This window comes from Poecilia latipinna, unplaced genomic scaffold, assembly GCF_001443285.1.
Source record: "Poecilia latipinna isolate Pla-1442-1.1 unplaced genomic scaffold, P_latipinna-1.0 Scaffold1376, whole genome shotgun sequence".
Lineage (NCBI taxonomy): Eukaryota > Metazoa > Chordata > Actinopteri > Cyprinodontiformes > Poeciliidae > Poecilia > Poecilia latipinna.
The window spans coordinates 5,247-106,636 of NW_015113992.1; the positions used below are offsets into that span (position 1 = coordinate 5,247).

At 38.8% G+C, this 101,390-nt stretch overlaps 1 protein-coding gene and 3 long non-coding RNA genes across 4 annotated transcripts; 1 reads left to right on the plus strand and 3 right to left on the minus strand.

Annotated features, from left to right (window-relative positions):
- Positions 1-13,922: 13,922 nt before the first annotated feature.
- On the minus strand, positions 13,923-23,436 carry LOC106962148 (uncharacterized). The gene is made up of 3 exons (XR_001427912.1): positions 23,331-23,436; positions 18,368-18,481; positions 13,923-14,776 (listed from the first exon to the last, which is right to left on the minus strand). It is a non-coding gene; the product is annotated as an uncharacterized LOC106962148 (long non-coding RNA).
- A 152-nt stretch (positions 23,437-23,588) lies between these two features.
- Positions 23,589-62,877, plus strand: ngfra (nerve growth factor receptor a (TNFR superfamily, member 16)). The gene is made up of 6 exons (XM_015056349.1): positions 23,589-23,903; positions 25,917-26,079; positions 35,918-36,280; positions 47,645-47,876; positions 50,681-50,883; positions 58,491-62,877. Exons 1-6 carry the CDS (start codon positions 23,865-23,867, stop codon positions 58,541-58,543), a joined length of 1,053 nt encoding a protein of 350 aa, XP_014911835.1. The 5' UTR covers positions 23,589-23,864; the 3' UTR covers positions 58,544-62,877.
- Positions 59,095-64,260, minus strand: LOC106962147 (uncharacterized). Its single transcript, XR_001427911.1, has 2 exons — positions 60,818-64,260; positions 59,095-60,783 (listed from the first exon to the last, which is right to left on the minus strand). It is a non-coding gene; the product is annotated as an uncharacterized LOC106962147 (long non-coding RNA).
- A 7,816-nt stretch (positions 64,261-72,076) lies between these two features.
- LOC106962145 (uncharacterized) lies at positions 72,077-73,989 on the minus strand. The gene is made up of 3 exons (XR_001427910.1): positions 73,855-73,989; positions 72,440-72,754; positions 72,077-72,314 (listed from the first exon to the last, which is right to left on the minus strand). It is a non-coding gene; the product is annotated as an uncharacterized LOC106962145 (long non-coding RNA).
- Positions 73,990-101,390: the final 27,401 nt, after the last annotated feature.

Sequence of the window (101,390 nt, forward strand, 5' to 3'; positions counted from 1 at the left end):
TAAATGTATTGTTAAATGTATTTATTATTATGTAAATGCGTTATAATGATTTATTATATTAATAATATTGCATTAATATTAATAGAATATTATTACTCTATTAGAGCAATAATATTGCTATTTTTAATAGCAAAAAAATGTATTTGTCCACAAGATTGCGCTGTTGTCCAGCAGTACTTTTTATACAGAATGGTGCAAAATCAGAGAAAGTATTAAACTCTGTGCTTCAGTAAAAGTACAAATAAACAAACACATTAACATTTTTACTTGAGCAAAGGTACTTTCTTTTAAAAATACTCAAAGTACTGAAAGTAAAAGTACTTGGTGACTGTATTCATGAAGCAGTGGTGTAAAATATCAGTGTGTCTAATGTATGTATATTTTCAATAGTGTTGTGCCATTTTATTGAACAATGCTGCAGATAATACATGTTTTTGTTGGACTTTTGATTCTGTGCATCAGAATTTCAGGAATTTCCTGCAGAGTTTAATCCCACTAAGCAAACTAAGAAAGAGGAAAAGGATAAACCTTTAAGAGTTTTTTAGTAAATACATTCAAACTAAAGGTTTCTGAGTGAAAAAATGGACATTAGAGACACTCAAAGAAACAGGCACTGATCATTTCAAGTCCTTCAAATTTACAATCTGTCAGTAGTGAACAATATTTTAATTTCATGACACCATTTTCAATAAGTAATTTCAAACTAGAAACACAATGTGACGTAGATTTAATACATTATTGGAGTGGAGTTGAGTGGAAATTACAGAAACTTAGAAAAGTCAAAAGTACCCATGTTCAAATCTACTTAAGTAAAGTTCAGATACAGAAATACTTCAGTACAGAAACAAAGTGCTTGTATTTTCCTACATCCCACAAGATGGTGCAAAATATTAGATATCAGGGTTTCCCCCAGTGTATTGTAAGCCTGGCGGGCCACCAGGCTTTATTTGAGCCCCCACCAGGCTTAGCAATGCTTATTTATTTAAGTATTTTTAAAATGTTTGCATTTTTTAAGGCTTTATAGTTGGTGTTCAAGTATTAATCTTCCAATATTTCAATAACGAATAATTATCAAGTGATATTTTCAAGTTTCCTGTCAACTTTAAAAAAATTTTAACTCAAAAGCATGACGGGCCGCTGGATGAATGACTGGCCTAGAACCCAACCACCGGGCTCAGTGAGGTTTCTGGGGGAAGCCTCGGATATGTTAGTTTTGTAAATAGGACAGGAACTAATTTGTGATTAAAATAAATATCTTCAATACGCTATGTGTCCAGAAAAAGTGAGTCACTTACATTCGAATCCGTCTCGGTTTCTTTTCTCTCATTGAAACTCATGTAAGTGTTGAGGTTCAGTTAAATCCTTAACGAGGAGCTAATCAATCAGAGGAGGACATGTTTGAAAGGTCCTTCTGCTTGGAAAGGCTTCTGATTAAGGGAAATGACTCACAGCTATTTAGGCGAGAATCTGGAGCAATTTTCTGGAAATTAGAAAAAATAGTTTCTGTGCATGTTTGAATGAAATTAGAAAATGACGTCAGAGCTTCTTACAGGGCCTTTCAGCCAAAACATTCAAAATGAAGCTCAGGTATTTTTATACAACAGAATAGAAACACCTGCTAATTCTGGCAAAAAGAGCTCAGAAGAATATTTAAAAAGGATAAACTTCCTTAACAGCAGGAGATCTACAAGATATGATGTTAAAATGCTGAAGCTTCTTTTGGCGGGAAACTGCATTTGCACCGATAGCATCCCAAATATTCAGAATATTACCAAAAAGTTCATTTCTTTTTTTAATTAATGTTATAAAGTGAAACTCTTCAACACATGGAGCACAAACATTTATTTATATCAGGTTTGATGATTGTGGCTCACAGCTGATGAAAATTCAAAACTCAGTTTCTTGGAAATTTGAAAAATTTAATATATTCCAATAATTAGGTTTACATTCCTTGGGAATCTGCCCCAAATGCATGAATTAATTTTGCTGTACAATACTCCTTCTTGGTTATTTATGCACTTCTTTTGATCATATTTTTTCCTTCCACTCAACTTTCCATTAATATGCTTGAATACAGCACTTTGTGGACATCCTTTGATCGAGTCTTAACAATTAAAATGAGCAGAAATACACAACTGAACTACATTACTCTGTGTGAAATAATCCAGTGTCACATTTTTGCTTTGATTCCTAAAATAAATGTGATTTTTGGTTTTCTAATTTACTGAAACACACATGCAAACAATTACTACATTTCAACCAGTGAAAGTTTTTCAAACTAAATCAAGATTTTCTGCAGATTAGTTCATTAGAGTCAGTTACAGTTTGTATATTTTGAACAGATAATATGGCTGAAAGCTCTACAGGAGCTTGTTGAGTACATGTGTCAAACATGAGGCTCGGGGGCCAAATCCGGCCCACCGCAGCTTTTTATGTGGCCCTGTAGGCTCCAGATTTATCCATAAATAAAACCTTCAAGATAGCAGTTGTGTGCTTAAATGTTATGTTATTAATTAAATCAAAGTGGCTTTTATTTGTCAATACTTCTAGTCTTACTACAATTGTGGAAATTCACACAAAATCAACAAATTGCGTAATTTTTTGTGGTAATGGACAGATGAGTTTATTTAAAATTTTCCAGAAAAAAGGTCAAAAACATTGGTGTAAAGTGATGCCAATTCCAACCTGCAGGTGGCAGTATATCTTACTTCTTGATGTCAAGTTATAGTTTGATTATTTTCGAGTAATAAAAAGTCAAAATTTCTTGCAAATATTTTTACTTTAGCAATTAATTGCAAAAAAAAGAATGAAAGACAAAGAAATCTTACGGGGATTGATCGATGTGAAAATCTGTTAAATATGATTTAATTTTAAGAAGAACTTCTAACCGTTTATCAAGTTAATTGATATATTTCGGCCCTTTGATAGCATTTGTGACGTTAATGTGACCCAAAATGAAAACGAGTTTGACGCCGCTGCATCAGAGCCTTAAAAACATCCAAGACTCTGACGGTGGTTAAAAACAGGAAGATGCTTTGGACAGCTGTGTTTTTAACTCATGTGCCAGTTTCGTTTAAAGTTTTCTTCCTCTTATCGAATGCTTTCAAGTTTTTTCACATGCAGAAACACTCTGCAGCTCGATCTATTAAAGGAGTCGAGCAAAGTAAGCGGTCCGCTGCTCTCAAGGCCGCGTTGCCTTCAATACGCGTTTAAGGGAGCACTAAGAGCCAGGGGACAGTTTTATTAGCTGATTTATTGTGTTTGATGTGTTTTAGTTGTTTTTTTTTACTCCTGCACATATAAAGCAGCTGAAATAAACACAGTAAATAGTGTGTTATTCATCATTAACGTAATATTAGAAAACTGGGCAAGCAAAGGGCATCAAAACAACATGGAGGATGAGACACAGGAAGCGAACAATTTGACGTTTTACTGGATTTATATTGGTGATTGTGGGTGTGACTCATTCCTGTTCAGGCAGACAGAGAGATGTGAATAAAAGAAAAAAAATAAGTTTTTTCTCCTTTAGGTAATGAATCCATACACCTAAACGCTGTTGTGTGTGGATTCTGGTCTTCACACAGATTGTTGTAAGTTTGTTTCTGGGAGACCAGAAATGTTTGAAACGTTTCAGTTGCAAAAAACTTTTGTCAACATTCTGCAAATATATAGAGAAAAAAAAACAAACCATGTTGCATTCGTTTCCAATTGAGAAATTCACACTTGAATAAGTTTGTTCACCACAATCCTCCACCTACTTCCTGTTGTCTTCTTTTCTTCTTTGCACCACATCCAGTTGGCGATCATGTGAATCATGTGATGGAAAAATAAGTGTTTCCACTGCAGTTTTGCAAAAATAAACAAAAAAACAAAACACCTCATGATTGCATCAAATCTTTTAAATCAAAAAACGTGAATTTTTCAAAAATTAGCATTTCTATTAAGCAAATTTATTTTTGAAATGTTAAATTGTGCAATTATGTGGCCAGTGGAAACGGTCTTTTTAAAACTATGACATCGTAGTTCCATGTTTGCCTCACTGGCACCATTTTGTGTTTTTTGCATTGTTCTCTGGCAGTATTACATCGCCACCTAGTGGCCCGGCATACCTACTACACCATTTTCTGTGGTCCTGCATTCTGTCTTGCGGATATTTTTCTTAGTTGTTTACAAAAATGCTCCATGATTGCTTTTGTTTGTGCTGGGATTCAGAAGTAAAAACTAAAACCAGATTTATTATTCCTGGCTGATGTTTTTGGTCGGGTATATCGTTGACCTGATAATGTGACCAGTATTTCAGGTTAAAGAGATATGAACGATTGTAACTGTACCATGCCATCTACTCAAGCTCTAAATAAGATGGCATTTTAACCTCTGAAAATATGTCTGGAGTCAAATAAACATCTTATTTTATTATGGCAACAGTTTTGTTGTTGTTACATCAAAACATCCAGAAAACTTGGACGAAAAAAAACCTCAGAATCATGATGCTGACATTTAAAGAATGCATACAAACATAAACAAGCTGCTTGTCTGCAGTCATGCTCGCTATCTGTCTTCATCTTGGCGTTTTTCTTTTGCATTATACCTCTTTGGGTCCCTCAGTTCTCTCTCCCTGCTCTCTTATCATCCATCTTCCTCTAATGTCAGCATGTCATTCCTGCACTCTGCTCTCCTGCCGCTCATTCACTCTCCCCTCACCACTCCATTCTCTCTGCAGGGCTCCATCTCGCGGTCTCCTCAAATCAAATGGTGAGGGCTCAGCCCCGCCCGCTCGTTACAGGACGGCTGTAAAGGACGGGGGAGGAGAGGGAGAAATGGATCTCCCCTCTCTGCCTCTGTGTTGCGCCGTTCAGGCCGTCCTGGAGACAATTCTTAGCCCACATCCATCTCTATTAGCAGGACAGCACACCGGCCTGCAAGCACCCACTTTCTGGCCTGTATCTGGTTTCACTGCCTTCTGTTTTTCCAGGTGGGGAAGAGAATCTGGAAACAAAGATGTGCAGCGATAGAGGAAAAAGCAGAGGATAAAGGATTTAAACCTACTGAAAATAAATCCCAAGCTGGAATCTCCTGGATGATATCAGGGGGAAAAGTGTTGACCGTGCATCTTACCATGTGCAGCCCATAAAAACGCCCTCGGTTTTATGACCACAAAAGAAGAAAACACAAAATGTGTAACGAAGAAAAAGACTTTGAAGTTCAGTCTGAGGGAATTATGTCATGGTTCCTCAAAAATAAATTTCTTTTTCTTTTTGCAGATGCAGTTCAAGAGTAAATAAAAACCTGATCTGGTCTTCTGGTTGTGTTTTTATCATTTTATCTCAGTGATGTCAAATTCATTTCCATTTTGGGCCAGATCAAACATCTGAATGTTCTTAAAGGGCCGGTTCTGCCAGAATGCATTGATAAAACCCCTTAAACTGCTAAAATATCAATGAATAGCTGTTTCTTAAAATTAAATAGTACTGAACATATTTTCAGTCCATTCAGAATTTTTTTGTGGTTTTTTTGGTGCTAATCTAGAGATATTTGAAAATAATTGTTATATCTGCGCTAATGTATGATGCTAAATTGCCACATGGACCACGAACTATAACTTGACATCAAGTAAGGCTGACCAATGTTTTTGGCCATTTTTAAGAAAAATGTGCAGCAAAAATCATAAACGGATGTGGGAATCTGTAGATTCTGTGTGAATTTTGCAGATTTGTGGAAAACTGGAGGGACTTATTGATGTAACTGGGAGTCTAAAGGGCCACATATAAAGCAGAAAGCTGAGGTTGTTGTTTCTCCCTACATCCAGTGGGGGGCGCAGGTTGCTACAGCCACACAGGCTCACGTGCTAGAAGGAAACAAACGCACTTAGTATAAAACTTTCATTCTATTGGCTGAGCGGTTGCCAGGCAACGGTGCATTTTTGTTCCAAGCACCAGCAGAAGATGATTGCAAGTGAGCAGAGACAAACAGGAAGGTTTGAGGAAGCAGAGTGGATAACTGAAAGAGGGCAGAAGTTTTGAGAAGAAAGACGTGAAGTCCTGCTTTCAAACTGAAAATGTGCGCTCTCGAATTATGGCAGAAAAATTCCCCCATAAATTCACGTAGGGGATTCAAATCGCCGCTTTGAGATAGATTTATAAAAATCTAAATGGTAATAAATTTTCACCTCCTTTGAGTTTGATTCAGTTAAACCCAGAATTAATAATATTAATAAATTAAATTCTATGTTTGCAGAGCGAAAGAGCAAAGAAAGCCTCTCTCAGACTTCTGTGTCACAAATTTAGGGAGAAAATATTGTTTGGTGAGTGAAAATCTGGTTAAGCTTCTGTTCTCAGAAGTATTACATCCTCATCCCTGATTCCCAAGAATTGGGAAATCCAGGAAATCAATGTGGGAACTTTTGGCCTCGTTGAGACGCCATTAGGACGCGGCAGTTTGCCTGTGGGGATAATTTCAGGGAATCGGTTCAGCAGTGGCCTTGCTTCTGAGGGAGTGATGGAGGAGCGCAGGTCAGAAGTAAATGAGGTACATTTGGCTTTGCTACCAGCTGGCCCAGTCCAGAACAGCCACACACACACACACACACACACACACACACACACACACACACACACACACCAAGTCTTCCATTTTCCATCCACGTCTGTCATTGCGCCTCATCAGGACATGATGGGGCAGGGTAAACCTCAGGGGCAAAGTTCAGGAAGCAATTAGGGGAAGTGACTACACACCAGTGGCTGAAATTCCAGCTCCATTCTGGAAATGTGTCTGTTTCTCAGAAGGTCTCCCTCGTTAAATCATTAACCTCACGACTGGAGGCCACTAAGGAGGAAAAGCAACACAGTCGTATGCTAGAAATTTAGATGACATTTGCGTCAGATGAGCATATCAGAGCAGCAGAGGAAGAGTCTCCCGTAGCTCAACAGAGGCTTGCTGACCTCTGACCCTGACGTCGATTCCACCTTCACACATTTATCTCCCAAATGTGGACAGAGAGGTAAAGCGCTGTTGAGGCATTTTATGACTGCAGCAGCGCTTAAATAAGTTTATTTTAAGTTGAATTTTCATTAAAATTAAAGTTGTGCAATTTGACAATAAATTTGCTTAATGAAAACATGGCAATTTTGAAAAACAAAAAAAAGAAAGTGTTGCCTCAAGGATGAGGTGTTTGTTGTGTATCTTGCAAAACTGCATCACACGATTAACAACCGAATGATACCACTGTCGGAAATGACAAAGAAGAAGACAGGAAGTGGTAGGAGGATGATGGTGCCATGTTTTTTTTAACAACTTATTAACCGATTAATCTTATTCATCTGTGCATTTCTTCTTATATCTTTCTTATACAGCATTAAGAAGTGGATCTTAAGTTTAAATTTATGTCCAGTCATATTTACTGGCAATTATTGCATTTTATTGTCACAAACATTATAAAAAATCACAATTTCCAGAAAATGATTCCTAATAACTTAAGATAATTTTCAATTTCAACAATAGTGTAAATTTAATTCAAAACACTTAAACACGTACTGTTTAAGTGTTTAGAAACATGGTTTAAACTTGAACGTTTAGGGGAAATGCTTTATGATGAAACACATACAAAGCAAAACAAAAAAAAAACTTGAACCTTAATCCCAAATTAGAAACTATTTGTATGCCATATAATCATATAAGTTGGTGAGACAGGAAGTCAGGAGCAAAATGGTGAGAATATAATGAGTATAAAAGCAGAACAATGGAAACCAGGAAGAGTAAATAGAGGAGAGGAGACGACATTAAGACCAGGTGAGTCTAATCAGAGGAGCTGAGCAGCTGAGGGAGAGCAGGAGGAAAATGACTAATTACCTGAAATCAGGAGAGGGAATTCACATCTTTTGGTTTGGAAAACATTATAAATCCATTTCTTTATCACTTTTAAGAAGCAGAAACATTTAACAAGGGAAAGTTTAACCACAACATCAATGAGGTGACAAAAGAAGCACTTGAAGCACTGCAGACCTCACTGGTCACAATTAAGGTCATTAGAAACAAAAACTGGGCCAAACGTTTTATTTATGGGACACTTCTGAGGCCAAAGATCAATCACACATCCCCGCTTCCAAAACGCTGGTCTTTGTTGGAATATATTCATAAAAATAACAGGTTTGGTAAAAAAGAAGAACATAAAAACTACAGCTAAATATGGTGGAATGAAGGTTTTGGAATGGCCTATTCAAAGTCCATAAATAAGCTGTTTATTCTCAAAAACTCAAATTAAAACGACTCTCAAAAGACGAGTTGAGGGAGTTTCCTTTTTCTCACAGAGGTCCAGTTTGGTCTGAATAACTGTTGAATGGATTTAGCATTTGAAAGCCAAATTTGATGAATCTTTGACGAAGCTTTTCTGTAACATTTGTTATTTCATAAAAAGCTGCTGGCTGAATTTTGGTGTAACAGTCGGATTCGAACTAAAACTCGGTCATGTGGAGATTATTTTCTGAGCTCCTCATGCTGCAGCGCGAGTGAAAACTTTGTGAACCATTTTCTAAGTGGCTAAAGAGCTCATCCACTTCGACAACTCAGCCCCAATAAGACGGGTTATTTCGCACATGACCGGATCCATCAATAACGAGCGGCTTCGATACAATCATTACCATCATATGACTGACTTTTATTGCCAGCAGCTATTTGACACTCCGACCGGAGGTACTTTTCCTGGCGAGGAAAACGAACGCCTGAGAGGAGAGACCTGCATGAATGACAACAACATAACGCGATGTAAAGAGGTTATTGAGATGCATGCTGGGTAAAGACGGATGAGAAGGCGCTGCCTGCAAAACAGCGAATAAAAACCAGGCATACAGATTTCAAGCTTAGAGCCAAGAATTATGCTAAACGGACATATCCAGTTTGTTACTCCTGGGTAAACACACATTCTGGACGACACACACACTGATGTTTATTTAGCGTCTGTGTTGAGGATTTCCAGGACATCGGAGGCCAACCGTGAACACGACCGGTTATGGTCTTTGATCAGCGCCAGTGAGACAGAAAGCATGATGGGATGGAAACACAAGATGACTACACACCTAACAAACAGCACTTAAAGATGCCCACTCGCCTCGGTTACTGCTGCAGGTTACCGCCTGCAGTAATGCAATCAAATCAAGATGAGGAAATACCAAAACATGCACACAATTCTGCATGTTCAGAAAGCAATTAAAGCGTTTATTATTCAGTATTATCTAATTTAACTGAGCTATTTTGGAAGTCCAGACCACAGGAAGATTATCCTCTGCAGATAAAGGACGCCTGGGTGAAGGTGGAAGACAAGGATTCAATATCTGCCATCCAGCTAATATTATTGCTCCAGTTTCACAGCCTGGTTTGCTCTCAGTCGATGCTGACACAAATCTTCCACGCTTCTTTGCTCTTAGATCATATTTTCTTCATGTAGGGGCTTGCAGAGGTTTCCATGCATATTGAGCTTGTGTCACAACCACAGTTTGTTGTACTTTATGACGATATACAAAGAGCTGCAAGGTTTAAAAATATTTTACATTTTTTTAAAAATCTGGAAAGTTTGACAGGAGGTTTACCAGCTTTGCACATATTTTTAGTGGGTCAAATCCAGTCAGATTGGATGGAAAGAGTCAATTTTTAACTCTTGTTCCAGTTTTCAATGATAGATTTACGTCTTTGAGCTTTGACTGGGCCATTCCAACACATGAATGTAATTAGATCAACTCCATTGCAGCTGAAAATGGTCGTCAGTCCTCCAATATTTTTCTGCTTATGTGTCCATCCATCTTCTCAGTGCCAGCAGGATGATGCTGCCACCACCATGTGTCACTTTATGTCGGACCTTCTCCATATATTTGTAGCAGAAAGTTATTTTTACAACTTTCTACCACTCTTCCATAAATGGCAGCAGATGTTTCATATTTTTATCCCTTTTCTCTCACTTCACATTCACCTGCACATTTTGTGTTGGTGAGGGTGAACACTTTTGTTAATTTCTTCGTTTCTCTTCTTCTACAAAAACACACATTATGTGCATGTCTGGCTCTTGTGATGATCACAGGAGTTCATAATGGCACCATAATTGATTAATCATCAAGGAAAGGCAGATTTACTGACTCAGAGCTGATCGTAATGTGCAGTTTCCAAACCACAGAGTCACATCCGTCCTCGTTCACCAATGAGAGCAGCTCGTCTTTTTAGATGATTATTGTGGTTAGCTGAAGTGTCGCTGTGAGAAGGACGGAGCGAAGGAAGAGGATAAACATCTCTTCTCCCATTAAAGCTGATAATCGAACGATCTCATCTTCGCTCTGACGACGCTTCAAACGCAGCTTTCTCTTCTCATCGCTTTCAAGAGAATGATCAATAAAGTAACTCAGCACGACGAAACGAATGAGCCAGAGTACAACTAAACACAGAATACATCGGAAAACCAAACCTTAGCAGGCATTAAATGAAGGACTAAATGTTGTCTCCCTGTCCCGTCTGCTGAGTTTGATTCAGTTTTTGTAGCTGAACACAGTCTGGGGAATACAGCTGCTCAGCGAAAGGAAAGAAAGGCTTTGAATCCATGTCGGTTCCTGACGGTAAACGATAAACGACTTCCTGCTATTCAACATTAGATCAAGAGTGGCAAGGAGGGTTCTTTAAACTGTATCCAAAATCCATTTTCCTCCTCAGGATGATTAAATTATGGATAAAGCAAAAAAGCTTTGTTGTCATCGCTGAGTTTCAATTGGATGAGACGGCGTGTTTCCACTGAAATGGATGATAAACAAAAATAAAACAGCCCTTATGAGAAGAATTCACCTGCTGGCTCGTTTTATTGCTTTTACAGATCAATTATGAGCAATAAAATCAGATATTTTCACAGAAAAATATCAGTCTAAATGTCAATAAAATTTAAAAAATATGTAACATAAAATAAATGACTGTATTAATGGATGGCGGATTTGTAGAAGCAATAAAAAGAGTAAAATGTTATTTTTATACAAGATTTATCTGAAAATACATCATATCTGACACAAAACTGTCATCACATGTTGGTTGCACAGATATTTAATGTGCACGAGGGAATTATTTGTATTTTCATCTAAGTGAAAATAAATAACAGGAATTGTGGATGGCAGTGTTTCACAGATTGCTCATGGTGTTAAACACTGAAGGCTAAATAACATCAGGTTGGAATATTTGTGCAAAACATTTTCTTTTCTACCAGAGGAGGCATTTGGAGCAATTCCTTCATCGTCTCCAGCTCATCTTTCACAGCCGCCGTTGCTCTGTCGGGAATCTGCTGCACGGCTCTCTGAAGGTCTGGCTTCAACATGCGTCGCTTTTCATTTCACTTTCACTTCGAGGGGGAAAAAAAGCTCCTTACAGTACGTGATAAATAGGAAGGAAACATCTGGGCTTCAGAGTACCTTCGGTGTATCTTTGCCAGGGTCAAACATGATACAGGTTTAATGACGCAAAGAGCAAAACCGATCCAAACAGTCAATCACTTCTTCTGCTTGGCACTGGTTCACTTCCTGATTGTATGAGTGGGACAAACAGAGCACAGGTTAGCACCACTTTGAAACATCTGAGAAAATATGTAAGTATTCAAGCTGCGTCTGTATAAAACACAGATGTTGCAGACAAGGAGAAGGTGAAGCCTTAAACACAGTATGACCCCAGTATTATGTTTTAACCACTCAGTCATTCCTTATCTTCCTGCAGCTGAGGTGACAGATTCAGTCACTGGGACGCAGCACGTTTTCAGCGGGGCTCAGAAACGGCACCACATGTTTTTAGCAGACGTCCAGGCAAAGATTAGCACACCTGCGACTGGTTACACATCTAAAAACTGGAGTTATTGTTGCTATTCAGCACAGAGGATGGCATGCGTTCAATCTTCACAAATCATCTCCAGTATTCATGCTGAAGGCAAAACCTGCACAGGAATATGCAGTTTCCAGTGAGTGCATCGTCTTTACTGTGTTTTATCCAACTCTGCTGCTTTCCTCTGCCGTTTATCTCTAAAATAAATACCCTCTGGGTCCAGCATGATGCACTTAAAGGTGACCTGCTATGCTTCCTTATAGCATGTTCAGTACTTTTTTTGTTCAAAATCTTTTTTAGATAAGATTTCAGTTTGTGTACTTTGTGCTCCTGTAAGAATGAGCTGTTTTACGGCGTCCTGTCACTTTAAATCCACATAAGCTCCTTCTAGTGGCACACCCACTAGAAGGAAACAAGCGCACCCTATATAAACCTTTCATTCTATTGGCTGAGGGGTTGCCAGGCGACAGTACTTTTTTTGTTCCAAGTGCGAGCAGAAAATGATTTGCAAGCGAGTAGCGAGGTTTGATCCGAGCAGAGACGAGTTTTGAGCGCTTGGAGAGCGGCTTGAGAAAACACAGAGAGTATTTGACAGAGAGCAGAAGTTTTGAGCACAAGAATTCAAAGTGTTGAGGAGAAAGACATGAAATCCTGCTTTCAAACTGAAAATGTGCGCTCTCGAGTTAAGGCAGGAAAATTCCTCCATATTAGAACCAGCCGTTCTGGATCTCAGCTCTGGTTGCTAGGTGACGGGCTGGGCTTCCCTGGGGTTGCTAGGCAACGGGCAGTTCCTACTGATTGGTGACTTTACGTTCAGGGAGGTTTATGAAACAGCTCATTTTCCCAGACACAAAAAACAGAAACTTTCTGCTAAAAACCAGTTTTTAGCAGGGTGGTTTTTCTCAGTATTCTGAGAAGCACAAAAGAAGCACAAAAAAGTGAAAAATGTGAATTCTGAATATGAGGTTGGAGTTACTAAGGGGAAAAAATATATTTACCCCTTAAGAGCCATTTTAAAGACCTCGGGTCAGTTTTTCTACCAAGGTGTCAATATTTCCCTGAATCGCTGCTCTGTTTGTCTCCCAGTTCTGAACAAATGCTCGAGCTTAAGCTGAGAAAAAAAAGATTGCAACTAATTACATGAGCCGCATGGTTTACCTCAGCATATATTAACTCACAGCTTCCTTCGTTAAATGAATTACGATGATCTGTACAGAGGATAAGGAGCCCTAATTCCTGCTTTTCTTACATCCACGTGTTCCTTGGCTTGTGGAGTAAACGGCTCCCTCAGGATCCATATTCATACAGCCAGATCTTTCCGTTTAAGTTATTGGAAACTTTTCCAAAATCGAGCACAGAGTCCAAATCAAAGACTTTTCATCTTGCACTTTTCCTCTTTGTTCTCAGCCGTAAACCTCCAGCACTCTTTCCAAGAATGAGGCAGACATGTAACAGGTTAAGAAGATTATAATAAATCACATGAAGAGAGGACGTTTCAAAGCAACTATTAGGAATTAATATCAATAAAGGTTTGTCTGAAAATGTTGTGTTTATCTATTGAAACCATCTATTTATATCGATTCACACACACAATCATCCTGTTTACATCTTTGGCAAGAACTGATAAACACCAGATGAATTTACATGATGTTTTGCTAACATTTTATATGAATAAACTGTAATAATAACCAACAAACATCCATAATCAAAAACACTGGAGTCTAAAACCAAAGTAGGAAAGTTGAAAGTCCTGACAACCCATATTCCTTTCCTCAATAAAAATCCTTGTAAAACATTTCCTTTTTGCTTTTTCAGCAATAAATTATACATGCAATGTTATAATGAAACAAAGCAGGATGAACTCATTATTTTAGATTGTAAAAAGAGTAAATCTTGTTTTATTGTTTTAGAAATGTTTTTTCACATTCCCAGCAACAAAATGAGAATTTTATTTGAAAACGTTCAATAAATGTTGTTGCCAGAATCCGTTTTTTGAGGAATAAAGTTGAAGAAAGTTTGTGACTTGACTTCCTTGAAAACAAAAGCAAAACAAAAACATAGCTAATTAAAGAAAAACACTTTGTCTTGCACCTAAATAATTAAAAAAAAAATTATTTCAGAAGATATCTCATCATATGAAATGATGAAAAGCTGAAGTTCATGAGCTCCATTTGCTGGACGATTACATTTCGACCATTTTTAACTGCAGTTTTAGGCCCAAACAAAATGGTTCCAAGGACTATTAATAGTCCCCACACCACAATGTAAGGGTGACGCACCTTCTGATTAAATTTTAGCATTCTGTCTTTATCAGTCAGAAAAATCACCTGGACTGTTTGGTTACAGCTGGACTCGGTGAAATCTCATCTTGGTACCTCGGTGAAATTCACCGACATCACAGGAGTGATGCATTTCTTCACCATCACTCTGCATAAGGTGGATTTATACACCTGTTTTCATGGAACATCTGGATCCCGGGATTGGCGCCGTGACCCAGAAACCTTGACAATATGGTGTGTCAAACTGATGGCAGTAAAATTTATGAGATGATTTATCTACGCCTCATTCTTTAACTTAAAAAAATGCAATTATTACAGGAGTGTGAGACTTTTCACATAAATCAGGAAGACAACTTGCACGCTTCTGAAAAAATGCAGAAAATGTTTACATTTTTTCATTGCGGCTCGTCTTCTTTTGACAAATTTTCTTCTGTCTCTATCTGCACCGTTCTCTTCTGTCAACTTTCCCACTTTCCTTTTGTTTTCTTTGCCTTGTTATTAACCTCTGTGTTGTTTTGGGGGTCTCGGCGTGTTGTTGCGTCTTGTTTTACTTCCCCTGCTTGTCTGCCTGTGTAATTGCCTTGATTGTTCCCACCTGTGTTCTGTCAGCCCTGTTTTGCTTTTTCTCTTCTCCTCGATGCTCCAGCCCTGAAATCCCGGCGTGAGGAGGAAACCTGCAAACGGACATGTTTGACATTAACGCTTTTCTTTCATTTCAACGTTTCTTTCTCCATTTTAGGAAGTTAATTAAAGTCTTTTGTTCCTTTTTATCTCCAGGAACAAAAGACGTCTTGCAGTTGGGTCACCTCTGTAACCATGGTTATTATTGTTAACTAAAACTAACAAAATGATGAAAACTGAAATTGAGAAAACGTTTTTGCCAACTGAAATAAAAACAGCAATTAATTGGGAGAAACTATAGCTCACTGGAACTATAGTGTGTATTTATAAAACTAAAACATGCTGAAATTATTGTTTTTATTTACGAACTGATGTCAGTGGTCAAAAAAATTACAATAATCCATTTTCTTCCTGGTGGCGTTACGCTAGTCTGAAAAGTTGGGAGAAAAAATGAGCGTCAGGTTGTTAAGTGAATTAGACAAACAACAAAACACAATGACATAAAACCGCAATATAATGAAAACACTATTATTGCCATGATGTTTTAATTAAATGGACCCAATTGCAGTAGGCAGGATTAGTAATGAGAAAATTTAACGAAAAAACAGGAATCAAACTTACAAATATGAGAAAGTCCAGGTTAGCAGAAAGTATCAAAAGAAAAATCCAGCAGGAGACAAAGAGGAGATAACAGAGGAACCAGGGAGGAGAGAGGAGACGAACCGGCAAGTAGTGACTGACAAAGAAGCGCTTAAATACTGGAAAAGGAACCTAATAAACTTACAACAGAAAATAACTACAACTGGAATCACTAGGGAAGAACAGAAGTGAAAAAGAAGGCAGAGCTAAAGAGAAAAAACACCAAGGAACACCAAAAATGACCGAAAACAAACTCAAACAACCCCAGATTCTAACAATTAACCCTGCCTATAATCCCAATTGGCTGATTTCAGAAGACATGGCTCTGGTTCTGCAGGAGGTTTCTTCTTGTTACAAGACGTTTATTTTTCTCTCTACTGAGAACTGAGGCAAAGATTTAAAAACTCTGAAAAATAACAATTATTAAACCTGGATTTAAATTAATATAAAACTATTACTTCTGACTTTTGTCACAGCCAGCACCCAGAAAACATTCGGCATCTGAGGTAACAGCAAGCGGGTATGAAGTGTCTAATGCTGCCTGAAGCACTGCGCTGCACTTCACTGAGCATGGAAATGGTCTCATATCACGGGCCTAAAAGAAGCTAAAGAGAGAGAAAGCCGCTCTGCTTCCTCCAGCAGACACAGCTGGCCGACCTCAGCGTGAAGCCGCTGTGAAGATCTGATTAAACGGTTTGGGAGGTATGAAAATGGCCAGACGCAGAGCTACAAATCCAAAACCATAAAGGTGCCTGGGAAGAAGCGCGCTCACCGCGTATTGTCTGTCTCTATTCCTGTTGGTCATGCTCTCTCAGAGCGACTCGCAGTACAAGAAAACCCACAAAACACCTTCTGGCTTTGTAAATGTGAGGAATAATTTAAACGGTTTTGTTTGATTTTAAAAAGGAAGAAGGATTCGGTCAGCCAGTGTAATCTCTTCTGCTGTCAGAACAGCCAGAAACTTTAAAAAAAAAAGTCTCAACACTGAAAAAATGAGCCTGGTTCAGTTTCTTCAAAGAAGGACCATTCTGAGCTGCTGCACAGACTGCTACAGGAGATCCTTCCTACCGACAGCAAGCAGCGTTAGATGATTTTCAATTTCCATTTGACACCAATGCTTTTTTAAAATTAGAATTGCCATATAATTTCAATGGGAATTAGTCAAGAATTTGACTAAATTGCAAAAAAGCAAAATCTTACCAAGTATTTTTGTCTGGGTTCGATTGAAAATATCTCAGTACACATGAAATGAGACAAACTAACTTAGAAGTAGCTTTGTAGCAAGACAGAGGCTTTTTTAAAGTAATAATTCCTTAATACTGATGAAAAAGTAGCAGATAGACTGTAAAGACAAAAACTGACTATGCTGAGCCAATCTACTTCATTAAACCTTGATAAAACATTATATTTGATTATTTTCTTGAAAGAAAATATTGATCTAGTCACTTTGGTTTCTTGTTCCACAGATTTCTGTGTGACAGAAATGAAAACATAAGAAACCTATAAGGACACAGACAGGTTTTCATGCTAACGTTGAAGCAGACCTGCAGCTGCTAAATGGATCCAGATAAGAGACTCTTCATGATGCAGCTCCAAAAGCTGATGAGTCATCACAACCGTTGTGTAGCCATCACCTGAATATTAATTAGCATTTGGGATAATAATGATTAATTTAGCAGTTTGGGCATGACCACTTCAGAGCGCTGTTTGTCACCCTGTTGCACATGTGCAGAGGGATCGTTTCTGAACAGACAGGTTGAGTCCTGGGGGATTTTACAGAGCGGTTCACTGTATTTACCATGAACCAGCACACCGAACACATCCATTCCTGCTAAAACCAGACAGAAAAGCTCCTCAAGAGTAAGCAGGTGCACCGTTATATTTCAGGAGTTAAAGAAAAAACCGTCTGGTCCTGTTTTTGTCTTTACATGGCTGGACCCCCTGCTGTCGCCATGTGGGGAAGCAGCAGCAGCAGCATGAAAACTGCAGGCTGTAAAACAGGTGACCCCTCGCAGCACACCTGGCAACCAGAAACCCACAGGAACAGGGCACAGCTTGTATTTACACAGGTGAAAGTTTAGACATCTGAAACAAACAGCATCTCTTTCAACAAGCCGTTTCATATCCCGTTTACGTTTTTGTGGCTGCATTGAGAAAGCATCAGCTGGTAATTTGGTATTTAACGGAGCTGCTTAGCGATTCAGTAATGGTAAAAAGGAAATCAAGGTTCAGGAAACCTTCATTTTCCTGAGAAGAGTTTATCTGTATAATCCACAGACTGCTCTGTGGCTTATCTAGATGTAGTAAGAGCAGATAAAACATGAGCTGCAGAGATTAGGATGAAGCTGCAATGATAACGTCTTTAGCTAGTAATAAAATCTAGCCTCCTGTCTTTAATGGTTCACCGTTCATCCTCAGCCGTAGGACAGATAAACAATTAAATGATTATCTGGACACCTTTTTTCAGAAAAATCTCCAATAATCTCCCAATTACATTCTAGCGCAATAAAGTTGTTGATTTTGTATGAATTTCCACTATAATTCTCAGGAATTATAGTGGAGGGACTGATTGATAAAATTTGGCAGTAAACGGATAAAAACTGCATTGATTTGATTGACAACTTAATATTTAAGTCTAGAATCTAGAGGGCCACATAAGAAGCTACAGCGGGCCGGATTTGGCCCACGGGCCTCGAGTTCTCATTATATAAACCTGATGGTTAAATGTCACAACTCTAGCTAATTATATGACCCCAAAAAATGTCAGAGTAGATGAAAAAAAAAATTTCTCTATCTCTATTAATATATAAGCATAATATGCTTTCCGGGTTTTCTCATATTGCTAATTTTATGTAACATTTTAACTCATCATATCTTAGAGAAACAAATTCATGTAAATTATCTAAATCCACTTTGTTTTCTGTCTAATGGCTTATATACTCTTTCTTCCTGATCAGTTGTGCTGCTGCAATGTGATATGTGCAGAGAAGGTGCATGTAACCCACCTGGAGCTTTGTCAGCGCCCATCTGTTTATCCAAATCACGACGTATTGACCTCATTCTCTAAAGGCAGTTTTCTATATTTGGTTGTCTGTTGGATACATTTCCTTCCCATGATTCTGACATCGTGTGTGTGTGTGTGCGCATGGTTGTGTGTCTGTGTTGCCCTGCGACAGACTGGCGACCTGTCCAGGATGTACCCCGCCTCTCACCCGGAACGTTAGCTGGAGATAGGCACCAGCAACCCTCCCGACCCCACTGAGGGACAAGGGTGTTCAGAAAATGGATGGATGGATTCTGACGTCAGAATCAAGAGAACGTATCAGATTTATTTTTTGTGACATTACAAGAAAACCACATTGATAGAAATGGCAAAAAGTCATGATCCAAAATTATTTGAATATTTTGTAATTTTCCTATTTACTAAAAAATGCTGTTTATGATATACCAAAACTCATAATTACATATTTTGTTACATTTTTCACCATGGAGGTCGCCATTTTTTCACCTGCTGGGTTGATGACGCGTTTTGGTCCATTCTGTGCTGGAATGGACCAGCACAGAATTGTGTATTTCACATTGCGGTTAACTGGTGTAATTTTAGATAATGCCACATGGTGTCACTGTTGGCTGTAATTAAAACAAAACAAAACAAAAAAACAGTAAGGTGAATCTGGATTGCATGCTTCCCACCCACACACACACACACACACAAAATAAGAGTGCAGTGGGAGAGAGCCGGATCCGAACACAACTTCTGAAGGATCTAAACTGTGCCCTCAACATTTCTCTCCCGAAGACTTTGAGTCATTTGTATAAGCAAAACTAACAAATGCTCTAACAGGTGATCGTTGCCTTAACGAGCTGAAACTAAACGACAGTTTTTATCCGCAAAATGCCTTGACTGAGCAGACGCCGCCGCTGGAGACTCTTTAAACGCTAACGGATCTCTGCGCCAGTTGTACGAAGACCGGATCGGACACAGAGCTATAGAAGATCTTACCGGATCACACAGTCTGACCGAAGGAAGCAGCAGCAGCAAAACACCAGCTCCTATGGCCAACTCTGTCCTCTTCCTCTGTTTGGTCGATTTCAACGCGCCGGTTCAATTTGAAAAGGCTTAATGATCGCTGTTTTGGCTGTAGCGCAATTAGACCATTAGATGTCATTTACCCAGAATGCATTGCAGCGTGAACAACATTGTTCATGAGACAATATTTAATTTAATTAAAATATTTAAATAACAAACATTTATTATTTAAATATTTTAAAAATGCTAAATTTTTAAATGTAAAATTGTATTTAAATATTTGATATTTGAATATTTTATTTAAATATTGTAACATGAAAAACACCCTACAGTATTATTACTGTATTGTTTTTACATCTAAATAAATATTTCTCAAATAAAGTCTAATCTTGGATCCTTTAAAGGATGGAAACAGAGGGAGAATCGATGAGTCGGTGCTTGAAGGCATTCAGATCTCTACGCTGAAACCTAATCGCCATGTGGCAGCTGAACCGGGAGGCTACTCCCTCTGCTGATAATCTGCATGAAGACAGATGTCAACATCAGGAAGATCGTTTGAAAAGGAAATTAGGACGGGTCTGAAGCAGGTAGAAACTGTTTCCCTGGTGACACCAGCTGTTGTATACCACATCTTGGATCGATATCCATCAACGTTGTGTTTTTTTGAATGGAAAAACTAATCAACAGCTAACATGATTACACTTCCTGAATGTGTATTAGTGGTTTTAGAGTGCTTTTCCCTAAATTAGTCTCATCTTGAAACAAAAATAAACACATAAAAAAGGATGAAGCAGCTGGTTTTAGTGTGGATTAAAGTTGAGCAAAACCTCAGAGAAGTTTCCATAGAGAAAGATTTTACTACATTTGATCAACATTGCTAAATCACTAAGAGAAATTTCACAGTTTTACACTTAAAACAAGCTACAGTACATATCTCTGCACATTAACTCCAGAATCAGAGAACATGTTCTGTCACTAAAACTTTGGCGATCATGACAAAAGGAGCCATTTCTGACTCAGCTGAGTCGACCCCTGGTGGTAGAAAACGGTCCTGCATGCTCCCGGAAGGAAAACGAAAACGCATTCCTGGTATCTGCTCTCTCTCTCTATATATAAAAAAGATATATAAATAATTCATAATCTTAAAGTAGGGAACACCTGCACATGTTTTGTTGAGAAATCAGTTTGTGTTCAGCCACTTCTGCAGAAAGGTTTTGAGGCGATATATGTGGCCCACTAAGTGGACAGGTGTTTCCAATACTCTCTCCATTTACATCCAGAAACATTGGAAACATACTTTAGCATAATGAGGTCCAGCAGAGCAATGCCACAGACTTCAGTGATCAAGAAGAAATGTCTTCTCTTTGCAGTCACTGTCTGATTTTGTGTCAGTTGTTGTTCCTTTTGTGTTTCATTGAGATCATTTCATGTCTCGTTTTGAGTGAACTGTGTCTTTTTGTGGTCGTTTTGCATCTGCTGTTGGTTGTTTTCAAACTTAATTGTAGATATTTTTTCTCTTTGAGGTTAATTATGCTCAACTTTGATCGTTTCTAGTCAGATGTTGCCCATGTTGATTCAGTTTTACATCACATTTGTTTTATCTTATGTCTTAATTTTTGCGTTTTCTTGAGTTCCTTTCATTACAGTTTCTCTTTATTTCATGATGTACAGTATTAACATTTTGTGCTGTGTTTTTCTTGGTGATCTTTTAAACTTTTTTATTGAAACTGCATGTGTTAGACCAGGTTAAAGTAGCGCAAAACTGTGAAGTGGAAGAAAAATGAAACTTAAAAATAAAAATCATATGTAAATGAATTCCTCCAGGGTTAACGTTTCAGCACTTCATCTCTCAGGACATTTTGGCTCAGTTTTTTATACAAAACAGCTAAAACTGGACAGGGAGAGCCTGTCAACACCAATTTTTAAGTCTCCAAAAAGATTCTCAATTTGATTCAGGTCTTGGCCACTTTAACATATGAACATACTTTGATCAGACCAATCCATTGTAGCTCTGGTTGTACGTTTGGGGTCACTGTCCAGATGGAACAGGAACTTTTAGCTCCGTCTCAAGTCTTTTGCAGCCTACAAGATGATTTCTTCCAGGTTTTAAACTGAATTTAGCTCCATCTATCTTCCTCGCCCCCTCTGAGGAAAATCTTTCCCATAGCATGATTCTGCCAACATCAATTTACGCATCACAGGCTTTCTGCCACACATAGCGTTTTGTATGTAGGCCAAAAAACATCTATTTTTGTCAAATCTGAGCCGCACACTTTCTTTGCTGTACACTTAACCACTTCTGATGTCTTTTACTCAGCAATTGCTGGGTTGCAGATGACGTAGCACCAACATCACCCACTGCAGGTGGAGGTCAGGAAGTAAGTGCAGTTCGTTTACTTCTGTTGATCCAGCATCAAAATGCCTAAAGTTTGTGTCATGTGCGGTTGTTCCAGTCGTTCTAATAGAGATAAATGGATTTCTGTGAAGGTAGCTGGTCACAAAGGAGTTAATTTTAAAAAAACTTACCAAAAAAGAGGAGAAAAGTGGATAAACAATCTACAGCTAAAAACAGGAGGTGCAGAAACTAACAATGCCAGTTTGCAGCGACCACTTTTCAACAGTCGCATCGTTTAAATTATATTTTCAGATATTTTATTGGACAGTTACTTAGAAAGACAAGCATTCATATGTAAGGTAAGATATATTATTTTTGTTATTTCTATGAGCTTGGATCTAATTAATTTAGCTTCTGTAAACCCAAATTCATGCTGGAGTTGAATGTTAATGTTGAGTCATTCTGCATTTCTACAATGTAGGTCAAACATTTGCAGCGATCCACAGAAACCCCATTAAAACACGGTTCGACCAAGCTAGGCGATAGCATTGTTATCGTAGACTAATTACTTAAAAAAGCACAACTCACTACTCACCTGGACAGAAACAAGTCGGCAGCCATTTAATGCTTCTTTTGATCCTAAATTTGACCCAACCTGAAACTAAATGATTGTTTGCTTCCAGACTTTTGAAAACTTTCTTGTGGCTCGTCCTATAATATGAGGTCTGTGGCATCAGACTAACCCTCCCTACACCTTCTCAATGCCGGGTAAATCCTCAAGATTATATGACAAGTCTTTTTTTACAGAGATAATACGGGTCATATCCTAAAAATACTTGTTTTCGAGATGCCTTGTCTGTTTTGGCCCATCTAGGGCATTAGCTACTCACTGTGATACATTTTGCTTTGTTTTGAACCAGAGAAATCCACTTCCTCATCCCCATCTGAATTTTGTGCGTCATCCAGGGCTGAAACCCAGCAACAGCTTTCTTCTTCCCACTCATCCAAATAACCAGATCTGTGCAGTTCATCCCTTTCCTCTGCCTGATTCGTGGCTCTCTGTAGCTCATACATTAGTTACCAGTTTGTGATTAATGTTCTCTTTGGTATTCTTTCAGTTTTTTAATAATAAATTGAACAGAGCGCTGAGTTATTCAAACCTTGAGATGTTGTTTTATAGCATAAATCTTCCTTTAGCTTCTTCTTTAACTTTAACTTCTGGTGTTTTTAAGATGCTCCTCATTCACTAATGAGGCCTTCACAAAACATTCTGAAATTAAATTTTACTAATTAAATGACTTTTGAAGACAAGTGGACATGCTTTTATTTGGGGGCATCAGAATACAAATGCATGCCACACTTTTCAGATTTTCATTTGTATTCTCTCACTTCACCGTTTTGCACTACTTTGTGTTGGTCTGTCAATTGAAAAACAAAGTCGGGAAATGGAAAATGAAAACCTTGAAGCCGGGCTTTCTGTGTGTGTGTGTGTGTGTGTGTGTGTGTGTGTTTAACTGAGGGAGCCCTGGCTCCTTGACCTTTGACCTGCTGGATCCTCTCACTAATCTGTGTGAAATTATTCCAAACAAGACAAGATCTTCACCTTCAACATGATCCACTGATGTAATATAAAGATTGTCTATAATATAAGCAAATAAAAAGGGATTAACTTCGATTTAAATGATATTCCAGTCGGTGTGATCGAAGCTAGTTTTCGCTACTGTTGCAATTGGGCCGAGCTAATGTGGGGGGATCAGGTTCTGCTGCAGAACCATCAGGAGGAGTGATAAACCGGAGGCTGGACGTGACTCTCTCCTCTCCGCAGTGCACTTGCAGCTGAGCAGCTCTCCGGACAGGACCGTCTCCTCCTCCTCCTCCCATTTATATCACTTCTGCGTGAGCGCTGGCCAGAGTAACAGCGGCGCTGCTGGGAGGCTGCGGAGTCTCTTCCATCCGACTCCACGGTGCGGAGGTTTCCCGGACAGACGCGTGACGGTGCGGACTCTTAATCCCAATCCGACAACAATCCGTGCCTCTGGAATTAAGATGAGCGCTTCTGCCGCACGGCTCTCCTCCACATAGCGCCGCATTTCCCTGCTCCAGATCCGTTTCATGTGACTCCTGCGTACGAAGAAGGATGACTGCTACCTTACCGCTGGTGATTCTGTGCGCCTTGGTGAGTCGTCGCTTTCCTTGACTTCTGCAGGATTTAGTAATTTAGAAATGCGTGTTATTTTACGCGTTTCCTGTAAAATACACGCGTTAATAAACTTGTTACTGAAGTTTTGCGTGAAAGTTTCCCTGCTCGGGTGTTAATTGAGGGCAAATCCTGCAGGTGTCTCATGCAGGTTAATGTTCTGCACCAAGGTAATGTCACATTACACACTCCAGCCTTTCTGCTGCGTTTTATCCTGCTGCTGGGATTCCCAGAGAACTGGAAATTCTTTGGAGCTACTGTAATTTCAGTAGATTTTGATTCTAGATCCGTTTTTTTAAAAAGTAAAATAGATGCACTCAGCAAGAGCATGGGACGTTTTCAAGTTTTCTGCATAAAAACCCGGGTTTTAATCAAGAAAGTTAACAATGAAGCATATAGGGGGCTCTCTGCCATGTTCATAGCAGCTGGTCTAATTGGGCTGCAAGGCTCAGTCATCATGCAAACAGCCCTGGATGTGAGGGGACACTGTTATGACAGCTGGCGCAAGAGAGTCGCAGCAGTCGCTGCACTTTGGTAGAACTAAATTTAGAAATAAACTCACAAATTGGCCATGAAATTGACAAGAGGACAAACGAAGCACATGGCAGCTGTGTTGCTTCGTGGCTTAATGGTGGCTCCAATTTGTATTTACCCAACTTGACCTAAATGTGTTTCAGCCAAGTGAAAAATCCAGGACTAAGGTTTTTTTTTGTGTGTGTGTGGGGTCAGGTGGAATGCATGTACGGCGTTTAAAATAAAAACCGAGACTCGTGCAGAAGCGTTGACGATGAGCTGATGGGGAATGACGAGGAAAAGAAGAGCAGAGAAAACGGGAGAGCAGGAATGAGAGGCAGGAGGGGAGATGCTGGCTGCTTGGTACATCTGTTTCTGAATGAAAGCAGAGAGAGGAGGGGAGCGACCAATGAGAGGCAGGGAAAAAAGATGTCTCAGCATATGTGAATTAGCTGGAAATGAGGTTTTACTTATTACATAATAAAAGCCACAGGACATGAAAGTGATGCAGGATAATCAGATTTTTTTTTCTTCTAAAGAAACTGGTTGCAAATTCTTGTCATTTAACTTCAGTTCTTGTGCCAGTGAGTTAAACGGTAAATACGTCAGGAGGGATAATGAGAAACAAGAGCAGACTAGGAGAAGTAAGAAGCAGAAGTAAGTCATATCAGACAAGATCAGTGAGCCTGCAACAGTTTTAAATTAAACGGTGTATTAGAGCAGTTATCTGTCAGAAGAAATATGCACGTTTATTTAGGCCTGTCACCATAAAAAATGTTGCTGGATGATAAATTGTTCCAGAAGTGATTGTTGTTTTGAGACCATTTCTAAGTAATGCAATGGAAAAAATAATAATGCAAGAAGTAAAATGAATTTTGAAGTCTTTCTAATAAAACTGTCTTTGCACCAAACTGCAGTTTTTGGTTGAAAGAGAGAAGAGATAAATCATTCGATGGAAATGACTGAGTTTGCTTTAATCTATCATCCGATTAATTAATTTATTGATTATTGTGACAGGCCTACGTATTTTTATCTCAAGTGCTTGAGTTGTATCTATGGAGACAGATTGAGTTTAATATGTTTGTGTCAGGAGACACTGGAGAGTGACAGAGAAGGAGCGTAGGCTTTTAATGAACACTGCCCAGAAACACTGAAACTGAAGTGTTTGCGTTAATCACAAGCAGAGAGAGGCTGCGTCTAGCTCTCACCTTTGGACGTTAAATAGGACGGGCATGTGGGTAATGTTGTGCATACATGGCTTTATGGCTCCTGCCTGCGTTTCAGGTTCATTATTAGAGCTGATGTGCCTTTAGGGGAGCTATTAAGCCAGGTTACATGGCAGGTTAGTGCAAAGTCTTTCCAATACAGGCAGGCACAATGATTTATGGTGAACCTTTTTAGAACAGGTTATCCACCTGGCAGTAATCTATTCCACCAGTTTGCCTGTTTGGTGTAATACATCTGTCTCCATTCTGCCAGGCGACGTTAGCGCTGGCGTCCAAGACGGAGCGGGCGCTGAACGTTGAATGTGACTCTGGCCAGTTCACCACCAGCGGGGAATGCTGCATGGAGTGTCCACCTGGAGAGGGCGTGGTGAAGGAATGTGGCGCCACTCAGACTGTCTGCGCTCAGTGTTTGGACAGTGAGTAATGATTTCTCATGGTTTGCACCTCTTTTGTACATGCATGTGCATCAAACTCATCAGACTCAATACGTGCAACTATCGTTTTCAGGCATGTCAGCAATAAACCTCCTCATTGGCAAGTACTGACAGATTGATTTGTAAATGCTAGGTCATCACTGGCTACTGCTTTTGTGCCAATGGGGAATCGATAATGAGGAAAACCACCTCAGAGTCCCGAACAGGGATGGTGGATTGAGACAAATCCAGCCTTCATTCTTATTGTCAAGATGATATCTGTGTTAAAAAAAAGACAAATGTAACTGCATGTGGGGATTTTTCTGCCATAATTCGAGAGCACACATTTTCAGTTTGAAAGCAGGATTTCATGTCTTTCTTCTCAAAACTTGTAATGCTTGTACTCCAAACTTCTGCTCTTTTTCAAACGTTCACTCTGCTTCCTCAAACCTTTCTCCTGACACCCAAAACTTGTCTCTGCTCAGATGAAATCTCCTCTCGTCTCTGCTCGCTTGTGAATCATTTTCTACTCACTTGGAACAAAAATGCACCGTTGCCTGGCAACCTCTCAGCCAATAGAATGAAAGTGTTGTACTGGGTGCGTTTGTTTCCCTCTAGTGGGTGTCCCTGCATGGCTACTATCGACTGTTAACAAAAAATAACCAGTTGCTACAATCTATAGCAGCCACACAGGCACACCCACTAGAAGGAAACAAACGAAACCATTACAACACTTGCATTCTATTGGCTGAGAGGTTGCCAGGCGACGGTGCTTTTCTGTTCCAACCGAGCAGAAAATGTTTCGCAAGCGAGCAGAGAGGTTTGCAAATGGAGATTTGATCCGAGAGGAGAAAAGTTTTGAGCGCAAGGAGAAATGTTTGAGAAAGTTTAACAGTCTTTTGAGGAATAGATGAGCAAAGTTTGTGTGAAGAAATATCCATGTTAGTGATGTTCAGAGTCATTCCACCTTTCCCAACGTACTTGGAAAACTTTTATGTCTACCCTTGAATTCAAACTTTATCTTTAAGTAAACATAGGTTAAAGTGGTGATGCAGAATCTCCAACATACAGGAAATGAACAACAAATGGCACAAACGTAAACTAAAAAAAAAAGTATTTCTGGACCAACTGATTGGTTCTGATTGATGATTGGTAGATAAAATACTGAAATAAATGCATCATAACTAACAGCATTTTTATGAGTCTGTAAGTTAATCAATATATAATATGTTTGGCACTTTCTTTAGATTTTAGCAGTAGCCTGCTAAAGTTTTGCAGAAACAGGAATATTCTATCCCTTAATTAGCTGTTGAACTTGAAACTAGAACCTCACTAATTGAACAAGCACTTATTTTATGCTTTATATTTGATGTTTTTAATGTTAGATTGAAACAACATTCAACTTAGATTTCCAGACTGTAATCTTATGTCTTTAAGTGTTGCACACCTTCATCCTGTTATAAGATGTGTATTTTCTGCAGCTGCTGAGTAAGAATCAGTTTGCAGTGAGCTGAGTAAAGATTGCTTAAATTAAAGAGTAAATATTTGCACATTAGAGTATCTGCGCAGAATAAAAGAGTTAAAGGAAATCAGCTTTGAATATTTGTATAGTTAAATAATCTTTTTTGAAAATCAAGTCCAAAGTAAACTACTACAGCCAATTTTTCAATTTGGATATAAGGTAAGACTTCAGTGTTTTCTTAAGATAAAACGCTTGTATTGTTTTAAGTGGGTCCAAATGTGCCTACAGCTCGACTTAAGCTGCAAACCATTAGCACTTACTCTTTGGTCCAAAGCCGGAAAAACATTCAGCTTCAAACAGGAGAAAAAAAGCTGCAAACAAATGTTTTCCTCTGCATTCAGAAGTCTCTGTGTTGCATCCTAGCAGCTATTTTTACCATTTGTGTTGTTTGTATTTAATTTTCTAAGCATGCATTAAAGTGTAGGTCGCTGATTTCAGGCATTTATGTATAAATAAATAGTTTCACATCCTGTGTACAACAAAACAAGTTTTTAGGATCCAACACTGACTCAGTAATGTCGGCACTGTTTAATTATGAGTCAGGCATTTCTTTCTTCCCTTTAAAAAGTTTTCTTTTTCTAAATAAGCCTCTATTTTATACATTTTTTCCTCATTTCCCACACTTGCAGCAAAAGGTTCAGGGAGAGTTTTTTTTCTTTGTCAGCATCTAGTGTGACAGTGCCTCAGGGTAAAAACTAAAAAGGACACAAATGCTGTGAGCCAATTTCACACAAAACAACCCCATCAAAGTCAGAGTTAGAAAAGGTGCAGGCATGAAATCCAAGCAGGAGCACCGCAGTGCAAGAAACGCTTCGAATTGAAGCTCCATTCTAATGCTTTTGCATCAAAAATGTTAGAAATTTCTCTAAAAGTGAACAAAATAACTGATTAACATCATCAGATAATGCATGCAAAAGTATTTCTGATTAATATCTTTGCTCAGATGTTGTTAGAAGTGTATTTATTGTCCCATAATAACTGCAAACACTCGTTTTTCCTGCACTGTCTGCCCTGGATTTAAACGTTTCGCACCAAATCCCACAAACCGTTGTCACGTCTCCTTTCTTTTTTTTGCTTTACTCCACCGTGCCGCCCCCTCCCCTCCTTGCAGTAACTATGAGTCATCCTCTGTATTAGCGGATAAGATGGTATTAGAAAAGCCAGGCACCAAAGGGCACGATCTGCTCATTTATCATGCATACTGTTACATCAGTCTATCTTCACCCATTTGATCCAGTTAATTAGACCATATTGAAAAGCCTATTGTGCCTCCGATAGTGAACAAATAGCCCGCTCCGCTGTACAGGAATGGTAGTCACAGCTGATAAACACTCAACAATTAAGCCAGAATACCCGAGAGGTCGCACCCAATTTCTGGTGCGAGTGTGTTTTTTTTTTCTTTTTTTTTGTTTGTTTCAGTTAAAGCAGATATAATCTCAGTGTGTGTGTGTGTGTGTGTGTGTGTGTGGCTTACAGGAGCACACACAATAAATAATAAAGCTGAGCTGGATTTATACTGAGTTTAAAAGCTGACCTACTATAAAAAATAAAAAAATCAGACACCATAAATACATTTTCTGAAGTGGTGAGGTGAATAATTAATGAGCAAAATTTGACAAATCCATTTCCTGCTTCATGGTACGCATGAACATATCTGTATTTACCAGGAGAACCCTTCAATGTCCCACTTCCTGCTGGTTAGACCCCCTCCCCACCCAACTGTAGTCTTCCTGGCCTGGGATGTGCATCAGTAGCCCTGAAATATTTATTAGTCTCCTCCACTTCTCTCTGTGGTCGGGGGAAACAGGACGAGTGAACCTGCCTCACTTAGTGAAGCATTCAGAGAGGTTTGAAGTGAAAACGGCCTGAATGACTGAGAAAAAAGCATGATGAGACTGTGAATCTCCAGGGATTTCAGGAGGAAGGAAAGTGGAATCACAGGCATGTCTGGTTGAGGTCTGGAGCCGAGCATCAGGAACCGCTCCAAACTTTGGATGGAGATGAATGAAGTGAGGATAAGCAGAGATTTTACTTCAAAGCAGAGAGAAAACTATTAAAACAGGATGCAGGGGCCTAACACACAACAATGCACAAAATTCAATCAATTCAAAATACTTTAAAATAATAATAATAGGTAAGCAGGGTTTGCCCTAGTGTATTACAAGCCTGGCGGGTCACCAGGCTTTGCTTGTGTCCCCACCAGGCGAAGCATTGCTTATTTAAGATGTTTGCATTTTTTAAGACTTTATTGTTGGTGTTCAGGTATTACTCTTCCAACCTTTCAATAATACATAATTATCAAGTGATATTTTCAAATTTCCTGTCAAATTTAAACATTTTTTTAACTCAAAAACACGACGGGCTGCTGACTGAATGACTGCTGAGCGCCCCAACCACCGCGCTTAGCACGTTTTCTGGGGGAAACCTTGGTGTAAGGTCATTTTATTTATATGAATTAGAAGGAAATACAAACAAAACAACAAAACCAAAAGAAAGAAAAAAGTAAAAGTATAAAACTACATATTGGTAGTCCATATTTTATAAAGTAGTAGAGGTTTCTCAGGATTCTTGTCTGATAAAAGTAAATGTTGGTTCCAGTAGTTCTGGGTTGAGTTCTAGATTTGTACAAAGCTAAATGTTGGTTCTAGATGTTTGACTCTTGTTCAGGGTTGTTCCATTCATGCTTTAAAACAACAAGAAAAACCATATTTCCAGCTGACTTTAGCAGTGTTTTCACATGACAGTCCAGTAGACTTGTTCAGTTGGGGAACAAAACTGCAACATTTGTTACATTTTCAGCTACACTAAGTCAAACGAACCAAACTCTTTGAGAAACATGTTCCCCTCCTCGCCTGTGGGGGTGCTGCACCAAGAACTGCTGAAAGAAAAGACATAAAAACCTCAGAGGAAAACAAAAACAACTTATTTGCAAACAAAAATGGAGTGGCGTAGGTTTGTCTTTGGCAAAAGACTACAAGCTATTTCTTTCACAACAGCTTGGCTGCATTTACCCAGAATTCCCTGCGCTATGGTCCACTTCCTCCTCTTTAGGTCCTCTTGGCATTCACATATTCATTTGAACTGCACCAGAGTTCACTTCTACCAAGCTGAAACCGGGGTTTTTAGGGGGAGTTTGCTTTTTTGGTTCGGACCTTCTCAAATATGCCAAACTTTCTACAAAAACAAACTAAAGTTCAATTAAAGTTTGAATTTAGTCTAAAGAAAGAGCCCCAAACATAAATCTTTAAGCCAAACCTTCACTTCTACATCATGCTATTCGTTCTCCACTTGAAGTAAAGATAGATGGCACTTAACTACACAGACTTTACTTTGTAGATTCTTATTTAACCATAAATGTTTACTATGCAACACCAACCTTCCCTCTTCCCTTTTCATAAATTTGGGAAAATTTAAAAACACCTGTTTCAAATTTGGAGAAGGTCAACCAATGAAGTGGGATGTTGATTAAACACAGTAAAGTTTAAAATAAACGAAGAAAAAAAATCAATTCAGCTGTCAAACATCTTTTCAAATGTTGATAATTTATCTTCCCTAAACAAAAGGTCACCAGTTTATGTGGGAGGGAAATGTGGGACATTTTGTGGAGGGGCAGAAATTTCCAGGTCACTAAAAGCTTCCACTCAAAAGAGCTGATTGTGAAGATCATTGAGCAGTTTCAAGGACATCCACCGCTACATTATTAATGACACTAATGGGACCAAAAAAACGCGAGGGGGGCTGAAGTGGCACATTCAAAGTGCAACAAGCCCCCCACTCACATCTCACTTTCCCATCAACCAACTTCGTGGCCAAATAAGAAAACTCTAAAGACTCGTTTCATCGCTCAGCTGGGGACAATTAGAAAGAATCTCATATTTTATTTAAGAAGGCACTCCCCGTTTTTGTCTTGATGGCCTTTAACTTTCTCCTTTTAGTTCTGGATAAAAGTGCTGACGCATAAATCGGGTCCGCACACCTCCTCCGTGGCTGCATATGGTCACGTTTATAAATGTTTACACGCAGGCACTGTGAAGAGAGGGCCCATGCATACGAGCTGAAATGAGCGAGGAAGCAGCCTGCATGCTGCGGGATAATTGATATGAATGAGAAAAGGAGCTTTACTGGTTCAGCTTGGCTGCAAAGGAAACAAAAGCCTTCAAGCTCAACTAATTCAAATAATCGTTTACCTTGGAGTTCTGTTGTTTATCTGGAACTCGGTCACTGTCGCTCTCCTCATGCTAACAGGAGCGAGAGGAGACGCCAGATACAAAAAAAACCTTGTCATTTTATTGTATAACTTCTAAAGATAACAACGACTGTCAGCCCTCGGTGTAAACGCGGATTTATTTGCAGCTCACACTTTTTACAAGGTAAGAAGACCAACGTTCATATACTCTATAAGTTAGTATGATTAGAAAGAAATCAAATATTGCAATATGGCGGTGTCTAACGGTCAGTAACCATGGAGACAACCCCGCGCCGTCATGTAGCCTAGCATGTATGGAAAAAAACTGGTTAGCATCTCGTCTTCTGTATGTTTTAATGCTGCTCTGGTTTAAGGGGAAACGCTGTCTATGACATAATGATATAAATCATGTGATGTGACTTCATGCAAAGTCGGTAATTTGATCTACGGGTACGGGACGGTTTCTAAGCTAGCCGTTTCCTTTTTTTTTTTTTTTTTTTAATACGGCCGTCTATGAGCTCCAATCAGGTGTGTCACGTTAACAGACAAATTAGCTGGACTTGAACAAATGGAAGTCATGAATAAACTGGCAAAAACAACTTTGGAAAACAATTTCAGTTGCACTGTCCCTCACTTCTAACGTCCACCGTGGCGCCTTGAATGATTAAGTGACGTAGTTGCAAAGGGTCATTATTTGACGGTTCTTCGGGAGCAGCACTCACAGGAGTCTCCAGTTAATCTATTTTACTTGACCCTTCCTCCTGCAGCCGTCAGCACTTTGATTACTAAATTATGTTTTTTAGATTAGGTTTGGACTTTGAGCTCCAGACCACCCTCGGAGACCGTTTCCGATTATGTCGCCGTCAAGCTGCCTCGAGATTCATTCGAGCAAATCTGCTGGTTGCTTGCACGCCGTCCCCTCTCCTCCATACCTGCCTCCCTATCGTTACCCCCATCTGCTCCTCTCTGTCTGCCTGTATAATGTGACAGGGCTCGGCTGTACCGCTGTTTACAAGGTGTTTAAAACTTCAGCCGCTGCCAACGTTGAGTTGCCAGGGAGGTTTAGAAGGAAAAAGGAGTGCTGGGACATTGCTGCGGGGGTTTTCACACTGACAATACGCGGTTGCTCAACACGACAAACCCTTAAGCAGTTCTCATGAAGAAGAAGAAGAAAAAAAAAGCAGCACACTCTGGGACATATGGAGAGGCAGATAAGAGTTGTGCAAACGTCCCACACGTCAGTGCATGTGGTTTCATTTGCGGTTGAGTAAATCTTGATGATTTATGTCATTGCAACCCAAACAATACGATTCCAACCAGAGTAAACGTAGCAGAATCCTTGTTTTGTAACTTTGAAAATCAAACCCTGGTGTTAATTAAGTGGTTTAAGAAGCAGCTTTTACATTCATTCCTGTTTCATGGTGTCATGCTGTGAAACTTTCATGGTGTACGGATCGTCTTAGGGATCAAAGTGTGCTCCTTTCTGAACCGCAGCTTTCACAAGGTGACCGCTCTTGTGTTTGGCACGTCACAGAAAAGCAAAAGGCAATTGAAGCTGGTCGTGTAATGAATCTGAGCTGCAGGTTTTTCTTTTTTTTTTTTTAAATCTCCCTCCCATCAGCCTCTCAGCTCCCCTCGCATCTTTTTCAACCACTAAGGCATGCTCGAATGGCACATAAACACTTTCTCTCTCACACTGTATGCATAATTCAGCAGGCATCCAATTATATCTGAAAATAATTCTATATGAACATGTAATATTAATAGAATACCAGCGGCCTGAGGAACTCTTCAGCGTCAGACCAAGCTAACTTGAGGTCATCACTTCCTCAGCGATGAACTCTCCTAAATCCTCCTGTTGCCAAATGTTCCTGGAGAGCAAATCTGAAGTGTGTGAAGTCATTGAAAAGCAGCAGGCAATTAGTCGCAACTGCTTTTGCCCCTTTTTATTCAGCGTGCCTCTTCACATCTCAGCTGTTTTCTAGAGTCGTTATTGCTCACAGTCCTTCCAAAAATCAATGGAAGGTGAAGACGTTGTGGACACATTGTCAACTTTTTACTTTAGTTATAAACGTTGTCAAGAAGGCAGCATAGTGGCTCAGCATTGGAAAGTGAAATAACAACATACTTAACATGCTATTTGCTAGCAGGAATGCTGATTGGCCGTAAATAATGGAAACTTCTTGGCCGATTTCCGTTGTACAACTAAGTCAGAAGCAACTTTTTCAATAAAATCCTGTAGTTGAGATGTAAATAAAATATGTTTAGTCTCTCAACAGACGACTCATTAACTAGAATCTTAACCAGAAGTGGAAATATATCCGTTTTTATGTTTGCCGTTGCCGTGACGATGGCTACACTTCCTGGCATCCACATCATAAAAAAAAAACTATTATAATTAAAAGAGCTACTTAATATAACAGTAAAAATATAGTATATTAATCCATAAATGTAACATTTGTAATTCTTAATCAAAATTGTCCATCCATCTTCTGTACACCCTTATCCCTTAGTGGGGTCGGGAGGTGCTGGTGCCTCTCCAGCTAACGTTCCGGACGAGAGGCGGGGTCACCCTGGACAGGTCGCCAGTCTGTCGCAGGGCAACACAGACACACAGGACAAACAACCATGCACACACACACACACACTCACACCTAGGGGCAATTTGGAGAGGCCAATTAACCTGACAGTCATGTTTTTGGACTGTGGGAGGAAACTGGAGTACCCGGAGAAAACCCACCATGCACAGGGAGAACATGCAAACTCCATGCAGAAAGAGCGGGGCTGGGAATCAAACCCAGAACCTTCTTGCTGCAAGGCAACAGCTCTACCAACTGCGCCACTGTGCAGCCTAATCAAAATTGTACTTATTATAATTAACATTATTCTGCCATATATGGCAAATTTAATCTTATGTAACATCTCTAACACTTTAGTTATTGTGGAGGACAGAAACAAAACTAACACAGGGGCCTAAAACTAAACCTTTGCATGTTATTCTTATTTAAGCCAACGGAACACAGCTGGCTTTTACAGGAAGTTAGAAAAGTTGCATGTAAGATTATAAACGATGAAATGACAATCTCTGACTTTGTTGAGCAGTTTTCAAAACTGGAATTGTCTATGACATTTATTTATTAGTGATTAATATCCACCACTATAAAAAATTAGGAATGTGTCATGTTGACGGTGTGTGTTCAAAGTGAATGCATTAACGCCGTGAAAACCGTTTAACGTGAAGCATCGAAGCAAAACACTCTGGAAAATGGTTAAAGACATTTACTTATTACCAATAAGAATTGTTTAAAGTTGTGTTTACTTCCTAATATATACTGAACCCATTCATTTGAATTATTCTATCACAATTTGTGCTTTTAAAAACAGATTTTTAGTGCAAATTACTTCTGCTACATTACATTTTCCTGACCACAGACTTAACTGCATTCCCATTGTCTCATTTCTAATTTCAGAATTCAATAAAACACTTTTTTTACTGCAGTATATTAGGTTAGATTTTACTGAAATATTCCTTATAGTCCACTCTACAGTAATTTGTGATCAGAACTGGTAAAACTGGATTGTAAAACAGCTTCCAGGCATGCTGAAGCTCTTCCTAAGCAGATATGATAAGTCATGTTTTCAAGCTTTACAAGTCATTCAAGTGAGCAGATCAGGATCTCTGACTCATATGATTCTTTTGAGCCAGATCTGATCCAAATCTGCAGAACAGCAAAATGAGTAAGATTTACAGCAAGAGGGCGTAACTGTCTTTAAAATTTAGCAATGTTTAATTCTAGGTTAAGTCTGAGTATTTGCACAGGCTGGATTTTACTTGTTGTGTTTGACTGAGGCTGTAGACATTTACTCAGCGCAGCACAAACACATGCAGATCGATATCATAATAAGGAACCCGAGGCTTTTGACTTGCTAGCCGACAAGAGCACCTTTCTTGTCCTGCAGCACAAATCACTGAGAGCCCTGTGGATCAATGTGTCCTTCCTGCTAATGAATGTGCAGTAAACATGATTAATGCCATCAGATTAACTGTTTATCTGTTTTATCTTCACATATTCCATTGGCTCTTCTTGCTTTTCCTCTGACTCACTTGCCTGGTTTCATCCTCTGACCTGCAGGTGAGACCTACTCAGAGAACTACAGCCACACGGAGAAGTGCAAGCCGTGCACCCAGTGTACCGGCCTGATGCGGATGGAGACTCCCTGCACCGACTCCAACGACGCCAAATGCGTCTGCATGTATAACTTCTACTTCAACAGCATCTCTGGACGATGTGAGCCGTGCACTGTGTGCCCGCTGGGACAGGGCGTTTACTCGCACTGTGACCCTTACCACGACACCATATGTGAGGAGTGTGTGGACGAGACGTTTTCTGACCGGGAGAGCTACCTGGAACCCTGTTTACCCTGCACCATCTGTGAGGAAGACATCGAGACTCAGCTGGCTGAGTGCACGCCCATCAGTGACTCCGTCTGCCACAGTAAGCCTGCTGCTTGAATTTCTGACTCCAAGCTTCTCTCATACCAATATTGACAAATCCTTCATGCATGTGTGACATGCAGTTGCATCAGTTTTTGAGTTAGTAAGCTTTAGAAGTGATTTAATTCTCGATTTTTGAGGGGAGAGTGATGTTATTGCTGTTCAAAAGACTGGCCTGGTTTTTGAATTAGTCATTTTTAGGAAAGGATCCTAAAGAAATAATCGGTAGCTGTTTTTCCACTACAATTGTGTGCAAAACTTTGTTGATATTCCACTAATGTTGAAAAAATACAATTTCATAATCGAGATGTTTCCATTAAGTAGGAAACACAAATTAAAATCACAAGTGAATAAATTTATTCACACGATAAGTCATTAAAAAATGTGCCGCTCTGTCATCTTCCAACTACTTCCTGTCGTCTTCTTCATATTTTCCAGCAGTAGTAATGTCCAGTTGTTGATCCTGACTCATGTGATGCAAAAAAGTGTTTGTTACAGTTTTGCGAAATACACAAATTTCAATACAGCCAAAACAAACCCAACACCTCATCAAAAAATGTTTGTGTTTCTGTTTAGCAATTTTATTTTCATAATCCCTATTTGTGCAATTTTAAGACAAATGGAAACCCATCTGCTGCTTGGAACGACAGGGAATGAAAGGATAATATTTGTGTCAGAATCAGCGTTTTGAAGTGACTTTTTGACCTGGATTCAGTTTATTGTTTTTGCCATCAGCGATGTGCTTCCAGATGCTGCTGTGTGGTTTTGGCTCAGCCTCTCACTGAGAATGAATCAAGCTCTGAGAATGCTTCTGATTCGGTCTAAAAGACTAAATAAAATCCCAAATAATGACACAACCCACAACACAGGCAGAACCGTTTGCACTCTTTACTTAAGTTAGTTTCCTGGGGATGCATTCAGGTCTTTTTCTCCTTTCAGTTAAAGAAATCTTCTCTAGTCCAACTGTTGATTATTTGGTCTGACCTGAGCAGGCGGTTAGTCTTTAACACATATTAGGCATGACTGCACCTTCACCCAAACACACGAGACGATTCCAGCCCACAAAGTGCCGTAAGTTATTTCAGATCGGCGTTGGAAGCCTCATATAATTCTCAATCACACTTGAACAAAACCAGCAGGGGCGACCTGCACATGCGTCTGCGTGAACACGCGTGGCGAAAGGTCGGGCTTGGTCAGCTGGAAGTTGAAAGTTTTAGCATTAAAAGGTCAAAGACTGCAGCAGTGTCAACAGAGAGACGATCAATAACCTGCACGCCCACAAAAACACTGCCAAGCTTTTTGTCCAGCAGTAAAGGTGGCTTGAAAACCCAGGAAGCTGTAAATTCACACGGGTCAGGCGAGGTTGGGAACTGACCTCAGCGTTGCCTTGGGTGGCAGTGCTGACTTCTTGGAAGAAAAAAACTGGAAAAAAAGATAACTCCCTCTTGCTGAAAGTTTCATAGACTGTACGCTTCATATGCTTGCTTTCAGCTCTGAGAAGGTTAGAAAGCTAGAACATCTTTTAACACTTCATTGTTAACGTGCAAAGGGCCAAGCTGCAAAAACACTAAATGTTACCGAGCAGTTTTCATCTGGTTTCTAGTCCAAATATCTCAGTTCACTTGAAATAAGACCAAACTAACTTACAAGCAACTTTTCAGCAAGATATAGGAGCTTAAATATTGATAAAAAAAAAAGCAAAAGTTCAGATTATTTCACTTAAAACTAGGGCTGTAGGATAATATCGATATCGCGATATATATCGATATTTTCTTTCCTAGAAAAAAATCGATATTCATCCGCAAGTATCGTAACATCCAACTGTCATCTTGCTGACTCACTGCTTGCTTCGCCGGGAGAGTGATTAGGTCATCAGGCTTAGAGTGATTCCTTCAGATGTTAAGTGTCAAGGTTAAAAAGGTATCAACCTATTCAGAGCAGGTACTTGGTGCACTTTATTTACTTTACAAATGCATGTAAGCCACAGTTTGTACTGTTTCAATTAAAAGAAACATGTTTTCTCACCACTTCTTTGATTCTTTTTGTCCAGCTGTCGACTTTGTCTGTGTCCATGTCCAACCAGAGCCAGGTTGGTGTTTTAATCAGTTTTCAGTTAAATTAATTCAATCCAACTCTATATCACCAAAATCACTCTGTCCCTCTAAAATCTTTCAGAAAATCGCAAAAGTGTATTGAATTGTATCGTTTGACGAATATTGCAATATATATCGTATCGTGGACAGAATATCATGTATCGTATCATATCGTAAGATTACTGTATCACTACAGCCCTACTTAAAACGTTGGAAAAATGTGTTTTCTTCCATCAATATTAAGGAATTAAGCTCCTGTTTCTTGCTGAAACTTTATTTGTTAGTGTCTTATTTCAAGTTTACTAAGATCACTGCATTAGAAACGAGACAAAAATACTTTGTGGTTTTGCAGGGCACATAAATGGTTTAAATTCCCCCTTTAATTGACTGTAATGACACTGAATGCGTAGAAACGGAGCATAGAATGATAAGATCTAGACGTGTTGATGTTGTGGAGGAAGAGCAAATAAATTTCCGTCCAGTCTGCACCAATATTTACCTTTATGCAAACTCCAATTCTCTCTCCGCTGCATTTTACGTTGCATGCCACTAGATTCCATAGATACAGCCAAACCCGGCTTACAAAATATCGATGTACATTAGCTACAATGCAGCCTTTTGCTGCCCATTTATCGCCCACCCAGGCTGCTCAACTTTGACCCGCCTGATGGCACGATAGCAGCCATAATGGTAGATGCTAGAGATGGCATCATAAGTGACCTTATGAAAGGAAAGTCCTGTTAAACAGCGAGTTTGTTCCTGTGGGATAATGTCTGCAGACACACATGCTGCGATGGTGTTACCAAACCTTCATGGTGGTCCTTGATAAAGATTTTTTTCCTGCAGCGAACATAAAAATAAGCTGCCCATCTGGGACTCACTTCCTGTTTCTGAATTCATTTAAAACACACGAGAAGTACTTTTAATTTCGTCCCGGAGTCTTTCTTGAACTTTGCACACGCTGTGGTGAAGATGCGAATCCCAAAAAAAGTCCCCGCTTCACATCCAGCTGTCAGCGAGTGTCAGTTACACAAAGCAGCGACAGAGACGGAGAAAGAGAAAGAGGCCGGGATGAAAACAGATGGAGAGCTGCAGCATCTGTGCTGTGCTGGTGTTCTACGGTGAACGGGGTCGATATGAGTCCTGGGATTTCTTCTGCTCACGCTCAGGTTTCGCTGAGTGACCTCTGAGCGCGCACAAACACACACACACACACACACACACACACACACACACTCTCTCTCTCTCTCTCTCTTGTACAAGAGTGTTCGGAATCAATAGAGCTGATAGAGATGTGGACTTAGAATTTTATCGCGATATTTTGTGGTGCTATTGTGATAACGATAAAGACTATGATTAAAAAAAGATTTATTACTTAATTTTTAGGTAATAAATAGTTTTGCAGGATGGTGACTGCATGGCACAGCATTTATCAAACACAAATCTTATCTGAAATAAGCTTTCCCAGGACAAAAAAAAAAAATTACACCACTAAGCAGCACACAGTAAATGCATTTAATCATATTTTTTAATTTGCTTCGTGGAACTAAAAGTGGAGAAAATACTAAAATAACATTTTTGATCATGCCGTTTTGTTTTCACTGCAAAAACACAAAATCTTAGCCAGTATTTCTGTCTCCTTTCTTTAATTTTGTCTAATTTCAAGTGTACTAACTTAAAAGTAACTTTTCAGTAAGATATAGGAGCTTGATTTAAGTAAATAATCCCTTATTTACTTATTTTGTTTGAGTTTCCCTTTAATTCATTTAAAGCACTTAGTATTGCCTTGTTGCTGAAAATGTGCTATATAAATAAATTTACCTAACTTTTCCTTAATATTGATTAATAAAGTACTTGTTCCGACAAACTTACAGCATGTGAAAAATGTCTTGCTATAAGTGAAAACATTCAGCCAATGGAGCTAGTAAGTTTTTAATCAATATTAAGGGGTTATTGACTTTAAATGATCTCCTATATCTTACTGAAAAGTTAGTTTTGTCTTATTTCAAGTCTGCTGAGATATTTGCACTAAAACTAGACCAAAATACTTGGTAAGATTTTGTGTTTTTCCAGAAATTTTACCATAACATTAAATCAAAAATTCTTCTTAGTTTTTTTCCCAGCTAATAACTGAAAAACAATTCAAAGAACACGCGCGCTCTTCTCTTCCTCCTGCCAAGTGTAATTCCACTGCTGCGTTTTTCATTAAACCCCGGGTGTTGCACACATGTGGACCTTTTTTTGATCTGCGGACCGACATTCGCCTCGCGCCGTTCAGCGGAACATCTTGGTGCTGTTCAGTTTGGAAAGTTTCAGCCTGTGCTGGAGTGTTTGTCCTGAGGAGAAGGGAAGATTGAACACACAGATAACGCCAGACTTCTCTCTTTATTAGAGAGTCCATCACCTCCCGTCTCTTCCCACAGTGGCCCTCGAGTGGACAGGCGAGTGGAGTGATGGAAGCTGTCCAGTGTGCATTCAGTGTCTTCGCCGCTGCAGTATAATTACTCCTTCTAATCAGAGCACTTTACAGCAGCTTCTCTGTTCGTCTGCACCCCCGCCCCGCTCTCTTCCAACACTCTGCCTCTCTGTCTGCCCTCCCCTCCACTCTTTCTATTAACGCTCCCAAACAGAAGACAGAGCGCTCACTTGAATAATTCGTAGCATGAGTGTATATGTGTGTGTGTGTGTGTGATGCATGCACGCCAGGCAGTTGTGATAGAGGCTCAGCTGAGACAGAAGGAGAGTGTTTGGCGGCTGATAAAGAGGTCTTTGTACGTTTGCAGAGCCTGATAGTTGCTCATCTCCACCCTGAACTGGCAGAAGCCGAGACATCAACCTCTGCGAAAGACCCTGGGGTTAAATTCACAATAAAGACCTCAGTGGCTCGTAAAAATTAAATCATTTTCCTCCTCGCTCTTGTGTCCACACCCCGGTAATAAACACATCCCCGACGCAGCCCCACTCATAAAAATCCCAGGCTAGTTTTATTCTGTTTCATGAGCGTTTTAAACCCGCCGAAGCCAAACTGGGATTGTTAAAGGTTCAGCTGCACCTTTCAGCCCCCTGTTGGGCCTCGGGGCTGCGCTCCGGTCTGCAGCCAGCCGGGTTCCAATCTGCAGATTGGAGAAATATAAAATCAGAGAGCAGCTATGAAGACGCAGCGCTCCCACCTTCAATATTATGTGACACATGCTGTGAGAAGACCAGTGGTTCTGGTCAAAATGATACAATTTAGTCCTGAGGTCCAGTAATCTCTACAGTTTTCTTTATGCAGGCAATGCTTCAATTTTTGGGTTAAAGCTAAAATATGTAACTTTTTCCATAAATTATTTTAATTATTATTATGATGTACGTTAGCTGGAGATAGGCACCAGCAACCCTCCTGACCCCACTAAGGGACAAGGGTGTAAAGAAAATGGATGGATGGATTATTACGATGCCGTCACAGTAAGACAGATAAACTGAAAAAAATCCTCTGCCTTCTCCCAGCGCTCCCAGTAATAACTGCAGAAATACACCAGCAAGTCAGAAACAACAAATCAAAGCCAGGAGGAGGGTCTTAGTGCTGTCAATCACTCTTGTGCTCACCTGCTCACACCTGGTTCACCACAACACAGACTGCCACAAATGCTAATCCCAGTTAGCATAGCCATTAATGATGGCTGATAGTTTTCCTTTAACAATAATTTGTTTTTCCTAACACATTTACCAACACGTACACCATAGTGATTGACAGCGCTAAGATACTACTCCTGGCTCTGATTAGTTGTTTTTGACTGGGATTGTTGCATTTTAGCAGAAAGTAAAGGTAGGATGTGGAGGAGCTCGATTTATTCTCACACATCGTTTCTTCCATACGGTCACAATATGGTGAGAGTTTTAATAAATATGGAAAATATATATTTTTTAAAATCTTGCATTCTGCAGCTTTAAATGCAACTAATAAACAATAAAAAGAAAATTAATACAATGTTTTACAGTCGACACAAACGTCGTAGGTTCGAGGTTTTCCTGTTTTATTGCTCATCTATATAGATTTAACTTAATGGTAGCATGTCTGGGAAGCGATGGGCCGACAAACGGCTCATTAATAATTTAATTCAGACATAATTTAAAAACTATTCCACTCTAACCAAACCACCAATATGATGGAGAAGCAGAAGATCAGCTTTGTTCATCACTAGCAACAAAAGCATGCTACGCTAATTTAGCCTGTGAACTTTTCCTTTGAAATATTTAAAATAAAATTAAACGCTGCTAAGCAGAGTGACAGATAAGTGGGATAAAACATAAGTATGAGCATCAAATCTTTTACACAGGATATCTGTGGAAGGGATTCTCGTAGAGTATTTTTCAGAGAGAAGCAGAGACAGGAACTTCTCTCTCAAACTCTGCATAAAGTTATTCTATCCGCACACCTTCACATCTTTTTTTCACACCATCCATTCACAATTTATTCTATTTGCAAGCTCATGTTGCATTGCTAATAGCATTACCCAGCGCGGCATTAGCTGGATGATGTATGGCAGAGCTGAGGAAACCTGACTACATCCGAGGAAAGGTCAAGAAATGCATGTAATACAGACGCCCATGTTTCGACTTCTCTAAACAATCCCTCCTTTCAGACGGATTCAAATCAATACTGTTGCTGTAAATAGCTCTCTGCATTCTGCATGTTTCTAAGTATGGCATGCACATGTGCTGACTTTCTGCCTTCTGAGAGACGTTTTCCACCGTTCAGGAAACCAAACCACCTTGTGCAGGTCGTCCCATCACCGCTGCACTGACAGACTTCTCGATATGCACACTTAATTACAAACAGAAACTTTATGTCTACGTAAGCTGCCCATTAGGATCCCATTGGACTATTTAATGCAGAACCGTTTGTAAATTATGCAGCGAATCAATGTGGAGGAGCTTTACAGTCTGTCACGTCAGTAAAAACAGAGAATAAGTGCAGCCAGTATCTGTAATGGTTCACTAATATTCTTATGCGCCATGCTGGTCTTCAAAGTAATCAATTATATAACGTTAATCTTTAAGTGGATTGTTTTTTTCATGAGATGGTGCACTAAGTCAATATTCAAAGATGATGGGACTTTAATTTCTGCTGCTGTTACCTCACACTACTAGTAGAGGAATGTGTAAAGTATTTGGTTTATTCCTACTTATTTCGGGTCAACATCAGTAAAAACTGTTTATTCAGGGAAAAAAAAAAGAAAACAGGATATCGTTTCTCAAAATGCATTTCTGTTCAATTAGTCAGTGAAAGATTTCAGTTGTTACCAGTGAATAAGAGTGGAAACGCATCTAAAACAAATAAACCCAAACTACCTCAGCATTGATTATTAGCAATTACCCAAGTAATGATGCTAAAATAAACTGATGAAGATCAACTATTGATCCACACTGTTAAAACAATTAATATGTTCCACCTTTAAAATCAAACAAGCTCTAATTTAACTATAATTAGGACTTGGCACATATTTTTAAACAAAGAAAAGTGAATATAAACAGCTAACTGATAGCTATACAAATAATAAAACTATATAATTTGCTTTCATAGCATTCCATATCAAGTAAGAACTGCAACTAAATATGGTAGCATTGAATTTATAAAGTTTTAAATCAAGGAAAGCATTTTCTAATTCTATCCAAATATGATGTTTATTTGAACTATACAGTCGTGTGAAATCAAACTTTGAAATTAACAAATCATTTTCATCAAAATGTCTAAATTCAAGCTTCTCCTCTGATCTTGCATGAATTAAAAAGTGGAAAGATTTCACAAAAGTAACAAAAATGGATTTATTGATTGATGGTGTAAATTTGTGTATCATCAGCATAGAGTTGCTACAAATCATTTTGCTCAAGTTTCTATGGTAAATTCCAATTTTGGACAAATTAGGGCATTACTTTTTTCTTAAATTCTGTCTGTTTTTATTCATTAATGCATTTTTACTTTACCCTTTTCAAATGTTTTCTGTATTTTTAAGCGAGGATTAAAATTTACTGTTAGTCTTTGGGCTGAAACAAGAAGCAGCTTTAGGCAATTCAGAAGCTCTCAGTCAAGGACAGAGTTTCTCCAGTACAGAGGACATTACTGCCTCTGGTTGGAGGTCATAGGTCATATTGTCAGGAGGCTGTAGTGTTACATGCTTCATGGCTTCTGCAACACTGTGCTGATCACTGAGGAGCAGTTACAACCCACAGTCTGAAATGTCAATAAAAATCTAAAATTGTACCCAGAATTCATCAGAGCTGATAAGGAGAAAGTCAAACTGGAGAAATGTGATCCATACAGCTAATCCTCTGGAGAACACTGTGACTTATTCTGGATAAGCTTCAGGCTTTCCTGTGATTTCTTTGAGCTATTTCTGCAAAGGACAATAAACATTCGCAAGACGAGATGTTCCAGATTTTATTAAATGTGGTGGTGATTAAAAACCAGGACACACACTGCACCGATAGACCTCAGGCTTCATTCAGCTGGAAATTAACTATAACAGCAAAATTATATTAAAGCTGCAGTATGTAACTTTTACACCTTTTTTCCCCATTTGCACTGCTCCCGCTCAAAAACCACCAATCAGAGGCAAGAGGAGGGTCTTAGCGCTGCCAATTACTGTTGTGCTGCTAAATGTTTTACTGGTGCAGAAACAACTTGCAGTTACAGGAAAACTGTCTATCCACTATCATTGGCTTCCATGCTAATTAGCCTTAGCTAGTTTGTGGCATGTTGTGGTGAACCAGCTGTAGTGTACCAGAGAGCAAAGGGGAGTGGATGAGCATGAGAGTGATTGACAGCGCTAAGACCCTCCTCCTGGCTCCGATTGGTTGTTTCACAATAGAATAGACTAGAATATACTTGAAGTGGAAATAGGTATTGTGGAAATTGATTTGTTTGTTGACAAGCTACTCCATCTAAGGTGTGAAATAATAATACAAACATAACCATAAGAGATAAAGTTTACATATACCTAAGAGAGATGTAATTCAATATAAGTGAATATGAATAAATAACAGAGCATGCACATGCAAATATGTTAACCTCAAAATAATCTATAAATGAGTGCAGAGAAAATTAGGTATATTAGGTATACAAGTCTGGAAAAAATTATCAGTTTCTCTGATTTTACTTTTTATAGGTATTTGTTTGAGTAAAATTAACATCGTTCTTTTATTCTATGAACTACTGACAACATGTTTCTGAAATTCCAAGCAAAAATTTAGTTTATTTGCAGAAGGGAGAAATGGTCAAAATAACAAAAAAGATGCAGTGCTGTGCTGGGAGAAGGCAGAGGAGCTTGTTTTTTTTTATTTTTTATTGTCACGACATGATAACTTTAACAAATATGTAAAACCATTTTTTATAAAAGTTACACACTGCAGCTTTAATGACATTATTGCATGATATAAACCGGTTATTAAAAGTTGATAATAGACACTTTTAATTGTTCTAATAATGCTCAACAAAGCCAGAAGCATTGCGGCCCGAAGCCCTGGGGGTCGCCACAGGGTTAATCCCGTGAAGGGCCAGAACAAAGCTAACGAGGAGCAGCCCAGCAGAGGTTCTGCTGGGAGTTCAAGGCTCCGATCCGAACCAGGCTCCACATTCTCCTTCCCCAACTGTCGGCTGAGCTCAAAGACGTTTTGGTCTTTCCCTCAGTCTGCTTCTCTATTCCCCGAGGGGACAGATAATCAAGTGAACTTTTGGACCATCTCACTGGATCAGCATGGTGTTTCAGAAAAAGGTAAGCACTATGACGTTAAACTGATTGGGACTGCTGGTGTGGGCGGCTTGCAACACGAAGATGGGAAATTACAGAGTCATTAAAGAGGAAACAGGACAATCTAGGAAGCTTGACGTCTCTGCAGGCTTTGTGATGACAGAAACCAGATACCTTCAGTTGCAGCGATCTGCCGATATCTCTGGCCTTAGCACAGGCTTCCACCAGAAAGATGACCTCCGCACTCAGTTTTCCAAGGATCCATATGGCCTTAAGGCCATGCAACGCACAGATATGCGCATGCGATGAGAAGAAACCCGGTGTGCGCGGCCCATGCCAGGTCTGGTCTGGGCCAGTGGATGTCATAAATTTGCCACCCCCTCCTTCTTGTCGGTACTGAGAAACATTCCTTCTTCCTGCTCACAGCAACTTCTCCAGATCCCATCTGTCTATCAGAAGCAGCTGCTGCATCAGACATCTGGTTGCACACTAATCACCACCAAGTCTACAAGCTCTGTGTCATCAAAACAAGATCTCTGTCTCTTACAAACTGTTGAATGAAAATAAATATACATATTTTATTCTGGAGGTTCAATTGCTTCACGAGAAACATCCAATGAACATTTAACTTTTACAAAAATATGTTTTCTACATGTTTTTTAAAACTGTCACCATGTTGTGACAGTATGTTATGAGACAGATAATCTGTTGCTGTTTGAAGAAATGCACCAAAACCAACCAATTAGGTCTTAGCGCTGTCAATCATCCTTGTGTACGTGACAGTTCAATGTATTAACTTACAGTTATCTGCTGTCATCGTTTGCTGTTATAACTAGCCTTAGTATGTGTGGCAGGCAGCGCGTACACAACCATGATTGGCTTCGCTGAAACCCGCCTCCTGGCTCTGATTGGTTGCTTCTAGTTAACACTGCGAGAAGGCAGAGGAACTAAATTTTTTTTCACAGATTATCTGTTTCTCAGCATACTGTCATGACATTGTGACAGTTTCAACAAAAATGTGAAAAAAACTAAATGTTTTAATAAAAGTTACTTACTGCAGCTTTAAAGTGTTTTGGGCTTTCCAGTCTGGGGAACAAAATGTAGAAATTTTACAACAAATGCACGTGTGACATATGTTCGTTGACATTTAGATAAAAATAAGAAGGGTCTTACAATAAATCAATTTTTTATCTCAGTAATACAACTGAAAAATGTAGGAAGATCCAGAGTTCAATTAAAGTTAGTTTGTTTAGTGGAGGGGAAAATCCTCCATTAAGGAATAATTGTTTTAACTACATCAATGGAAGCACAATTATTGGTGTTTTCGCTGTTGGTGTCTAACAGAGTTGGATCTTTGACTTTTCTGTTTGCAGACCAATGTCTTTTTGGTTTGGTGAATTATTTCTGCTTGGCCATATGTTTCTGCTGAAAGACTGTTTTTTAAATATTCTAGGACTTCAACTGGTTTGTGGAACTTTTCACCTTAACGAGGTTCCCAAGGCCTTGAAATTAACCCTTTCTCCTCTGTTTTCCTCCATACAGACCCAAACATGCCTACAGACTTTCCAATCACAAACAGTGAAGCATCGAATTTTCCCGATTACCCCGACCCAGATGGCTCGATCAGCCCGTTCCCGAGCGGAGAGACGACCACGTTAAGCGGCGGCGCTCCTCACTTTCTCGGCCCGGGCTTCAACGAAAACCTAATCCCGATTTACTGCTCAATCCTGGCTGCTGGTGTGGTCGGCCTGGTGGCGTACTTCGTGTTTAAGAGGTCAGTCAAAAGCTTTTCTGAATGAAAAACCAATTTGGATTTGGTACCTCAGGTGGTAAGCCGTTCAGTCATTTATAAACTGTATTTTAAATCTGTTCTCTGAGGCAGCCAGTGGAAGGACTTTAGATCTGGTTGATGTCTTCCTGGTTGTAGTCAGAACAGCAGCAGCAGCATTCTGGACTGATTTGCTGAGTGGCATGGATGAGTTTCTCTAGGTCACGTGTCAAACTCGAGGCCCGTGGGAACAAATCCAGCCCACCGTAGCTTTTTATGTGGCCCTCTTGACTCTAGACTAAACACTAAGTGTGCTCAGGTGATAGAAGACCGACTTTGTAACTGTCTTTATGTGGCTCTGAAGGTTGAGGTCAGAGTCCATCACGACTCAGGCCTCATCGCTGGTGTTTAGCTGTAATAACTGAACCTTTGTGTTGATTCTAGATCGTTCCTCTTTAGGTCCAAAGCGACAAAAAAAACATTTACACTGAAGTGAAGAAATATTCAATCCAACTGATGAATTTCTTTAAACGAGCCATGATTATGGTTTCCTTCAAGGAAGAAAAACAAATCTTTATGCATTACAGCGATCACAGACTGCTGAGGACATGAGGCTGCAGCTCCAATCCATCCTACTGACAGATACAAATTCAGGCAGACACACATTAGAAGCAAGTAAACAAGCTGATTAGATGCATTGATTGTCTAAAACATGCCAACCAAGGGAAATTTGAGTGCCACACACATCTGCTCCACATTTACCCTTCGTCATGCATAAACAAATGATAAAACGCTGAGAGTTTGACAACAGGCGGACATTTATAAGAGGTGTTAACTGCTCTGTTTCATTCAAAACGTCCTGAATTTTTAAATCGTTATCTCACGCAACTTCAGAGAACTGATTACATTTATTCACACATTATATGACTGTAGATTTAGCTAACGCTTAGATAAACATGTAAAGATTACTTTGTTGTCAGTTGAGTTGGTTGATGAATTGGATGATTATTACACGTTTTACAGGACCTTTCCACTGAATATTATGCAGATAAAAAAAACACATCAGAGAGCCTTGAACACATCCCAAAGGAGCTGAAGAGTGATGTCTGAGTCAATCTTCTAAAACTATTATCTCAGTGACAAATATATAAGCAAAACTGCCCTGTGTGCTGCAGCATAAGCAATGGAAAACGTGTTTATTTGATTGTGAAGTGGGTGCAATCAAATGGAGATGTTGCTCCTTGAAAACATGTTTGTGTTTGTGGAAATTAGGCTCTGTGTTGTTATATCCAATTATTTCCTGGCAAACAAATTATGGCTGTCATTTTTCCCCCATTTTGCCAAAATTGGTATTCAAAGCAGCGTTTTTAATCTCTTAATTAAAAGAAAATGCAGAATTAGGCCTTAATAGCTGTAATATTGTGTCAGCATTGAGGCCAAAGGAGTACCACACTGCAAAAACACAAAATCCTACCAAGTAATTTTGGTCTAGATTCTAATGCAAATATCTTGGTAGACTTTAACTGTTCAGGAAGATGTAAAGGCTTATTTTAATAAAATAATTCTTCAATATTGATGAAATTGTACTTGTTTTATTGGCAGATAAATTAAATTACAATATGGGAAAATGTTTTGTTACAAGTGAAATAATCTGCCAATGGAACTAGAACGTTTTCATCAATATTAAGGAATTGTTTACTTAAAACAAGCCTCTATATCAGGGGAGCCCAAACTGTTTGAGAGCAAGATCTACTTTTTCTCTCACCAGCCGCCTGAGATCTACCTCATGACACAAAGACATAAAAATTACAAATTAAACTCTATTGACTTATTTTATATGCGAATATACATCAGTTGTAGCAGAAATAATAAAGTGACAGAAAACCTGATGCAGTTTCTTCCTCAGTGAGATTCTGACACTGGGAGCAGGTTACTGGTTTCTCAGTCAGAAGCTGGTTGCAAACCAGCAGGTGTCAGTCAGTCATGGTAGATCTGAACTTTGGTTTGATGACCTCAGTATGAGAAACTAACCAAAGAGCCCAGTAAAGGCAAATCTTCAGAAGTCGGGATATAGTTAATTTAATTTCACATAATTATCGCTGTAGAATTAGTTAAAACTTAATGAAATATATTTGTCCTATTTGATGTTTGTTGTGACGTATACTCACAAAGAACGAGGTAATTAGTCCAAGTTTTGTCGTTTATTGAACGTTCAGAAACTACAGCAGGTGTGATGAGCCACAGCAAAGGTAAACAAAGGTAAAACAACCCGAACAGACGATCAAATCAAAACCACTCCTACCTTTTTACTTTCTGTCTCTTTGTAGTTTAAGCACACCTGTTGCCGTGGCAACCGCCTGCGCCCGCAAGCCAAGCAGAGATTATGTTAAAAACACAACATTCAGTCCGTTGCGATATCACGTTTCCAGGCTTGATATTTATTCCTCGATTATTAATAAGATTCTCATGAACACAGCGGTGGTTGAGTAGCTAATTTAAACTCCTGCTCTGCTCTCAGTCGGTCTTTGAGTCGCCTTTTTTGAAACTAGACCAAAAATACTTAGTAAGATTTTGTTTTTACAGTGTAGACCAACACTGAAGTTTGCAATCTTCCTATAGATGCCATGATACTGGAGGTACAGCTACTTTAAAATCATGCAAATTGCTCAGTTATACAAAAATATAGCAAGAATAAAGTTTGTAAAGGCTGGTTAAAAAAAACCAAACATTACTAATCTATGCAAATGAAAAAGACCTCAAGCAAATTTCATCAAGAATTAAGTGTGGTTTTCTGTTTTACTCATTCACAGGTGGAATAGCTGCAAGCAAAACAAGCAACCAGCTAATAACCGTGCGGCTACAAACAACCAGATGGTAACACCGGAGGGAGAGAAGCTGCACAGCGACAGCGGCATCTCAGTCGACACTCAGAGTCTGCAGGACCAGCAGCAGCAGCACGCACAGGCTGAAGCCCAGCCTCAGCCGTCACGCTCACACACACAGGAGCAAATAGGTGAGCTTTCAGGTGTGCACCAAAACACTGCCATTAAGGAGAACGCATTTTCAGAAACTTAGATGAAAGCCAACTAATACACCCTGAAAATGTGCCTTCTTATGTTTTGGGTGTACTATTACTAAGGTTGGAAAAGTGGTTTCTCTTTGGCTTGATGCAGCAAGCTGAAGGTTTTATGGCTGTATTACATAGAAATAATGATCTGGAGGCTCCACTTCACTTTGTTATATCTGACATTTCATCATAGAACCCTGGGCTCACTACAGCACAGAAATAAAAAACCCCCACTAACTCTGACTTTAATCTTCTGAGAGCAAAAGTCAGGATTCTGAGATTAAGGCCAAGATTTTAATCTTAATGTCAGAATTCATGGGGGGGAAAAAAGCCATAATTATCAAATTAAAAATCTGAATTCTGAGATTAAAGTCAAACTTCTGAGAAAAAAATCCAGAATTGTGAGATTAAGGCCAAATTTTTGAGTTTATTCTCAGAATTTTGAGGAAAAAAGTCATAATTCTCAGATTTAAAGTCGAAATTCTGAGGATAAAATCTAAATTCTGAAAAGAATTCTGAGATTAAAGTCAAAATTGTTATTTTAATCTCAGAATTCTGACTTTGATCTTCTGAGAAAAAAGTCAGGATTCTGAGATTAAGGCATAAATTTTGAGTTTAATGTTAAAATTACAGAAAAAACAGTAAAATTCTCTGATTCAAAGTCAGAATTTTGAGGATAAATTAGGATTCTGAGATTAAAGTCAAAATTCTGACTTTGATGTGAGATCAAAAGTCAGAATTCTGAGTAAAAGGGTCATAATACTCTGATGAAAGTGAGAATTATGAGAATAAAGCCTGAATTCTGAAATTAAACTCAAAATTGTGACTTTAATCCCAGAATGATGTCATGTGGTTGGATTACGGTCATTAAGGTCAATCAGGTGTAAGAACTGAATTTACACCTGATTTAGCTTCCGAAGGCTGTTTGGGGATTCTGCATGAAAACATCTGGAAACGTGAGAATCTGAGGCAGAGGTTCAGTAAAATAAGGGCGAAGGACGTAGAAAAGGGTTTGACACGCATCTGAAACCCTTTCAGTTTGGATCTGTACATGTCAGAGGTAATGTACCAACGTCTGATCTATATCTGTCTTCTCTGGTTTATATTTTCCTCCTGGGATGTTAGGAAGTATTTTAAGGTCTGATTCGCCATCAAGCCAGACAAAATCGAAAAAGGTTTTTGTAAGATGAACTCAGTAAATGAACTCTGGCATGGAACCAACATTATGCACTTTGCTGATCTATTATAAAGCAATTTACGATGCACTCAATTTGCTTCTATTGGTGGAGTGCATTAAGAGGGATAAACACAGATGAACTTTACAGTACGGTAGTTTGTTAGCTTTCTCTCATTTGTGCATCACAGAGCTGAACACATGCACGTGAAAGCTCCTTCACTGATCAGAATCCATTTGCAGACCACACCCGATGTTGTTTCGTGCAAAATAAATGCAGCACTGCACAATTTACTGGCATCTCATTAGGGTTGTTTTGCTCCTGTAAGATTCAATCCAGTGTCTTGAATTAACACTTTGAATATCTGGAGTTGATTGAGCTCATATTTGACCGCAATTCAGCTCTGAATTACGGTAAAATAAAGAAATAGGTTTATTTTCACTTGTCTGTGGGGGTTTTCATGTATTATTTGGAAGATGCACCATATGTGGTTGCTCAGGTTTAAACTAGCTGATTTTGTTAAATTGTAATTGTTTTGATCACTGATCTTTGTGTTTTTCTGGTCTTCATTTTTATTTTACGTCAAATACTTTGCTTCACATTAAAGCAGATCCTGGAAACATAAAAAAAAAATACTGACTCCCCTTAGATGTAAAAAGAAACATTAACTTTTAAAACAGTTTTTTGAGTCATGGCCACAAAATCAAATAAATGCCATGTTTCCATGGATGATACATTTACTTCTGCCGTGACACACAAAGAGTGAAGCCCGTCACGCTTTATGGCTGTGAACAGAAAACGTTTGTTTCTTGACTAAAAAGGCCTTTGAAGTAGGAATTTTTCTAGTGGTAAATTTTATTAGCAACAATAAAGGATATACTGAGTTTTTAGATTTAAGTGAAGCAAAAAAACCAAGACAGTTCATAGCTGGAACAGAAGGCTACACAGACTGGCCAGGAGGTGACACTTTTGTTTTTCTAAGTGGGTAAGATTCATTAGGCACAAAAAAAAGTTTACTTTTGCAGATTATAAGTTATGGTAGCATTATTTTTTAATAATTTCAAAGCCATCTGAGTATTTAAAGAATTATTACAGCCAGTAAATATGTAGTTAAAGTTAGAGACGACACAATATGTTGTGAAGAGATGATATCTGGAGTTCAGGTGCCAGGCCTCTCATGTCCTAGCAGTTAAATTCTCACTAGCAAAAAAAAAAAAAAATACACTGATTATATGAACAAAAGTGAGGCAATGCGTGGCTTACTAATATAAAGAGGTGGACGCAATTCTTTATACCCCTCAGTTAATGAAGGAAAAACCCACAATGGTCACATAAATAACTTGTTTCATGAGTTTATTTTTTAAAATAATTCTGGTGAAGCATGTTTGAAAAGCAATGTCTGACTTTCATTTGCTCATTTTCACAGAATTTGTATTTATTATCATCTTTGTCAGGTTCAAGTCATTTCTGTGACCATTGTGGGTTTTTCTTCCATTAACAATGTTGTCCATGTGTGTAAAGAGCGCAATGCCAGTCAGAAGTGGAGCAAACAAATCTAAATGTTAGTTTTTCTAATTACAGCTGTTGCTATAACATGCGTTTCCCTTATTGTGGTGGATTAAAGACAGATTGGGTTTAGTAAACCCTCATTAAAGTGTTTTGTTTTAGGTTCTTCAGGCTGCCGCACTGAGAAATCACAATATTTTTGTAATTGCTATAAGAGCCATTTATCAAGATTCTCAAACAGAATAATTTTTATTGAGTTTTTGTTCTAAAAACCTTCCTTTCTTCCAATCAGGAAGAACAAAACAAAACAATAAAAGGCTTTATATTGGAGAATCAGCTTGGCTCTGGTTCACTGACTCAATGTCTGGCTGGTTAACCCTGTCCCCTCGTTAACTTGTTGGCTCATTAGCAGGTGTTACGAGATGGGATCCAGGCCCAGTCTTTTTGGGTTTCCAAGTCGGATGTAGCATCGCTGTTTAACAGGTGCTAATTGGCATTTAGCACCACTTGTCTGTGTGAAGGCGGTTTAAAAAAAGGTCACATAAAAGAGGCTGTGGATTCCTCCTCAACCAACAGAATTCACACTATACATCCATTATAATCGCAGGGGGTTTCCTGCTTCCGGGAAAAAAACAAAAACAAAACAAAACATGTTTTGCTGGTGGGTAAGAGAAACGGGAGCAGTTTCATTCATCATACGTCAAGTACGCTTTTATGAAAGGAAGTAGAGCGAGGAAAATGCCCCTCGATGTGACTGACAGCTTTCAGAAAGGGGTATTCCCTGCATGAGTCACTGGTGAAGGGTGAGAGATGCTTCACGAAGGGAGCGTGGCCTCATTTCTGTCAGCTCATCAAAGAACCGTCTATCTCTGCAGCCCCTCACCCCCTTTACTTCCTCGCCCCTCTCAATCATGCATATAGATGGAGTTTAAAATTTAAACAAGAGCCTCTGCCTTGCTCTAGTGCTCTACCGAGCGTCTCTGTCCTATATTTGACCCCCCGAAAAAGTAAACAAAAATAGCTTAAAAGATTTCAATATCGGCAAGGTCAGTGCAAAAACAAAACATTTTACCAAGTATTTTTAGTCTAGTTTCTAGAGTAAATCCTAAGTAATTTTAGCAAGAAATTGAGGTTAATTTTAAGTAAATAATTCCTTAATATTGGAGTGGTGGTTTCACTGGGAGAAAAATTAACTCATGACATGGGAAAAATGTCTTGCAAGTGAAATAATCTACAAATGGAAATACTACTTTTTCATCAATATTAAGAAATTAACTTAAAACAAAAAAAAAGGTTTCCTGTTAGTTTTGTCTTATTTCAAGTGTACTAAGATATTTGCACTAGAAACTAGACTAACTGTACTTGTTAGGATTTTGTGTTTTTGCAGCGATAGAGTGAGGATTACGCTGCGTTCACACCAAACGCAGCGTGTTTTGTGCATGTAGTGATGCGCTATTTGGAGCATTTGACATTTCACTGTGTCCGATGCTGGAGTTGGAAAATCTGCGGAGCGTCACCCAATCAGAGAGACTCGGCTATGTGACGGAGCGTTCTGTAGTGGGTGTCCTGCCAGGAGATGGAGGCACCGTTGCGAGTCAGCAGATCGTCAAGCTGGGCTCAGGTGAGACCAAAACACTGCTGACTGCAACCGTCACCAGCGCCCAGCTAGCTTGTGAAACTCCCAACACCTCTGAATTACCGGGTAAATTCAAACACGTTCCCGACGGACACATCTAGATACTCAATATTTCATCTACCATTGTTCAAAATAACCAGTAGAGGAAAAAAAGGCCAAAGCCTCCAATGCGCGTTGTGACGTTATCCACCGTCTCCATTGTTTGTTCAAAAGAAACTGAACACAAAATGTTCAACAAAGACATCTGAGCCTCCGTTATGACTACAGAAGCTTTCGTTGCACAATATTTTGGTGCCACTTTCTTAATTTCATCCACCATTGTACAAAGAGAGCGGCAACGGAAAACAACGGCTCATTCCAACGAGCGTCCAGAGCGATTTTGACGCGCCTCCACATAGACTTGGAATGCAAACCTGGTGTGCGAAAAGTGTTTGGTGTAAATGCAGCATCAGTGTTAATTTTCTGAAAATTTAACTTCTTCCAGACTATGATATAAGCAAATACAAATCGACTTTTTCAAGGATCAAGGAAAATTTGTCACGATGGTGAAGTGAAAGCTGTGGAAATTGTGTTTAGATAATTTTACATAGAAGACAGAGAAAGAAGAACATTTATCTCAAGTTTACAGGAACGGTTGAGTTTCAGAATCTGATCTGCAAGCAGGAGCTCCATCACATGTACGTAACTTTATACATTTCAAAGTTACTGTGAAATAAAGTGTTCTCACTGCAAGATGAGCAATGCAGTTTCAGGAATACACAAGGCGTGACTCATGACTGGAGAAACAAGTCTCTCTGTTATCAAACAGCTTTTAGGATCAGACTAAAGATAAATGCAAGGGTGAGTTTCTCTAGATGTTGCTGGAACATCAGTCCTTTAATCCTGGAAATGTTCTGGTGATAGAAGACCAACTTTGTAATCGCCTTTATGTGTCTAAATGTTCAGAGACGAGTTCATCACTACACCCAGACTTTCAGTCCTGATCACTGGTTTCTAGCTGTAAAAAACATAACATAAAAACTGAAAATACCTACATTCAGTGGAAGAGGAAGTGGAAATCTGCTCCTCTTAAAACAGATTTCGTCATTTAGGCTTGTTGATTTTCCCTTTGGGAATGCAAGTCGCTATAATCAGACACGATAAACAACTCCGAGTCACTGTATTTAAAGTATTTTTAAAAATATTTTAAAATATGGGAACTTCTGGTTGCTCTCCTGGGAACAAATCTTTCCCACTATAATAAGTCTTCAGCTGATTCTGACAGAGCCTGAGGTTTTACCACGTCAGGAGGGATTCATCATTCCTCCTGCATGGCTGCGGTTTGCTCCAGAGGCTCTTCCCAGAAAACCTCTGAAGAAAGGTGCAAGGCTTCTTGATCTAATGTGAAAACGGTAGAAAGCCTGAACTAAGCCTCAAGGGCAGCTTCATCTGATTTATTATTTACAAAACTCGTCTTTCTTCAGCTGAGATAATAGTTTTAATGTGTCGATTTTTTTCCCCGTAGAAAAACGAGTCAGTAGCAGAAATATGACAAAATATTTATGTATTTATACAGCAATGCAACAAGGAAGAAATGTTAATTTAATGTTATTGCTAAAGTAATAAAAGCACGTCTAATACACATAATACTATTTTTTGTGCAAAGGGAGGTAAAACAATGGATTAAGTGATTAAACAATTAATTTGAGATTTTAAAGTATATATTTTAAGCCAAACAAAGGCCAAATTCAGAGTGAATGTCTGGAAGTCATAAAAATATTGATATGCTATTTTAAATAAGAAAGATTAAGATTAATTTTACATATTAGAAAACTGAAAAACCCATGAGAGAAAATGATTTTTTCATAGATCTGACAGAACAATTTCACTTCATTTTTTATTTCATTCACTCAATAATACATTTTAATAGCTCATGTAACAACTCAAAGGAATCATGAATAAAAAAGGAGCAGAAAGTATAAACTTAAATCTGCCTCCCATTTACATAAAGAATACACACATCTGTGTACATCAAGGATCAAGGAAAATGTGTCACGATGGTGAAGTGAAAGCTGTGGAAATTGTGTTTAGATAATTTTACATAGAAGACAGAGAAAGAAGAACATTTGTGTGTTTTTAAAAAATACACAGATGTATTTTTTTTAAAAACACACAATTTTCAAATTTCTTGAGATTCAGATTATTTCATCTCACTGGCAAATTTTTTCCATAAATGAACATCTTTAATTGAAATTTATCTTTCCATAATTGTTCTGACTTTAAAACTTTGGAATTTGAATTTTTTAAGGCTTTCTCTTCTTACAAAAAATTTACATGTACGTTTAAAATTTTAAATAGATTTTACATAAATTTATTTTATACATTTATNTATAATTGTAAAATAATTTATATATGTAATAACTTTTACATATTTTTTTAATTTACATAAAATCACAAAATATTACATGAATTACGTAAAAAAAATATATGTAAAATTAATTTAACAAAATGTACATTTTTGTAAAAAAATTTTTTTATACATTTTACAAAATTCATGTAAAATTGTGAGGCTTTAATCTAATTTTATATGAATTTATTTTACAAAAAATAACTATAAATTAATTGATAAAGTATAAAATTAATTGAAGTTATTGAAAACTTTACGTCTGTAACACAGGAAACTGAGTAGATATCTTTGCTTCCAGTGTTTGAGAGCTTCGGCTCTGCTGATGGTTCCTGTTTAAACAAGCAGGAAGAAAGTTCTGGACTTTGGCCATCACTGGTCAGACCAGACAGGAAGCTGAGAGGTCCGGTTTACCTATCTCAGTGCAGATATATTGATGAAATTTGTGTTAAAGTTTCTCTCGGGTGGTTCTCTTGGAAGCTTTTGACGAAACGTTAAAGATAAAATTGGTTGCGTTGCTCTTCCCTGACACAAAGATGCATTGATAAAGAAAAGAAAACACCCAGTGCACTTCGGGGTCCGCTCAGAATCGTCTCTGCATTCCTGAGGCGTTTCCCTGGCTCCCCTCAATATACGACAGGTTAAGAGGTTTGTGGGAAACTGGAGCGTTTGTTTCCCATCCGCAGCTAGCTAATGGCTTCAGCTTAAGTGGTTCGGATGGATCCATAACACCACAGGGCCCCCTTCAGGGAAGAGTTTGTTTAGAGGAGGCAGCCTTTTGGGATTAAACCGCGATGGCACAAGTGAGAAATTTCTCTCTCGTGACGTATTTCTCATTATTTCCTCTCTGCAGTGGTGAGGGTAGATGGAAGCCCCCAGCCCGACTCGCCTCCACCCGAAGTCTAAGGAAGAAGAGGAGGACGAATTGGCAGGGAACAGAAGGAAGGGGGTGCCACGCAGTGAATGTAAAAACAAGACATTGATTCATAATTCAAGTGGCCACAGAAAAACGTACACAACCCTCCAGTATGCTTGGGGCAGCCGACGGAGACTCTTCGTCCCTGCATGTGGAGTCAAACTGTCATATAGCGTGCCTGGACCCTGAATCTAAGGCAATATCAAACAAGAACACGTATAACGACATGCAACATAGTTTTTAGGAGCTGCCAGATTAACCTGTACTTCCCTTTCAACATCTCAGTTTTTAATTCCATGTTTATGCTTTTTTTTAAGTATTATTTTTCTTTATTTGAAGGGCATTTTTTTCCCTTCCTGTCTTTCTCTGTTGGCATCAGAGATCCAAAGACAGCAGGGGTGCCATGAGCAATTCCCAGCTTTTTCTGGAATTTCTTTCTTCCCTTTCATTTAATGACAAATCTTAATGTCATTGTTTGAGAACGGCTACAAGGATTCATCCCTAGTGACTCATGTTTTGATGAGGCTGCTCAGTAATTAACGTTTTTTTGAATAATTAGCTGGCTCTTCCTGTGTGCAACAGACATAAACTCCCTCTCTAGCAGTGCCTCCAGGGATTGTATTTCAGCAGCTTCATGTTCATAATGTTTGTCTCATGTTTGTGTTTGTGCGGTTCTTTCATTTCGAGGCTTTAGTTACACGACCGAATCAGCAGGCTGCCTTCACTGGATGTGCAACGTGAGAGGAACGTCTCTGGACTCGGCGCTGCTGCTGACTCACCGCGATGAGTCGTCTGAAGGGAAACGGGGGTGGGGGGATTCCATTTACGGAGCCAAAAAACAAACAAGCAAACAAAAAAGGATCACGACTGCTAATTAAACTACTTAAATGAGTTTGGGAGCAGAAAAAAAGTCAGATCTGCAGGAGGAATCCCATCCACAATCATTCTTCGGTGAAATTGGGACAGCCCTCAGAGGAAGCCGGCACTTCCACCTCCACAAGCTCACTCCTACCGTAAAACACACAGCCTTACTTACACAAGGCTTACCTGGGAGGCGGGTAGTAATTACCTCAGGGTTTTAGCTTCATTTACCCTCTGCTTGCAACACAGTTCCTGCTGAAGCCTCAGTGTGACGTCATATTTTCATTTTCCAATGCAGAACCACCCGACATTCACTGCATTTCCCAGTTGAAATCAAGCACTTAAGCACAGGCTTGCATCTCAGGCCTGGTGGCATCTTTTTTTATGGAATGCCCCTTTAATGTGCCCCTTCCTGCTGCTTGAAGCGACTGTAGAAGTGAGCTTAAATACCATGTAAAGGACACATACTGTAGCCGAGCTTGACTGCATTCATTGCTTACAGTGGCACATAGATTCTCAGGATTTAACTTGTAGTATGACTGAGATTAAATGAGTATTTAGACAATTTAAAATAAACAGTAGCGAAATAAATACTTTGATTTGGTTGTTTACATCCTGTTGATGTTATCAGTGCAAATTGTTGACTTATATCTGGGTAGTGAACCAGATTCTTGTCCGTTCAACCAGCACCAGTAGTTTAAATAATGTGTTACATGAGCACTTCGTTAAGGGGAGACGGGTTATTATTTACAATGAGGTGGAAGCTAATGCTGTGTTCACGCCAAACACGTTTTGAGCATCAGACACGTCTGGTGCCTGACGCTCAAAACGCCAGGCACCAGACCGGACGGTCTTTCATCATCCTCTTTTTCGACACCTTCTCTTCCTGTTGAGGGAGTTAGTTCTCCACTCTCCCTTTCTAGGGAAGTTTTTTCTGTTTCCTGAGCATGAACTGGAGACATTTCCTGTGATTCATCCAACTCAAGGTCCCAACATTCCAACTCAAAAGTTATAGGAGGGAAATCGTCCAACTGTGGACATGGGTTGGAAGGTTGGAACGGTCCACATAGGCCGTTCAAAGCCTATGTGGACGTTTCACGAGTCTAGCGCTGCGTGACTTAAAGCGTTCTGAGCGTTTGACGCGCATTCAACGCGATGCTGGAGTTGGAAAATCTGAACTTTCACTGCTCAACGCGGCGCATCAACCAATTAGAAACTTGGCTATGTGACATAAAGGCCTGTAGTTGGTGTCCTGTCAGGAGATCCAGGCACTGATTAGCTGGTGGTCAAACTGGGCTCAAGTGAGATGAAAACACTGCTGATAGCGACCGTCGTCAGCGCCCAGCTAGCTTATGAAAACTCACAACTCCTCTAAATTATCTGGTAAATTCAAACACGTAGACACATTCTGTTGATTTCAATAAATAAAACCTAGACAGTGTTTTCATCTGCCATTGTTCAAAGAAAGAAAGGGAAAAAATTCAAGAAGCTCCAACGCGCATTGTGCCGTTATCAACCGTCACTGTTTTTTGTTCAATAGAAACTGAACATAAAATGTTCGTCATCTGAGCCTCCGCTATGACTGCAGAAGCTTTCACTGCATCATAATTTGGTGTCACTCTCTCAGTTTCATTCGCCATTGTACAAACAGACCAGCAACGGAAAACAACGGCTCGTCCCAACTCAGGTCTAGCACGATTTTGATGTGCGTCCATATAGACTCTGAATGTATCCAGATGCGGCTGATGCTCAAATCAGCCGCTTTTGGTGTGAACGCAGCATAAGCATCAGGCGTTTGACTTCAAAGCTGCTGAAGCCAGAGGTGTTTGTGACAAGCAAAGCGTGTTCGGTCTGAACGCAGCATCAGGGCCAAAAGTGCATGCGCATTTGACGATGAGCTAAAACCACAGCGCCATCTAGTGGCATGACAACTACAGCTGACTCAAGGTGCACAAGAGGAAAATTTCCCCAATTAACATTGGAAAATACTGGCAGTTTCCAGGCAATGGTCTTCTGTAAATGTAGCCTTATTGGCCATTTGCAATAAAATCTTGGTGGTTCACAATCAATTAGCCATAATGCTAGTGGACTGCAAAACGAAACATGGCAATTAAGCTAACTCAAAAGAACCAGCTGATGGAAAAGTAGAACAAAAAATGAAGTTTTAAAAAAGAAAACTAATTTAGTTACCATTTTGGGAATTGCTTCACTCCATCTAGCCTTTTGCTTGAATTACCACAAAGGTTATTCCCAGTTTCTTGAATATACATAACCTCATCACAGACAACAAATTGTCCGCCTAATCTTAGTCAAAGTTTTGTGAAAAACTATTTGCCCTTTTAAGATTTCTTCTGTTTTTGCTGTTTCATTTCCAAAATAATCCCTCAAATAAAATCTGCCAGACAAAAGAAGTAAGAAGATCTTTTCTCTTTTTGACAATCTGGAACACTAAATCTGAAAATACCCAAGTGTGAGAAAAATGTAACAGAAGACATACATTTTCACTGAAGTTTGAGCACATAAAGCTCACAAAAGTATGGCATTGCCCTGCCTAAACCCTGTAGCTTTAATGCATATTTATTTAACAAAGAGGCAAAAATAGTAAAAATCACTCAGTACTGACATTATTCCCAATTTTTCTTTATTAGAAACAAAAAATATCTAGCTTGCTAAGTTTAACAAGTTACAGTAACGTCTCCTTTGTTTACTATGTTGGTGAGGAGAGCAGGTTTCAGATAACCTATATGTATCAAAAGGATGTGTGCCTGTCTGTAGACGTGGTATTTTTAGGTAGGAAAAAATGTTTTATTGCATTAGAATATAAGAGACATGAATGAATAGTCTGATCAGATGACAGTTGTAGGATTGGCATAGATTTGTCTAGAAATAACCAAATTGCAAATGTTAGAATAAAATAAATCAGTGTGAAACTCTCCAACTTACAACACATTTTGCTTAGAGAGTCACTTTCCAACAATATCTGAGAGGTATCAGTTTCGTCATTTTATTCTCAGCAAGAGTGTGAATGCAGACAAAACCTTTAAGGAAACGAAAGATGTTTTTTTAGCTTGTTAGCGGCGCTTTTAGAGTTTAGTGATAGATAGGAAATGTCTCGCCGAGGGAAGAAAACAGTGAAAATGACTCATTACGTCCTTTGTGGCTCTGCATGGATCAATCACTCGGCCACAAACACCCCAAGACAATTAAACTTTCTGGTTGCCTCACTTTTGATTCATGAATCAGTGCAGTGTAATAAATGAAAGCAAACAAAAGTCTGCTGTAGTTTGCAGCTCTGTAGCAGATGTTGGTGTGAACACGTAACCACACAGACACACACACACACACAGGAGTGTATGATTCACTCCTCTATTGAGAGCTGGAGTGATTCATCCTGCATGAGGGACTGACATTAAAGCAGACTTCGCTACACTTCGTATGAGTGACCAGAAAGTTGATTTAAAGGGAAAAAAACAACAAATTTTCTTCATCTCCATCCCCCCGCTGAGGTTCCATCAGCCCTCCAACAGTGCACTCATCCTGCCTAAAGCTGACGTATTCCCCTTTCTCCAACAGATTCAGACACTTTGTGAGAATGTACAGCCTGGGTAGAAACAGAAAAATATGCAAGACATGTTCAAAGGAATAGTTTTCATTAGGGATGCACGATATTATCAGCATAGCATCGTATCGGTCGATATTAGCTGTAAAATTTAATATCGGACATTCCATCAAATATAACTCACCGATATAAAAAGTGTTGTTTTTATAGAGCAAATGAATACATTTGAAGGTAACCATACTGCAAGTTGAAAGTGTTACATCATTTTCAGTCTCTTTCTAGCATTTGCATTTGGTAGCAGGCTAAATTGACAAAGACAATACAGTATTTTAATTCCACAGTAGAGAAAGCCATATAGTTTCAGTAAGTAGGTATAGGAAAAAAAATATCGGTATTGATGACGGTTATAGGCGAAATGAGTTTTAGCATATCGGCATAACGAACAAAAATCCAATATCGTGCATCCCTAGATTTCATGTTTGCCCCATTTCTGCAGGTCTGAATTGATTTTCTCCTTACATTTCCAGTTTATTAGTAGTATCTTGAAATAAGCATTTTTTTTTAAGTGAGCACTTATTAGATATGATTGCACTCAAAGAGTGTACCACAGTTCAAGTGCCTGTGTACAGTGTCTAACGTTTTTTGAGTTCAGATGTTTTAACTGTTACTTATGTTTTTATTTTGCATCTTTTTTCATTTGTGTTTTTTATGTGCTTTCTTTTATATATTTTAGAACTAATGAAGGATTTTCATGAACTGAAGTCACAAACATGGAGCCTTGGAGACTCACGAAAACTGTAAAATCTTGGCACCATTATAGAGACTTACATTACAAACAGGTTGCCAATGAACACATACTGTATGTTAATATGATGTATTAGGGTCATGTAGCATTTTGAAAGCTTAAACATGTTGCCAGGTACTTTCACAAGGCTGTTTGTCAACAGAAATGAGCGCTACTGTACAGATTCAATGCATGTACAGTAGTTTTATCAAGTACCTCCATTATAGAGGCATCAAGATATGTAATCTGCAGCATAGTGATGTCTGTGGGGAGGCTCACTGTGAATCTCTGAGATTTTAATACTTGATACAAACACATCAGGACTTGGTCCTCCCTTCCCAAAAAAACGCTGAATGTCCTATGTAGTTACCTACTAATGTAAAATGCATTGTGTAAATGTGAATTTCTTAGAGTTGATACGAGATAGAAAAACATGCTTTAAATAAAACGGAAAAAAAACTGAAATGTGTGCAACAGTAATAAAATCACAATAAAAAGATTTCATTGCACCATTTGTCTCGTATACGTTTGTTGTCAGCGTGAGATTGTTTACGTCGAGATGCATAGATAGATCTGAGGTTTGTATTTTGTGACAGGCTTACTTCCTCCAAGTACTGCGGTAAAAAAATATATATTTTCAGAATATATATATTTCGTTAATGCGACCTCTGATATATATATATATATATTTTTTATTTATTTATTTTTTTTACAAATTATACTAAATAAAGACATGAAAGCAAAGCCACAAGAGGAGGAGGATGGAGGTTCCCAGGTTCAGGTGGTGTATCTGAGTCGTCCAAAGGAGAGAAGGTGAAGCAACAACGTTTGCTTCATTTCTAGTTCTTTTTGGCAAACGTTTTCACTAGATTTAACTGTTTAACCCACAGTCTTAGCACAATGCTCAGGAAGAGTGCAGCAGATGTCACGGTCGGCCAACTGGGTGACCCGTCAGCTCTTCAATTAACGAAACTACAAAAAAATCTTATAAACCAGCGAACAGCCAAAACCGCACATATGGTAAAAATGTCAGGCGGGATCCAAACCACCGCTCTCAGAACTACAGGAGGTTTCAAACTCCACTCATTCATTTTTAGCTTACAGAAAAAGAGTCAAGCCACCAAATAAACAAAAGTAAACTGACCAATAACATTTAGGATTTGGCGTGCCCACCCCCACAGACTCGCACAGATGTGTGCTACGAACAAGATGACACAAAAGATCTTTTTCTTAATCCATAATTTTAAAAGAGGGTTGGATAATAAAAAATCCCAAAGATATTTTATTTTTTTACTTAAAGGAAAATCTCAAGTACAGCTGTAGGCGCTCCTGCCCCAAATAATGTCTGCTTCTGCTTCCACAGCATATATGAAGTAAAGTATTAGTAAGGTGCTGCTAGTTATATCCAACTGGGCAACTAATCTTCTGCAAGCCTTACCACCACTTTAAAAATAGAAATCTGTCCGCTTGTCTCACTGGAATATTCCCAGCTGTTTCTGCTCATCAACCACTGCACATCATTGCACAGTGAGAGACAATATTTGCAGATGGAAAATATTTCGTACAGTTGTCAAACTTCCTAGAAGACAATGTCCCAGCACATTCACTCCAAGGTCAGACGTAGGAATGCTCAGAGAAACTTCAACCTAAAATAAACACGGCTTGTTTGGGATGGTTTCCATGAGAAAAGTATGGAAGCATGACGTAGAGTTGTTAAGATGCAGACATGTCCTCGAGACGGATGGGATTAAAGTGGATAAATATGCGTGCTCAAAAAAAGTAGTGCTCAGTGTTTGCTGAAGTAAACATGGACGCTAACGATTTTGAAGTTGTCCAATTGGAGCCAGTACATTAACAACTTTATCCTCGTTATCGTCTGCCATGGTTGTTTTTTCCCCCACTTGCAGGATGCAGATAAGTGACATTTGTTGAGCATCAATGACATTAGATTCTGGTCACATTTGAAAACATCAGATACGAATCGGATATCCAAGCGGCCTGAATTGCATTTGAAAAAAACCCAACCTGTGTTGTTCAGACTGTCATAAAAATATCAGATACAGGCAAAAAAAAAATCTGAATTGGGTCACTTCGAGCTGCAGTGTGAGTGCAGCTTAATACAGCAAAAATGCAAAATTAACTCGTACCAATTGTCAAGCATGGTGGTGGAGGTATTATGATTTGTTGGAGGTTGTCTTCCAACCTTATGTTATGCATCTGTAGCTGGTATCAAGTCAGACATTATTTTTATCACGGTGTTTTGTGATTTGTGTTTTGTGTTTTGTCAAATACATCAAAAAATAATACAGCAGATCTCTATTAAAGTTTTTTAAAAAGGTTTTGCAGTGCACTCAAATGACAATGGACTGAAAACATTTTTATTTGTAGTTTTTGTGACTTTATTATACAGGATGTTGGGAAATCATGCAATGCTTCAGTAAACATTTGGCTAATTTGTCTTCTGACAATTTATTTATATTTTAACAAAGACCTGGGCATTATACTGCAAAACTGTGGTACTGTCAAACTCCCAATAAAGCTGCTTTATTCATCATATTTGTATGTTTTTGTTTGGAAGTAAAGTTAGTCTGGAAGTGTGACTAAAATGTACCTGGCATTTTAAATTATGGCTCCGTCTAACAGACAAAAAACCCCAGATACATTTCTGTGTCCAACTATCCCCATTACAGGTCGCTGCAGACTTGAGAAGTAAAGCTTGTGACGAGGTTTTCTATCCACCTTCGCATTTGCCTGCCTCAAAATACGAAGAGAGAATTTATCTTTGTTGGCTGTTCATGGTTTCTCTCCCTGCAATCTGCTAGTAGCAGCACTGATTCAGCTCATTACTTCTGTCTCTCTGGATTTGATGCAGAGCTGTGCAGTGCTGACACCAAGTGAAGCATTACGGCCTTGAAGGAGAGCGCGCTTTTTAGAAATTTTGTCCAAAATTTGCTTGTGCTGCAGATTTTCCTCCAGTCTCAAGATGGTGAAAACTTGCAAAAATATATAAATATATATTTAGACATAGCAGGGTTTTTCCCAGGCAGGATGGACTGGAAACCTGGTGTGCTCAACTGGTAAGACTCATCTAAAATGTGCAGCATTATATGTCTGATGGTAACAGTCTTTAATATTAACTGTTAGTGATGTTGGACTTTTTGTCATTTGGCTTTGCAAACAACCTGTAAAAACATTTAGCCAAAAACCATCCTGGTTTACTAACTCCTTACAGGCTACTTTTACAAATTATTTTCGTTCAGCACATGCTAAATAAACCTGTTTATTGTAAATAAATTCAGGATAAATGCCATCCTGGATGCTTTTGTTGCAATAAAATTTCTATTTTAGAATTTATAAGTTAATTTGTCACGTTATACCATATCAGAACCAGGGGGTGTCAAACGCATTTTCATTTTGGGCCATTTAAAAAATCTGAATGCTCTTAAAGGGCCGGTTGTGCCAGGATGTACTAATAAAACCATTAAACTGCTAAAATATCAATAAATAGCTGTTTGTTTTAGTATTCAATAAGCGTTTCTTGTCTGCTTTTCTTTTCTTTCTGCTACCATCTTCTTTTGGAGTAAATGCCAGTTAGCACTGGTTGCTTGATCAGACAGATTCAGCTCAGCTTTAAAACCAGTTCCACGTGGGTTTCGGATCCAGTTTGCCATAATTAATTTGGATGTCTCTTTGTTTTGTTTTGTTTTTTCTGTGGTGATCTGAGGAACGTTACCACAACCAGTTTTGTGCTTGCTGTAAAACACAAGACCTCTGGTACTCTGGCTAGATTTAATTTCATACCTGACTGCTTCATGAAAGTATTTTTTTACTTGGATAATTTTTTCTATTTTCTGTGGAATCATTTCCATCCATCCATCCGTAGCCACTTCATGGTGTTCATGGCCATGGGGGCAGGTGCTCATCTCCAGCAATCTGTGTTAATGTAGGGATAACTGCACAGGAAAACTCTCACATCATCTAAGGATCATTCATAGGTAAATTAATCTAGCACGCATGTTGTTGGAATGTGGAAAGAAGAAAAAGTGCCCAAAGAAAGACGATGCATGAAAAAGGGAAAAGGAGAACAAGCTGGAAAGTCTCAAACCACTTTTGCTAGCAAATCTATCTTCTGCTTTAAGCGCACCTGTTCAGATAAGAGTGCTGTAAAACAAACAGAAAAATAAAATGAGCCTAAATATAGATCTTTTATAGTGCTTTATCTTTCAAATAAGACAATAATTATGAAAACATTTCCCAGATGCAACAAAACATTAAGAAACCAGGGATTATGAGCCTGGAGGCCACCAGGCTTTATTTGTGCCCCCACCAGGCTTAGCATTGTTTATTTATTCAAATTTCCTGTCAACTTTAAACATTTTTTAACTCAAAAAAAAAGACGGGTCACTGGATGAACCCCAACCACCAGGTTTAGCAAGTTTTCTGGGGGAAACCGTGGAAACTGCTGGCAACTTCATATTGACTGTGGAACTGATGTAGTTAAATATTTTACTACAGGATCTTAGCTGGTATTTTTCAACATTCTTGAGCTATATACAACGACTTTATTGTTGACAAACAACCAGTTTCTATAATAAGAAACTGATAACTGTTGAAAACCACCTAATAGCTTAACCTATCCCGTCTGTAAAATCTGTCAAAAGTCTCAGAAATCGAATTTGGACTCAAAAGGTTTGCACAAAAACATCCAAAACGCTTTTCTGGAGAAAAAAAAAAGCGTCAAGCAAATAAAAATAAAACTCAGAAACCAGAAAGTATGAAGTGATGGAGCTGCTGCCAAACCGCAGTTAAAAGCAGAACCATATGTGACTGTCTAAAGGCTGGGACTGTGGTTCTCTACAATTTTATCACCACTTAAACTTCTTGGGGTCCAGGAGGCTCGCTTTCTGTGTCCGATTTATCTTCATCGATAACTGCTTCACAGACACTAATTGGCATGATGTAAGGAAAGATCGAGTACAGTACAGATGCACTTGTGGCGGTCTTGCATCAGTTTGTGGGAAAATGCAGCACATTTTTTGGTGCTGAATAGTTTTTACCCCCCTCTGATTGATTTACATATGGGATCCTCAATGCAACCAACAGACCAGGACTTACAGACAAACTAGGATTTTAATTTTGTCAGATGGAGGGAAAAAAATCAAAACTCTTTTTTTCTGTCAAAGTGAATCAAGATTTTGTCGTAACAGATGAAAGCCATGAAAGGATGAAAGGAACAGGCAACAATCTGAAACCTGTTTTGAGCACTGCAGATATATTTAATACAGAATAAAGGTTTCTAAAAATACTCAAAACCGGCTTTGCTTACAGACTATTTCACGTCCTGTTGGTTTTCTAGATGTTTATCAGAGATCTAAAACAATTACTACTCACTGGAACACATGGATCACAAGCAGGAAGTCGATTTGAACTTTACCCAGCAGGGCCATCGAGCTTCATCAGCACAAAGCTTTGCTCAAATGGTACAACATATCTAATCAGCTTAAGGTGTTCCTGAAGTAAAAGTTCATCTGCAAATAGAGCAATATGCTTATCAGACTGAGATAAAGCTGAGAATGACGTCATAATGGGCCAGGATTGCATTGCTTTGGTGGGAAGTGCATTAATTGTGACAGATTGGACTTTCTATACATCAACTGCTCACACTCATTAAAACAAACAAAACAAAAACACAGAAGTGCACACGTGTCAAACTCAAGGCCTCGGGGCCAAATCTGGCCCGCCGTAGTTTTTTATGTGGCCCTTTAGACTCAAAATTACATCAATGAGTCCCTCCGGTTTTTGCACAAACCTGCAAAATTCACACAAAATCAAAAAATACCCACATTTTTTCACAAATTTTTACTGAAAATTTCTCTCAAAATTGGCCAAAAACATTGGGTTTAAGTGACTGCTGCATCAGCCTTACTTGATGTCAAGTCAAATCCGTGATTGATACGACCATTAATAAAAAGTCACATTTAACATTATACATTAGCACAGATATCGTAAAAATTCCTTGCAAATATTTCTAAATTAGCACCAAAAATTCTGTGATTTTGATTGCAAACAAAACCCAAAAACATTTTCAAAATCCTGAATGGACTGACTGACCGGTGTGAAAAGATGTTCAGTATTATTAATTTTAAGAAACATTGACTGAATGCTGAAACAAATAACTATTGATATTTTAACAATTTAAAGGGTTTATCAATACATTCGGGCACAACCGGCCCTTTAAGAACATTCAGATGTTTGATTTTGCCCAAAATGAAATTGAGTTCAACACCCCATTACAGAATTAGAAATCAACAGACCAGTTTTGCTTCCCCAACAGAGTCTAGCCACTGAAAGCCAAAATACGCCACACTGACATACAAAATGAATCAACCATTCAAAACACCAACCAGCATAAATAAACCACTGTTCACATTCTGGTTACAATTTCATTCCGATTGACCCGAGTCCGATCAAAATGTTCCCATTTGAGCCATTTTTATTCCAACCTGCCATTGTTTCAGAAATGTTGAAAACTACCCAACATATCTCCAGACTCACCATTTCCAATCATTCTTACATTGCTTTGGTGTGGAGTGCTTCATACAACATCATCAAACTACTTTTCCTGCGTGATAATAGAGATGTGCACACCCTCTTCTGAACGACTAATAATTACTGGTGACCATAGTCCATTGATCACATACTTACACAATTTCATTTAATGAAAATAGATTAGCTTAATGAAAACACACCAATTTTTAAAAAACAACAATTAATTTTTCGATAAGGATGATGTGGTTTTTCATCGTTTTAAAATTGGTTTATTTCATAAAACCGTGACAGAAACACTTTTTTGCATCACATGATCAACTGGATGTTGCCACTGGCGCAAACCACAAAGAAGATGACAACAGGAAGCAGTTGGAGGCTCATCCAGTGGAACATTTTCTAACGACACGTGTGATTTTAATTGCGTTTCTTATTTAACAGAAACACTGCAAAATTGTGTTTTTTTCAACAATACTGGAATATTGACAAAATTTTAGAGACATTTGTAATGGGAACTCAGCTACTGAGAAAATACAAATTAGCGTGTCTTTTTTGTTTTTAACTTTCCATTTTAAATCCCGGAACGATTTGTAATGGAAACGAAGCTCATGACAGATGTTGCACTATGTGCCTCTGATCTAAATTTAAAATAGACATGCACCCAAAATGAACTTGAAATTAACTTTTTAAAGAGAATTATTTATTTGACAAATGTCACTTTGAAAACATTCAGAGGTACTTGTTGCATGAGAATGTCATGAAAAAAAAAAAACTTCAAGGCTGGTTAAACAAAGCATATGTGCACAAAATGTTTTGGACAGCAACCTCAGTTATGCAATCTTCATCTGTAAGCAATGTGGGCTGACATTGGATGTTTGGATGTTTTTAGGCAGGAAGAAGGCAACGTGTGAGCATGTTTAACCAGGCTTTCAGTGGAGGAACCGTTCATGTTTATGTGGAAATACCTGACAGATAAACATGCAAGACGTCAGGGTAAATATACAGCATGCAACCCAAACAGCTGCCGTCAAAACAAGAAAAGGAGCCGTTTCTGCAGATATCTGTCTGATCTCATCAGTGTTCTCCCTCGAGTTGCTGCAGGATAAGGAATCTACGTGTGAGAGCTGGCAGACGGCCACAAATACCAGCTCTGCACCATGTTTGGGGCACATGAGGAAACCATTCAGCACAGCAGTAGTTAACACATAAGCACATAAAACCGTCCAGCTAGGCCTATTCTACTCGAATGCATTAATAAGAGGGGGCTTTATGAATAAAGACAGCAGAATTAATGGAGAGCACGAGTCAAACCGACAGAGCTGGAGATGGAAAATGATAAGAAATTGACATATGAAAGAAAGAAACCAGCTGTGGAGCCTCATTCTCCAACACCTCATTCTGGCAGACAAGTAGAGTGAGACACACCCTGCAGCGAAGCCTTATCAGTCAGAATTATTGTAATTTATTGGTCTGCACTTGTTGCTGTGGGACTTTTAATGCATTTCATCTGGAAGAAGAAAAAAAAAAGAGTAGGAATTGCAGAGAAACGCTTTGTTGTCTTTGCCTAGAAATCTGACTCTCAGCTGAGCAGCAACACATTTATCTTCTTTATGTTCTGTAGAAGCCCATAAATCAAATAATCATTTCGGCACAATGTCTGCCTGTTATCTTATAACAGAAAAGATAAGCAATCTTGTTTTTCACAATTAATTACAAGAGAATCAATAAGTTCTACACCTTTAAAAGGATCCAGGATTAGTCGCAACAATAGATTTTATTTGGGAAATATTTATTTTAGATGTAAAAACAATACAGTAATAATACTGTATGTTACTTAGTTTTTATACATTTTAGAAAATATTGTCACAGGAAAGTCACCATGTTCACACTGCAATGCATTCTGGGTAAATGATGTGTAATGGTCCAACTGCCTTTGCTCCATCCAGCCAAAACAGTGATGAGTAACGTCTTTAAGCCTTTTCAAATTGAACCAGAGCGCACTGAAATCGATCTGAATGTAGAAATCACAAGAAGTGATGAAGATGAGGAGGACCAAAGAGAGGAAGAGGACAGAGTTGGCTTTTGGAGCTGCTGCAGCTGCCTTCAGCTTCATAAATGAAAATGAATGACGCGTACCTCTGGTCGGACTGTGTGATCTGGTAAGTAACTCTATAGCGCTGTGTCGGTTCGTTATCGGTTGTTAATGTCCGAACTTCGTCTGGTGTCATAGTGGTTTCACATCCAGTACCGGTGTTCTAGCTCCATTAGCATTTCCAGCAGTAACAGCACTGTTAGCATTTCCAGTAGTAACAGCTCTGTTAGCATTTCCAGCAGTAACAGCTCTGTTAGCACTGCTTGTCTTTGATGTTTCTCCCAGCGGCTGTGTCCAGTTCGGCAACAGCTGTGGTGTGCTGACTGATCTTGGTCCGGTCGGATTGGTGGGTTCAGTATCTGGAGAAATATAGCTTCATTAGCATTTCAAAGAGCTTTCAGCTCTGCCTGTCCTGGTACGGCAGCACGGCATTTATTTTTAGTTTGTTAAAGTAACCAACAAACAAAAAAATAAAGTACTAAAAATTGTTAGAGCCTTTGTCAGTTTTGCTCATACAAATGACTCAAAGTCTTCTAGAGAGAAATGTTGAGAGCACCGATTAGGTCCTTCAGAAGTTGTTTTCCACTGCGCTCTCGTTTCTTTCATGTGGGAAATTATCCAGACTCAGGTCTTTTTTTTTTCTTTTTCTTTTAAATTACAGCCAGCAGTGACACCATGTGGCATTATTTAACTTACACCAATCAACCACAATATGATAAACTACTCAGGTGAAGTTAGCCTTCCTATGTTTACTCTGTAGATTCCAGTACAGAATGGACCAAAACGCGTCATCAACCCATCGGTGACAAAATGGTGTCACCATGGGTGAAAAATGTAAAAAAAGATGTAAAATTTTTTATATTTTGTCATATCACAAACATGTTAAACTAATCCTGGATCACTGTAAAGTGTTAATTCAACTTTTAAATCGTTGAAAGAATAAATGCAGGAACTTGTACCTGAATATGGTTTTGACCTTCATTGTGTAGTTTGACCATATCCATAGGTTTCCTGTCATCTTGTATCAAGATAAGAATTAATTATAATTTTTTTCAACACTACAATTAAGTTGGTAGAAGTAAAAGTGAAACCAGCTTCGTGCTGCAGGCAGTTTCGGTTTTAAGACTATTACAATTCAGCTTCCTGAATGAGAAGGGATATTTTGTTTAGGTGTAAACAAAGCAGAAATTGGGTCATTTCTGTGACACACAGAGAAATAAATTAGTCAGAGAAGAAATGCCTTTGGTGGCACACTGAAAGTAAATAATTCACCAAGAAAGGCTGCTCTCAAATACGTTATTACAAGCTTGTGGAGAGAAACAATGTGCCGACACTTCAAAGCATACTTTGTCATTATCATCTCTTAGAAGACATTAAATAATTAAAACCAGAGAAAACAATGTGTTAAGTTGTAACATATTTCATGTGATGTATAGAAATATAACACTGAAATATTTACCCTCCCCTGCTGCCTGCTGTTGAAGCTGCCTGGAATTTGTTTTCACAGGATTTTGACATTGACAGGAAAATGAAGGCTCGATTTTTCTCCCAAAGTGGATAAAACGTTTTATGAGTTTTATGGGCAAATTACAGAGCTTACAAATTCAATCTTTAAAAATATTCACTGAACTTCAACTTTTTTCAGTTTGCACCATTGAAACAACACATTCCAATACATTTTACTGGGATGTTATGCAATGGAATACACCAACAAAACATGTTGCATAACTGTGAACTAGAATGACTATGATGGACAGTTTTCAAATTCGTTTTGCTAAAATCTATTTTAAAAATGTGGCATGCCTTTGTATTCAGTGTAAAACAAAAATTTAATATATTCGTATCACCTTTGCACATCAAGTTGACATTTTTACATATTCTTCTTTCTTCCCTGTATTGTTGTATTACATAAAATCCCAGAAGAATAATATTTGCCTAGTGGATGCAATATGACAAAATGTGGGAAAAGTTAAGGGTCTATGAATGGGCATTATATTGACCCTTTGCAACTACGTCACTTAGAGGCGCCGTGATGGACGTCGGAAGTGAGGGACGGGAGTATTGAACAGAGCTACTGACAAAGTTTTCCAAAGTTGTTTTTGCCAGTTTATTTGTGGCTTCTACTTGTTCGAGTCGAGCTAATTTGTCTGTGAACGTCACACACATCTGGTTTGACGGCGGTATTTATAAAAGTTGGCAATAGCTAGCTTAGAAACCGACCCATACCTCCTCCCTCTTGATGAAATTACCGGCTTTGCCTGAGTTCACACCACATGATTTATATCACTATGTCATAAAAAGCGTTTCCCCTCAATGCTAACCAGTCCTTTCCGTACATGCTAGGCTACATGACGGCGCGGCTTTGTCTCCATGGTTACCAACGGTTCGGCACGTACCTTTTCCATAATGTGATATTTGGTCTTTCTAATCACACTTGCTTTATAACGTTAGTCTTCTTACCTTGTAAAAAGTGTTTGCTGCAAATCCACGGTTACACTGAGGGTTGCCAGTCATTATGATTAACAGCTGATATCCATGCTGTATCTTTCCATTTTAAAAGTTCTACAACAAAATGACAAGTCTGGTTTTCATCCTTGTCCGTTTCTGCAGCCGACCACGCAGCATCCTGTGGCCATTTTTAGAGTGAAATCAACTGAATAGAAGCGACATTAGGTTACAGATGTCTGTTTTTAGACTCTTTAAAGAAGCGCATTGGTTGTCCGTCATGACGGAGTGGGCGGAGCTCTGGAGAGCGTGACGTCACGTGCTAAGGGTCAATAACTTTGAGCATTTTTATTTCAAAGTCTGAGTAGTTGTGGGCATATGGCAAACAAACAATCAAACATTTAATTTCCTGTCAACATTTCTGATAAATACAATTAAGGCTGTTAGAATCTAAATCTTCAATTAACAATTTAATATATATTTTTTACATTACTATGATTTTTCAATATTTTTAATGTTGACATGAAGCTATTTGACTTTTCCTAATCACTGCCTTAACATTTCCTGTATGTAATTAGACCCTCCAATCGAATCCTTTTGCTATTCCCAAAATTGAGAAAGGATTAGATTGCAAATAAAATAAAATCAGAAGATATCTTTTTCCTTCAATGAATAAACCTCCTTTCTTTTGACATTTTTTACATCATTTACCAATAAATCAGCAGGACAAAGAGCTCTTACATCACTCACATTAATCTGCTGGCCATAAATTAGTGCTGATCTTTCTGCTACATTGACAGCAGTCCTTGCTTTCTATGCTCCTCTTAACAAAACAGACTAACGCTTAGGGATGATTACTTTTGAGATCAGTGAACAATCAGGCTTTGCTCATTAGCCTGCAAATCCCCACATTTAATGGACCGTTGGTCTCGACAATAATACTGAGAGCAGTTCTGTTTTCCCTCCTTGCAAAGAGGATGCTGCAGCTACAGTGGCCACATGATTTCAGCTCTATGCCCCCTGAATACTGAATATCCAGGGGATACATGGAAAGAATTGATGTTATTGTCTGTGTGGTCACATATGGAACAGAAGAGTTTCCAATTAGTAAAAGAAACCGAGACAAGATGATAATAAAGAGGAGGAGTGAGTGCTTTTGGAGCTGTAATGGGTAGACAAAGCCAACAAGTAGCTTCTTCTTTTTGCCATGGAGTATTCTCGGTGGGCTGCTACATCTGGACAGTTTGTGTGAGTGTGTGTGTGTGTGTGTGTGTGTGTGTGAGACATGGAGAAGAGAGCTGGATGTGCCTCCAAACACAGCTTAGAGCTGCAAAGACAACTAGAAATCAGCTTTGAGGTAAACCTACACTGCAAAAACCCAAAATATTACCAAGTATTTTTGTCTAATTTTTAGTGCAAATATCTTAGCAAACTTGAAATAAGGCAAAACTAACTTGCAAGTAACCTTTTATCAAGATAGAGGCTTGTTTTATTGATGAAAAAGTGCTAGTTCCATTGGCAGATCTTTTAACTTATAACAAGACATTTTTCCCATCTTATAAGTTAATTTGTCTGCCAATAGAACAAGGACGTTCTCATCAATATTAAACCTTCATGACCAAAGTTTCAAATCTCCACCTGGATATTTTTGCTTATTTTAGTTGCACGCAGTTCTTTAAATGTCCTGTGAGTAAATATATTTGGCCATTTCTCGATAATAACTGGAACTTTCAATATCTAGCGAGTTATTTTCGCAATTTTCCGTTTATTGAAAGAGCGCCTCAGATAAAATTCACTCCCTGCTACGGCGGGAGTAAAACCGCTGGACCGCTGGAACGCCACACGTTGCAGATAGCGCAACGTGTGGCAGAATTACGGTAATGCAAATTTGGCTGGATTGTCAGCACTACATTCAGTCTGTAAGGGTTAAGGAAGTATTTACTTAAAACAAGCCTCTATATACTGCTGAAAAGTTACTACTTTTGACTTAGTTTTGTCTTATTTCAAGTGAAATCAGACCAAAATTACTTGGTAAGCATTTGTGTTTTTGTAGTGCACAATACTCAAAATACAGTTTGCAATACCAAACCATAATTTCAAAATAATTTAAAAGAGGTAAAAGGCCTAATCAAATCATGTATTGAATTCTCTATCCGTTAGTTTTACTGTCTCTTTTGTTATTGTCTTGGCTTCACCTAACCTTATTTTCACCTTCTTGTTTGAAGGAATTACAGAGAAAATGAAGCATCTTAGATCAAGTAAGCTTTGTTCCGTCTCTCAACCTTTGCACTTTTATCTACTCTAGATTCTTATTTAATCTCGCTTCGATCCCCTCCATCTTCCTCACATATTTAGCTCTTCTCCTCTTCCCAGCCCTCAATCGGCTATAATTACATACCTTGGAGTAGTAAATATTTCAGTGAAAAGGCTTTGGCATGTCGCTGTGACAGAAATACTGCATCTCAGCTCCTGTTGGAAGGTCCGTCATTAAACTTTGAACGGTTGAGTTTCTCAGAAAATGAACCCTGTTGACTTGCGCCACTGTGAAGCTGACATTTAAGGCTCCGTAGAAAAAGACTCAAAAGCTATTGAACGGATCATCATGACATTTAGGCCGCACATTTATCACAGCATAATTTATAGTCCAGTTTGAACCTTGGACCTTTCACTTTACTTTCATGTTTTCTTTGTGAATTCTTAATGTGATTAGCAGCAGATTCATACTTCGGCTACATTTACACCTAAAATCCTTTTATTTTACTCTGTTGGGATTACTGATAAGCCGGCCCTCGCAAGTGAGAAGGACAGTACTCACTTGTCTTAGCTTTGGAGAAGCTAGTGACTAGCATTAGGTTAACCATTGAATTGCCATTTCCCTCTGCTATCCATTAGCACATATAAGCTAGCTTTGACCTTGGATAGGCTAACAACTAGCATGCCCAGGGTGGTCACTCATTGAATTGCCTATACCTCTGCTGTCCATGCTTACGCTAGCTTGAGGTTTGGATGGGCTAACAGCTAGCATACTTGGGCTAGTCACCTTCGTTTTTCTCTAAGGAAAACTTTATCAACAAAAATGGTCTGTAAGCGACATACATTAGATGCATTGACATATTTTCCTCTGGCAGAGTTTACAGTAATCCAGTGTGAAATCAAACAAACATACTCCATATACACAGCATTATATATGAAGCTGAAGGTGGTTTTTCACTGCAGTATTATACGTATCTAATGGCTCATTGCAATGAGTATGTAGAACAGTATTACCAACTGAAATACTGCTGATGGAGACATTTATAAAGGACCTGCTACTTAGAACAGAAAAAAAGGGCTGAGTACTTACAGTTAATCGATCTAAAAGTGTGGTCGGGTCATAATGAACATTAAAAACCTGTCCCTGTATGAAGGAAAATAAAAAAAATGCCACACGTGCATTTTAACTGACCATTTAGAGAACATCTAATAGATCTGACACATCTAATGGACAATTACCTCTACTGTATAAAACCACAGACCAACCACAGCGGCTTTTATTGTTCTGAAAAGTCATTGGCAATGCCGGATTTCACAACTCACTTGGCATGTGCATGCATTGTAAATAAAAAAAGCTTTATTTTCCCACTAACATATTTGTCTGACCAAGCTCTCTTTGCTGACTTTCTAATGAGAAATAAAGTGGTGATTAAACATGGAAGACGCATCAGGATCCGTAATAACAGAGAGACGAGAGAGAAAAATGTTTCACCACTTCATGGAAATGTTTTTCTTAAATGGAAACACTCACACCCTTGCGTCTTTGGCGGAAACAAGATGTTACACTCAGTGGACACCCACATACTGTAAGATCATGAACCCTGGAGCACTGGAGCAAAGGTGCAGTCATCAATCAGAACTGTGCAGTCATCAACACCACGAGGAAGAGGGAGTGTTGGGAGGCAGTGGGACTCTACAGCTTTCCCTGAAACCTAGCAGGATATTTTCCTCGACCGACAGTATTTATAGCCTGTTACTTCTCCAAAAGTCGTAAGTGTCTTTGTCTGCCCACCACATGCTGCTCTGCACAGACCTGGAGAGATCAGGTAACAGTAAGCGCTGCTTTGCGACAGGTAATGAATGTTTCAAGGTACGGCGTAAAGAGGATAATACGGATTGTGAGTGCAGAAGTCTGAAAACTTGACACACATTGTGTCATGTTAACTCCCAGATGAGGTCATCAATCAGTGCAACAGAGCAAGGCGCTCTGACAGCTGCTAATTCAGAGGGAGGAATGAAAGGATAGGTTAACAAAGAATAGGACTTGGCTGTGAGTCTAACTGAGCAGAAAGCGGAAGATTATTCTGTCTTTTCTAGTATTCTCTTTTTCCAGCTTTGTGCGTCTCATTTTCCGCTCCTCGCCTTCTACCTCGCTCAGGCTTTTCCTTTTCAGGTCTTATCAACACATCTGTCTGGGGAAGTTAGTGTTCCCATTCATTTTTTACACCACGTTTTCCCAAAGAGTCACTAGATCCCCAAAGAGCCCCGCTGGCTCAGTGTTTCTCCTCAGGCTTCCCTGAGAAAAATCTGTGTAACCAAAGCCCCCGGACTAACCACAGCCCCATATTAACCTGCAGAGACTCTCTGGACGACGCTGGTCAGACAAAAACCTGCATTGTTACCGTCTGACAGCTAATGAGACGTGGACACGGTGCGGTGGGTTTCACTGGAGCACAGCTTCACATGAACAGGTTGATCTATAAATAAAATCAATGAGCATATGTTCGAGTCTCACTACCCTGTTAAAGTTTGTCACTTTGTGGGCTCTCTTAAACATAAACTATATGTAACAGATGGAAAGTTAATACTTTCCAAACGGCCATCAGGAAATCTGTTCAGTAAACTGCACCTCTTAAGTTTTTTTATTTTGCCATGTAGAAGTGTCCTTTCTGTGCGAAGCAGCCAGATGTCTGGAGAGTCTGAGATACCAATGGAAATGTTGCTCATACCAACACCCTGATACTCAGAGTTTCCTGAAAATATCAATAATAGCGCGAGTGGGATCGCCCCCCCGGGGCAACCCACTCGCGCTCACCTCCCCACGTACTTCCCTGTTGGCCTCGGCATTGCAGGCGCTCGGCGTTGACCGAGTCAGCAATTTTTCAGGAGGTTTTTTATAAATGTACTGTCCACCCAATGTGAACCAGTAGAATCCTTTATCGACGTTCACCGTCAGATAAACTGTGTCTTGCATCAATTCCTTTAAGGAACATGCTGGTGTTAGTAAACTAAACATACTGTGGCTGATAAATACTTTAAAAAGATACGATGGCTATTTAAACTTGGATTTGGCCGTAGATAAAGTTAGACGAGTTCAGACATGTTGCTGGCCAAGATAAATATAGATTTACTTCACCATGGAGGAAAAATGTTTTCCTTGAAATAAAAAATGTGATTTTCTTTTTATAAAAACAATAGGGTTTCCTGCTTGGAACCCAAAAAATACAACCAAAATGAGCACAGGAGAGTTTGAAAGGTGTGAAGGCATACGTCAAACCCAAGTAATCACATCTAACTGCCAAAGTTGCAAATCTTCCAGATTCAATTAGATTCTGATAAGATGACTGATAAGATGACTGATAAGAGGAAAGGCATGTAAACAAATATAGGCTTGTGCTCCAAATTCTGTAACTTCAGTTACCAGTATTAGGTTAGCTTAGCTGCCTTGCCTTTTCTTAAATAAAACTAAATGTCAAAATATAAATATGGTGGCTGAGTGGATGCATAACACGACATGTAGCATTCTGGCAAAGACGTACAACTTAAAAGCATTTTAAAATTCAGCATTTTGAATCGATTCCGTATTTCCAGGACTAGAAAACGTGATTTTTTTTTTTTCTGCATGACTGAGAATGTTTGCAGGCGCACGTGGAAAAGCTCTTGTGTTGGCCCACATGAGTCCATTCACCTTTATGATTGAAGTGCTGCTGCACAACCGGATCAGATTTTCCTTTCTTCTCCCTTTTCTCTTGGATTTTGCACCTTTTCCTCCTCCACCCCACTTGTCTTGTTGGTGGCAGAAAAGCAGAACTGTTCTGCTGACCGGATGATGACATTTAACATAGAAAAACACCTTCAGTTTGTTTTATAACAACCATTAAATTATACTGTTAAGCTGTGCAAAGAGAGTGCCATTAGAGTGGTCTTATTGCAGTAAAAGCTGTGATGCATGTGACCAAACAGCCGCTTGTTAGCTTTATGACTGGTGGTATGGGCAACAATCTAAAATGTTAAACCGTACAGCGCAGGCTTCACACACCACAGACATTTACTGCAATGTCATGGAGGGTAGGTTGAAGAAACTCTACAGTGGGGTCATCAAAAACCAGAAAGAAATATTCTAAACTGGATCAGAGAAGAAGAAAACTAATCAATCATCTATCAGAAGAATATGAAACTCCCTACAGAAAAGGCCACAGCCAAGATTAATACCTGAGCTCTGGATGTGGTGAAGCAACAGCAAAAACAGTGAAACAACGCCAACAATCATTCTGTGACCTTATCAGTGTTTCGCATTAATTTGGGGGGAGGTTGGACCCATTTTTCTTTACAGTGTTTGTAAAGGCCATTAAGGTTTCTGGGTGTTTGTTTATGCATCCTGAAACTGACTTTTATTAAAACATTTTTTTTTTTCTGTCAGCCACTCTTGTTGTTAATTTGATGCTGTGTTTGAGATTATTTTTGAAATTTCTGACTCAATTTTAATGATTACTTAGCAGTCAGACAAATGGTGTCACCTTTAGATTCAGGATATTTTGGTAAACTTTATGCTTGATTCAAACATTGCAAGATCCACCAGCCCTGTAGCTAAACATAAGCTCTTAACATTTAAAATGCTGAATGTCAAACATCTTAACATTGCACAGATGTTATTTCAGACTTTTTTTAACCAAACAATATTTATTCAGCTCACTCTGACCTGTAGTTAGTGATCTAACTCATGATTTTGCAGAACTTTGCACTGTTACAATTATAAAACAAACTTTTTCTTCCTTAATCTGAAAGATTATTAAAGATGTGACAATAAGGCACACCAAAGCAATAACCCAAACAATGAGCAAAGGAAATCAGAAGTACAACCGACACTTTACAGGTGATGTAATTAGCAAATTAAGTCCAGGTGTGAGAGAAAAGCAGAAGTTGAACTGATTGAAACTGAAGCCAAGAGCCACAACAGAGAAACCAAAGACGAGACATAAACAGAAGATGACATGAGGAACTAATAAATGAACACACAGATCCCACACACCACATTTGGGCATCTGAGCTCGACACTTTTCAGATTAAGACAACCCAGTTAAAGACGAGGACAATCATAAAGCCATGTGCTTTTAATAGATGAGATAAAAGCCCACAGAAAGTGTAGATTAGGCCAAAAGATTAAGATAACTCAGACTTTATGATTGTTTGCTTTTGTCATAGCAAAAGTACCAGACATTAAGAAGCTTTAAAGTTGTGCAAGTCCAAGAGAAAATGTTTGAATAATGCAAATCTAAACAAGAAAACTCATCCAAAGAGTAAGCATGGGATTATTTGTGAAGGTCCTCAACCTCACTGGCTAACTTTTGAGTGGTCTGTAACTGCAGTAAGTATTTTACCAGCAGGTAAAAAGCTGTGCACTCCATTCTGCAGAGCATTTAGAGGTAATTTATATTCAGAGCAAACTTCAATAACATTATGTGCTAAGAGCACCATAATGCCTCACTAATGCACAACATCCCTGTAACATTAACATGTCACTGTCTGGTTTTAAATACGCCTGCGTGGAGACAGGTGGCTTAATGCACTAAAGAGTTGCGCTGCCCAGTGAGAGCAGCAAGTCCAGGTTTTACAGCGCTCCTCGACGTGAAAAATGATGTGACTCATTTATGAGCGCGTCTGCTGAAAGACACGAGTTAATGCATCAGGCGGATCAAAAACAAAAGACCTGAGCTCCGGCCTGCGCCTCTGTCCAACAGTTGACGTGTTCGTTATAAAGATCTCTCTCAGACGCATTGCTTCTTTAGATAGTCCACCGTCTGTGTGGGCATAAATGCAAATAGTGCATTAATGAGTTTGGATGAAAGCACAAAGCTCTATTTCTATCGGTAATGAGCCCGTTGATAGCGAAGATAAGAGTGTTACTTAAGCAAACTGCACTCTGTGCCTGGCGTCACTCAGATGTTTGTATTAGTGTCGGGCTATAGTTAGCACTGGAAAGGTCGCAGAGGATTTGGTGTAATAAGTGTCATAAATTTTAACCGTCTAAAGTCCGACCACATGTGCAAACCAATAAAGTACGAGCTTCCCGACGTCTTTTTTTAATAACCGCCAATCTCAGCCGACCAGCATGTGTGGAACATATTTGGAAAACTCAGCGGTTCCAAAGGTTTTCGTCCTGCAAACATTCTGCAGGGAAAATGTTTGATACGAGTACAGGGCCGCAGAAAAATGTAAAGCTTCACATTAAAAACAAAGATCTTTTATCTTATCGTTTTAAATTTAAGTTTATATAGCCCAAGGAGAAACTATTTATTTGTTTATCTTTCAGTAACCATTACAACATCTTCAGATCAGATGTGAGAAAAAATGTCCTTCAACAGAAAGCAAAAAAAATAATAATCCAAAGTTGGGACAAATTTGGTGATTAATTACACTGAGAAGAAAAGTCTTTGCTTCACATAATCTTGTGCAACATACTTTATCCTTCCACTCAACTTTCCAGTGATGTCTTCGGATAAGACTTGGATTATGTAACTTACTCTAGTTTTCCATGATATTGAAGGCCATCACCTGGCTTTTTTTCTTTGTTATATTCCAAATTCTCTGATAAACTGTCTTGTAGGTTTTAATTAACTTTACACTATAACCACCAAAATAAAAATACATAAATGTTGAAAATGTGTCACTTTATGTGTGACGACTATTTTGTGTGCAAGGTCCCATTTTTAGACTGAATTACTGAAACAGAAGATAATTTTTTTCATTTATTTAGAGGTTTCTGTCCACACTTTAGGACATATTTCAGACAGTTAAGTATGTTAAATGTTTTTGTGTTAAATGTCTTTGGATTTGGATATTTTTATGTATAAGGCTTTCAACATTGTCTATAGTCAAATATTTCTCTAAAATATCTAGTTCTACAAGTTTTTTTTTCTTATTTCAGCCCCATTAATTATTTTTGTTTTGCATTAATCTGATGGTAATTCATTGCCAAAACATTTCTTGCAAAAAAGTTTCTTATCAGTTAGTTGTCTTATTTCAAGTGTACTGAGATATTTGCACTGGAAAGTGGACAAAAATACTCGGTAAGATTTTGTGTTTTTGCAGTGCAGTAATAATTGGATGTGAAATATCCACTGATTGTGGCTGCAAAACAGGTTTTCATTCACTACTCTTACAAAACAAAACAGAGTGTTTGTCATTAGTATTTAGTTATATTTTTTCTTTAAGAGTTAAAAAAAACCCTCTTTTGTTCAAAGGTAGAATGATCTAAACCTGCCTGGATGCAATTTCCAACAGAAATAGTTTCCACTTAATAAAAAGCTCAATCTCGTTGAAAACATTCGCTGGATTAGATTAGCTTCAGGTCACTCAAAGCTTTTCCTAACCACAGTCCTTTCAACTGGTTTGGAGGTGGATTCCTGTTTTCACAGCATGTCAGAAAACACCCAAATCTCACAAAGAACTTCGAAAACAAGAATTTACAAGGAAAGACGAAGAAGAAAACATGGCCAGCAGTTGTTGAGGGAATGTACAGATGTTTTATTTTTCAATAAAAACTAACTTTTCCTCCACTACCTCTTATTTTTTCTGTTTCTGAATATTTACCCTTTGCTTAATCTTCAAAGAAAGAGACCTTTTCTTTTTGATGCAGCAGAGTCATCTCACATTAGCACAACATGCCACCCAGCGACTAAAGGTCACACTCCTGTGAAACTTTACATTTCACGTCTCGCCTGTGTTTAGATAGTTGGAACAACAGTGGACGTCTGGATGGACCTGCATGAGAAGAAAACCTCACAGCAGGTGTTTCAGCTCCGCTGGGGAAGACAGAAACTAAACCAAGTTAAGTGTTAACCACAGACGCCGAGTTACACCACAACTTCTCGTTCCCAGCAGGGCTGATTCTGACATCTTCCAGGCCTCGCTTTTAATATTGTTATTTCTAGAAAAATGTATTCAGTTCCCTTAAGCCTTTACCACTATGATGTTAAGTGACAAACCAACACAAAGCAGGACATATTGAAGGAGGAATGTGGAGGATGGTGTAGTAACTCCAAGACCAAAATACAACAAAAAAACGTTTCGGGCTCAGTGACGGGCTCAGCTATAGACAGCAACATGGTTTCTCTGGGTTGCGCTCAAGATGTCTCATCAATTTCAGCACCATTTTTTCACAGCCTCCGTCTTATGTTCCCAAAGTGCAACTGACAACTAATTCCAAGTCTCCGTTAAGATAAGATCACGCATCAGACTTCTTTTCTAAATAAAAGGTTTTCGTTTTTTTTTAAGATATGAGAACACAAGCATATTAAAGTGAGTAAAAGGAGAGAAAAGGGCTCATTTTCTCTTCAGGGTCACATTTCCAATAAGCAAATCTATTTTCGTAATTTCAATTTGCGCAACAATGGAAAGGCAGCTACTGTGTTGCATGGCTTGCTTGAAAGGCGGCAAAGAGGCTGGAGGTCATTTTCTCACTGCAGACGAGCTCTCAGCCCTTTCTGAGGGGGAAACGCGCCGGCGTGGAATGGAGAGCTTTTTAAAAGCCCGTGAATAAAAGCTTTGACATCCCCTCTGCCCCGTATCCCAACAGCCATCCCCATCTTCTGTTTCCTGCAGCCACCATCGCACCACTGTTTCCATCAGGGCATGTTGAGACGCAGTGAACACAATTAGGCCTGATGTAATGAAATCACACGGCTCTGGTTAATGGAGATGCTGGTGAACAGGGTCACTGATTGTGTTTGTTAGTGTGCATGCAGCTGCATGAACCCTCCGCCTTGTCTTCCCCAATAAAACACAGACGACAGATTAAACACGGAAAACTCGGATCCCCATGTCGAGTGTGTACATCCTCATAAATAGCAAACAAAAAACCGACGTAGTCTGTCAAACTCATAATGAAGATCATGAAAGCTCTTAAAGGGCCGGTTGTGCCAGAATGTATCGATAAAACTTGTTCAAACTGTTACAATATCAATGAATTCGTAAAAATTAAATAACATTATTTAACCTCCAGGATTTTCTGATACTTTTTTGCCATAAAAATTGAAGTGTTTGTGGTACTAATTTGGAAATATTTGCGATATTTGCACCTATTAGTAAATGTGACTTTTCATTATTTACACACTGTAACCTGACATCAATTAAGGCTGAGGCAGCTGTTTAGTACAAGTAAAAGTTTTTGACAATTTGAGAAAAATCTGCAATAAACTCCCAATTCTGTATTAGCACAAAACAATTGTGCTAATACACAATTAGCACAATTGTGTATTAGCATTTCATGATAATTCTCAAGAAACTGGAAGGACTGATTAATATAATTTGGTAATAAACAGATAAAAACTGCATTGATTTGATTGATAACATGATATTTAAGCACACTTAGTGTTTAGTCTAGAATCCAGAGGGCCACATAAGAAGCTGCAGCGGGCCGGATTTGGCCCACGAGCCTCGAGTTTGACACATGTGGTGTAAAGTATTTGCGGGGAGATATTACATTAGATTTTAATTCTTCTGTGGTACGTTTCCTTGATTCAGCTCATAAAATAATTCGTGCATTTCGTCTAGCAGAAAGAAAAGAAAAATAAAGTCATAACAGCTTTTACAGGCTGCCAGGAAATTACTTTGAATATAGGATATAGTTTATTGCACTTTATGCCCCGTTTTCTTGCGGTTCTTTAATAATAATAATAATAACAATAATAAATGTAGTTTAAAACATAAAACATCAGGAGCAGCTAACTTTGAAACATTTAAATGAGCCTAACACCTCATTACACTCAGCCTGACCTTATCCAGCAACTTTACTTTCTAAAATCAAGAAGATTAAAGACTCATTGACATTTAGTTCCTGGATCACAGCTTTAGAAACCGCTGACCCACGGTCACAGAAGTCAAACCCACAGAGAGTGAAGGACGCCCTGAGTGGAGAGTTAAACTCCACCTCGGGACGTTCAAGTGGCGCTTGAACACGATCCTCAGCTGTAAATCAGGAGGATAATGTGAAAGGGTCACCTGAGCAGAGGAGGAGGTACAAGTCTGGATTATTGGAGCTAATGAGGTGGAAATGTAGCGCAGCACCTGTGGGTGGCTGTTCTGATGGAGGATCAGGCATATGGAGCGACGCAACGCTGCCTTTATCACTGAAAACAATGAACTGTTTTATACCCAGAGTTATCTGAACACAAACAGTTTATCACATGATGTATAAAGAGACAGCAAATCTTCTACAAACATTGTTTCTGTTTGTCTTACAGAATAATACGGTTGCTAACCAGAGCATTTTTTATTTTTTTATGTGATTTTGTGTGACCAAATTTAACTGTTTGATGGTTCAAACGGTTAAAGGTGTGCATCACAGCTGGTGGTTGGAAAATGACGTGAAAATGTTTCCCAGATGACACAAAACGTAAAGAGGGAGGATAATGTGGCATATGGAAAAGGTAAGATGATTTTCCAAAAAAAAAACAACAAAAGCAAGGTATTATTCAGTTTAAGAAAGAAAGAGACACAGAAAGACAGAAATAAAGACAGAAAGAAAGACAGAACAGGACAGAAAAGCAGAAAGAAAGAAAGAAAGAAAGAAAGAAAGAAAGAAAGAAAGAAAGAAAGAAAGAAAGAAAGAAAGAAAGAAAGAAAGAAAGAAAGAAAGAAAGAAAGACAACGAAAAAGAAATGAGACAAAGACGGAAATACAGAGACACAAAAAGAGAGAAAAAGAATAAATGAAAGGAAGAAAGGAAGTAGAGAGAGAGAAGTTAAGTCATTGTTGATTTCTCACGCTTCTTTAAAAACTAAAAGTGTTACTGACATTAAGAAGTTTATATTAAAAGACTTTTTCACTTCTAGTTGTGCTCTTTCGGTACTTCCTGTGTAAACCTGACAGTGATGTAAATTTATTTACATCCTTGAAACAGATTTAGGGAAAACAATCTTTTTTCCAGTTCTTCTTGTTTAGGTCTTCCTGCTCAGCAGCAGCAGCATTCGTTTGTCCGTCGGCTCTCTGGGGCATTAATCAGTCGGCTCGACTCCCAACACGGATTCACAGGATTTACAATCAAAACTGCCCGAGTAACATTGTGCATTTTAAAGATTAAATTACCTCTTTGATCTCTGAGAGCTAATTTAGCTCGGCCCTAGCAGACCGGTCATGCATTTAAGTCCATGTGCAGAAAAACGCATGAAAATGAAAATGTTTGTTTTAAAACGCACAATCAGGGCCTGGCGCTGGTATGAAGCTCTTGGAAGAACGTAAGATCATCTTTCTGAAAGATTGTCCTGTTTTTAGAACAAACAGATTTTACTGCATGCACATACCTAAACGCTTCTGCAGGAACGCTCTCTTTCTCCATCAAACAGCCAGTGGAAGTTGGCTCCTGGCCAGTTTTTATGTAGCTGCATTTAAATCTCATTTGCTCCTGTGAATGCGAACCCATTTCCAGCAGAAACAACAGGCGCTGTTTAAGGCTTAAACAATAACCGAAAACAAAGAAACTCATTTGACTTTTTGTACATTTGGATGCAATCCACTCAAGCACACTCACAGAAACCACAAAATGTATTCGCTAATGCTATGTCACCCGGCTTCATTGAAACTCATCTGTAGTCCATTAGTCGGCCTGTTTGAGACGAGTGCTTGAGTTTCATTGGAAAGCTTTTCTGATTGCTGCAAACTGGCTGTTTCCCCTTCCGAATTAAACAAATGTCTTCAAAGTACACAGAGTAACAACAATGGAGACACTGGCCGCACATCCGCCATGCAAATGAAACAGATAAACGAGATCAGAAACAAATCAGGGCTACATTAAATCTGTCCTGAAGAGACTCTCCGTTCTGCAGGAATCCATAAAGCATAAACAGAGGAATGAGAGATAAGTGGGGAAAGAGGAGAGATGGATGGAGAGGTAACGTAAGAAGAAGGACCACAGGAAATCTGAAGAGATGAAGAGCAGTTTAAGATGATGACACACGGAGGATGCTGCTTTCTCAATGTCTGGATTAATTATGGGGTGTATGAAACACCATCCAGTTTAACTAATGGGGAGAGAATTTATGGTAACACTTAAGGAAGGAGATCAATAGGAGCCGAGCTTCCAGCAGGGAGGAAGAGGGGGAGCTGACGGTACCAGCAGAGTCAATATCAGGCTAACAGGATCAGTTACCGCTCAGTGAAGGCAGGAGGAAGAAAACCATCAGGTCAACGCCGTTAACCTGCTACCTTGTTAGGAGCCTTTCAGTCGCTGCACATTAAAGTCCAGTGGCTTACCTTTTTAGAGCAGTTCTCAAAAATAATGTTTAAAAGAAACGTTTTGTACAAAGCCCCTTAGAGGAACTGGGGGAAATAAATTAGTAAATAAATTAGCGTGTTACCAAAGCGAAATAATCTGCCAGTGGAACTAGTACATTTAAAATTGTGCAAAAAAAGCAGAAAGCAGAGTTTGCATATAAAAGCAGCAGAGAATGAAAATCTCAGGATTTTCTTAATATGTTTTCTTCACAATTTACTACAAAATAGACAAAATGGCTGTCGCTGCACAAGCAAACTTGCATATAACCACACAATGAAATAATGTATTCAACAGTACCACAAAAAAGACAAATGTTTAAATAAAATAATGCTAAACCATATTTGGTAAAAATAGCCTATGGCTAAAGAGTCTGAGCTTATAAAGTCTCACAATGAAGATCAGGTAAAGTGTTGCCAAATGTTGAACATCAACCTCTGCTGCATGAATAATGCAAAATGCATCTGGAAATGAATTTTATATCAGAAGCTTCTATATTCTCCTTAGAAATATCTCAGGATTGTGCCACTTTATGGGAGCCACAGAAATTTCCAGACAGCCAGCACTGAGCAGAGACAAAGTTACAGCCAGACTGTTTGGCCTTTTAAATGCTAAGTTTATGTAATTGGCTTATAAAAGTAGCAGAGTGCAGCCAGTGGTTACAACCTTGCTAAACCTCAGTTGAGGGCAGAATCTGCTTCATATCAGATTCATACGTCTAAAGCCCCATGCAGGAGGGCTTCCTCGCTAAATCATGTTTTCTAATAAAACCTAAAAATGTATAAAGCATTCTGGTTGCTAGTATTTCAGATTTGGAGCCTGACAAATGTTATATTGGCCATAAATCTAAATATATCTTACATGATGGAGCTCAAAAATAGCTTGAGGAATTCTTTTGTTGTTTTAAAAAAGTACAAACGACTGGATTCATGTAAGGAAGTTTGATTAACCTTGTTATTTCTCTCTCAAAACAACTAACATTGATGGGGGTATTTTATTCCCCTTGTTCATTTTCAGAGAAATGAGCCAAAACTTCATGACATTGCAGCTTATATCTGTATCAAACACATTTTTCTCACAAAGGGAGTTCTTGTCGAAAATAAGCTGGGCTTTGTTTTCGCTGCACTCTCCAAAGAGATGAAGTCATGACATTACATCATTTTGTCAAGGATTTAGTGTGGGAAAATGACTGTTAATGTTAGTATCAAAATATTGAAGTAGTAGGAGGAAGGCGGAAATCTCCTCAAATCATTTTTAAAAGAATCATTTCCAACAACAAACACAAAAGATCTGGTAATACCTGTGGGGAAAATCCAGCTGTTGTCTCAAAATTTAATAAGGATGTTCTTTTCCCAAGTGAACATTATTCATGTTTGGGAAGTTTTAATGAAAAGATTTTTCTCTGAAGATGTAATTTACAGTACAATTGCTTAGTGGATGCAATATGACAAAATGTGGGAAAAGTTAAGGGTCTATGAATGGGAATTATATTGACCCTTTTCGAGGCGCCATTACGGACAGATGGAAGTGAGGGACGGGAGTATAGAACAGAGCAACTGAAATTGTTTTCCAAAGTTGTTTTTGCCAGTTTATTTGTGGCTTCTACTTGTTCGAGTCGAGCTAATTTGTCTTTGAACGTAACACACACCTGGTTGGGGCTCATAGTATTTATAAAAACTGGAAACAGCTAGCTTAGAAAAAGACCAGTACCTCCTCCCTACCGACGTGTTGATCAAATTACCGACTTGAATTGCTTGAATTCACACCACATTATTTATATGAATATGTCATAAATAGCGTTTCCCCTTCACACCGGAGCAGCATTAAAAACGTACAGAAGCCGAGATGCTAACCAGTTTTTTCCATATATGCTAGGCTACATGACGGCACTGTCTCCATGGTTACTGGCGGTTAGACGCGGACCTTCTCCATAATGCGACATTTAATATCTTTCTAATCACACTTAGTTATAAATATGAACATTAGTCTTCTTACCTTGTAAAAAGTGTTGGCTGCTAATCCGTGTTTACGTCAGGGCTGCCAGTCTTTATGATAAACAGCTGTTCCTCGTTATGATTGACGGCTGCCATCCATCATTGCCGCATCTTTCCAAATTAAACATTATAAAATAACGTGCAGCCTACCGCGCAGTATCCTGTGGCCATTTTCTAAAGTGAAATAAACTAAATAAAGCGATACTGGGTAACAGATTTCTGTTTTTAGAAGGAGCGCATTGGTTGTTTTGACGTCCATCATGGCGGAGTCTGGGGAGCGTGACGTCACGTGAAAAAGGTCAATCAGAAGTGTGACTAAATGTTAGAGGTTGAAAATCTCAGCTTCATGCCTCCACTTTGCATTCATTGAAATAAAAAATCAGCAGAATATTAAGTGAAAGGTTTAAAGAGGAACATTATTGTTGAGTATTTGATTTCCAGGGTTTCAATTAAAGGTTGCACCCAGTGGGACACTTGAAAAGACCCCAGGAATTTATCAACTGTCTCATTATGTTGTGATTTAGTTTTTTTAATATAACTTATTTTACTAGGTTCCATTTTTAAAGGACTGGTATTGTCCTTAAAATGGGCTTGTTTATGAGGTAGTTTGATGATGTGCTTGATGATTTCCATGCACAGATATGGTTTAGTTAAAAAAGGAATGTTTAATAGGGAAGCAGAGACATAAAAACAAGAGAGGGGCTACCTGTCTGCCCCACTGCGTTTGGTTTCAGTTTGGGAGGACTGGGACCCGCCGTCACGCATGATGAAGTGTGCTTAACTTTAAAGATATGAGAGGGTGATGACAGCATTTACTTCCAAATCTGCTGTCCACTTTTCTGCTGCTGCGGTTAAAAACCCGAAGAATCGGATCAAACTCTTAACCTTGCACTGGAGCATGAAGACAGACAACTTGGGAAAGAGGAAACCAGGAAAGGGAGAGAAGTACAGGCAAGAAGGAGTGGAAAAAAGTAGAAATCTGGATGAACATCGAGGTTATGATCTCAGGAAGTGTCTTTTTTTTTTTTACTTATAGTGCATTTTCAGTGGTGGACAAAGTATTATATATTATACTCCATGATGTATAGAGCGAGTAATAAAAAGTTGTATTTACCATCATAAATAGATGCAGATATTTCCAAATTAGTAGCACAAACACTTTGATTCTAATTACAAAAAAATCACAAAAAGAATCATGAAATCCAGGAGGGACTGAAAAGATGTGAATAATATTTAATTTTAAGAAGTAATTGATATTTTAACAGTTTGTGAACAGGTTTTATCAATACATTCTGGAACAGCCGGCCCTTTAAGAGTATTCATGATCTTGATTTGGCCCAAAAAGAAAATTAATTTGACTCCACCTGTGAAAACTTCACCATAAAAATGCAAACCGCCTCCCCAAATGTTAGCTATTTTATCCCAACCCAAGAAACTGTTTCTTTCCCAACAAATGTTAAGACTGGTAACTTTAAGTAAGGCTATACTTAAAGAAGCTTATGAACATTGAGCTAAGACACGGTGCTCTTGTTTCACCACTTTAGTTTCTCTGATTGTCTCCATCGGTAAGTTTTGTTTGAATGAAAACCAGAGTTCAGCTTGTGAATGACCAGCGACTGTGATTGGTTCCCCATCTTGTGAGGAGCACAGCTTGTGGTCAATTGCATTTTGGTCACTACAAAATCCAAAAGTAACAAGTAACAACAAGCTTTCTACAAATGTCATGGAGTGAAAGTCATAAGTTCCCCAAAAATACCGAAAGAATCTAATAAATGCCTGGATGTCTGAACTCTCCCACACTGTACCCAACTGCCTGCTTTATTTGAAAATGCAATCCTAATATTACAAGCGTTTGAGCCGGGCAGGGGCCACTCTGGAAATGCCATTACGAGGTGTCGGTGAGCTGAGCCAGCCTATGCGGTTCTGGTGGTTTAGAGCCCGTTCTAATGACCAGAGTGGCCCGAGTCTGCTCCGTAATGAAGCAGGAGCTTCTTAATCCCCTGCATTACTCCATAAGGTATCTTTCATCCCAAGCGGAGGTGGGATAAACGTTAAACAAATCTTTATAAAGACCTACAATTTGACTACCCACCGCGACCGGAGGTGGCAGCTGCCTGATGTGAAAACATTCAGCTGAGCTTGTAAGGTCAAACTGCTTTTGCTTCCAATACACAAAAAACACTAAATATATTATTTTCACGGTGCTTTGGGAAGGTTGCAATTAAAACTGAGACCACCAGAGTGGCTGAAGCTAAAACTCACAGCTGCAGCGCAGTGGAGAGTAACTCGGTTCTAGCAACAATAAATAAACGAGTGAGCTAAATTGTAATGGGAATCTGAGGGGGAGGTGGATGTTTACACTCTCACAAACTTACTTAGAACAATAGCAGCAAGAACAATTTAGTCCCGTTTGTTTACTCTCAGTTAGGTCTCTGTTTTCTAATCCCACTGCACACAATCTTTTAGGATTTACGATTTATAGTGAGGAGGACACAAAAGCTTTCACAACAGCATTGCAAGAATTGGATTAGGGAGTGTAAGCTGAAGTAGACGTAATCGATACAGCACTTACTGCTGTGACCAGAGATGAAAAAGACAAAAAAAATTAGGAATATTCCAGTTAGAAATGTCTCATGAAGATCAACATCTAACACAATTTAGAAAACAAGGAGGTGTTCAAAACTTTAAGTATGATGCTGTGTTCACACCAAACGTGTCTCGTTTCAAGTTGGACGCATTGCACTTTGAGGTTCTGGTGGATGAAATTGAGAGAGTGGCACCAAAATATTATGTAGTGAAAGCTTCTGCAATCATAACTGAGGCTCAGATGTCTTTACTGAGCATTTTGTGTTCAGTTGAACAAACAGCTGATAACAGCTCGACGTGCGTTGAAGCTTTTTGCCTTTTTTTCCTTTTCCGGTTACTTTAAACAATGGTGGATGAAATGCTGAGCGTATCTAGGTTTTATTTACTGAAATCAACAAAATGTGTCTGTCGGACTCGTGTTTGAATTTACCAAATTATTCAGATGTTTTGTGAGTTTTGTGAGTTTCACAAGCTAGCTGGGCGTCAACGACGGTCACTATCAACTGTGTTTTCGTCTCACTCAGGCCATTTTGATGACCTGCTAATTCTCATCTCCTGGCGGGTCACCAACTACAGGCCGCTACGTCACATAGCCGAGTCTCCCTGATTGGTTGACGCTCTGCATACAGCGGCTAAAGTTCAGCTTCTCCAACTCCAGCATCAGACGCGTCCGACGTGCATCAAACGCTTAAAATGCTTCAAGTTGCGCAGCGCTGGACACGTAAAACGCCCCCGACGCTCAAATTGAAAGCAGTATAAGAGTCTGTACTTTGGACAAATAAATAAATATGTGAATATTTTGGTGTTACATTGCACAGAAAAGTCCACAAATACTGATCAATGAATCACTTATTATTGTTATTATAATGCAATGTACTCTATAGCATTCTGACTTGCTCTTTTTCCTTTTGTAAATTCAATTTTCTGTTGTCTGTCTATTAACGAACCTTCTTGTTTTCTGTTCACACTGGACCAGGACCATAAAAATTCAGGGCGAACATGCACGTTAAACTCATGGTGAGTTTATGACGGTTTGTTAGTGGTGAAACCAGATTCTTAGGAAAGTGTGAAGGAGCCTCGCAGCAGTAATGGTAACTCATCCACGACCTTTGCCCCCAGCACATGTTGAGTTTAAAAAACTCTGCATGTTATGACAACAGATCACAAAAAACTTCTCTCCTTGGCCAATTTAATGAGGACTCTGTGCTTTTCTGCACAAGGTCCTCCTCCCATTCGCATCCCAAAGGAAGGAGCAGCAACACAATGCATGTTATATACGATGAAGTTTCTCTCGGATGAATTCTCGAAAACGATAGATTAAAGTTGGGGATTTTATTTATATGTTGTTAATCCATTATGGGTTTTTAATTTGTTTTTGTTTCTTTTAAACCTTCCTAATTCACACAAACATGTATATTTACCAACTGAACGTGGTGAGTGATGAGCACTAAGTTGAAGCTTGTTTTGATCTATGAAGAGAAGTCTTCATAGATTTGGCCTCTTTGGCCTCATGGAGCAGAAAACGATGAAGAGGAAAATATGGAAGGAATCAGTGGCTCCCCTCATTCCACTTGGATTTTCTGCATCCTCCTTAGATTGCTTTGTTATGATTATTCAGATAGCTTGTTGACATAGCAGCCTCACTTATTATCACTCAGATGGTTTGTTGACATAGGAAGCTCAGAGCCTGCGGCGGCCATGAGATTAGTCGCTAAAGCAAGCGCCCATCAGTTTGAGTTGGAGTATTTTCTCACTCAATGCAGCTGGCTGCTGTTTTAAACAATGTTTACGCTTCTCACCTTGGCACACACCTGCATATTTTGGCAATCAGAAATATGAAGGAGGAGGAGTAATAATATGTAATAAAAAGAATAAATGCATTTATAATGCATTTATAGGAACGCCCACACCTCCAAATTGCGCACATAGGTGCTGGAAGATCAAAGTAAGCTTTAATCATCACACTAACAAATATCAATACCGCAGACAGAAAACTTAAACTTTAACCTTCACATCAGCTCTGACTGATGACTGTAAAACAAAGATTATTAGTTTATATTAATGATAACTTATTACAAATATACAAAAGAGGATTGGGATCACTGAAAAGACAAAATAAAGACTTTTTTTCTCAGATTTCTGACAAGTTTTCCAAATGGTTTGGATCATTTGACACAGTGCAATGTGAAATTTAAATTCAAATAAAAATTAAAAAATTCTTTAATCTCTCACCTTTGATCTCAAAGTGAAATCAAATAACCAAAGAAAACCACACCAGCTGAAAATGTAACTAATGTTGCAATTTTAGTCCCCAATCGAACCGAGTTTTCCAGACTAAAACAGTAACATCAATCTGGTTTCACCGAAAGAGCAAAAAGCACGGACTCTTGGGCTACGTTCACACCGCAGCCCAAAGTGACCCAATTAAGATTTTTTGTCAAACAGATTTTTTTGGCGTGGTCGATCATACTTCCAAATATATGCAACTTGTATATGATCTCCAGTGTGAACTGCAAATGACCTAAGAGTGGCTCGCATGTGCAGAATAACGTCGCACAGAGAGGAAACTCAGTTTTGCCAGCTGCCATAAAGTAGTACTGCTCCGTGTTTGCAGAAGTAAACATGGATGCTAACGGTGGAGCATTTCTTACAATTTTGAAGTTGTTCTCCAACCGCAGCCAGCATATTAACAACTTAATCCTCGCTATCGTCCGCCATTGTTGCTGTTTTTCTTTCCCCTTGCGCCTATCAGGAAGCAGAATAGTGACATTTGTCGAATATCAGTGATGTTCAGGTCGAATGCAGCCTGGACATTCGGTCACATTTGAATTGAATACATATCGGATATGGGTCGCATTTGAAAAGAATCCAACCTGTGGTGTTCAGACTCATGAAAAGATCAAATACAGGTCACATTACGTCAAAAAAATCTGAATTGGGTCACTTCAGACTACAGTGTGAACGCAGCCTTAAAGTCAGCAGGATTTCTTCTTTAGTTCCATCTAAACCACTCTTTGCTAGTTGTATTTCTGTCTGCAGTGAAGTGGCGCATAAACAAACAACTTTCATAGTCATTGACAAATCCAAACTAAAGCTAAACCAAAAACCTCCATCTTTAAAATAATTTGATACTTCTCTTGGTTTATGTTTCATATGCTGATCCAAGCTTTAACAGTACACCAAGGATTTCAATTACAGGACAAACTTTTCTTCCCATTTCACAGTACAGCAACACTGGCGCATTTAAAAGACACGCTAATGAGCGTTCTCATTTTGAACTTTGATAGCAGAATGTAATTTACATTCCCCATCTAGACAGTAAAGCAGACAAAAATCCCGTCTAATGTCCTACTGATGCATGTCGCCACTGAAGGTCCTCTGGGAGCCGTTGCAATTAAAATTTGTTGTTTCCTACCTTGATGTAGGGAGGATGAAGGAGAACCTTTTCCGACTTTCATTTTGTCTGAACTGCTTACTTAACTAATCACTGTTTTTCTATGATGGTAACTCTATCTACTGCCAGATACCCCAGACATGGCTGCTACCTTTTACCTTTGGGCCCCATCAGGAAAGAAGAAATCCAAAACTATTAATATGTTTACTTAAACCCAAAAGTGCTGATTGATACTTTGATTGATTGAGTCAAAGGCCAATTAGAAGAATCAAGAGATCAGCCCTATCTAAACAATCTAAACAATCCGTTACTGAGGTTTTCCTTCCCTGCAAGTACGAGTATTTTTCACATTTGTACGCCATATCCGATTGGTCAAAAATCTACCTCTGGCCCACAGGCAACCCTTAAATTGACCTGAAGTGACCTTTCTAATGGGCAAGGGCGCTGAAGTACAGACGTGGACCAATGGTTCTTCATTATGGCAGAGAAAATAAACAGGAAGTAAGTGACAATTCAGGGAGAGTTGATGCTTCCCACATGTCAGCTTGTTTTCAGCCTGGAGAGAGGTTCACAAGATAGATTTTAAAATAAACATGTTAGCTATGAACAGTAGAAAACAAAGAGTAGATGCTGCTTGATGTGATTTCTTACCCTGAAAGGAATACAAGATTAGTTGAACATGTTGGCCTGAACATGTAATTTTCCTTTTAACTAAAAAATTGCCATTTGTGATACGCCAAAACTCATAATCACTTAAATTTTTTTTTATATTTTTCACCCATGGCGGTCGCCATTTTTTCACCGGCTGGGTTGATGACGCGTTTTGGTCCATTCTGTACTGGAACCTACAGAGTAAACACAGGAACTTTACCTGAGTAGATGTTTATCATATTGCATTTGACTGGTGTAATGTTAGATAACGCCACACAGCGTCACTGCTGGCTGTAATTTTAAAAAACAGTGAGGTGAATCTGGATCGCTTCCCAAATGAAAAAGAAGAAGAGGCAGTGAGAGAAAGCTGGAGCAAACACAACTTCTGAAGGACACGTTTGAGCCCTCAACATTTCTCTCCAGAAGACTTTGAGTTATTTAAACGAGCAAAACTGGCAAAGGCTCACTGGTGACGTTAACTTAACGAGCTAAAAATAAATGCCGTCCATACAGTTTTTATCCACAAAGCACTTAAAAAACCCTGTTCATGCCAGAATGAATAACGCTGGGAGAAACATCAGACAGACAGCCTGGAAGCTCTTTTAAATGCTAACTGAGCTCTGCGGCAGCACTACCAGCGTCCCTACTGCTGCCTCGGACGAAGACCAGACCGGACACAGAGCTATAGAAATTCTTACTGGATCACACAGTCCGACCAGAGGTACGTGTCATTCATTGTTTCATTTACGAAGCTTTACAAAACACCAGCTCCTGCGGCCAACTCTGTCTTCTTCCTCCATTTGGTCATCCTCATCTTCACCACCTCTTGTGATTTCTCCATTCCCATCGACTTCAACGCTCCCGTAAAATTTGAAAAGGCTTAATAACGTTACTCATCACTGTTTTGGATGGAAGAGCCAGGCAGTTGGACCATTAAGTTATTTACCCAGAATGCATTGCACAGTGAACAACGTGGTGACATTTGGGTGACACTACTTTATTAAAATGTATAAAAACTAAACAGTACGATTACTGTATTGTTTTTACATCTAAAATAAATATTTCTCAGATAAAGTCTGTTGTTACAACTAACCATGGGTCCTTTGAAGGGAAAGATGAAAGACTTGACATTCGTCCGGCAAACTTTTAACCACAAATGTTTGAAAATCACCTCACCACAGTCACATGTCAAGTATTAGACACAGCAATCCTGTCAAACACACACAACAGCAGCACTCTGAGTGATGACAGCAACAGATATTATCAGAGCAGGAATAGAGCATTACTATTGGCCTCGACTGGTTTCCTCCAAAGCCTGCCACGTCAAAATAAACATGTTTTTATCGCATCAATCCCCAACCAGTGAGCTGGTATCAGGAAAGTCCCTTTTAATAAAGGGGTACTTAGATGGCAGAAATGAACTGACATAAACAATTCATAACAAGCACTTCAGTGCTGACAAAAGGACTTAGTGGAAATGGAGTAAATTAAGTTTAACAGGCAATATTGCACCATGGCTTCATCACCATACTGTACGTTCAGGGAAAATCCCTCCTCACTGTCAGGAACCTCACCAGCTTTCTGCCTGACTTAGTAAGAAGCATCACATTTAATTACATATGACATGGCGCTAAACACGTGTAGCAGACAGCAGAGGAATTTTGAACTGTTTTGAACTCACTGCTCTGCAAAAACACAACATCTTACCAAGTATTTTAGTCTAGTTTCTTGTGCAAATATCTCAGAACATTTGAAATAAGACAAACTGAATTACAAGTATTTTTAGCAAGAAATGGAGGCTTATTCTATGTAAGTAATTCCTTAATATTGATGAAAAAGTACTAAAAAATAACTTATAACATGGGAAAAATGTCTTGTTACAAGTCAGAGGGATTGAACTTGTTTTCATTTTGGGCGAATGTTTTAAAGGGCCAGTTGTGCTGAAATGCATCAATAAACCCGGTAAACAAATGATTAGAACTGTTATTTTGCAAGGAATTTTGCAATATTTGCACTTATGCATGATGTTAAATGTGACTTTTCATTAGTCGCAAATAATCGACCACAGACTGAACTTGGCAAGAAGTAAAGCCGAGGCAGAAGTGCAGAAGTAAAATATACTGCCACCTGCAGGTGGGAGTTGGCATCACTTCAAACCAATGTTTTTTCTGGAAATTTTTCAATAAACTCACCATTATGCATCAGCAGAATAAAAATGCTGCAATTTGATTTAGTGTGAATTTCCACAATCGTAGTAAAAAGTATTGAGGAATGTAATTTGGAGGTAAACAGATAAAAAATACTTTGATTGAATTAATAAAACAATACTTAAGCACACAACTGTTTATTCATGGTTTTATTTATGCTTAAGACTGGAGTCTAGAGGGCCACATAAAAAGCTATGGTGGGCCAGTTTTGGCCCCCAGGCCTCGTGTTTGTCGCATGCGTTGTAAGTTAAATAATCTGCCAATGGAACAAGAACCGTTTTCATCAACATTAAGGAATTATTTACTTAAAACAAGCTCCTACATCTTGCTAAAAAAAATTACTTGTAAGTCAGTTTTGTCTTATTTCAAGTGTACTAAGATATTTGCACTAGAAACTGGACTAAAAATATTTGGTAAGATTTTGTGTTTTTGCAGTGCAGTGCTTTCTCCTAGTGGATGAAATCACACAAATACAACCTAAGGTACATCAGTCAATAGCACTGCATTCATTAACAGTTAGGGTTAACTGAAATAAACGTTTCTTGTTTGTTGAACTTGAAACCTGAATCCATCAAAGGTTACATCAAGATTTGTAACCTGTCGCTTAACATGTGGTTCCAGATCACCGAGGGCTGGGAGAGGAATGTGTGAATTACTGTTAGGACTGAATATAATCAGCTCTGTTTGCTTTTCATTAGAGCTCAGAAAATTCATGGTCATCCTTGCTTTGATGTCATCAAAGCTTTTTAGGACAGATTAGATGGAGGATAAACTTAGAGAGACTGAAAATGATTTGCTTCCTTACAGATTTCTTCTGTTTTTGCTTTCTTTTAACACAAAGTTTAGATTAACCGCAGCAGCAACTTAAACACGTCATCACCAGCTACATTTCCATTGCAAAATTCTGACGATACTCCGCTAATGTAAAACAAAACAATTTTGCATTTGTGGTGTTTCAATTAAATACAAAACGCAAATTAAATCACATGTGAATAAGTCTGGTTATGCGATAAGTCATTAAAAAACATTGTCCTACCACTTCCTGTTGTCTTCTTCGATTAACATCCGGTGTCAAACTCATTTTTGTTTTGACCAAATCAAGATCCTGAATGCTCTTAAAGGGCCAGTTGTACCAGAATGTATTGATAAAACCTGGTCATTAACTGTTAAAATATCAATGTATTCTTAAAATTAAAC

What these genes read in the sequence shown, in the direction of transcription:
- ngfra (XM_015056349.1), top strand. Translation starts at nt 23,865, where the DNA reads ATGACTGCTACCTTACCGCTGGTGATTCTGTGCGCCTTG. An exon ending in TGGTGATTCTGTGCGCCTTG is followed by an intron (nt 23,904 to 25,916) that starts GTGAGTCGTCGC and finishes CCATTCTGCCAG; the next exon opens with GCGACGTTAGCGCTGGCGTC. An exon ending in ACACACACAGGAGCAAATAG is followed by an intron (nt 50,884 to 58,490) that starts GTGAGCTTTCAG and finishes TCCTCTCTGCAG; the next exon opens with TGGTGAGGGTAGATGGAAGC.